General features: G+C 41.1%; 10 protein-coding genes, 1 long non-coding RNA gene and 3 pseudogenes across 23 annotated transcripts; 3 read left to right on the forward strand and 11 right to left on the reverse strand.

Annotated features, from left to right (window-relative positions):
• Window positions 1-10,504: 10,504 nt before the first annotated feature.
• On the reverse strand, window positions 10,505-12,543 carry LOC130138238 (uncharacterized). The gene is made up of 2 exons (XR_008816631.1): window positions 11,314-12,543; window positions 10,505-11,220 (listed from the first exon to the last, which is right to left on the reverse strand). It is a non-coding gene; the product is annotated as an uncharacterized LOC130138238 (long non-coding RNA).
• Window positions 12,544-12,686: 143 nt separating this feature from the next.
• LOC115663907 (uncharacterized) lies at window positions 12,687-22,869 on the reverse strand (annotated as a pseudogene).
• Window positions 22,832-31,082, reverse strand: LOC115666177 (protein FLX-like 1). 3 transcript variants are annotated; one of them, XR_008816630.1, is made up of 6 exons: window positions 29,961-31,080; window positions 29,705-29,868; window positions 26,666-26,742; window positions 26,428-26,530; window positions 23,720-23,787; window positions 22,832-23,306 (listed from the first exon to the last, which is right to left on the reverse strand). XR_008816630.1 is itself a non-coding variant. In XM_030587966.2 (4 exons), the coding sequence occupies exons 1-4, from the start codon at window positions 30,560-30,562 to the stop codon at window positions 26,447-26,449; spliced, it is 927 nt and encodes a 308-aa protein (XP_030443826.2). In that variant the 5' UTR covers window positions 30,563-31,079; the 3' UTR covers window positions 26,247-26,446. The 3 variants fall into 3 exon arrangements, 2 of the variants coding, with proteins under 2 accessions (XP_030443826.2, XP_056167657.1); XM_030587966.2 differs by lacking the exons at window positions 22,832-23,306; window positions 23,720-23,787 and having other exon boundaries at window positions 26,247-26,530; window positions 29,961-31,079; XM_056311682.1 differs by lacking the exons at window positions 22,832-23,306; window positions 23,720-23,787; window positions 26,428-26,530; window positions 26,666-26,742 and adding an exon at window positions 29,398-29,594 and having other exon boundaries at window positions 29,961-31,082.
• A 3,357-nt stretch (window positions 31,083-34,439) lies between these two features.
• Window positions 34,440-37,402, reverse strand: LOC115668769 (bidirectional sugar transporter SWEET2-like). 2 transcript variants are annotated; one of them, XM_056311975.1, is made up of 6 exons: window positions 36,920-37,402; window positions 36,803-36,838; window positions 35,330-35,546; window positions 35,051-35,209; window positions 34,835-34,954; window positions 34,440-34,740 (listed from the first exon to the last, which is right to left on the reverse strand). In XM_056311975.1, exons 1-6 carry the CDS (start codon window positions 36,976-36,978, stop codon window positions 34,618-34,620), a joined length of 714 nt encoding a protein of 237 aa, XP_056167950.1. In that variant the 5' UTR covers window positions 36,979-37,402; the 3' UTR covers window positions 34,440-34,617. The 2 variants fall into 2 exon arrangements, with proteins under 2 accessions (XP_056167950.1, XP_030446028.1); XM_030590168.2 differs by adding an exon at window positions 35,626-35,662 and having other exon boundaries at window positions 36,803-37,384.
• Window positions 37,403-46,813: 9,411 nt separating this feature from the next.
• Window positions 46,814-50,285, forward strand: LOC115668286 (trifunctional UDP-glucose 4,6-dehydratase/UDP-4-keto-6-deoxy-D-glucose 3,5-epimerase/UDP-4-keto-L-rhamnose-reductase RHM1). The gene is made up of 3 exons (XM_030589763.2): window positions 46,814-47,062; window positions 47,862-49,446; window positions 49,541-50,285. Exons 2-3 carry the CDS (start codon window positions 47,875-47,877, stop codon window positions 49,982-49,984), a joined length of 2,016 nt encoding a protein of 671 aa, XP_030445623.1. The 5' UTR covers window positions 46,814-47,062; window positions 47,862-47,874; the 3' UTR covers window positions 49,985-50,285.
• Window positions 50,286-51,507: 1,222 nt separating this feature from the next.
• LOC115668261 (alpha,alpha-trehalose-phosphate synthase [UDP-forming] 1) lies at window positions 51,508-64,573 on the reverse strand. Of its 6 annotated transcripts, XR_008816595.1 has the most exons (19): window positions 60,520-61,319; window positions 59,521-59,950; window positions 59,237-59,334; window positions 58,700-59,088; window positions 58,156-58,270; window positions 57,919-58,020; window positions 57,581-57,731; window positions 57,065-57,153; window positions 56,313-56,361; window positions 55,823-55,923; window positions 54,846-55,033; window positions 54,565-54,682; window positions 53,219-53,395; window positions 53,016-53,138; window positions 52,850-52,937; window positions 52,619-52,749; window positions 52,426-52,524; window positions 51,764-52,217; window positions 51,508-51,656 (listed from the first exon to the last, which is right to left on the reverse strand). XR_008816595.1 is itself a non-coding variant. In XM_056311494.1 (18 exons), the coding sequence occupies exons 2-18, from the start codon at window positions 59,891-59,893 to the stop codon at window positions 51,822-51,824; spliced, it is 2,787 nt and encodes a 928-aa protein (XP_056167469.1). In that variant the 5' UTR covers window positions 59,894-59,950; window positions 64,052-64,573; the 3' UTR covers window positions 51,508-51,821. The 6 variants fall into 6 exon arrangements, 4 of the variants coding, with proteins under 4 accessions (XP_056167469.1, XP_030445615.1, XP_030445610.1 ...); XM_056311494.1 differs by lacking the exon at window positions 60,520-61,319 and adding an exon at window positions 64,052-64,573 and having other exon boundaries at window positions 51,508-52,217; XM_030589755.2 differs by lacking the exon at window positions 60,520-61,319 and adding an exon at window positions 62,788-62,980 and having other exon boundaries at window positions 51,508-52,217.
• A 7,164-nt stretch (window positions 64,574-71,737) lies between these two features.
• Window positions 71,738-74,164, forward strand: LOC115668208 (NADH kinase-like). The gene is made up of 5 exons (XM_030589695.2): window positions 71,738-72,073; window positions 72,303-72,557; window positions 72,661-72,741; window positions 73,232-73,383; window positions 73,480-74,164. Exons 1-5 carry the CDS (start codon window positions 71,984-71,986, stop codon window positions 73,841-73,843), a joined length of 942 nt encoding a protein of 313 aa, XP_030445555.1. The 5' UTR covers window positions 71,738-71,983; the 3' UTR covers window positions 73,844-74,164.
• A 623-nt stretch (window positions 74,165-74,787) lies between these two features.
• Window positions 74,788-78,261, reverse strand: LOC115668218 (E3 ubiquitin-protein ligase CCNB1IP1 homolog). Of its 5 annotated transcripts, none has more exons than XM_030589731.2 (9): window positions 78,007-78,258; window positions 76,958-77,087; window positions 76,756-76,828; window positions 76,425-76,470; window positions 76,247-76,277; window positions 75,857-76,112; window positions 75,575-75,738; window positions 75,108-75,345; window positions 74,788-75,012 (listed from the first exon to the last, which is right to left on the reverse strand). In XM_030589731.2, the coding sequence occupies exons 2-9, from the start codon at window positions 77,025-77,027 to the stop codon at window positions 75,006-75,008; spliced, it is 885 nt and encodes a 294-aa protein (XP_030445591.1). In that variant the 5' UTR covers window positions 77,028-77,087; window positions 78,007-78,258; the 3' UTR covers window positions 74,788-75,005. The 5 variants fall into 5 exon arrangements, with proteins under 5 accessions (XP_030445591.1, XP_030445569.1, XP_030445573.1 ...); XM_030589709.2 differs by having other exon boundaries at window positions 75,108-75,375; window positions 78,007-78,256; XM_030589713.2 differs by lacking the exon at window positions 78,007-78,258 and adding an exon at window positions 77,726-77,744 and having other exon boundaries at window positions 75,108-75,375.
• A 754-nt stretch (window positions 78,262-79,015) lies between these two features.
• On the reverse strand, window positions 79,016-81,340 carry LOC115663344 (protein trichome birefringence-like 42; annotated as a pseudogene).
• A 1,202-nt stretch (window positions 81,341-82,542) lies between these two features.
• Window positions 82,543-85,178, reverse strand: LOC115663327 (protein trichome birefringence-like 41). Its single transcript, XM_030585340.2, has 6 exons — window positions 84,857-85,178; window positions 84,178-84,349; window positions 83,779-83,954; window positions 83,437-83,595; window positions 83,027-83,325; window positions 82,543-82,698 (listed from the first exon to the last, which is right to left on the reverse strand). Exons 1-6 carry the CDS (start codon window positions 85,132-85,134, stop codon window positions 82,571-82,573), a joined length of 1,212 nt encoding a protein of 403 aa, XP_030441200.1. The 5' UTR covers window positions 85,135-85,178; the 3' UTR covers window positions 82,543-82,570.
• A 725-nt stretch (window positions 85,179-85,903) lies between these two features.
• Window positions 85,904-90,057, reverse strand: LOC115663355 (enoyl-CoA delta isomerase 2, peroxisomal-like; annotated as a pseudogene).
• Window positions 90,058-90,205: 148 nt separating this feature from the next.
• Window positions 90,206-92,928, reverse strand: LOC115663335 (BES1/BZR1 homolog protein 4-like). The gene is made up of 3 exons (XM_030585347.2): window positions 92,098-92,928; window positions 90,590-91,332; window positions 90,206-90,511 (listed from the first exon to the last, which is right to left on the reverse strand). The coding sequence occupies exons 1-3, from the start codon at window positions 92,317-92,319 to the stop codon at window positions 90,508-90,510; spliced, it is 969 nt and encodes a 322-aa protein (XP_030441207.1). The 5' UTR covers window positions 92,320-92,928; the 3' UTR covers window positions 90,206-90,507.
• A 6,731-nt stretch (window positions 92,929-99,659) lies between these two features.
• On the reverse strand, window positions 99,660-102,453 carry LOC115663895 (uncharacterized). The gene is made up of 5 exons (XM_056311991.1): window positions 101,727-102,453; window positions 101,239-101,356; window positions 100,872-101,119; window positions 100,287-100,501; window positions 99,660-99,997 (listed from the first exon to the last, which is right to left on the reverse strand). The coding sequence occupies exons 1-3, from the start codon at window positions 102,377-102,379 to the stop codon at window positions 100,895-100,897; spliced, it is 996 nt and encodes a 331-aa protein (XP_056167966.1). The 5' UTR covers window positions 102,380-102,453; the 3' UTR covers window positions 99,660-99,997; window positions 100,287-100,501; window positions 100,872-100,894.
• A 1,839-nt stretch (window positions 102,454-104,292) lies between these two features.
• Window positions 104,293-104,879, forward strand: LOC115663894 (pathogenesis-related protein PRB1-3-like). The gene has a single exon (XM_030585870.2). It carries the CDS (start codon window positions 104,340-104,342, stop codon window positions 104,877-104,879), a length of 540 nt encoding a protein of 179 aa, XP_030441730.1. The 5' UTR covers window positions 104,293-104,339.
• The last annotated feature ends 13,246 nt before the right edge of the window (window positions 104,880-118,125 follow it).

The following is a 118,125-nucleotide window of genomic DNA, read 5'->3' on the forward strand; positions in this document are numbered from 1 at the left end:
TTCATCTGGTCAGTATAACAACTTCATTTGTTGCCTAAGAGGAAATTGTGGAAAAAACATGTACTGACATGACAAAAGATGAAAACATAAAAATGAAAGAGCTGACGCTTGATGATGAAATGGTTCTAGATTAGGGTTGTTCCAATCTTATCTTGTTAGTTTCACCGTTTAGCCGAAAGACTTGGCAAGATGTCCGATCTCTACTGACTGTACTTTTGGTTGATTAAATTTTAAGCAACTACATGTAGCAAGGAAAGACAATATATCCCTTCCGTATCTACTGCCCTAATAGTTGCCGGGATCCTTGGTGTCTTGCTAACATTATCTCTAACATTTGAAGCTAGATACCTCTTAGTTTTTATTGGTGTAAAATCTATAAGGGTCATGATTATGTTTCTTGTTGAACTTTTTTAACTATTAAAAATCTCTTAGGCTATGTTTAGTAGTCGGGATGAAATTCGGGATAGGATAGATTTTATCATATCCCCGTGTTTGATGCCTGCCCAAAATAGGATAAAGTCGGATATACAAAGGATATAGCCCGGATAAAATTATCCCATGGGGAGATGGGATAAATGTAGATAGATTTTCCAATATCCATAATATAAAAGTTATTTATCTCGAATAACAAACTTGTTAAATTAATAAAACTAAAATAATATTTGAATATAAATAATATTTAAATTTTAATATAAAAATTCAAAATAACAAAAAAAAAATAATAAATTCGATTTTATTTATTCTTATTTTTATTTATATATTCATATTTTTATCTTATGATATAAATTTCATATATATATACATTTAATATTTATATTTTATTACATATTTTAGTTATGTTTGTATAGTTTACTATTTAATAAAATTTTGTTAAAGAATGATGGAAGGGGAAAAAAGAAATAAAAATGAAAATAATTAAAACAGATAGGGAAAAAAAGAAGTCAATAAAAAAGAAGTTGGTAAGAGTGTCGTGAAAATTTTTTATCATCTTTGTTTCTGCAATTTTCAGGTTCATTTACATTGATATGACATTCATAGCAAATATCCTGCTTTATTATTGTGATTTGCCAAACAGTAGATAAGATATAGCAAATCCCTTAGATTTCATATCCTATCTTATTCAATTATATCCTTACAAAAAATTCAGACGACTAAGCGCAGCCTTAGGGCATAAAGTTCAATTAGATAATATAACATATGAAAGACATAATCCACAAGTTCCGATTTTTAGGGTTTCCTTGAAGGATTGCGATAAAATTAGACTTGTACCCTAATACCTTCTTCAGCAAATGTTCCTATGGTAGGATCTCCATCAAGATATCTCTAGTAGAGACTACTTTAGACCACTTCTTTCTCCAGGATGGTCTGTCATCTTCTTCATCATCTGAAAGAGTTATACAAAGGGAGCATTGAAAATCAAGATCCTATAACAGTGCCCTGTTCAGGATCCTTATAAAAATGAATTGGTCATCCCTCTTAATAAAAAAACTCGATCAAAGCATTTGAATCTGAATTGCCTTTTCCAACAGAAATGTCAGTATGACAAGGTTGCATCATAAAAATAGTAGGGAAAATAGAAAAAGTTTCTTTCGTTTCCTTACTAAATTTAATGACAACCATACTATCTTACTTCTTGGTAAAACTAAGATTTCATGGACTGAATAGACCTGAAATACTGATGAAACTTTTCATAGTTAGTTACCAAAGTATTAGGAAGTAACTTAACTAAGTTGATCTCGAGGAATTTGTCTGGAAACATGGACATAAGAAGGTTTGATCATCATCAACAGAGCATCCTTAGTGCGAGGGAAATTGAGATCAATAATATGATTATGGACATGATATATCATTTGATAGTGTAAAGTAGCACCTATAGAATCTAGAGTCTGAGGGCTCTGATGAGTTGTAGCTAGACTTTAAGGACAGAAAGAAGTCTCGGGTCAGTAAGGGGCAAGAAACATTGTTCCTGCATTGAGAGTTGTTTGGATAGCACCAATACAAGCATGTTGGTAATCCAAAAAACGAATATTTAGAAGGTCATTCTAGCAACAAGAGGAAATCCTTTCCTATCGTAAAAGGATAAAGCAAGACGAAAAGCACCAAAGTGGATATGTGTATATCCATGTTGTACCCATAGACGAGGAAAATCAAAAGGAATCTAGAAAGTAATCAAATGTTCTTGCTGAGTAGGAGGAATGTGATGTTGATCGAATTTGAGATGACTAGACATATTCTTTAACTTCTCTGGGTGTGTGTTTCATAAGCTGTTTGATGGACCAGAGAGAAGAGAAAGAAGACAGTTTTGTGAGGATTGATAAGTGGAAGATGAGTGTTTGAAACTTTACTATTTTCATGTAAGGTATGAAACTTAATAAAGATAGTCAATTTGAGAAATATTTGAAGTATGGAGATCTAAAGAGGCATTAACCGTAATCGGTGAACTTGAATCAGCAGAATCACTCATGATGGAAAGAAGCTACCTTTTCAACCTTGTAGGTCATCTAAAAACAAACAAGTATGCTGAGTAGGCACTGGCTCTAATACTAGAAAGAGTACTAAGATGCAAACAGGCTACATCCCAAACAGACATCGTGAAAAAAGCTCGTTATAGTTTGCATGCGCACGGAGACAAATAACAATGAAACACCAGTGGCTTAAGCCAACTAATCAATTCCCTTTCTACTATAAAAAATGCCATAACTCCTCTCTATGCCACTGGCATGAGAGATAATATTCTTAATTTAAAAAGAGAGAGTAAATGATCATGTAGCAAAGGGAAAATGAAGATAACTAGACTGAATGTCTATAATGTCACTACTATTAACCTTATAGTAGAAGGTAAATGATTAGTTGACCTAAAACATTATAACATGCAAACTATCATCGGCATTTTTCACATTGTTTGGGATTATAGCTTGGTGCTTTGTTGCTTATAGTTAGGGCTAGAAGGGGTTTTCAAGTATCGGGGTACTATAAAAATCAGAACCTGTGGAAGATATTATGCATGTTTTGACTTTCATATGTAATATTATTCAATCAACTATACACCCCGAGAGACTTTTAACAGTTAAAAAAGTTTAACAAGAGACATAATCACGACACTTCATATTTCAGACTCAAAAAGTCAAGAGGATTTCAACACCAAATGTTAGAGATAATGTTAGCAAAATGCTAAAGATCCCGGTAATTACTAGTGCAATAGATGCAGAAGGAATATATTGCATTTCATTGTTATTTGTGGTTGTTGTAAAATCTGGTCATACCTAACCTCTTGCTAAGTCTCCGATTAAATGGTGAAACTAACAAGATGAGATTGGAACTACCTCTGCTGGAACTATTTCATCATAGTGCGTCAGCTCTTTCATTTCTATGTTTTCATCTATTGCTGGCAACACATGTTTTTCAACAATTTTCACTTTGGTGACAAATGAAGTTATTATATTGACAAGAGGAAATTTAATAATGTTGAAAGCTTGATTAAATATAGGAATAGAAACTCCTATAGTTGCAAACACCATCGAATCTGCTCATCATAAAGTTATTATATATCATGGTGTCCATCCAATTATCACATCTCTTGAATTCTGGATGATAGATTACCTTCAACCATCTTTCCAATAAATCAAGTATATCGTCATCATGCGCCAACTCTTTCATTTTTATCTTCTTAGTTGAGTATTTTTTAATGCTTTCATCTTCTGTCAGGTCAACATATGATTTTCCAAGAGTTTTCTTTTCGGCAACAAATAAAACTGATCGACCCTCGCTTGGGAGATCAATTTTCAAAGCGAGAGCTTTATTGCATGCTCCATGCTGCATCCCACTGTATTCGACAGGATCCTGAGTCAAGACCTTGCATGTCACAAGTAAAGACTTTGATAAAGCAATGGAATGCCAAATGGTTGCCACATGTCAGTTAGGAAATGTTTGTAGGTACACACTGAACAGGAGTGCCTACTGCTGGAGTGCTTAAATCATATCGAACTTATTAGTTGTTTTAGAGAGACTTTTTGTGTGGTTTCTTTCAGAGAGACATTGAATCAACATTTCTTTCGCCTTTCTTTTTCATTTTTGAGAAGGTGCTTCGAATCTTGGAAGGGGACATGCACGTAGATGCGAATTACACGTCGATTGCTCGGGTCGATGTTGGAAGCCAAAGCAGAAGGATCTGTGACAAGCAGCAACACGACAGTGATTCTCTATTGGATGAAACCAGGCAAGCGTTCACTAGAAAACTCTCTGGGTTTTGTGTGTCTGAATTCATCAAGAGTCTTGTCTTGTCTTGTCTTCTTAACGCGGAACATTTGGAGAGTAGATGGTTGGTTTTCTTGATTTATTTGTTCTAGTACCTACCTTTATGTGAATGGTTTCAAAGTAACAATGAGTTTGAGGACTTAGCTCATCCTCTGATGGCTAATTCAGAGTCACAAGTTTTCAATTCACGCCTTACAATAGCTCATTATACCGGCATCTAGACTAAAAGAGATGTGATAATTGGATGAACGCTATAACGCATAAGAACTTTGTTATAGGTAGATCTACTCGAGCTCGCAATTGTAGGAGTTTCTATCACTGTATTTAATCAAGTTGTGGACATTATTACATTCGCTCTTGCCAATGTAACAGTAATATCTTAATTTAAAAAAAGAGAGTAAACAATCTTGTAGCAAAGGGAAAATGAAGATAACTAGATCGAAAGTCTATAATGTCACTGCTATTAACCTTATAGTAGAAGGTAAATGATTAGTTGACATAAAACATTATGAAATGCAAACTATCATCGGCGTTTTTCACAATGTTTGGGATTATAGCTTAGTGCTTTGTTGCTTATAGCTAGGGCTAGAAGGGGTTTCGAAGTATCGGGGTACAATAAAAATTAGAACCTGTGGAAGATATTATGCATGTTTTGACTTTCATATGTAATATTATTCAATCAAACTATACACCCCCGAGAGACTTTAACAGTTAAAAAAGTTTAATAAGAGGCATAATCATGACACTTCAGATTTTAGACTAAAAAACCCAAGAGGATTTCAACACCAAATGTTAAAGATAATGTTAGCAAAACGCTAAAGATCCCGGTAACTACTACTGCAATAGATGCAGAAAGAATATATTGCATTTCTTTGTTATTTGTAGTTGCTGTAAAATCTGGTCATGCCTAACCGCTTGCCAAGTCTCCGGTTAAATGGTGAAACTAACAAGATGAGATTGGAACTACCTCTACTGGAACTATTTCATCATAATGCGTTAGCTCTTTCATTTCTATGTTTTCGTCTTTTGCCAGGTCAACACATGTTTTTCAACAATTTCCACTTCGGTGACAAATTAAGTTATTATATTGACAAGAAGAAATGTAATAACGTTGAAAGCTTGATTAAATACAGAAATAGAAACTCCTATAGTTGCAAACACCATCGAATCTGCCCATGATAAAGTTATTATATATCATATTGTCCATTCAATTATCACGTCTCTTGAATTCTAGACGATAGATTACATTCTGCCATCTTTCCAATAAATCAAGTATATCGTCATCATGCACCAACTCTTTCATTTTTATCTTCTTAGTTGAGTATTTCTTAATGTTTTCATCTTCTGTCAAGTCAACATATGATTTTCCAAGAGTTTTCTTTTTGGCAACAAATAAAACTGATTGACCCTCGCTTGGGAGATCAATTTTCAAAGCAAGAGGTTTATTGCATGCTCCATGCTGCATCCCACTGTATTCGACGGGATCCTGAGTCAAGATTTCGCATGTCATAGGTAAAGACATTTGATCAAGCAATGGAATGCCAAATGGTTGCCACATGTCAGTTAGGAAACATTTGTAGGTACACACTGAACGGGAGTGCCTTCTGCTGGAGTCGGATGCTTGAACCATATCGAAATTGTTAGTTGTTTTGGAGAGACTTTTTGAGTGGTTTGTTTCAGAGAGACATTGAATCAACATTTCTTTCGCCTTTCTTTTTCATATTGAGAAGGTGCTTTGAATCCTGGAAGGGGATATGCACGTAGATGTGACTTACACGTCGATTGCTCGGGTCGATGTTGGAAGCCATAGCAGAAGGATCCGTGACGAGCAGCAACACGACAGTGATCCTCTATTGGATGAAACCAGGCAAGCGTTCACTAGAATAATACTCTCTGGGTTTTGTGTGTCTTCTTAACGCGGAACATTTGGAGAGTAGATGGTTGGTTTTCTTGATTTATTTGTTCTGATACCTAATTTTATGTGAATGGTTTCAAAGTAACAATGCATTTGAGGACTTAGCTCATCCTATGGTGGCGAATTCAGAGTCACAAGATTTCAATCGACGCCTTACAATGGCTCATTATATCGGCATCTGGACTAAAAGAGATGTGATAATTGGATGGATGCTACAACGTATAAGAACTTTGTTATTGGTAGGTCTACTCGAGCTCGCAGTTGTAAGAGTTTCTATCGCTGTATTTAAACAAGTGTTGGACATTATTACATTCGCTCTTGCCAATGTAACGGTAATATTCTTAATTTAAAAAAAGAGAGTAAACGATCTTGTAGCAAAGGGAAAATGAAGATAACTAGACCGAATGTCGATAATGTCACTACCATTAACCTTATAGTAGAAGGTAAATGATTAGTTGACCTAAAACATTATAACATGCAAATTATCATCGGCATTTTTCACAATGTTTGGAATTATAGCTTGGTGCTTTGTTGCTTATAGCTAGGGCTAGAAGGAGTTTCCAAGTATCGGGGTACAATAAAAATCAGAACATGTGGAAGATATTATGCATGTTTTGACTTTCATATGTAATGTTATTGAATCAAACTATACACCCCGAGAGACTTTTAATAGTTAAAAAAGTTTAACAAGAGACATAATCATGACACTTCAGATTTTAGACTCAAAAAGCCAAGAGAATTTCAACACCAAATGTTAGAGATAATGTTAGCAAAATGCAAAAGATCCCGGTAACTACTAGTGCAATAGATGTAGAAGGAATATATTGCATTTCTTTGTTATTTGTAGTTTCTGTAAAATCTGATCATACCTAACCTCTTGCCAAGTCTCCGGTTAAATGGTGAAACTAACAAGATGAGAATGGAACTACCTCTGCTGGAACTATTTCATCATACTACGTTAGCTCTTTCATTTCTATGCTTTCATCTTCTGCCGGGTCAACACATGTATTTCAACAATTTCCACTTCGGTGACAAATTAAGTTGTTATATTGACAAGAGCAAAATTTAATAATGTTGAAAGCTTGATTAAATACAGGAATAAAAACTCCAATAGTTGCAAACGCCATCGAATCTACCCATGATAAAGTTATTATATATCATAGTGTCCATCCAATTATCACGTCTCTTGAATTATAGACGATAAATTACCTTCTGCCATCTTTCCAATAAATCAAGTATATCGCCATCATGCGCCAACTTCTTCATTTTTATCTTCTTAATTGAGCATTTTTTAATGCTTTCATCTTCTGTCAGGTCAACATATGATTTTCCAAGAGTTTTCTTTTCGGCAACAAATAAAACTGATCGACCCTCGCTTGGGAGATCAATTTTCAAAGCAAGAGGTTTATTGCATGCTCCATGCTGCATCCCATTGTATTCGGCGGGATCCTGAGTCAAGACCTCGCATGTCACAGGTAAAGACTTTTGATCAAGCAATGGAATGCCAAATGGTTGCCACATGTCAGTTAGGAAACGTTTGTAGGTACACACTGAACGGGAGTGCCTTCTGCTAGAGTCAGATGCTTGAATCATATTGAAATTGTTAGTTGTTTTGGAAAGACTTTTTGAGTGGTTTGTTTCAGAGAGTCATTGAATCAACATTTCTTTCGCCTTTCTTTTTCATTTTGAGAAGGTACTTCGAATCTTGGAAGGGGATATGTACATAGATGCAAATTACACGTCGATTGCTCGGGTCGATGTTGGAAGCCATAGCAAAGGGATCCATGACGAGCAACAACACGACAGTGATCCTCTATTGGATGAAACCAGGCAAGCGTTCACTAGAAAACTCTCTGGGTTTTGCGTGTCTGAATTCATCAAGAGTCTTGTCTTGTCTTGTCTTCTTAATGCGGAACATTTGGAGAGTAGCTGGTTGGTTTTCTTGATTGATTTGTTCTGGTACCTACTTTTGTGTGAATGGTTTCAAAATAACAATGAATTTGAGGATTTAGCTCATCCTATGATGGCTAATTTAAAGTCACAAGTTTTCAATTGACGCCTTACAATGGCTGATTATACCGGCATCTAGACTTAAAGAGATTTGATAATTGGATGGATGCTATAACGTATAAGAACTTTGTTATAGGTAGGTATACTCGAGCTCGCAGTTGTAGAAGTTTCTATATTCTGCTGATCTTCTCCGTAGGCATGTCCCTTGTTGGAAGAGTATGCAATCCATGCACTGATCGACCCTTACTTGGGAGATCAATTTTCAGAGTGAGAGGTTTATTGCATTCTCCATGCTACATCCCATTGTATTCGACGGGATCCTGAGTCAAGACCTTGTATGTCACAGGTAAAGACTTTGATAAAGCAATGAAATGCCAAATGGTTGCCACTTGTCAGTTAGGAAACGTTTGTAGGTACACGCTGAACGAGAGTGCCTACTGCTGGAGTCAGATGCTTGAATCATATCGAATTGTTGGTTGTTTTGGAGAGACTTTTTGAGTGGTTTGTTTTAAAGAGACATTGAATCAACATTTCTTTCGCTTTTCTTTTTCATTTTTGAGAAGGTGCTTCAAATCCTCGAAGGGGACAGGCACGTAGATGCAAATTACACGTCGATTGTTCGGGTCAATGTTGGAAGTCATAGCAAAAGGATCCGTGACGAGCAACAACATGACAGTGATCTTCTATTGGATGAAAACAGGTAAGTGCTCACTAGAAAACTATTCGGGTTTTTTGTGTTTGAATTCATCAGGAGTCTTATCTTGTCTTCTTAATGCGGAACATTTGGAAAATAGATGGTCGTTTTCTTGATTTATTTGTTCTGGTACTTACTTTTGTGTGAATGGTTTTCAAGTAACAATGAATTTGAGGACTTAGCTCATCATATAATGGCTAATTCAGAGTCACAAGTTTTCAATTGACACCTTACAATGGCTGATTATACCGGCATCTAGACTTAAAGAGATGTGATAATTGGATGGATGTTATAACGTATAAGAACTTTGTTATAGGTAGGTCTATTCAAGCTCGCAGTTGTAGGAATTTCTATCGCTGTATTTAATCAAGTTGTGGACATTATTACATTCACTCTTGCCAGTGTAACAGTAATATTCTTAATATAAAAAAAAGAGAGTAACCGAACATGTAGCAAAGGGAAAATGAAGAGAACTAGACCGAATGTTTATAATGTCACTACTATTAACCTTATAGTAGAAGGTAAATGATTAGTTGACCTAAAACATTATAACATGCAAACTATCATCGGCGTTTTTCACAATGTTTAGAATTATGGCTTGGTGCTTTGTTGCTTATAGCTAGGGCTAGAAGGGGTTTCCAAGTATCGGGGTACAATAAAAATTGGAACCTGTGGAAGATATTATGCATGTTTTGACTTTCATATGTAATATTATTCAATCAAACTATACACCCTGAGAGACCTTTAACAGTTTAAAAAGTTTAACAAGAGACATAATCATGACACTTCAGATTTTAGACTCAAAAAGCCAAGAGGATTTCAACACCAAATGTTAGAGATGATATTAGCAAAATGCTAAAGATCTCGGTAACTACTAGCGCAATAGATGCAGAAGGAATATATTGCATTTCTTTGTTATTTGTAGTTGCTGTAAAATCTGGTCATACCTAATCTCTTGCCAAGTCTCCGGTTAAATGGTGAAACTAACAAGATGAGAATGGAACTACCTCTGCTGGAACTATTTCATCATAATGCATCGGCTCTTTCATTTCTATGTTTTCATCTTCTGCCGGGTCAACACATGTTTTTCAACAATTTCCACTTCGGTGACAAATGAAGTTATTATATTGACAAGAGGAAATATAATAATGTTGAAAGCTTGATTAAATACATGAATAGAAACTCCTATAGTTGCAAACACCATCGAATTTGCCCATGATAAAGTTATTATATATCATGGTGTCCATCCAATTATCACGTCTCTTGAATTATAGACGATAGACTACCTTTTGCCATCTTTCCAATAAATCAAGTATATCGTCATCATGCGCCAACTCTTTCATTTTTATCTTCTTAGTTAAGCATTGTTTAATGCTTTCATCTTCTATCAGGTCAACAGATGATTTTCCAAGAGTTTTCTTTTCGGCAACAAATAAAACTGTTACACTGGCAAGAGCGAATGTAATAATGTTCACAACTTGATTAAATACAGCGATAGAAACTCCTACAATTGCGAGCTCGAGTAAATCTACCTATAACAAAGTTCTTATACGTTATAGCGTCCATCCAATTATCACATCTCTTTAAGTCTAGATGTCGGTATAATCAGCCATTGTAAGGTGTCAATTGAAAACTTATGACTCTGAATTAGCCATCATAGAATGAGCTAAGTTCTCAAATTCATTGTTACTTGAAAACTATTCACACAAAAGTAAGTACCAGAACAAATAAATCAAGAAAACGACCATCTATTTTCCAAATGTTCCGCATTAAGAAGACAAGATAAGACTCCTGATGAATTCAAACACAAAAAACCCGAATAGTTTTCTAGTGAGCACTTACCTGTTTTCATCCAATAGAAGATCACTGTCATGTTGTTGCTCATCACGGATCCTTCTGTTATGGCTTCCAACATTGACCCGAACAATCGACGTGTAATTTGCATCTACGTGCATGTCCCCTTCCAGGATTCGAAGCACCTTCTCAAAAATGAAAAAGAAAAACGAAAGAAATGTTGATTCAATGTCTCTTTAAAACAAACCACTCAAAAAGTCTCTCCAAAACAACCAACAATTTCGATATGATTCAAGCATCTGACTCCAGCAGTAGGCACTCTCGTTCAGTGTGTACCTACAAACGTTTCCTAACTAACATGTGGCAACCATTTGGCATTCCATTGCTTTATCAAAGTCTTTACCTGTGACATGCGAGGTCTTGACTCAGGATCCCGTCGAATACAATGGGATGCAGCATGGAGAATGCAATAAACCTCTCACTATGAAAATTGATCTCCCAAGCAAGGGTCCATCAGTTCATGGATTGCATACTCTTCCAACAAGGGACATGCCTACGGAGAAGATTAGCAGAATATAGAAAGAGTCATGTTCCTGATAATCGAAACTCATACAAGTTGGGGATTGAAAATTCATTCACAGCATACCCACTCCGCCAGACACTGCTGGTCCTCGAGCCGATTAAGATCCTCTACTTTTCTTCCGGTCACCAGCTCCACCATTATAAGAAATACTCATTTAAAAACCAAGTTAACTCAACTGGTAAGTCAAATGATGAGAACGTAGACCTAGAATCAAATTCTAGATCATGTATATGATCATATAAAACCATGACATGCTATAGAAATCATGTGAAAAAACGTAGACTTAATCGTCATATGACAGTATGAATTAAGGAAGTGATAGGGTTAGCCGCCAAAGCCAAAAAAGCAGAAAAAGTGATCCCCGATATCTCTAAACCAAGTTCATCTACTCCGAACTCATGTCTGCAATCAATAATTGAGCATTAAAGAAGACAGATCCAACTTATCTATGTCATGACATGACTTGAACATTAAGTTTGTTTAAGTTTGACCAATTTTTCTAGAGAAATCTATGGATTCTAGACTCTAGAGAACTTGAGCAAGGAGCAACCGAAATAACTAAGTAACTTTGCTTGATCAACTACAACTGGCAAAGAGAAGTTTAAGTTGAAACGGTGCATATAAAGTCAATTAAGAAGTGAAGACAAAGTCAAAATACAACATGGAAATTGTGGACATGAGAAGCAAGTTTTGTAACATAACCGTTAACTAGTACAAAGTATTAGAAAAAATTAGTTGGTTGCCTTGTCAAAGTCTATTAACAAGTTTATATATGGCTCGGATGTACGACCTGTAATATAGTAAAATTGTGTACCACACAACTACTCAATAAAATATTTTATCCCTTGTCCTCATACTTATTGATCCTCTCTACTTATACACAATATTCAACCACACTTTCGTAAAATCCAAGAAGCGCCAATAACAAATATTACTTAAGAGCAAAATGATTGACAATAGAGCAGTGAGCTGGTTGGCGAGCCAATTTATTTTTACTTGGACTTCATTTGACTTGCGCCAAACATGTATTATATGAATAAATATCCAAGATTATTGGTACCATGAAAGATGATACCTGCCCATGCTAATTTAAATTGCGCGCTAAACATTATTCAGGATTTCATAATTCCTACTTTTTTTAATTACATTTGACTCAGTAGAGTGTTATTGAAAAATAATAGCTAGACTTATTAGTCTTAGCTGTATAAAGATACATCCAAAGTAGCCAAACCTTGCATCTCTGAAGAAAACGGAGACTAGAAGGTTGCACATGCTTCTTGATGGATGCTGATCACTTTTTTTTTTTGGTAACCGAGGTGTCCGGGCCAGCTTGCGCGCACCTCGACTATTCCTCGGGGGAGACTAGCACAGCAACCCACCGCCATGGCCCCCCACTTAAATCACAAGTGCTCAGCTGGGGAATCGAACCAATGCTGATCACTTTTCATCTGTCATTACCACAAGATCATACTGATGAGTGCCTTTAGGCATGTCCTTTGGAGTATTTAGATCAATCTCCTCAATGAAAAGCAATGTGAACATCCGAGTCCTTGGCTCTGTGCAAATTATTCACAAACCCAGACATGTCGTCATTCACTTTAAAACTAGTAGTAGAAGTACTGCAGAAGCAACTAATATTATTAGTGGAGAAGCTGCTCTCTCATTTCCCATCCATGCCGCAACCCATGGATTTGTAATGTGCTACCAGCCAGTGGGGAACTAGATACTCACTTCCTAAAAGCCCCACTTTTTTTGATAAAAAAAAAGCTCCACTTTTGCATGCTCCAAATTCAAACAGGGGAAGGTGAAAAACTCGACTCCTTCTCATGGGTCATAGCGGTTGTTAAGTATAGGGAACGGATCGAAATGTTTTGACGCACATACATTGTCCATCAAGGGAAGTGGTGGGGATGAGTCCGTGCATGTAGCTAAGATGTCATATTGTTCTTGAAAACTAGGCAAAATCCCTTCAGTTATGTCTCGTGGATGGGATATATTGTTGTCGTTTGGCCAGGATGTAGCAGAGTTCATCTTTAATCTCTTTTTTAGGGTAGAGTTCCAAAAATTCTTTATTTCGTTGTCGGTTGTTGCGGAAAGACATGCTACAGATCTGAATTTATAGTGACATGTGTAGTATGCATATATGAAATATTTAGGGGAAATAGCGTAATAGATTACAAGTTGCAGAAATTTTCTTCAACTCATATTTGAAAACAACCAACGATGGTTTAGTTAACAGCAATATAATTTGGTATTAACAGTGCTGAAACTGATCATCGAGACATTAAGTTGAAAAGCATAAGTTGGTTACCCATGATCTTATCCTAAGAATGACAAGGAATACGAGAATATTTCGGTATTAATTTGAGGTTGTGACATGAAAAATAAAGGTGACATGCAATGCAACTACATTCTTTTGGCTCAAATAATACTAATAATTTAGCAGTAAACAAAAAAATAAAAAAATCTACAACATGGACCACCATGGTAGCCTAAACCAAACTAAATTAAATATTTCCTCGAACCACCACTCTCGACCTTTGATCTTCGGAAAATTCATAACCATTTCCATCCTCGTTGGTTTCGAGCATCCATTTCAACACGCACTCAATCAAAGTGGTGAATCAACAAGTTCACCAATCAACAAACGATCAAGTAATTCAGCTTGAGAAGTTGATCCTATGCATGCTATTCGATCGACCCAGACACCCTATAATCAAACTAGAGGTTCGTTAACTATGGTTAATGATCATTAACCCCCACTTGCGCTCACAAGGCAGTAGACTAACACCATCAACCCCTAATTAAGCTCTAATTACCTTCTTACTCTACCTGCCGGAAGGCATGCCTAGAAGTCCTAACATTCATCCATGCATTCTTCACATGCAAAGCCGAGTAAAACATGCAATTAGGCACACAAGACAAACGGTAAACAAACAAGTGGGGGCACTAGTTACACTCAAAGGACAAGAAGTGACCTCTTTCGTAACCCAATATTTATTTTTTTTAATTTTCGGAATTTTTAATTTTTATTATTTATTATTTTTTATATTCTATCATTATTATTATATAAAACGGACCCGGGTCGGATCCTCAAGCCCCTGTCCGGGTAGAGACCGAACCCGGGTCTCGCTGGCCCGGGCCCTCAGTCTCAGCTCTTGAGCCCAGTGCGGCTAGCCCAACCCTCATAAAAACCTAAAGCTGCCCAGTCTTATTATCAGCCTAGCCTGCGCACCTAAAAATTAGACCCAAGACCACCTTGCCTACTCCGTCTAGCCCAATTGAAATCAAGCCCACTAAATCTTTTTGGCCGGACGCCAACAAAACTCCGGCGACGCTTGGCCCCCACGGACGGCCGACGTCACCAAACCGAAGAGATAAAAGTTGCCCCTCCGCGGCCTAAGCGCCGGTCGCCAGCCTACACGGCTTCCACCACAGAACGGCCACACAGACACGACACGCAAAAAGAAGTGACGTATCGAGAGACGAACGGCGATGAAAATCCACAAAACCATGATCTACGCGAGTTTGGTTCAGGCATTTGACCGAACACGTGGTGAGCATCAATCAAGCGGAGAACATTGACCCATTGAACAGTCGAGTTTGTCTCTAGGCTTAAAAAACAAACAACAATCATCACACAAAAGTAAATGGGGATGACCCGTTCAAAGCAAAGACACGCACGAACCGGAGGAGCCTCGGTCCGGCTTGGCGAAACAGGGCAAAACGGAGCAAAAACGGTTTCACGGGGACGAGCGTCTAACCACGGGGTTCCCTACTCCGCTCGGAGACGGTGGCCAAAGGCAGGCTCGAAGCGTATCGAGCTGTGGCCGACCGATCCGCAAGGCTTCCTGATGGATTTTCTTTGTGAAGATGGGCCGCCCATGATGGGCTAACCCAGCCCATGAAAGAAAGTAACTGCACTTGGCAGTTATTGTCTAGAAACAAAAGTGGGAACACACGTAAGAGTGTGTGGTGTGGCATTTTCATCATCAAAAAAAAAAACTCATTCTCACTAAAGGACAAAAGCAGAAGGGGCTTTGTTCAACAATTCAAGGATTGTTCTCTCTCTCAAGGCTGTGATAAGTGCATTTAATCTGTGGCAAAGAGGTATGTTCGTTTACGTGATATACTTCGAACGATCAGTGATTCAAGTATAGAATGGGCACGTTTTTCCGCAATTTTTGTATTATGTTTAAGAATCTGTTTCCTTCATTGGTATCAGAGCATGTGTTCTTGTTTCCTGATCGTTGCTAATGTGCATAACACGGAATATTGGCCGGAATTCGTGAAACGGCGCCGACGAACGCTCGGGTACGAAAACTGACACCGTCCGTACTGTTCGGAATTGTTTCTCGAAATTCCGTGAGATAAATTTCATTTTTGAAGGCATAGGGTCGTAGTGCTCATCGATACGAGCAAAATGACGGGTGGCACTCCGCCGGGGGGAGCCGCACGCGCCCACACGCCCCGCCGCAAGTGGCGGTCTCGTCGGCACGTGCGTGGCACGTGCATGGCGGTTCCTCCCCGCGCGCGTGCACCGCACGCGCCATGAGGGCGTGTGCGGCGTGGCTGACGTCACGCTGACGTCAGCCATGCGGTTGCCCAACCGAGTTTTCTCAGACCCGACCCGACCCGGATCCGACTTGACCCGATAGTCCACCCCGACCCGTAGACTTGACCCGTTGACCATTGACCGGCGTTGACCACCGTTGACCGGCGTTGACCGGCGGGAAAAAAAAAAAAAAGGACAGAAGGGGTAGAATGTGTTTCTTGAAATGTTGTACCTTGGATTATGAGTAATCCTTTCATTTTTTCTGCATTTGTTGTAGGAATAATGGTACGAAGATATCGAACCCCTATTATCCCTAGAACGGCGGCTGAAAAGAAGAAGCTTGAGAAACTAAGAATCAAGCTGGCTCTTTACCGGTGGGATGCTGATGATGACATGATGACACACATCATCAAGGTCAACCAAATGATACAAGATATCATTTGGAACGGTTTCGTAATGCTAGGGTATGTGATGGTCGGAGCCCTCAAATGCACCATTCCTGATGAGTTGGGAAGAATGATTGATAGGGTTTGGGACGCCTTAGAAGGTCCGAGCTATAAGATGATTGTGGAGCAATTCATAATAGAGTACATTCGGGTCGGGGCAAGGAGGACGTCAACCCGTACATTGAATCGGTCTCGGCGCAATACGTTGCCCGAATCTAGGGGTTTTCCGGGTGCCTCCATTTGGATGCCAAAGAAAATAAAATTTCCTGAGGTTTTTCATGAGTCATTTCCGGTTTATAGTAAGAAGATCACCACCTGATTGTGTTTATCTATTTTTCGTAAGCTCTTATGGATATGTTCACTATAAATTGGTGTTAAATATCTTGGGTGGATGGTTCTTTTTTATGTTGGTGTTTATGTTTATTTCCTATGATGGATTTGTTTCTCATGTAAATAGTTCTATAATGAATAGATGTTGACGGATATTTTCTGTTATGAATAGTTTATGGTGCTATTATATTATAATATCTGTCTTATTAATATTATCTGGTTGACTGGGAGTTCTAAAAGTTTTAGTAACTTTAAAGAACGTAATTTTACCTTAATGATTACATTAACGGTAATTTCACATTAGGTTTTTTGATGATGATTGGAAACATAATGAACTTTCGAATCTAAAGTCTATGTGAAATTATTCATTAATATAATCAGTTTGTGTAAAATTGATGCATAAATGAGTGGCATTAATAATTCGTGCATATATGTCTAAAATGTTCAGATACCATGGCTTCAGCATCAAAGAATATAGTTGCTGAACTAAACAAAGGAGAGAAGCTTAACGGTGATAATTATGAAATTTGGCATATGAAAATTCAATATGTGCTGGAAGAGCAAGAGGCTCTTGAAGCTCTTAACCTGGTTATGGTAGAGCCTGAAGACGGAAACACTGCACAACATAAGAGAGATAAGGATGCATTTGCTGTATGGAAAAGGAAGAACTCCCTTGCTCGCATCACGTTGCTGAGTAGCATGGAAAATGATGTCATGCGAGAGTTTAGGCGTTTTGAAAATGCTAAGGAGATGTAGGAAGCATTGGCAGCAAGGTTTGGTCATACATCTGTAACCAAACTTAGACAGCTCACTATAAGATTTGACTCATATAAGAAGCCACATGGTCAGTCCATGAAACAACATTTAAGGAAAATGTCAAACATGATTAATGAGCTGAAGGATGCTGGCCATGTTCTTACTGATGAGCAGCAAGTGCAAGCAGTGATTCGTTCTTTGCCTCAAAGTTGGGAGCATATGAAGTTGCACCTAACTCACAATGAGAACATCAAAACCTTTGAAGATGCCATGCGCCATCTTAGAGCTAGAGGAGGACCGCCTCCTGGCGGATAAGCCGGTAATTGACATTTACTATGCAGGTTCTAGCTCACAAGGGCCTTCGAGCTCTAAGCGCAAGCGTCCTGATTCGTTCAGAAGGTGGAGAGGTAAGAGAGCGAGTTCTTCGGGGAAGAAACCAAGAGATGAACAACACCAAAGAGGAAAGCGCCCTCATGAGAAAAAGATGTCAAGAGTGAAGTGCTACAACTGTAGCAAGAAAGGCCACTTTGCTCGCGATTGTCGTGAGCCAAAGAAGGTTAACTCATCTTGTATTATTGAGAACTTTGTTTATGTATCAAGTTCTATATTTCTAACTGAATCAAATCCTTTGTGGACTGTAGATTCGGGAGCAACAGACCATGTAGCGAAGGATAGAGAAGCCTTCGTAGAATTCCGACGAGTTCCAACGGGAACTAAATGGATTTATGTAGGGAACAACTCCAGAGCTGAGGTTAAAGAAATTGGCACCTGCCAGTTAATTATGCGTGGTGGACGCACTTTGTTCCTACATGATGTATTATATGCTCCGGAAATTCGTCGGAACTTAGTGTCTGTTTTAGTGTTGATTCGACTTGATTTTAATTTGAACTTCCATAACAATGGTGTAGACTTGTATTTAGGTACGAGTTATTATGGTTGTGGTTATTTTCTAGATGGTTTTATTGTACTGGATGTTGATTCTGTAAATGTCAATGTTTGTTATTCCCACTTCACGTCTTCTACTTCGTGTGATAATGATGTGAACGTATGGCATGCTAGGCTTGGCCATATAGGCCAACAACGAATGAATAGATTAGCCAAAGAAGGCTTAATGGGCAATATTGAAAAAGTCGACTTGCCCACTTGTGAACACTGCATAGCTGGGAAAACAACAAGGAAACCCTTTGGAAAAGGAACAAGAGCTGAATTTCCTTTGCAGTTAATCCATTCTGACATTTGTGGTCCAATGAATGTGAGGGCTAGACATGGGGCTGTTTATTTTATCACATTTATTGATGATTATACTCGATTCGGATATGTCTATTTGATTTCTCATAAATCTGAAGCTTTTAGTTGCTTCAAGATATTTATGAACTTGGTGGAAAATCAATTAGATAAGAAAATAAAAGCATTGAGATCCGATTGAGGTCGAGAATATCTATCTGATGAGTTCAGAAATTTGTGTGATGAAAAAGGGAATAGAAAGACAGTTGTCTATTCCCCATACTCCTCAACAAAATGGTGTTGCGGAAAGGAGAAACAAAACCCTACTAGAAATGGTTAGGTCCATGATGGCGCAGGCTAACTTACCAATCACCTTTTGGGGTGACGCTTTATTAACTGCTGCCTACATACTTAACCGTGTCCCTTCTAAATCAGTTATTTCCACTCCGTATGAGTTATGGACAAGTAGAAAACCCGATTTGAGTTTTCTGAAACCTTGGGGCTGTGCCGCTTATACACATGAATCTTCTCATAAGTATGGGAAATTAGGTCCTAGAGGTAAGAAGAGTATCTTCATAAGGTATTCGGAAACCTCAAAAGGATATGTATTTATAGGTGAGCAAGAAAGTGGGAGTATAACTGAATTTGAATCACGAGATGTCACATTCTTAGAGAATGAGTTTCCTAAGAAGGGCGAAATAGGTGAGAACTACTCACTATTTGAAACCTTGGATCCTGATAGTGAAATCGATAAAGTTCGTCCAAGTGGAAGCAATGTGAGAAGTGAGGAATTGAATTCGACTCAATCTCAATTGCAACCTTTTGATGAGACGATTCCGTCATTATCTAATCCAAGTGGGAGCATAATGGAGAATGATATATCACGTGTACAATCTCCCATACGGCGAACAAGTCGCAAAAGTATTCCTCAACGACGTTTTGACATTTAAGGGGAAACTTTCATGATCGCTCCACAAAATGAAGACGAGCCAAGAAATGTAAATGAGGCTCTAAATTGCCCTAACAAAGAAAAATGGATGATTGCAATGAAAGAAGAAATGGAGTCAATGAAGTCAAAGCATGTTTGGAAACTGGTTGATCTTCCAAAAGGACGCAAAGCTATTGGGAATAAATGGGTTCTCAAAATAAAACGCAAATCCGATGGCTCAATAGAAAGATATAAGGCTTGCCTAGTGGCGAAATGGTATAATCAACAGGAAGGAATTGATTATGAAGAAACTTTCTCTCCTGTAGTGAGATTTACCTCAATTCGCTTTATTCTGGCAATAGTGATAAGCATGGATCTTGAATTACATCAAATGGATGTAAAGACTGATTTTCTAAATGGAGAATTAGAAAAAGAAATTTACATGGAGCAGCCAGTAGGCTTCATTGTGAAAGGCCAAGAACAAAAAGTATGTCGACTTCTAAGATCGATATATGGCCTTAAGCAGTCTTCGAGACAATGGTATATACGTTTTCATAATGCCATAGTAGCGTTTGATTTTACAATGATTGATGAAGATCATTGCATGTATATCAAAAGATCCAAAGATCAATTTGTGATTTTATCATTATATGTTGATGATATACTGATTGCCGGAAGCAATATGGAGTTGGTTAATACTATTAAGAGTTGGTTATCGTCCAATTTTGAGATGAAAGATATGGGTGAGGCTGCATATATTCTTGGAGTTAAGATTTCAAGAGATCATTCCAAGAGATTATTGTCTCTTTCGCAACAGACTTATATAAATAAAGTTCTTGAACGATTTTGTATGCAAGACTGTAAACCCATGTATACTCCTATTGCAAAAGGTGAAGGATTGAGCCATAGGTTGTGTCCTAAGACTCCGCAAGAGAAGGAACAAATGAAACGTGTTCCTTATGCTAGTGCTATTGGAAGTTTAATGTACGCTATGATGTGTACAAGACCTGACATATGTTTTGCAGTTGGGATGGTAAGTAGGTACCAATCCAATCCAGGTCAAGCACATTGGAAAGCCGTAAAAAGAATCATGAGGTATCTAAAGGGTACTGCTAATTATTCACTGAGTTATCAAGGCAAGGATCTGCGACTTGAAGGCTACTCAGATGCTGATTGGGGAGGAGATTTAGATGAAAGGAAATCTACCTCTTGTTTTGTTTACTTACTGAATAATGGCGCCATATCTTGGAGCAGTAAGAAACAAACATGTATAGCATTGTCCACGATGGAAGCTAAGTTCGTGGCGTTGTCAGGAGCAGTACAAGAAGGTGTTTGGCTTAAGAGATTTTTGGATCATTTAGGTGTTGCTAAGAATGCTGAAAACTCATTGTTAGTCAATAGTGATAGTCAAGCAGCAATAGCATACACCAAAGATCCGAAATATCATGGCAAGACCAAACATATAGATACCAAGTATAACTTTGTCAAGGATATGGTAGCACGAAAGGATGTGAACTTGCAGTACATATCTACGCATAGAATGATAGCAGATCCTATGACGAAGTCAATTCCTAGAGATGTTTTCAATGGTCATGTAAAATCTCTAGGACTGCGTAGATGCTGATGTACTGAATATTGTAATTTCCCTGAATGTTCACATTTAAATGAAATTGTTATATCATTATTAATGCCTATGAATTTATTTAATATTTATGCATCTTAATGCTTAGTGCATTATATCGAGAAAGTATGTCTGACAGATGAGATTAGCCCACTTACACGGGTAATCGCCTCTATTTACTGTGCGATAAATAGAGATGAGACAATTTTTAGGCTTATTATCTAGGTGATAATCGAGAGCTCAAGCTTAAAATAAAAATGTTGCCTTAGCTAAGTGCCAAGATGAGGACATAACATTTACTATGTCCGAAAGTAAAATAACCCACATATTTTACTTTATCTGTCTTTGATGCCAGATGTGAGTTCTAATGGATTCTTTAGAGGAGTAGATACGTGAACTCAAGTTTAGACATTAGGTATGTCTGAACTATCATCTGTACGGTATTGAATGTAAAGACATACGCTCCACAGGAAAGGCGTTAATACCGTAATACGTATTTCATACTACGTATGCATAAGACGACCGATAAGAGTGGCAAAAGTTTTTGATCTCAACTTTATGCCGTGTGAGACTCTTGAGAATATGAGTTCCTCATTTAGTGCCCTCACGACTCTAACTTATTCTCAAAGTTTCTATTCAGTGTTCGCTATCTTAGGATGTTGCCAATGGTCATGAATGATTCGATCTAATGGGGCATTTCTAGAAAAGCGAGCTGAACTGAAATAGAGAGATTGAAGCAAAGAGGAAGATCAATTTATTATGATGTCACATTCTATGTTTGTATTCACAGGTCGACCAATTATGATTTTAAGTAAATCATATTTGTGAATACAATATACGAGATACTAAAAGAGATCAAAGGGGATATAAATGTGATGATTGATCTAGGGATCGCATATTATATCTACTCGGAAAACGTTGTACCCAATTTTGGTCATTATGTATTCCTAACGGATGCATCGCAACGAGCTCTCGAAGTATCTTTGGTCGCACGGATTATTTGCTAGTATGAATATTGCAAAGAAGAGAGAGTTAATGTTTAGCCCACCATGTGCGAGTGAGAGATGATGAATTTTCTTTGTGAAGATGGGCCGCCCATGATGGGCTAACCCAGCCCATGAAAGCCCATGATTGGCTAACCCAGCCCATGAAAGAAAGTAACTGCACTTGGCAGTTATTGTCTAGAAACAAAAGTGGGAACACACGTAAGAGTGTGTGGTGTGGCATTTTCATCATAAAAAAAAACTCATTCTCACTAAAGGACAAAAGCAGAAGGGGCTTTGTTCAACAATTCAAGGATTGTTCTCTCTCTCAAGGCTGTGATAAGTGCATTTAATCTGTGGCAAAGAGGTATGTTCGTTTACGTGATATACTTCGAACGATCAGTGATTCAAATATAGAATGGGCACGTTTTTCTGCAATTTTTGTATTATGTTTAGGAATCTGTTTCCTTCACTTCCGAACCGAGATCCTCGGGGGGCAAGAGGGGTTCGAGCGGGATTGAACGGACTCACCTTCGAAGAACGAGAACAATGGAAAGAGCTTGGGGCCGCCGGGAACCGCGAGCGAAGGGACGCCAGACGGTGATGATGGCCAATCCAGCATGGCCGAGCGAAGGGAACGAGGGCGAGAGCGATGGTTCACAAGAATGCTTCCTCCCTCTCACCGGTCTCTGGTCTTTCCCTCTTTGTCTCCGGTCAACTCCCTCTCCGCTCTTTCTGACGCTCTCTGCAGGCGGTTGGAGGGGAATTCTCGCCATTTACATTGGGACACGCGTCCTTCCCCCGCTCATCGCTCACCCTCACGACCTTGCTGCTGCTCGAGCTTGTGAGAGAGAAAGTTGGGAGGGAAGAAGGCCGGGCCGAGAGAAAGAGAGAAATGGGCGGAGGAAAAGAGCGAGGGAAGAAGTGGGCCGCCAAAGAGGCTACACGCAGTATTACTATTCACGATCCATAATTGGCAAAGTGCGAGCCACAGCGACCTTTGCCTTATCGTGCCAAAGCATTCGAAACTTGAACGAACCAAGTCGACAGAAGTCGTAGGTTTCACTGCTCAGCAAAAAATATTCCCCACAAGAATGTGGTCCCCCAGATTCCTCAACCTGTCTTTGTATCAGCTGCAAAAGGTTCGCCCAGCATGCTCTTCTGTCGGTTGTCAAGTGATGGTCCTTTCAATCACCCTTGCAGCACTCTCCCACTGCACGGCATTGACAGGTCCATCATCGTTCCATTACACAAACATATCCAACAGAAGGTAAGTAGATAGAAGAAAACGTGCCGACAACCAAATAAAGGGATCGACTGTGCATCACCCTCCGGGCCTCACATCTCTTCTCACAGTTCACACATCATAACCTGCACATGCATCGCATTGACCATTGCAACTATGTCTGTGACCTGAGAGGATCAATGCCAGTGGTATTATAGAGACTTACAGTTCACATGTTCAATTAAAAACCTTTGACAGAGATTAGCTCAACAGACGGGTAGGGAATAACGAGCACATAGAAAGAAAAAAGGATCTAGCCAGTTTATTTCCTAACATGCTATGAGCAGTATCATGAAATAAATAACTAGGGTAAAAGAGGGCTGCTAACAAAGTGAGCACACCTCATTCGATAATGACCAGTAACTGAAGCATTGCCCATATGCAGGTGCTGGAGCACAGAAGCAGTAACCTGGAATCAGAAGATTTAAACATATAATTTAGAACGGTGAAGGACAACATAAACAAACAATGCAGAACTCTAAAAAAATGGAAAAGGTGAGTATTTTACACAAGAATATATCATCCTCAACAAAATAATAACAAATAAGCTACAGCACAGGCGTTCGCAAGCCACAGGATAACAAAATCAGAAAATATGAATCACCACTTAAGCCATGAGACATGCAAAGCAAAGTATTGCTAATATATAACCAACAAAAGACAAAGGCAGCGTGCAACAATCTACTGACATTCGTCGACATTCCTTCCATTAATAGTTAGTTTCGTCTCGACAGCACCATGTCCACCTGGTTATCCAATTAAAATGTTAATGGAGTGCATTAACAGTATTTTTAGCAGCAGAATGAAAATTGAGAGCAACAGCCTCTCGGACAATGCGAATACCTGCTAAAGTTTGATAACCTCTCAAACTACTTCCAACTGTAATTTATTTCATAACTCACACCATGATGGTGAGGGAGTTTTCACCACCACTAATATGTCCTCTTCCTCAGTAAAAACATTACTGCTGTACAAAATATTCCATCAAAGTCCACACACACTTCCCCTTTTAAACTAAAATACTATAAGAATCTTCCTCAAGACACAGTCACCCCATTTTCCTCCTCGGATTGCATAAGACTTCTTGCCAAATGCGACTTGTGCTCCTGTTTATCTCTTCCCATCAAAACAACCAAAGCAATACACTTGAAGTGCCGCTGTTCGTCTCTGATCCAAACATTAAATTTTTCTTCCCAGAGATGTCATCAATCATATCAACCAGACATTTAGTCTCTCAAAAATTGCATTGCATAACATTAGCTATGTAAAAAGATCAAGAAGCAAAACAGCTTCCGATATAGTAAAAAAAAAAAAGGGAAATCCTTCGGTCCAGCATATGGGCAACTTGATGGGGCAAACAAAAGTCGGTTTGCTAGCAGCTAACCCTTTTTTCCGACTAGAACCAAGTAATCTGGGAATGAAAAATGCTACAACTTTTTACCTAAAAAAACAACAAACTCTACCAGTTATTCTTGTTTGGGTTAACATCAGATTTAGTTATATCTTCCACGTATCCATGTGTGAGAGTAACCACAACCAAGGAAAACAAATGCAGAAATAACACGGTAGTGGACAATATCTTAAACGCACAGTACTTATTTGATCATGAAATGATCCTGTCGCATCAAAGTTGAATATCATTCAGTTAGAAGGCACAAGCAATGAATACCTGGCTGCTGCTTCTCAGCAACGGAATGAGATGAATAGAGCTCTTAAATTTGAAAATTTCTTTGAAAGGAGAAATCAAGGGCACAAACTTCACCAGCTAAAACCGTTCATTCAATCTATTCAACTGCCCAAATTGATGGGGACAGTCATACTCCTAAATCGCAACAACTTCATACTAGAAGCACAAGAAACTTTTCTTATCTTTTGTGAGAGGCACAGAGAGATAGCTGCTATCTCTAGATGTTACAAGTCTGGTATCATACTAAAGGAGGTTAACATATGACCCAGAATATTTTACATAGATAAAATTTCTGCCGTAAGTCAGCCTTCAGACATACCAAGACCAACAACCCAAATTGGAGAAAGTAATCTCCCTCAGTTGAAAGCCAGAATTAGTACTGGCCAACTTCTCAAGCCTCGAAACAGATGAATATTCTACAGCCCAAACTAGGCCACAAACAAAAGCAAGCTACAGGAATCGATAAGGGAAATCAACCGAGACTCTGAGCACAAAGAAGAGTTGATTGTGATAAAAGGTCCCACAAATCATGGAAATGGGTCACAAAAAACATGGTGGCCTACATAGTGAGCTTAAACCACTTCACTCCATTTATATGTCATGGAAAAGCTGAAGATGGAATACGGAATTCAGAAACTTCTTAGGTGATATACAGACTTCACATGTCATTCTCAACCTATATTCTATCACCTGTCTTACATAGCCAAATTAGTCAAATATGAGGTTGACACCCTGTTAAAATTAGTAGAGGCTGACGACTACGATGTGGTTTTTGCAGGGTCGATGACTAAGATATGTTTTTGGCAAGGTGATGACTGAGATCACTCATCCAATCCTATTAATCTAAAGAATACCACAAACCTTGAACGTCTAATTTGCTGAGCCAAAGGCTGCACTCAAAATGATGTATCAGATCACACATAGACGGTGACATTCTCAAGGAATACTCACTTCATAGAGTCCTTATGATCTTAGAATTATTGAAGTCGGACATATCCGTGACATATACCTCTAAAAACCTACCACCAGGGTTGGGATGTACCAATCTAAGGAACTTGACCAAAAGCTAGCATGTCATATTAAATAATGGAAGGTCCAATAACACAGTTATCAGTTAAGCAATTGTTAGCGATGAACTTTACACCAAGATCGTTAAAGAATTTAAGAGAAGAGCCAGACCACCGCATCAAAAGCGACAAAATTATATAGAAGACCATCATTAAATAACAAAACGTCCAGTACAACTTCAGGCAGCATATAATGGAGGCAAACCCCCCAAGAGTACAATGACAACTGGAAAGCCAGACCTAATAATCTATCTGGTGAGTTGCAGCCTAAGGGAGCAGTTATAACTCAGCTTACATCGATATGCAAATCTAGTCTATCTGTGTCCAGGAGGAGCATATGCACCCCAAGCAGCAGGCATGTGTCCAAATTGGGTGTAGCCTTCCAGACCAGCAGGAACCTGGAATTCGAAGATAAAGCATGTTACAAGTGAAAATACTTAACCAGCATATAAACATACCTTATCAGATGCAGACATGACCAAAACAAATGTTAACAAAAAGACAATAGAAATATTTCTAACAAACACACATACAGGATTAAGGCCATAGCCAGCTGGATAAGGGTTTCCGGCATAACTAACTTCAGGATTGTTGTTAGCTGCGTTGTGGCCTGCACATACAGAGACAAAGAATTAAATGGTTGAACAACAGAGAAACAGGGACCATTTCTGGCGGAGCAATTAAATGTAAAAGACGGTAATAACTTCATTTTCACGTGTTGAAGATGCCACGTAATGACACTTGAAATTAACTCAGTAGACAATAATGTTCGTAGAACTATGTAACCTGATCATATTAGGCAATAAATATCCATAGCTTCTTCATCTACTTTACATGAGTATCAATTGAGGTGGCCAAAAGCAACCCATGTTTAAATATAGCACTAGTAATACAATAAATAGGATTTATTGTTTATATCTACCGTTAGCTGGCCAAAAGCAACTCATGTGGAGTCTCAAAGTAAAACCCCGATTAATATTACTATCAAGAAAAAGATCATGCTTGCAAATCAAAGAAACAAGACAAGGACCTTTAATAGATGGTTTGAAGAAAAAGCATTTCTTGCATTTTCTTCGCAGAAACTATTTATTAAATGGAGTGTATTCATTCCCTCTTTAACATCAAGCGCATGCATATATGGAGAAGATATCGATATGTATATAGGAAAAAAGCTTCCGTATGGCAAATGAGCATGAATAGTCATTAAAGGGGAGTCGACTTCAGGTTTGGCAAACAATTAAGAATATACACTCCACAATTTATAGATTTCTTTTCAGGGCTTCTATAGTACTTGATATGTAGGGATGGCAATGGGCAGGTAGAGTGCCTGACCCTCCCAGACCGTAATAGGGCTTAAACAAGTTGCTCTTTAGAGTTGTGGGACGAGATTGCGATAACACTTGCATAACCCTACACGGTTTGGGACAGGTTTGTGATTTGCCTTGCGGGTACTTCCCAATCCAAACCCAGGAGCCATTGTCAATTATGTTATTTTATATACCCAAAAATAGAATTAATTCATATGCATCTACATTTTTCTACAATATCCACAATTTTTCTTTTACTTTTCATAATTGTTGAAAATTTATAAAACTTCAACGGGTTGGTTGTATAATCAAGATTTCAAAATTCTGGATGTATTATTTATTAGTGTTAGATAATTTTTACCACCAAAACACGTAGAGATATCTGATTGTTACCCGATGATTGTGGGATGGGTTGGGGACTTTATTTCCAAAGTCCTATAAGGCTTGCAACGGGTTTGGAACATAAGGAGAAATTTCTTGGGACGGGTTTAGGACAAGATTAGCCGCCCCAAACCCATCCTGTTGCCATCCATTCGATATGACCCAATAAAGTCTTGATAAGCACTAATTCTTCCCTGTTTCAATAAATCTCTTTGTTGACTGAGAAATGCCTTGCATATATGCTCTTCAATCAATAACCGATATAAACCCCTTGACAAGAAGCCTTGTTGAAACATCTTTGAATGTTACCTTTTTCCTTTCTTTTTATTTAAATCCAGCTGTCAACAATGCTTCATAGGCATCACCAGAAACTGTAGATTTTGATCATTAACTAAAACCTAATTTGAAGAGTCATTGCAGCCACTTCCCATAATTCTCAGTTTCCTCCTTTGTCTAATAAATGGATTTATCTTCTTTTTCCTTTTAATTTTTAGGTTATCAGATTAAAACTTGAAGTGAAAGCGGGGTCATGTGGATTCTTCTTGACAATACCGTTCCTTTGGTTCTTCTAAGTGAAATGGAGTTCGGATATTTTTTCCCTTTTCCCTTCGTATAGATCATGTGGCACCGTTGCATTACTAAAATTTCCTTTCGTAGACTAAAAAGTTAAAGCAGGCGGGAAAATACATTTGTAAGAGGCATATCTATATCAAAGTTTTGGGGGGAACGAGGTACTCTATATGTCACCAAAGCTGCACATAATTAGGCAACATGGAGATCTCTTCCTCTAGCAGCTTTATTTACTAAGGAACTATTCAGCTACACCTCTTACAGAGTTCCTCTGCTCTTTCATGCAGTTATTGGCTGCCTGATCAGTGACATTGCTTTAAGGTTCAAAATTACCATAATTTCTAAGCAGGGCAACGTTTAGGAATTAATTCGAAACTCAAAACTGATAAAGAATTATTTATACTTAAGTAATTTGTATATAGATGGGCAAGATAGCATAACTTTATGCCAAGATTCTCCTAAAATAGAACAATTGCAACAAAATTTTCTTTCAAGTAAAGGTTGGACTTTGTCATGCGCAATGTCTATGCAAGTTGCATAAGGATTTAGCTCATGCAAATTTGACCAGTTACTTGGAGTTCCTTGATTGCAGTATACAATGTTCTTAACACATTTAATTAGCAAAGTTAATTTGCTGTTTTTGAAATTTAATTCATTCTGAGACACATGATCTACTTGGAGTTCTTGAATTTTTTTTTTTTTGGGTCTTTTTGGGGATGAGAGGGGGGAAAAGATCAGACCCAAGACCTCTTGGATCTCGGTAAAAACCAGAACGACAGATTTCAGCAAAAGTACTTATTCCTCCCTTCCAAAATTTTTCCTATACTAATAGCTGAACTTGAAACTGCGCACCTTTGAATATATATTCCCAGCAAAATTAATGGAAAACTAATCTATGCAACTTAGGGAAGCACACTAGGTTAGTTATTCAACAGGATCATCTTTGTCTTCATTATATGTCCATCACCAATTTCAGTAAAATCCAATCAGTTATTCTTCTGGGAAAGGAAAATGAATGAAAGATGCTATAAGCCCAATTACTTCTCCAGCACCCATTTTTACAAGAAATTCTCATATTCTAGGACAAAAAAAACCTCTTGTTTTACCGGTTCATCCATTCAATAGAAAATCTTGGCAATAACTTAATCAGTTGAAGACGATGAAAGCTTATTCCTTCACATCCATGATTCCAACACCGGAATGCCTACTTGAAGCCAGTCGACCAAGTTCGATTCAACATAACTTGCTAATTATTGAAATATGAAACTGCTAGAAACCAAAACAGAGTATGAAAAAAATCACAAAGAAAAGTACCTGGATTGCCAACAGCAGCAGCAGCACGAGCTCTCTTCTCTGCATTAGCAATCTCCGCTCGAAGCTTCTCCAACTCACGGGCCATGGAAATCAAATTCTGCTCCATCACCTGACCATGCTCATAATTGTCGGCACTACCTTTCTTTTCATACTCAATAGCAGCTCTGGACACCAAAAAAACATGTACAAAATCAAACTTCCACGCTGGAAAGCAGCCCTTCAAGAGGAGAATAGACGCATGACCATAAATCCATACCTAGCACGCTGTACCTCCTGCTTCATGGTCTCAATCTCTGCCCGCAATGCTGGCACCTGCTGTAGGTCGGCCGTCATCCTAGCCAAATCTTGAGTCATTGCTTGCACCTGCCCACTAAGCTCTTGTCTAACACCCGTAAGCTCCTTAATATCTGCATTGACCTGAACAAGCTCACCCCTCATAGCCTCCACAGCACGCAGATCCACTTCTAGCCTCACTGATTTATCATACAACTCCCTCATCCGAACATCCTTTTCTGCTCGTAAGGAATCCGAGATCTGCACCATCTTTTGTAACTCATACTGGGCGGCTTCCAGTTCCTGCTTAAGCGCAACATGCGTCGCGGCCAACCTCTGATTATCAACCAAAAGACCTTGAATTTCTTCATGTTGGGCAGCAAGACGCTCCTCGATAATGGCAGGGTGAGGAGGCCGCCTTCCCAGGCCTATCCCAAGTTGGGATTCGCGCAATTCCTCCAGTAAAGCTGGATGCGGCATTGCACCTAGGCCTCTACCAAATGGAGGCTCCCGGATGGAAGGGGGAAGCCCCGCACGAGGAGCACCTTTCGGTGGAAGAGGTGGACCCCGATTTCTTCCCGACATTCTCCGTCTCTCTCTCTCTCTCTCTCTGCGTTTTCTGACAGCACAACAAATGCAATATCAAGAAGAGATGAATACGGCCTTCTAACCGAATCAACGGATATTTGCCAGCAAATTCAATCGCAGGAACGGAGAAAGCGAGAGCGGATGACATCGATATCAACATCGAGCATGCAGAAACCATCCCCATCTAGTCATCCCGAACATCAGATCACGTGAATTTCGATCGATGAAGCTTTGACCGAACGACAAACAACTACTCCAGGAGCCCAAAAAAAAAGAACAAACGCGACAAAAAAGGCGGGCACGGGAAAGATTGAGCAATGACACAAAGGCCAGTTAACAAGCAGGTGCGATTCGATTGAGAACAATCGGTTGCATAATCTACTGCTGCTTTCCCCAACCTGACCGAAACGCGACCGAGGATTCGATTCGACGGAAACCGACCGCTAACGAATACAACGGCGATTGTACCTTAAAAAGACCGTAGAAATAATCATAAGCGAGGGGAGATTAAGGACCTTGCTGGAGGTGTGGCAGCGATTGGAAGAGTCAGGAGGAGGATTCCCCGTCTGCTGGAGTTGATTCTACGAGCGAGACAGAGAGGGCGACTCCAGCTTTGTTTGTAGTAATAGGAGTCTGTAAAACCCTGCAAGGTTAGGTTAGTTTTCTTACTCCACGATTGTTTCGCAAAAATACGATGTTTTTGAAAAATATTTTTTAAAATGCCACTTGTCAGAAAAATGATCATATATTTTCGATATCCGGCTAAAATCTTGAAAATCTTATTTTAATCTTTTTCTCTTTTTCCTTCTTTCTCGGCCTCGATTGTAGTGATCGGCCACGGACGAGAGGGACAAGCTCACCCTAGGCCAGCGAGATCGAGCTCACCCAACAGAAACGTTCGGACCGGATTGGTTCAGTCCGATTTCCACTTCAATAAAATTGAAACCGGTGATTTTCGATTCGATTTCCGGTTCCAGGGTAGAACCCCTCACTCGCACCGCATGAACCAGAACAATTATTATTTTTTTATTTCTGAAAAATCTTAAAAGAAACTTTAACCCTCTTTACAATCACGCTCGCGCTTTTCCTCATTCCCTCTCGCTTTCTCTTTCCTCTTGGCTCTCACGCTTCCTTCACAATCAAAACCCTAATAGCTCTTTCCCCCTCACACCTCTCTCGCTCGATTGTCACTCACGACTCTCTCAGTTACTCTCTCGCTTGACTCTCGGATGGTGCCACCTTCTTTCGATTGAGTCGCGTCCCTCTCGCTCTTGCTCGACATTTCCCTATCGCCGTCTCATCTCGAGTCTCGACTCCCGCCTTGCTTTTTGTTTTGTTTTTTGCATCTCATCAAGATAATATCCAATGGTCTGTTTTTTTCCGTACAAAATACAAATTACGGGCTAGCAGTAATGCGAGGCTGTTTCCTTCCTACTTAGTTCAATTGTGGAGTAGTTTTCGGATCTCAAATACTTGGGACCTGCTGTTTGAATGAGAATTGCTTCAAACTCTGTTGCAGTGGATGATCGCTATTTATACATGATTCGTTTTGGTCTATGATGTTGCACATTAGTTTTTGTTTAGCAGAGATGTTATCTAGCTCATTATTGATGGTGGGAATGCCTAAAAATGGGACCGGTTTCGTTGGACCACTCAAGAACCGGACCGGTCAAACAAGTCCAGTCCGATTTCAAGACAAAGTGGTCTAATTCAAAGGTGGAACCGAACCACCCAGGAACCAATCACCCCCTAGAGCTCACCCGAGGCCGGCGAGCCTCGCCGACCTAGGGTGAGCTCGCCCCTTGCCTATAGCCAATCGCCGGCTAGAAGGAAAAAGAAAAAGAAAGAAAGGAAAAAAAAGAAAAAAAATTAAAAGTTCAAATTTTTTATTGAATAATTATTTCAAGCGGTACAAACGATCATTTTTAAAAGGGTTAATACCACAAAAAATCCTAAACTGGTACAGTTGTGACAATTTTACCTCAAACTATTTTTTTTACCATAAAAAACCCCAAACTGGTATACTTGTAACAAATTTACCCCGAACTATTTTTTTGACCACCAAAAATTCCGAACTGGTATACTTGTGACAATTTTACCACAACTAATTTTTTAATATTATTTTTTATTTTTTCGAATTATTTATTTATTTTTTTATTTTTTTCTTTTCTGTTCTTTTCTTTTTTTCCTTAATCTTCTTCATCTTCAACCGGCGACCGACCAGAGGCGGAAGCCGGCGAGGTCAGCCCCGCCGGCCACTGGCGAGGGCTCAGCCCTGCCGGCCGCTAGGGAGGTCGACCTCGCTAGCGCTGGGTGAGGCGACCGGCCAAAAATTGAAGATGAAGAAGATTAAGGAAAAAAAGAAAAGAACAGAAAAGAAAAAATAAAAAAGTAATAAAAAAATTCGAAAAAATAAAAAATAATATTAAAAAATTAGTTGGGGTAAAATTGTCACAAGTATACCAATTCGGGATTTTTGGTGGTCAAAAAAATAGTTCGGGGTAAATTTGTCACAAGTGTACCAGGTTGGAGTTTTTTGTGGTCAAAAAAATAGTTTGGGGTAAAATTGTCACAACTGTACCAATTTAGGATTTTTCGTGGTATTAACCCTTTTTAAAAAGAAATTTTTTGAATCATTCATTTTCCACGAAACAGATGGAACCTAAATAAACGAATATAAAATTTATTTTTTTTAACTAGGCCTAACCTTTTGGGTCGGGCCATAGAGAATCCAACTGTCCGAGCCCCAAGGATAAGGCCATAATAATCTGAGGATGGGGCACATCGTTTGATAAGTTCTTCTTGTTTCTTCTTTCTATCAGCAACATATCGGATATAAACACATTACTGGGAAGCGATAAAGAAGAGGACGCGAAGCCAATATGGTTCATTTGCTATGGCTTCGAGGCTTTTATTGTCAGGTATCCCAGAAGTGAGTTCTTTTTTCGTTTCCACATGCTTGTTGGCGTTCCTTTTCCGAATCTGAATAAGCCAATCGTATGCCGAGTCCGTATGCAAGAGCCAACTGCAATGAAGTACACTTCAATGTCCATCCAATTCAGATAGTTTCACTTGTTTTGCTGCTGATGCCACCAGAAAGTTCAAGATTTTGCCGGAACAAATGGTGAACCACGCGGATGCAAAAGACGGGGAATCTAATTTCTGAGCCTTGTATATTACCGAAAGGGAAGCTAAATTCTTGGAAATGGCAGACTCTAATCTTAGCTTAGACATACTTACCAAAAAAAAAAATTCTTAGCTTAGACATACCTTTTGAACGTTGTCAATGAAGTATCATTGCAAACAGGTTAAAAAATATTGCTGTGAAGTGTAGCTGATCTCCAGCCAACATGCGTATTTCACTGCCGGCAAATGAAATCCATCTCCCTTTTACTTCGCATGTTTCTTGAGATTCATGGTTTCATCGAATAATAAACCACAACGACGAAGATGGCAACACTCCTTATCCCACTAAGCGTGGTCGGCTAAAATTAGATAATAGAAGTGAAGCATCACGACTAAAACAGAACTCCCAAAGAAGGGTTGTATAGATTAATCCCCTGCCCTCCAGATCAGATTAAACTTAGCAACATGCTACTGATGGTTTTCCTCATAGAGAGCTTCTGTAAGAACATATGCAGCTGATCAACCCAGACTCATTTCACCCGCGTCAGACAAGATCCAAAAGAACTATGTGGAAGATGCAACAAACGAGAATGGTTGGCACTCAGTCAGCACTTTAAAGAATTTCGAAATGACTTTCTTTCATAGAATTCCCATTTTCAACTAGAGTTCTACTGGGCTCAAGGCATCACGCCCGCTAATGCAAAAAGAGACAAGTAAAAGTGTACTTTGGGGGGATTCGGGCTCTTACAAAAAACTGCAAATGCTTTTTATTTCTTCGAACTGTTGTGATTTACAGAAGAATATGATGCACACCGTGACTGGTTACACAGTAGACAATGTTGAATCCAATCACGAAACAGTTCTTACTCATCGATATAAATGAAGTTTAGAAAGAATTCCAATTTCTTGTTCACCTTCACTTGCCACTATGTTGTCTCTGCATATGATTCTATCAATGGTTCTCTTGAGCTTTCACTACCAGCGCGTTTGTAGTAACAATACAACACCAATTGGGTGATCCCCAAAATCGTTCCAATACCATTTGGGACCTGAAATGAGGGAGAAAAAGATAAGATGCCACATGCATTAAACACGTGCAGAATAAATTGCAGTTTGGTTTCTAGAGTTCAAGAAAGAACTTACATAAATGAAGATGTCATCGTTGAAAATCCCATATAGGGAAAACGACGCGCTCATGAGGAACATGGAAAGAGAGAGATAAAACGGCATGAATTCAACACTCTTTGTCTGGATCACCAAATTCTGAATATAGAAAATTTAGATACCCGTCATCTCAACACTTCGTGCCTCAGGTACTTGATGATAAGGAAGGGTGGTGAACTTGTCACCGTTTCTTACAATTATAAGCAATGGGGAAGCAAGCATAGAAATAAGGGAGACGCCACTTATAATCCCGACAATGTCCCTCCGCAGGTCAGCGTCCAGTATATGTAAGCTCCCAATTACTACAATTGCAAAAATACCAAGAACCGACGAGAGCAATCCCAACATCATCACCTGCTTAAAAAGTATTCAAACATAACACGAGTGGCAGCTTAAATCAAAAGTTCTGACTGCTAAAATCTGCTGCCAAAGTATCTGCATCAGAAAAAGTCAGATGTGAAGGGGGCCAGCAACCTTTTTCTGGTTTTCTGCATATGTTATATAGAGAACTATGTATGCCAACTGAAAAAGTGCACCAGTGGAGTTCACTGTCATGACCATCGTGTTGTGACTCGATATGAGCGGCGTGCCATACCACGTGCAAAGCAAGCAGTTCAAGAGAGCGTATATATAAGGCAACCCAGAGAACTGCTCCGTTGACCGGTTTCTGATGATTCTTCTAAATGTCGGTCTGGTAATTTCATCAAATTCAGTAAGAAATATCGTAATACAATGTAAATTGAAATGAAGCACACGGAATTGCAACTTACATAGGTGATACAAATAGGCCAATTGCGAAGATGTTACCTGCAACAGACAATATCAGGGTCAAACATCAAAATCAAGTCTTTCATCCATGACACAGTTAATTTTCAGTGAAGAGATCCCAACGACGAAGGACAAGACCTTTGCAAATTTGCCTATACTAACAGCAATGGCACGCCTGATTCTGCACTTCCCTATATCTCACGAGGTCTGGATTGCAAATAGGCCATCAAACCGGGTTTCGGTAAATTTCCACAGAGCTACTACAATCATTCCCAAAACTCCGCTAGCGATAGCACAAAAACTTCACTAACTTATGATGAATTATGCCTCAAATTTAAGTCCTCTATATCTCTCAGTCTCAGGGAATCGCAAGGCTCACAGCACATGACATTGAAAGATATTACTGAGGCATAATCTCCCATTTCAAGTTCACGTCTGTAGTAGGAAAGCAACATCCTGTTTTGACAAATTTCTCTACAGTGAAACTAATGTTTGCTTCTGGATTGGAACGAAGCAACTTCTGGGCTCGGTTGAGATTCTCGTTCTTTCAAATTCAACTCCGAATTTTTCTTTCCTTTTCTACTTTGAAAAAGCTAAAACTCAAGCGTCTTTGGTGAATCAGCACGCATTTACTTCCAGCCCAATTCACAAAGCACTTTCTAGATTACACATACCTCAGGGGAATCCTTTCCCATTCTTTTACATGGAAAGCAATGAGTATCTTCTTCTGATTGATTGTGGAACTATTCAGCTGAATGGCATTAGATAGCTTTCAAATGAAACGAGGTCAAACTGAAAGCATAATTCCGGAGTGCTACTGTGCTAGAATTCCCAAACCCTCAGTTCAATTTCGTGCTTCATCAAAAGACCAATTTCCGAGGCCGAAAACCAGCATTGTAAGACCCCTCTTCTGATGAATTCGAAACGTTCTTTGTACGGCAAAGTTCACATACCAAGAAGATACAATCGGTTCTAAAAAATAATGGGGTGGAAAAAAACAGGACTCGTTCAATGGAAAATCTTTCAATTGACCCTGTGAGGTCATTCATTGCCCAGAATTAGAAAGCAAGGACCCAAGGCAACGAGATATTCTGGATGTGTTCTTCTAAAGCATCAAAATGATGATATGGAACAACCCAAAATGAGAGAGAGAGAGAGAGAGAGAGAGAGAGAGAGAACCTGCTGCTCCAGCTGCATCTGTGCAAATGGTGGCGACTGAAACCGAAAGAGAATACAAATCAATCATCAAGCCCTCAATTCAACTCTCACTCTCAATCACCCACCATATCAGCTCACCACTCCTTTAAAAGGCCACAATTCTCGTCTCCTTCCCTTTTCTTCCTCTGCTCACACATGCCCCTCTCTCTCTCTCTCTCTCTCTCTCTCTCTCTCTCTCTCTCTCTCTCTCTCACTGAATCCTCCTGTAGCTGTCAGGATTATTTTTCACGTTTTCAGAAAGTGAGAGAAAGCAGCACAAATGCAACAGGAAAAAGGGCTATTCATTGACCACTTGGCATTACAAAGACGTCCTCAATCCCCAGGAGATTACCCACTTTATATAATAGAGGCACATGGCTTAGCGTCAATAGAACTGTTGCACCCGGTATTCATCATCAGCAATTCAACATGCCGCAGGCACCATAAGAAGATTCGTTAACATCTCCTGCAAATGAAGGGTCGGCATCGTCTTCCGGACACAGGACACGGGTGGGTGACACGGCAAGAGGCGGCACAGATTTTTCCTTGATCTTGGCCACTCGCTCATTGACCCCTCGAGTCTTTCTTCGTTTTTCAATCTCAGCGCTTCGATTCTTTCGGTCAGACTCGGCCCTCGAATCGTGGGTTTCGGCCTCTCGGAGTCGGAGTGTATAATTAATGATTGACATGGCAGTACGCAAGGCAATTGTTGAGAATCACGAGTGCCGTCTTAATCCAGACGAGGGGGAAAGGAAAAGAAGAGCTCGTACATCTCATGTCGTGCCAGTAGAAGAAAAACAAGAACCAATGAGAGTGAGGGAATAAGCGCTTTAGGTCAACACGCATCTAATTAAGGGCGAAGATGTACTCCAGGTCGGACTCCAACTTACGCCTTATCGATAATGTTGATTCAAAGAAGCGGCACGATAGTTCAGACTATTGACATTACTGAATACGCAGATTCTTCTTTACCATTTAACAGGGACATATGTACCTTGAATCGATTAAGCGCACGACATACTTTATGTTCCTTATAATGTACGTCACCTGATTATAGCTCGCATTTTCTCTTGCATAATCGAGACGATAGCATTTGCTCAGCCTTAGTCCCAAGCAAAACTTGATCGATCGAAGTCGTAATGGAATTTCACTCGAATGTGCATCGCAATTTAACACAGCCGCGACGACTTCCTCCTATGCAAAGACTGTGGTCAAGTCTCATCTCATTCCTTTGAAAAGAGGCTAAATATGGGGTTGCTTGCTCCCGTTAATTAAGTGGATTGGTCGGCAATTCACGTTGCCATTAGAAGAAATTAAGACAGTCGAACGTTCGAAGTGTTCTAAACCAAAGAAAGTGTCATACAAAAGGCGCAACAAACCCCCGTGTATCCTTCACCAGAGCAAAATCACTTGCTGCGAGTGCACGCCACTGTGTGAGGCGAAGGGGACAAAAGCTGCGTGCAAAAGTTGATATCGTGCGGTCGCTTGCACAGTTGCACATGGTCCGCAGGGCAAACGACGCCATTTCTTTTGGTCGGAAAATGACACCTTAAGATCCGTATAAGAAAGGCTGAGGTGTAGTAGCTAAAGCGACATTACGTTTGTGTCGAATCTCCCGTGCCTCGGGCAAAATCGATGCAAATTTGCGATGCTCGAGTCCAATCGAGAATCATCCGATCAATCCCGAACTTATGGCACGGATATCAATTCATTTTAAAACTTTTTAATTTTACTAACTTGATCCTAAACATTTGCTCGAAACTGTAATGTAATCCTCTCAAACCAATTTATGCCGAAAATCGCTCACGTGACGATGTGCCACGTGAGACGGCCGGCGATGACCGGATCAATACGTCGATGATTTCCAACGATAATGGGCTGGAAGAACTATATTGGAATTTTGAGCAAAGACTGGAATAAATTGAGAAAATTTAAAGTTTATGATTGAATTAGCGTCCATACGACAAGTTCAAGACTAATCGGACAATTTTTTCCAAATTTAATGGTCCATGTTGACAAGCTTTAAATTTTGTTTTTTTTTTGTAGAAATAAAATTGTATTCATTGCTCAAAAAGATACATTAAAAGTACATAGACTTCCACAGCAAAACAAATTGAAGCAGAGCAAGGCCCAAAATACTACAAAACAAAGGCAAATCCTAAAAATAAGGAGCACCACCAGAGCTTTAGCAGGGTTAAGCACACACTCCTTCCACAAGAACGAATATGTCAAGCAAAACGGCAACCGATCACTGGATCTTGTATGATTGTCAGTAATGAGTATACGCTGGAAATTCCTTCTCCGGTCATTGCCAGTTGATGATACATGTCTAGGTTCGACTTCCTCCAACAAACACAGATTTAACATTTGAGAAAGCAAGTCTTCCAAATTTAGCGAAATGTTGGACCTCCTGATTACTATTAAAACTAGAGGCAGATGACCGGTACACGGACAGAGCATATGGATATCGAATTCCCAAAAATATTATTAAACTTGCATATCTAAATCAAGAGATAATAGGTAGATCGGGAGAGTTCAAACTCTTAGATCTAGAGTTAGATCGGGAGAAGAGAGTTTCCAGATTTAAATTGAAAGAGAAGAAAAAACAAGAAAAAGAACAAGAAAATTCAAACAAAATCAATAAGTGGGGGAGGTGAGGGATGGTGAGGCTAGCTCAATCTCTCTCTACGGAATGGCTGACAAGGCACGTCGACAACTTTCCCGTTCACAAAGTCACGGGCAAATAGAATTTGCCTAAAATTTTGGAGTTCTTTGATTTGAACGTGCGTTCGCAGTATCCCCAACAAGATTCTCTCCGCAATTCAAGTGGGATCGATTGACCACACTTTCCAATTTCTCCTTTTTTAATCTTATGCACCTATAAGTCTTCACGTGCAATGCATTATATATTTGATTTCTATTGTCGATCTTGACCCACTATATCTTCGAAACTATAAGCTTGACCCCATGAAAATATGATAAGACCAAATGACATAAAAAAAAACCAAAATCGTAAAATTTACATTCAAATTTCTTATTAAAAGAATAAAGAGAAAAAAAATATATACATTACAAGTCCCAAAATTTTATGGATGGAATGCTATCGAGTAAATTTCCCTTCCAAATTTCGACCAAAAAAAAAAATTTCCCTTCCAAATGATGCATCCAACTATTAAAATATTTCTGTAACATTGCAATCGAGCCTTTTTTTTTTTTTCATAACTTGTCCATTTTCGTGAAAAAATATAGTGAAAAAGGGGAAAAAAAAAAGCCCAGAAACTCAGAGGACAGGCTTTCTATCTTCACAATTGAAGGAGCCTAGTGGGAAGAAAGGTCGGTGGTGATGTGAGTGGCTTGGCGCTGTAGAGATTTTGAAGGGCGGTTGGTTGTTTGGTGAATGCCAATTTGAGTAGAGTGAGGAGGACGAATGCGACCTGTTTTGCTGCTTCGAGAAAGAGGCTACGCGCGTCTTAGCGAAAATTACCCAAAGAAAAAAGAAGGTCATAGACCTATTTTACTCGTGTCAATTCGAACCTAAAATCTTTTAATTTGGCCAATTTAGTCATAAACTTTTTGACGATATGCTAATGTAGTCCATCCGGCCAATTCTGGCTAGAATCGTTGACGTGAACGTCGGCCGTCCTAAATGGCACGACCAACACTGATGTGGATAATTTTTTAATTTTTTTTCCAAAATTTTCGTTATTTTTCCTTTTCTTCTATTTTTTTTTCATTATGGCCAACAATGGTCGTCGAAGCTTGCTAGCCACTACGTGAGGGTCGTGAAGCCCTCGCCCACTGGCAAGGGTCATAGCCTCGCCCAGACCATCACGGCCGTGGGCAAGGCCACCTTGCCTAGTTTTGAGCCTTGCCTTGTCAACCGCGGAGGAGGCCGCCTTCACTCTTGCCAATGACCAACAAGGGCTTTGCGGCCCTAGCCCAATGGTTGACGAGCTCCGCCGACCCTTACCGACTATGGTGAAAAAAGGAAAGAAAAGAAGGAAAAGGGAAGAAAAGAAAAAAAAATATTTTAAAAATTGTCTATGTCAATGCCGGTGGTGCCACACAAAAGAGCCGATATCCATGTCAGAGATTTATGGTCAAAATTGACCAGGTAGACTACATTATTGTCAACAGGTTTAGGATTCAATTAAAAAAGTCAAAAAATTTAGGATTGAATTAATAAAAGTTCAATAAATTTAGGACCTTTTTTTGTTATAATTATCTCTGTATTTTATTAACGAACCAACTGTCCTGACCTCTGAATAATCGTTTTATCCACATGATTCATTTGTAGACCTGCCCTCCATTACCATGATCGAATTTTGGACATCTAGAACATTATCCCTATTGATTTTACAGCCTGGGAGTTCTCCTAACTCTAGAGAAATTTGCCATTTATGAAACAAAATCACCACCTACACTGCACGCTACATAAGCCTTCTTAACTAATTTCTCTTCATCTTCGTCACTCAAAGCTCGGATCTGCGCTCGTAGTTGCCTCATCCTTCGGTCTCGACTCACCGACCGGCACAGTGAATAGGTGTGGGAGTAGACCGAGTGAGAGAGCGCGAACGACCAAGGGAGTGGAGGACGAGCAATGGCAATGTTCGTTTGCCCGAACGAGCGGCCGACTGTGGTAGCGAGGGTCATGAAGCGGTGTCTCCGTGTTGCGGTCGGCGATGCTGTCGTTGGTGGTGGCAAGAGGCGGCGAGGTCACAAGAGTGAATAGTGAAGGACAAGGGGGAAGTCGCATGTCTCTCAGATCGCATTGCAAAATGGGCATGTGTAGTCCACCGGGACAAGTACGATATGGGCGTATTGTAAGTGGGAACGATACCCCGCGCCCGAGATATTCAACAAAAGAAAGCAAATTGATAGGCAGAGTGATAACTTGTTGGTACGATGGACATCGACTTATTGGATAATAGATGTTTCTTGCTTTTTATATTTACCTTTTCCAGTATAATCTATTAATAAACATTAATTTTGGGAAATTTGAATGGTCTAAATGTGCATTTTTTCCCTTTGCTTTAAATCAATTCACGAGACTTATAGAGTATGATGAGCTTTATTAAAAATATTTTTTTTAAAATAGTTTTGGATCTTCATGCATGACCCTAAATAATTTTTTTTAAATAGATAATGATGTTTTGTACTTTGGTGTGATTATTGGTGTTGCCTATCAAAGATAGGCCCGCCGGATATTTTTTAGGTTAACGATCTTTGTGAGTGGCGTAGCGATGGAACCTCATGAGCTTTATTATTCATTTTTTTAGATAAGTATACTAAAAATCATAAAATTTATCGTGAAAATATAATCGAATCCTAAAAATTTTAAATAGCATGATCAAGTCTTAAAATTTATCAAATATACGTATCGAGTACCTTAATTAACTTCGTCCGATTTGAGTAAGGCATTAATAGAACCACTGCATCAATCATTTTAGAAAAGTTGACATTTTTTTTAATGCATTTAAAGACTGATGGCTTTTATGTGGCTCCAATTGGGAAAAAGTTTGAAAATTTTAAAAAGAGAAAAGGCCAAAAAGGAAAAGGAAAAAAGGTAATTTATTTTTTCTAAAACTGAAAAATTAAAAAGAAATTGTTCAAAGATCAAAAATAAGAAAACAAAAACTGCGAGAGAGAGAGGAGAGTCTGAGTGTTGAAAATGGCAGCGACGCCACCCTGATTTTGCTAATGAGAGCTATTGACCACCCGGAGCGTCGGCGAGGGCCAACGACCATTGTCCGGCCGCCGTGGGGGCCGTTGGCCCTCGCCGGCTCGCACGATGGCGGTGGCACCACTCGTCTACATTGCATGAGGGTTGGCTTACCTCTCAGGGCATTGCGCGGCTTCCTCGATTGAAACGATCCTGTGGATTCCGCCAAGACTGCTTGGGTTGATGGAGCTGGCAAGCGACCCAAGCTCATGAACACGCGAACTCTCTCGAGTAAAAACCTTGCTTCATGTGAGGGTTCTTGCGAATGCTTAGGGTTGGCAAAATAGGTCAATGACCCATATTTTAACTCGCATTGCACTGACTGAGCAGAAAATGGGTTGGCTGAAGCTTTAATACGTGGTTGGAATAGGTTGGTTACAATAGAGCCCGATTGAAAAATGAGCTATAAACGGGTCTCGTTATGACCCAACCCAGACCCCCTAGCATTCGGAATGCTCAACCATCTAAAAATTTCCAATCCGAATGTTCCGTTCCCTTCGCAAAACCTTGCCCTATGTGAGTGATTCCTGTGAATGCCGTAAAAAATTCGTCATTTTCCACACCACCCTCCAATGTTTCCTCGGGGATTCATCAGAAGTTGATTTGCACTCTTTCGCGGTCTCTTACCTCGTGAATTCATGTCCCTTGAATCGGCTTTATCCATCCAAATCCTGCCCCATTCGTCAATCCCAAAAAGCTGATTCACTGGATTTCGCCCGGACTCACTGGATGAGTGGATGGATGTGGAGGCAGCAAGCAACCGCGAGATTCCTTGCTTGCGTGCATCAGGGGCTCGGTCAGTAGTTCCGTTTTGAGGTAAAGACACAAATAGTTTTTAAACTTTAACTCAATGTATAATTTAATATAATCTCTAAATTTTAGCTAAATGTTCAATATAGTCCCTGAACTTTAAATTTGTTGAAGGTGATCTCTGGACTTTTTGTACATATTTAATTTAGTCCCTGAACTATATAAAAATGTTCAATATTATCCCTAGACTTGAATTAATTGAATGACTACATTGAATATTTTTATATAGTTCAGGGATTAAATTGAACATGTACCAAAAGTTCAGGGTCGACATTGAACAAATTAAAAGGTCATGGTCCATATTGAACATTACAATAAAGTTCAAAGACTACATTGAACAAATTAAAAGTTTAGGGATCAAATTGCACATTGGACCAAATTTTAGGGATTGTTTGTGTATTTTTCACTTCTGTTTTTTATTTTTGTACCGTGGGTTTGCTTCCCAAAAAAGAAATGATTTGAAAAAAGAATTCTTAAAAATGGTTACTTGTATCGCTTACAAAAATGAATTAAATATAAATTATTATTGATAATAAAAATAATTTTTATTGACTAATTATTTCAAACAATACGAGCTATGATTTTTAGGAAAATATTTTTAAAATCATTCGTTTCTCGCGAAACAAACAGAGCCCCAGTCTCTGTCGTACTCTTTAGCTTTTCTTCTTTTTGAAAAAGATTTTCAACTTTTTATTTCGGAAATGGCTATAGTGCCAATAACATCAGGGCCTCTCTCTTAATTTCACGTATGTATCTTTCTTTACTAATATTGGACGGAGTTAATGGGATATTCGATTAAACCAATTTGATAAGTTTTAGGTTTTGATTACATTGTGTGAAAATTTAAAAACTCAATTACACTTTTACAATGAGATGCAGAAGTTCTGGTATATTCATCGTTTTACTCTTTTGTTGGGAGCATGTAGCAAGGAGCTAGCGGGCAATATGCTCTTACTTTTAGCGGTCTAAAACTAAATGTTGCGCATAAAATGAATTTTCGCCATTTTAGAGAGGAAAGTTGAGATCTAATATTTTGAGAGGATACTGGGTAACTTAGGGAAGAGAATATCAACAAATTTGGAATGTTTTGCCACGATCATCTTAGAGATTTTTCCTAATTATGATCATGTATTTTCCATATAACTGAAGGGCATGACCACAATTAGAGCCGGTCATCCGAAGAGGAACTAGCACAACAACCAGCCGCCATAACCCCTCACCTACATCCTAGTTCCAAGACACAAATAAAATCCATAAACATCGGTTCTCAACTCAAAAAAGTACGAAATTGTCCTTCTTGTAAGATCAATCTCAGGATGGATAGAAATCGAGCCTAAATGTAAGATTTTTAGCTCTGCCTGGTACGGGTGAGCATGATCCGGGTTGGGCCGATCCAACACCTAACTCTGGGACCAACCCGCACAGTGTTGGTCCCCAATTTTTGGGACCGAGGACCAACCCTATTGATCTTGGGACTGAGGATTGGACCAACCCTATGAGTTCGGTCCAGTTCTAGGGTCAACCCGGGACCAATTGATTTTTTTTAGGTTTCATTTTTTTTATTCGTTGAAAGGACAAACGGTACACTTTGAAAATACATATCCGTCGACAATGCAATATTGAGTAACCAAACTATGGATCCCGGTACAAATTAAATAAAAATCTAAGATAATGCAACAACAAAAATTTCCACTTAGTAGTATACGAACACGTGAAATAAAATTAAAAAATAAAACGGTCAAAATACATAACATGAATCATGAATTATACAATTTCATATCTTGTTCATTCTCAAAAGATTGCTTCAATTTCTGAACACTTGAAAACAAAACAAACAACTTCATATCTTGTTCGTGAGACGTCGAGGAGGGCCAAGTGAGGCGACCTGCGTTCGCCGTTCATGAGACACCGAGGCGGGCCAAGAGAGGCAAGCTGGTTCATGAGGTGAGCGAGGAGAGGCAAATCTAGCGAACAGCCACAAAGAGCGAGAGAAGAAGAGAGGCGACGCTCAATAGTCAATAGGGTTTCTATTTTCAACGCCAGAAGAAAAGGAGAGAGGCCCTTAGGTTCTTTGGAAAACAAATAAATAAATAAACTCTTAGGGCCTCTGGATCCTGCACTGTGGATCAACCCTAAACTCTCACGACCGAGGATCAATCCGCACAGTACATGAACTAGAGGTCCTAGAATCAAGGATTGACTCAGTCTTCTCGAGAACCGAACTAGGACTGGTTGAATTTATTTTTTTGGTCAAATGACTGGTCGGATTGGGCCGGTCCAGGATCGGTCTTGGGTTAATCCTGAATCGTTGCTCCACCCTACTGTCTGGTATGAAATCAACCCTCTCAATAGCCCATGCTTGGGGTCGATGTTTGAGGCTAGAAAGAAAATACCAAAGATCGATGTCGTGTGATTGACGGGACACACCATCGTCCTTTCGATTTCGTGTTTATTGAATTGGAAGACAGACGATGCAATTCCGCCACCCGAGTCTCATTCATAGGTAATCGCATAAGGTAGTCACTCCATTTCAAGACGTGAACAGGTGCATGAAATCGGGCCAAGAGCTGCGTGCGATATCCACACCTACTGTAGATGGGTCATGCCAATTTTACCCTTTTCCGTCACGGTAGCTAGCTTTCAAGTCTAGTGGTGAATTTCTGGAAGGAAGGGTACACCTAACTTAAAATCATCTCTTCACCCTCCATTCCACGGATCGAAAGACGAACTCTTCTCCGATCATCAACACATCTTCGGGACCATGGAGAGCTGGAATGCAAAATAAATGCGACCGGTTCCCGTTATTCTCGACGCGTTTTCCCATTCGACGAGAGGCCCTTACGAGGCGATCGTGTCACGAATCGAGACCACGGAAACGCTAGTCCTTGAATGACATACCCAGTAAGAAAGAACAGAGGAATGTAAGAGGCATCGTGGAAAGACCCGCACCAATCTCAATTAATGCCAGAATACGATCGTGTCTATTGATTAACCCCACGATACCGAAGCATTTTAGCTCCTAATTACTCGGAACCTTGTCGCATATATCATCACACGCCTCTTTTTTTATTATTCCTTTTTAAAATTAGCAATAATTTGCCTTAGATCTTTCTTAATTAAGTCCCCAAAAAAAATTCGAAATAAAAAATTCGAGGGGGGGGAGTTTTCTCCACGTCCAATCATCTGCTCACGAGCCACGTGGCACGTTGTTATTGCACGGAATGATGACCAAAATTCTTTGACCCAAAAAAAAAAAAAAAGGAGACCAAAATTCTGATTTTCTTTTTCCCGACGATATTGAATTTTCTTCCCTCTTCTTTTAATTTTCAACCTACCCGTTTGCGCCGACACATTTTCCGTTGCCGAATATGCCCCCCCGTCAATCGGCGCCCCCAGAAAACGCGTCAACAGCAGCCAACTGGCCCCCTGTCAATCGGCACCCCGCGACTCGCTGGACGCGGAGGGCGATATCGGGATTTCGCGCGATCCAGAGGCTCCCCTTGACGATCTCGCGGAGCAGCAGCGACGGGACGGCGTCGTCCGACATTAAGTAGCGAGAGATCTCCTCGTTCTGGGCGTCGTCGTCGTCTCCGAAACTCCCTCCGTCTTCCGCTCGTTCTTGTCCGAATCCAATTCCAACCGAATTGCATTCACGAGCGTCTGGAAAACCGCGGCCGATCGGACCTCGATCTCGACCCGATCCGCGAACTGTGAGTCCATCCGTCCATCCATCCATCCATCATCATCATTATCGTCATTATCGTCATCATCATCATCGGCATTCGATGGCTTGTCGTCTCAATGCGATCTGTTTCTGGATGTGTCTTTTCCTTTTTCCTTCGTCGATGCGCTCGGAGAAGCTTGTCGTCCGATGTTAATGATGGCTGCCTTTTTTATCTTTTCTGGGTGGATCTCGTGGCGTATGAGTTCGTCTCCTTGTTTTTTCTGCTCCCGCTGCTTTCGTTTCCTCGGATGTGCTCTTCGTTTTTCCGTTGTTCTTTTTCGCTGTTTCTTGGTGTCTTTGTGATCGGAGCGTTTGAATGTTACGGTACATCTGCTCGTTGAATTCGTTGTGCGCGTTGCCCTTTTGTGAATATGGGTTTGGCTTGGTGAGGGAGTTGTACGAGAGTGGAGGTTTTGGTTTCCCGAGGTAATCTGATTCTGATTTGATCTGCTTGATTTGCCGGAGGGGTAGAAAGTGAAAACTGACGCGGCCGTGTCATTTTGCCTTGTTTTTTTATCGAGTCCAGTCAGTTGAATTACACTCGACAGAGCAGATTTTGGGAGCTTTGGTCCTATGAGATTGTGGATTTAGTCGTATCTGGTGCGACATTTTCTTGTCCTTGTTTTGATTGGGATGTGTGTAACCTTTCCTTTTGATCTCAAGTCTTTTTGATCCTTTGCTCATGGATGGAGGATGTATCGCTTGCGTCGTAGAAGTATGTGCTTGCGTTTTATTTTCAATTGACCCGAGGATCTGAATTGCCCCTTGCGATGGTTGAAATGCAGAGGTTGCTAGGAGATGGCTAATTATACCCCGAAGAATATCCTCATTACTGGGGCTGCTGGGTTCATCGCGTCCCATGTCGCTAACCGCCTCATTCGTAATTACCCTGAATACAAGATAGTCGTGCTTGACAAACTCGATTATTGTTCCAATCTGAAAAACCTGATTCCTTCGCAATCGTCCCCCAACTTCAAGTTTGTGAAGGGAGACATCGGAAGTGCTGACCTTGTGAACTACCTTCTCATCACGGAGTCTATTGACACCATAATGCATTTTGCTGCTCAGACCCACGTCGACAATTCCTTTGGCAACAGCTTTGAGTTTACCAAGAATAATATTTACGGCACTCACGTCCTCTTAGAAGCCTGTAAGGTGACAGGGCAGATCAGGAGATTCATCCACGTGAGCACTGATGAAGTTTACGGAGAAACGGATGAGGATGCTGCGGTGGGAAACCACGAGGCATCTCAACTCCTCCCTACAAATCCTTACTCAGCGACAAAGGCTGGAGCGGAGATGCTTGTCATGGCATATGGTAGGTCATACGGGTTACCTGTCATAACGACCCGTGGGAACAATGTTTATGGGCCAAATCAATTTCCTGAAAAGTTGATCCCAAAGTTTATCCTTTTGGCTATGAGAGGGAAGCCTCTCCCCATTCATGGAGATGGATCCAATGTCCGTAGTTACCTCTACTGTGAGGATGTTGCTGAGGCTTTTGAGGTAGTTCTTCACAAGGGTGAGGTTGGTCATGTCTACAACATTGGCACGAAGAAGGAAAGAAGAGTGATTGATGTGGCTAAGGACATATGCAAACTCTTCTCCATGGACTCAGAAACCAGCATTAAGTTCGTAGAGAATAGGCCATTTAATGACCAGAGGTACTTTTTAGATGATCAGAAGCTGAAGAACTTAGGCTGGTCAGAACGGACTACGTGGGAAGAGGGGCTGAAGAAGACTATGGACTGGTACATTAATAATCCTGATTGGTGGGGTGATGTTTCTGGTGCGCTTCTCCCTCATCCAAGGATGCTGATGATGCCCGGTGATATTGAAAGGCATTTTGATGACTCCGAAGGAGGCGATTCTCCATCAAACGTCCCCACGACTCCTAATCAGTCCAAGATGGTTGTTCCGCCTTCTAAAAATGCGACTTCATTTAAGAAACCATCCTTGAAGTTCCTGATATATGGTAAGACTGGTTGGATTGGAGGTCTACTGGGGAGGCTATGCGAGAATGAAGGAATCCCATTTGAGTATGGAAAAGGGCGTCTTGAGTATCGGTCACAGCTTGTGGCAGACATACAGAATGTTAAGCCCACCCATGTTTTTAATGCTGCCGGTGTAACTGGTAGGCCAAATGTTGATTGGTGCGAATCCCATAAGACCGAGACGATCCGTGCCAATGTCGCTGGAACCTTGACTCTAGCGGATGTCTGTAGGGAGCATGGGCTTTTGATGATGAATTTTGCTACCGGCTGTATATTTGAGTATGATGCTGCACACCCAGAGGGCTCAGGCATTGGCTATAAGGAGGAAGACAAGCCCAATTTTACTGGCTCCTTCTATTCCAAGACAAAGGCCATGGTAAGTTGACTTCTAATTTCTATGGTTTGCCCATGTTGCCTCCATGAATAGTTCTCTTTATAGACGCAGTGATCGTTTCTGCTTATGAAAACAGGTTGAAGAGCTTTTGAAGGAATACGACAACGTTTGCACGCTCAGAGTCCGTATGCCAATATCCTCTGACCTCAACAACCCCCGCAATTTCATTACCAAGATTTCGCGCTATAACAAGGTGGTTAACATTCCAAATAGTATGACCATTTTGGATGAGCTGCTTCCCATCTCAATTGAGATGGCAAAGCGGAACTTGAGTGGAATATGGAACTTCACGAATCCTGGAGTCGTGAGCCATAATGAGATTTTGGAGATGTACAGTAAGTATATCGATCCTCAATTCAAGTGGGCGAACTTTACATTGGAGGAGCAAGCAAAAGTGATTGTTGCCCCCAGAAGCAATAACGAGATGGATGCTACTAAGTTGAAGAAAGAGTTTCCAGATTTGCTATCAATCAAGGAGTCGCTGATCAAGTACGTGTTCGAACCGAACAGGAAGAACTAAGCAGAAGAACCGGTTTTCGGCAGTGGTCATCTCATTCAGTACGTGCCCATTGCTTGAGGTTTTGTAGCTGGATTACCAACGCCATTCGTTCCATATTCATCTGATTGTTTCTACAATTGTTCCCGAGGAACAAGGATAGTTCTACTAGTAATTCGATTTGTAATTTTTGCAAGCTGCTAGTGTGTTTTCTCCAGTCCATTCTTTTGGGCGGGCTATTTGATTCATTTAGTCCCTATGTCACCTTGTTCTTCGATGACTTCAAATTAATTTTTCATTATATGAGAACTAATAATTGTTTCGACATGTTATAATTCTTTCTTTGGCATCGCGAGCTTGGGATTTAAAATAATGGATCTGTGAGTTTATTAGACAATAGTGTTTGTCAAGTAGTGTCCTAGGCGTACTCGATAAGCAATTAATTAGGGAAATTTTACAGCTTTCAATGCACAATATCTCAAAAATTGAATCATCCGAAATAAGTATACCTAACAAGTATATCGAGAGCACTCGTTAAATTTCCTTACAGGATTTGGCATTTTTAGGCAAAGCTTCTTCCACAAGCTTTAGGGTGTGTTTAACAATTTTGTTTCTGAAAACAATTTATGTTAAAAAATTATTCTTTTTTATTTCGTGCCCAGGAACAATTTCTAAACATTTAAAGGTGTTTGGTAATCACCTAAAATTTCTATTCTTGAAATAGAAAAAGAACAAAAATGCTTTTGGTAACTGCACAAAATTTCTTTTTATTAATAATATTTTAAATTTATTTATATTTATTTACTTTTTCTTTTTCTTCCCTTTCCTTGGCCATGACTAGGTCGCCGGCATCAGCGATCGACCACAAGCCCAAGCCGACGAGGGCATTGCAGCCCTCGCAGCCGCCCTCGCTAGATCTGGCGAGGGCGGCTCGCGACTTAGTCAAGTGCTGCACTCATCGAATCTGGCTAGGGTCCAGCCCTCGCCACCGCCCTCGCCAAATCTGGCAAGGGCGACTAGCGGCCTGGGCGAGGGCCGCCCTCGGCAGTCTAGGCTAGAAAGAAGAAGAAAAAAAAGCAACTTTTTTTTGCTTCTTGCTAATGTTCTAAAATTGATTCTGAGAAAAAAATTTTGCAAATTTGTTCCCGGAAACAAAAAATTTACCAAACGAATTTCTGTTCCAAAACTGATTCTGAGAACAAAAAAATAGAAATAGTTACTGTTTGGCCGGTTGCCAAACGCACCCTTAGGAACCCCAATGTTAAAAAACTACTAGATAAATTTCTACACAGCAAAGACTATGAGTCTCATTCAATGTCCTCAAGAGCGAGGCATATGAACTCTTACATGTGCCTACCACTTGGAGTTGTCCTCAAGAGCGAGGCATATGAACTCTTACATGTGCCTACCACTTGGAGTTCAGCACCACCGTAGTTGGTAGTTGCCCAGTTGATACATATTAGGATTTAACTGAACTAAATGGTAGGTGTTAAGGAGTACCGCATACCCGGTCAATTGCCTAGACACTCGATCTTGCAGTACTAGCATTTGTTGGGAACAAAAGGCCGTCTTTATTGCCATTTTCGACAGATCGATTTTCTCAATTGCGGATCAATGAGAATTTCCGGTTCGTAACCTTGTAGATAATCTTGATCAAGAGCCGAAAACTGCCGGCTCAAACAGCAATATTGAGGATCTGGCACTAAACTAAACTTAGGTATGAGACAGCCCACGAACAAGGGGGGTACACTGAGAAATTAGTAATGTAGAGAGAGAATGATATTCATAATGGGAAGGCAGAACCTCAGCTTGCAGTGCCACCATATCCCCCTGGAAATCAACTGGTTCTGTCATCTTATTCCTATGGAGGGCCGGAAAATGATGTGGATGCCAGTTCCTTGAGAAATGAGACGACGTCGTCAGAGGATCCAACCAGGTAGCGAGCATTCGTACGGGTCCGCCCTACAGTGCATGAGAAATAGTTTTCCCCCTTGAGATCGAGCACGTTCCAAGATATTTTATCCGGAGATGACCTCCTCCCACTGCCACTGGCATGGTTGTTGGTTCTTTTCTCAGGGTTCGGTAAAGGTCGTTGCGTCTTCACTGCAGATGCTTTTGACCCGCTTTTACTAGCTTGAAGCTTCAGTGAAGATCGTTTCTCCCCTGGAGACTTCAGTCCATCAGTAGCCTTGGTTCTGGCAATCCCTAGAGCATCAGAAGGAAGCTCCGGCTCGAAAAATGTGTAGACATCTTCATCCTACAGAAGAAACTCACATTATTTAGTGTCCTAAAGTTTACTTACAACTGCACTTCATCTGCTTATAGAAATTCCTCTATAATATTTTCCTTTAGCTTTTGCTTCATGAAAAAGACATCAGTTAGACAGAGATTCACCACAGAAGAGAGGCATGTAAAATAGAAAATATACAAGATACAAATGATATCAAGACAAATATTTGCATTACCTTTCCCAGGAAATGACCTACACAGAGAACATAGTCAATGGGTGTTGTCATGGATTTACTGTGAACAATCTCCCCCAATATGCGGTCAATTGCTGCACCCTAGAAAAAGATATCGAGTTTTCATGAGGGAAGCGTTAGTCACTGCTTCATAGCAACAGGAGTTACTTGCATATAATAATGGGCGTGCACTCACTTTCGTTACACCAACTGCTCGCACCTCAACTGACCGGCTACCTTGGACAACATCGACAGATGCATTAGATATTGGACCTGTCCAAAGATGTTGCAACATATCTCTTGCTTGGAGTCTTCCAAATTCAACATCTACCACCGTAGGAAACGAATGAAGATATGTCAGATGTGGAAAAGGAGATCCGGAAAGGCAGCTTAATAGTTGTAAAGGGCTTGTAGAACATTTGACTACCTGCATATTTGTAGTTCCAAACAAGCGAGGTTTCTCGGAGTTCAAAATGTGAACGAGGAGTCCTTTCTGTGAAATACTCAAAGACATGCTGAAAGATGCCATCAGGATCTTAAATTTAGAGTCTAAAATATAGAAATGGAAAATAAAGTGGCACAAAAGTAGGCACCTTTACGCTGTCAACCCATTCCATGTTCAAATGCTCTGGCATTGTTGTCATCCAATCTCCCTTTGTAAGACGTAAAAACATCCCGTTCTCAGCTGCCAACCACATGTTATACTCTGCAAAGTTCTGTGGAAGTATTCAGCCGGTTAAAAACTGCTAAACATGTAGTCAAAATGGAGGACTGTCATGAATCTAAACTTAAGTACATCATCTAAGACACTTCTGTCACTCCCACTGAGGACAACCACCGTTGTCCTCAAGTCACTGCAAAGTGCTGTCAAGGGCTCTTTCAGTTCAGGGTGCAATTTGAGGTCCATTTCTTTAATCTGATCACCCCTTCTCCCTGGAGTGTCCACTGGTTCAGTCAATGTTGCGTTAAACCCCTAAATTTTCAACCACAGAAAAATAAACGGGAATAAGTACATCAATAGCAAGAACATAAGGTCGAAAACACTGAAGTTCATGAACAATCAATGCAACTAGAGCAAGTTCTCATCAAGAAATTCCAAATTATAAAGCTAAGCTTTCACAATCCAAGTACTAATGAGCTATGTACATATCAAACTGCATAGATGCAATTATCCCTTGGCCACAATGCTTTGCCTGTGCTATGGTATGCGAATTAGTTGTACCCAAATCATGATCCAGATCAGGGCATCACATATTCATGGAACAACTCCTTCCTTAAGAGAAGCTAAAGTTCTAAAACAAGCTGCTCATAATTATTTTGGATGAGGATATAAAGCCACGGCCTTCAAATTGCAGGGTAAAAGGTATCTGTCAAATTTGTAAGACAAGACTCACTCACAAGAGTTCCTTAACTTGCTCTCAAGTATCACTTTCTCCTGGTAATCAGCTCTCTCTGTCTCTCCCTTGAAGGGAACTAAAGGGACACTACAGAACTTAGAGTGTGTTTGTTTCGGAGATAATTTCATGATAAAGGAATGCTTTCCAGGAAATCATTTTCCAGGAAAATATAATCTCCTTTTCAGGTTAGGGAATTCATTTTCTTAATTTTAAGCAAGCATATTTTGTTTGGCCGTAAATGGTTTTCTCTTGACTGGTCATTTTCAGCAAACCAAACGCGTGAAAATCCAGAAAACTAATTCGAAAGAAATTCTTTTACTCAAACAAACACACTCTTAATGTTGAAAATTTTCATAGTGGAATAAATGCTCATTGCTAAGAAGAGGTTGCTGTATTAGTACTACCTCAGGATCACCATTCAAGTCATCTAAACAGCCTCTGCCATAATGGGGAGCATGAGCACAGTAATGCCTATATATGAAGTAGGAGGTTCTGGCAGCTAAAGTTAAGGGAAAACGGCTGAGTACCAAGAACCAGTTTGACTCGAAAGTCAATATGTAAGAAGGGAGGTGGTAATATATGTCAACCTTTAGCCAACATCAGCAGCAGATGACACTTATGCTCTTCGGAGAATGGATCAATCCAAACATGAAAGTAGAGCACCACACTGGGAGTGAAGAAAATATTTGATGACCATTGTAAAAAAATCTAGTTATAGCGTCCATCTCAAAATCCAGGAGCATACCAGAATGAGTAAGCGATTATTGGATTTCAGATATCGATCAATGGCATCTTGTACTGGAAGAAAAGGTGGTACTTGTCTTGTCCTTAGCTGGGCCTCAACAACAGTATCATTTAGTTCACTGCAGAGTATATACACACTTGCAATCTATTAAATGCAGCTATGCAAGGATGCACAATGAACATATAGACGACTTCAATTTAACGGCTCTAAATATGAAAACAATTTGCATATGAGGCCTCAAATTTATTGGTCAGTCAAACATAGAGGCAAGAGTTGCACACCTTACGAACATTTCGGCCCATTCTTGCGCCGTATGGGTTGTCACATGCTTATAATTATGTCGATGACGCTTTTCCCTCTCTTCAGCAGGCATATTTAAAGCTTGGGCTATTGAAGCAGCAACCTCTGTGATGTTCCAAGGGTTCACTAGAATTGCACCAGCACCTAGGGACTGTGCCGCACCAGCAAACTATAAAATAAAGAAAGAAATAGGTAAAGCATATTCTAAGAATCAAAGCAGACAGTGGATAGTTATTCAGGTCGTGAGATTTCCGAAACAAGACCTGGGGTACTCTATCGGAAAACTCCACAAATCAAGTGGTGAGCACTAATCTTTACAAGAGCTTTGCAAACTTGTTAGCTAATTTATTTCCATATCTGGAAGCTTGAACAAATTATTAGCTTTTTGTGGAAGTAGTAGTTCAGTTGAACAATACCTTATCGCATTGAAAGCACAAGGGTGCCCAGCAAAAGCACAAAATAGGACAAACTCAATAAACGCAAGTGGATAGTCATGATCATTGTCAATTGTCCAGTATCAACAATCAGAACAGTTCAACAGCTAGAGTATCGCTTCTCTCCATTGTTCATCCCAATAGTTCTCTTCTGTTCAAAAAGCTTCCACTTGAAGTTCATACACCGTGGCTACTCAAAATGAAGTAAATAAGACAGATTAAATTCTTCCAAGGCAAAATTATGACGTGGTTCTTGGATTAAAACCATAAGCAACCCTGTTAGAATGACTTCTTAACTATATCTTTATTATTATCTAGTCAGGTGTAAACTTATTTGGCTTAATACATAGCCATAGAAGTATAATTAATGCATAACTTCCAGAGTTTTAGGAAACAAAGATAGATTTTTTAGACAGGTGGCATCAGCATAAATTCAGTAATGCAAGGGGTCTCATTATCCATGTACCAATCTGTGCAAGAGCACATTCTCAGTACTAAGCAGTTTCAAGGAAATAGGAATTTACCTCACTAAGAATTAAAACCCCTTTCTTTGCATCTTGACATGCAACAAACTCGTAACTAACAAGATTCATGCCATCCCTCACTGAAGTGACAAGTGCAACATCTGAAAAGGCAAGATCGGTTTCAATCCAACAATCCACTAATAAAGTAATGACTTAGTTATTAAAAGATAGCTTTCAGATATCCAAGACTATTATAATTATGCAGAAACAATACTTTATTATCTCGCCATCAAAGTTTTGTTCTTCCACTGAGATCTAATCACTAATTCAAAACATCCTAGCAAACAGAATACCCATGAACCTGCTACTAAGAAGCCTTTTCACTGCATCAGCATAGCATGCCCATGCTGCTCGAAGTGGGGTGGACTACAACAGTGAACCCATGAAGGAGAGAACCATTTGGAAGATAAGGCCAGGTAGGGCAATTTATGAAGAAACGCTACATCTAGGAGTAGACGAATGAAGGGAGTTCTTAAGATGAAATTATTACCAGTAACTGCGTAAAGGGCACATAGCTTATGGAAGTCAAGAGAACGATCCTGCAACAGAAAGAAGAGATCGTTACAGGAAAGTTGCATATGCCTACATGAGCCCGAGCATTAAGCATTGTGAACATTAACGTAATGGATACTGAAAACCAAAATTAACTGGAATTTGATTCTGATCCAGTTTCTTTATTATATTAGGGTTAAAGAGTCAATACAGATGAGAAGACAATATTTTCCCGGTTGAAAAAATTACTTGAGTTGAGGTTCGGCTATTGAACTGGCAATTAATCGCTACAACTTTATTGTTGTCGTCTTTCATGAAAAGAAAAATCTCCTAATGTCAAGTGCAAACCATAAGAATCATTTGTTCTCGCATTCGGACCATACGAAGGTAATATAAAAAGAACAGGAAGATTCTTGTTAGAAACAACTAGTTTGAAAAATCAAATTCCACAGGCAGTATTATCCAAGTGTGCATATCAATCAGAAAAAACTATAAGAAATTCTATAAATGTTTTTGCCAGCAGTGTAAAGAATGACAGTCTTAACTGTCAAAAGAAAAGTACTTCCAAGTACTTTGTGCATTGAATTGATGAATAAAAACTGCTATTCATTACGAATATAATGTATATCCAGCCAACACACAATCCACCATTAGCAGCAGCCTTGCAACTAAGTCAAGTCGAAAAATAAATAGAACATCCTACAATTTAATTATCATAGAGCCATTGTCAAGCTAGAAGACAAAACAGACCAGGTGATGTATAGGGACAGCCGTCAATGTTCCAAATCTTCCATTAATGCGTCCAACAATTTCATGCACTTGGCTTGTAAGTTTTTGATCTGCCACAACATACAGCACAAAAAAGTAGTGGTCAGACTCATGAACAATGAACTGCATGGTATTCACAAATTTGCTGAAGGAATGAAACAGAAACTGTATCAAAACTCTCAGAACTCGGCCATATCCAACTTATCTATAGAATGGCATTCAGTATTGCTTCGCTTAAGTTTTACAAGTTAGCACACCTCACTTCAAGTGCATTAGCAACTTAAAGAACAGCTTTTTTAATTTCCTAGAGAAATAAATAAAAACTGCAGGGGAAAATAGTTTTTAAGCAGAGAACACTGTAACCCAAACTGAGAATTGTATGTAGGAGATCAACCTTCATATTACCAATGAAAGATTTCAAACGTCAAAGCAAGCAAGATCTATGACGGGCAACAGACCATAATGAGTTGGAACCCAAACAGACTGAAAGAAACCTACATTCAGGAACATCTGTTCTTGTTGGTACAGCAATTTGCAGCAAAACAACTTTGTCATGCCAATCTGAGTTTTCTTCAAGAAATTTCTCAAATGCCAGTATCTTTTGAGGAATCCCCTTGATCATATCCAGTCGGTCGACACCTAACATCACCTGTAAAATTAAATCGTAAAAAAATCAAGTCAGATCCAAAGATGCAATTTGACCATCTAGAAGCTTCATTATATAATTCAGAGAAAAGATGACGACAAACAATGTCTTCCAAATAGTCAAGGAATGACAAAGAGAAGAAGAGATGCATGACAAGAACATTTGCCTATTGATTATGAAAAGAATATACCTTACGACCAGCAAATCTCTCTTTTAGTTCTTTTATGTGTTCCTTAACCGGTTGGTTGTCAAGTGCTCGGATGAAACGATCAGCATCTATCCCAATAGGAAACTAAAGACATTGAGCAATTAAGAGCAAAATGTAAGTTAACATTCCATGTATTGTGGGTTAAGATTAATGATATAATTTCAAATCAAAGCAATGAAAATGAAGCAGTTGTGATCAACAGACTAAACTTATACATACCGCAGCTACCCTTGTCAGCCTCCCTTGATCTTCAACTCCTTCTGGAGTACCCTCAAGCCCAAGAATACGAGTACAAGCACTCACAAAGTGCCTTGCATAGTCATAGGTGTGGAAACTGGAATGTCATGCCAAGCTAATGTCATGGTAGTCCAACGTTACAAAAGTACAAGTACTTGAAAAACAATGACTAATAGGAATGAAAACTTAAAGGCAAAAAAGCTTCTGAGGTTCTATATGTCCAAGGTGTCGAGTTGACAGACTAAAATGAATAAATACCCCACATAAGTTTTCTAATCCAGGAGACATGTTAGAGCATGGACAAGAAAAACACATACTGTCCATACTATATTTTATTCATAAACCTCCAATTTCAATAAATGTATGAGACTAGAGACTAGAGAATACACATTTTTTCGTTTTCGCAGTTCCAAACTATCTAAAACTTAAAAGTTTATAAATGCAAGTACATGCAAGAGGATGCATCTAAGATTGCAAAGCTGGAAAGACAAACCTAACGCAACATCCAAATAAAGGTTAGTCTTACCCAACCAAATCAGCAGCAAGAACAGAACGCAGAAGCTCGGACCGCGATGGCAGAGTCCTGTGAATTTCAGAGGAAGGAAATGGCGTATGGAGGAACCACCCAACTTTCATGTTGGTGTTATATTCCTTCAGGCATTTCGGCAGAAACATAAGGTGGTAATCATGGCACCAGACTACATCACCATCTTCGTAATGCTTACTTACAACATCAGCAAACATTTGATTTGCTTTCTTGTATGCAGTAAACTGAGACTGAAAACTTCTTGTAGTTGCTAGGCGATCTTCTTGTGGAAGTCCAAGATAATGAAAAAGAGGCCATAATATATTGTTGCAATAGCCATTGTAGTATTGATGAACAATCTCCTCATCAAGGAACACAGGGATACACTTCTGCGAACAAGGAAAGGAGCATATTGTAAAGTTGACATCTATATCACAAATAGACATACTGACCAATTGATCTTGGTTAAATATATTAAAAGAGTGCAAAGCGTGATATAGCACAGAAAAAATGGGGAATCTGATGCAATAATGTTACTTTTTGAGCCAAAGCATCCGTAAGAGCCCTCTGTCCAATCTCATCAGGCACATTAACACCAGCCCATCCTATCCATCTTGCCTCGAACCCCTTCACACCTTCGACAAAGTCAAATGCATCAAGATCCACCTCCTTAAATGGGGTTATCAGAATTTTTGGGGGAGAAAAGCAGTGATAGAAATATAATAAGCTAGACACCCAGGGGAGTGAGCCCTACTAATTATCTAATGGCTGCAACAGAAAGTTGGAATTTTCAGGAAAAGGAGTGACCAGATGATACTTACCCAGAAGAGCAGTAACTAGCCCCCCACCACTCATCTCGAGAGACCATGAGTCTTCACCTCTTCTGACCGCAGAGACAGGCAGTCTGTTAGCCACCACCAAGAGTCTTTGTCTGAGAGGCCTCCCGTCTGGCCTTTCACAGCCGTCAGTAAGTGCCCTTGCAGCAACAGCCCCTTCCAAAAACTGTTCAACATAAGAAATCCCGGAGTTTTCTCCTTCTCTAAAGCGCAGTTCATGTTCTAGCTCAGCCACTCTACTGATGTCAGCTGTCTCATTCGTATGGGATGCCCTTTTTCTCAGCCAACTTTCTCTTAAGAGCCGTTCTACACGACTAGGAGCATGGCCAGGGTTACTGTTGTACTTGTTTCCAGGCATACGCTCACAATTTAATTCAATCTTCGTTAACAGCTTTGCTCAGAAAACTTGAGTATCCTACATTTTTCAAAGAAGAATCAATAAAAGCCTCGACGAATTTCAGGGAGTCGGATTATAGCCAGTAGTATGTCAAGCAGAACGTATCTACTAGTACAGTTGAAGATGATAAGCACTTCTAGAAAACAAAAGAAAATTATATATACATGTGTAAATACACGAAAAAGAAAGTGGGCAAGAAAAAAGAGATAATAGAGAGAATGGGATCCACAGAATTGCATTTGTGCATAATATGGGGTCTACCATATTCCTGTTAATTAAGCACGAAAAGTAGCATTCACGTCCAGAAGACAGAAGGAACATCAGCTGCCGGGCAAGTCCATCGTATTTCTAATGTGAGAGAGAGAGAGAGAGATGTTCAAGAAACTCTGCTCTTCCTTCTCGAAAACTAACAGGCACGTTACTGTAAAATGAAAAGACAAACACATTGCATGAACGAAGACGCCATCGGTGCGAGTTGGCCGAACCATAAGCCCGAACAATCATCAAAACTTAGCGAAAGTTCATCGATACCCAGAAACTCAGTCGGTACAATCAATCGTCAGAAAAAGATGAGCATCAAAACCCACCTGAGAAATCAGCCAATAACACCACACCTCCCGAAGAAAAAGATCCTTCTTTTATATTTTGGTCGAGCTCTATGCCATCCGATTCCTTGTGTGATGGCTTTCAACTAGAAGAAACAAAGCCACTGGGGTTGGGGAGAGGGAGAGAGAGGAAATTTCGGATGGCGAGAGGACTGTCATGATAGAGCAACAGTAGAGGAGCAATATAAATTCTCGTGTAAGCTTTTATAGGGTGCACCGAGCTTTACAGCCATGCAGGAACCACCGATAGATTATGACTTTCATGTTAAGTAAGTGGTAATTACTTTCGCCCAACCCCAAGGGAACGATAAATAATTATAAGAAAAAAAAGAAATTGATGGCAACGAAAACCTAGTTTGCAGACCAAAGCTTCTGGCCATTATATCGTCCCCGTGCTATTAGCAACTAATTTTCACATGTTGAAGTGACAAATTTTCAAGAGATTTTTTAAGCAATCAAGTACGCATGGGCCGCGGTGGAATATTATCCTGTGGGTACACCACGGGCATCATCGTGGGGTGAGCTCGCAAGTCGCAACCAACTGGCAAAACTGGGCACTCATATATCTTTCCATGAGCTTCACCTGCTGCGGCTACTCAGCAGTCAATGGAAGGTTGCATTTTCTCCCTAATTTGCTGTCGTGACAGCTGTCATCCTATTTGGCATCAGGTTAATCTCCCCTGTTACAGTGGTCAGGTTCTGGAAAGCTGGCTCAATCCAACGTTATGACCCAGAATTGGAAGCTATAAATCTATTTACCTGGCCAATCGTACAAGGTAAAGAATCTGAAAACCAATTAGGAACGCTTACAAACAGCGCAAAGCGGGCAGATCGACCTCAATTATTGCATTATGTTGTCCACAGGTATCAAATGGTAGTCCAAATGTACTAAGGTTGGATGTCTAAAGCATTCACAGTAATGATCAGACTTTTCTACATAACGGATGGAAGACCTCCAAACTTAGCAAAAAGGGTCAATTCTGGAATTTAAATGGTGTCAAGATCATAAAAAAAGGAGCAAACGAAGACACTTTTGTCGGTCAATTGTACAGTGACCTCATTTCCACGGATCTTTTTTTCGAAGTTTTGAGAATGCACCAAACCGATGAAGCCCTGTCAATCTTCAAACTTCATCTCTGTGCCTAGACACGGTCCTGGTGTCCTATTCTTAAAGACAAATATCCACGGATGCCACGCGAGGTCTTCCTATAATCCAAGATGTACTTTTCATCATGTAAGTGAACAAGGTTAAAGTAATATCAGTGGAACTTTGAATGGACCAACAGTACCGTGCAATTATTTTCTGTTAAATCAGCACTTCAACAAAATAGATAGCGATATCGAATGCTTAGATCGCTCTCCGGCACAATCTGTGAACATAATATAGATAATGACAGAAATTAAACAGGTCACTTTCTGTATCCATCTTAGTGACCAATGTGATTGCAAAGGATAAGAGCACTAAACAAAAAGTAAATGATCAATATGAAAACCGAAATTCCTCAAATTCTGTGTCCTGTCTATCTATAGTCACTCAGCAGGAATTAAGACCGATGATTACTTCCTCCAATAGACCCTCAAAAGAGAAAACATTGGTCGCAAATGAGAACAAAGAACCAGCATTTTTCTCGTATCTTAGTGGGTGAGCTAACGCACAAGTGTTCATTTCCATTCAAACACTCGAAGCTCATTTCAGGGCCCCAAAAATTCCCTATAGAGAAAACCAAGACGATTCATAACTTCCCCCTAACTTCAGGGGTTATGCTGAAGTAATTCACATGCCTTATTTTTTCTAGTGCAAAGCAGTGACAGATCTACAGATATAAATTAGACCAGATAGTTTACAAAAGCTACTAGTGTACTTTTTCTCGAGGGACGCAATTAGTATGCTAACAAAATGAATATACTCTTCAAGGTGAATAAGTGAAAACCAACCATTGTATCTATCCCTTCTACATGCTCTTGCAGTGAACTACGCCAATCCTCATGGTAAACAAAATGCTGTGCGCATCTTGCTTGTGAAATTTTTCACTGTGTCCAGCTACAAAACCCTTCTTGATAAGAATTCAGATGCCTTTGCTTTTTGCTAAGTAAACAATTTTTTCGTGCGAGCAAGTTTCACTGATATGAAGTGCTCCAGAAAGAAAAAAAGAAAACAAGACGAGGCATGAGAATGGATGCCATCATTCAATGGCTTTGGGCGCAAGAATATACAAAAACCTCATCTAAACTAAAAATTTAAGCGCAAACCTCCATTCTCTTTTTTCTGCTTCCCTTTGGGCTTAGGTCGTGTTTACTCTCTGTAAAGGAGTCTCTATTCATTCATATCATTCCCTCGCTGACCTAGGAAGGGGCCAAATTGCATTTGGGAGAGCCGCTCGAAATATCTTTAAATATCTTTTTCGAGTGAGAGAGAGAAATAGGGGCCTCTGTGGTCATGAGTAGAGAAACGAAAGGGGTAGGCTTCAAAAGAAGATCACGACGCATGTGACCAAATAAGGAAGAATAAAGCCAAAAGAGACGCAACCACACCCAGAAATCGACAGAAGGGACCGGCTTGTAGCGCCCGTGTTTTTTTTCCTCTGCCAGAACAAGTCAAGTGGAGCGAAGCATCATTGCTCCGTCCGTAGAAACGTAATTCTGAAGTTGAACTTAAGGCTCGTGGAGTCACCGAAGGCTGGCCTATGCCCAGAAAAGTCGGAGGACCGTGCCAAAACTTGATGTTGCGCACGGAAAGACATCCTGACCCCCGAACCACAAACAAAGCCAGCCACTCCGATATTAATCATCATTGACAATTTCGACATCCCCACCCCAGATATTCCCGAGGATAGCGAATGATCACCGGCCCTACCACGCCTCAGCGGGCGCAGGCTGTGAAATCTTTTAGCATCAAGAGTCCCTTGGGAACTTGCTCGATATCGGGGTGGGTCGCGGGTCGTGTCCGACACACAATCCTGCAAGAGGATTTTGCACTCACCCAACGACAGACAAAGAGTTCCTTCTCGGGGTCACGTGATCCTCTCCGTGCTTTGGGATGCAGCCATGAATGGCTTCCCGAACATCGTACGAACAAGGGAAAAAGCCCCTCGCCCGGGGATGTTGCCATCTTGAAGCCTCGATGCCCATGTGCGCAAACAGGGCACGGCATGGCCGGTCTCCCCCATTTCTCGCGCTTGATTTGAGGCGTCACGTTCGGTGGCGTGAGCGGAACATCTGCCATCTAGCACTACTTGTCGCTCACTCCATATCCTCGGCTTATGGCAAGACGCGACCTAATCTTGGTTCGATTACAATAATCCTAAAGGCCACACCGCCAGACCGCAGTACGCACCACGCGCGTACTTGCATTGAAAACTTCGCTCCATGCGAGACTAGCATATTCATCTAACTTGCTGGATTTACGAGCTAATGGAATGATCAGAGCGATGGAATCATCGAGCTCGGGAAGAGCTCCCGATCGCAACCGAAGCATGGCATCGAAGAACCGGAGAGGAAAAGAAAAGCAGCGTACCTCGAAGCTCGAGTCCAGTCGCCGGCCCGCAGATTCGGCCGTATCAAAATCTTCAGAACAGCACCGCTCGCTCGCGCTGCAGGAGGACGACGACGGAAAACGAGGCCGCGCGCGCCGGAACACGATGCAGGGAGAGCGGAGGAGCATCAGCGAACGGCTAGTGCATTACGGAATCGGAATTTCGGGAACGTCGATGGAAACTTCGCGAAGAAGCGATCGATCCGGCGCAGGCCGACGAACGGAGACGGAGGACTCACCCGCGATAGCGCCGATGGCGTTGCTCGGAGCCGGAGGGGGCTCGGTCTCGACCGATCGGCTCGTGGTCAGGCGCGGACGCCAGCCCGCATTGCCCGGGGGGGGAGAGAGGATCGCCGAGCCGCGAGGCCGCCGAACGCTGCGTTTGTCCGGCGTCGGCACGGAGCGAGAGAGTGACGGCGAAAAGCTCACGAGAGAGAGAGAGAGAGAGAGAGAGAGGAGTTGAGTGGCGGACACGGTTTTGGTCAGGCTTTTCTCGCTTTTCTGGCTTTGGCGGGGGGGAAGAGGCGAGTGGTTTCTCTGTTGCCACCTCGTGCTTCGATGGTGCCTCCCTCCCTACCCACCTTATCATCATTTGGAGGGAATTTGTTCCTCCTTCCTCCCTTTTCAAATTTTCGAATTCCCTTCCGTGTCGTGGGAGTCGCGAGCGTGAAGACCCGGCTACGCGAAATCTCGTGGAGTTTGTGTGAGTTTCGGTGACGGCCGGCTTATACGTAGTTAGTACGATTTGCGAGGGTGATGTTAAGGCTCTAGAGGGTTCAATTTCAGAATTAATGTACAGCTATAACGTGAATGTGCATATATGTGTGGCCATGTAGATGTAATTCCATGACAAGCGTGTTTTATTGACTTGTGCGTTGTACTTTCCATGTGGTGACTCGTGGCATGTGTATAACAGGGATGAATAGTGTGAAGTCATAACTCGTGTTAGGGATGACAATGGTGGATAAAAACGTTTCATTTGACGGATGTATCACGCGTTAGTGATGAACGATGTGATGTAATTGATTAATTGTAGCACTTTATGTTCTGTGACAGACTTGTGTATCTCTCTTTCAATTGGTCAATTATATATCTTGATAGTAGCACGAAATACCTTTTTCTCACATTAATGAGGGATGGGATAAGCAATTCTAGTTTCGCGACCTAAACTCCTCCTCCCATCTCTATCCCACATCTCGTGTAAGTGCGGGGAAAAGCCCTCACCGTTGCCTGTACTCCACCCGCCTAGCCTTGTAAGGAAACTAATTTCGAAAAAAATGAAAAATCATTCGACGCCGTTACAACGTTATAAGCTCTAAAAGGCATTCTATTTAAGAATACTCTCAAAGACATATATTATTCTTACACAGTATCGACAAAACAAAATATTGATTGAAGTCGAATATCACGCGAAAATATTAAAATATCAAAAAGATGCAAAAAGTACTACGAAAAGTCATAAACATATTGCATTGGTACCGATTCAATCTTAAACCTTTCGATTAGACCAATTTAGTTATAAACTTTTTCACATTAGTACAAATTTAGTCTATCTGGTCAATTTAGACTGGAAATTGCTGATGTGGACTCTAGCTAGCATTTACGTTGATAATTTTCTAAATTTTTTTATTACTTTTATTGTTTTTTCTTTTATTTTTTCTTTTCATTCCTTTCTTTGTTTCTCCCCAACTGTGGGCCGGTGAAACAGTGAGGGTTGGGGCCCTCACCCAGATTCAGGCAAGGGTGCGGAGGCCCTCCCTCATGGCGAGCAAGGTTCGTGATGCCCTCGTCTGTGGCTGACGAGGGCGTGGGGGCCTTCGCCCATACCAAGCAAGGATCACCAGCCCAAAGTGTTGAAAAAGAAGAAGAAGAAGAAGAAGAAGAAAGCAATAAAAAAATAAAAAAATTTCAAAAATAATATTAAAAAATTGTAAATTTTATCAACATCAGCATCGGTCATGCCTTTCCATGTCAACAATTTCTAGCATAAATTGGTTGGATATAATGAATTGTTACCAATGTGAAAAGGTGTATGATTTTTTTTTTATCGGTAAAATGTTTAGGATTAAATTGGGTGAATAAAAAGGTTTAAAACTGAATTGATATAAATACAATAAAATTAGATTTTTCTTTTGTACTTTTCCGCAAAAAGGTAAAAAGATATAAACCCCCTTCTCATCCTACGCCTATGGCAAGGCAAAGAAGCTCGATTCCTTATCCCCACCCCGCGCCTTACGAGGAGGAGTTACCCTGTTCGAAGGGAGGCAAGCCGGCGGGGGCAATGGGGCCACACTTTGCTTCCACATCTCTTATGGTCAAGCATCTAATGCCCGTCACTCGACATCGACGCGACAAGCTATGCAATACCCATACTTTCGACATAATTCCTCTCGCGAACGGACCCGTTATCGAATCTCGAGATCGGATCGAAGTCTTTCCATCACTCGAAGCGTAGCATCGAAGGTCTTTAAAGGGCACGATGACAGGGTCGTTTCCAAGCTAAACACAATGCCTCGTCTCTATCTGAATATCTTTACATCTTAGCAGCGAAGAAATCTTCACACGTTGTATTTTATACGTTGAAAGAGGCCCTTTTTTCTTGCGGCCTTTGTTTTGCCACCATAGCTTTCGGAATCCGACGCAGGGAAAAGCCGAACGCAAAGCGATAGAATATGGTATTTGGGAAACTAAGTGGGACGAGAATCATCATCACCCGGAAAAGTTCCCTCTGTTAGAATAGGGTCTCCCCGACCATGCAAAGTAGATCGATCTATTCGCGCGAATAATGTTGAGTGGCCTGTGTCTTTGCGTTCCGTTCCATAAAGTAAAGAGGGCTCGATTAATTAATTTGATTAAACTCCTTTATTTTTTTTTCCGCAAATGACAACGTGACTTTCTACCATTCGTGATCTCATCCATGCATGCCGGCCGCCATGGGCGGCGCACGCAGCTTGTCTTTTCAAGGCGTGGTCAGGCCCGTTTGTTTCGCGAAAAGGATTTTTGGGTGTTTGGTTCGCTTACGAAAGTGAGCCAATTATAAAATATTTTTCCAGTCAATGAAAAATTCATACTTAAATTCGAAAAAAATGATTTTTTCTTTAAAAAATTAAAAATTATTATCCAAAATACAACTAAATATCTACATTTGGCTTGAAACTCTACACTTGGGTACGAAAATCACAATGCTATTTTTAGGGTTCTAGCATCAAGGATCAAGTCTCCGGTGCCCGAATCGGATCCATCGAGGCCGGGGCCGTGACACCGGTGCCCACGCCCGGGTTCTTGATGCCCGTGCTCGGGTTCATCGAGGTCGAGCTCGAGAACCCCGGTGCTTTGCCCTGAGCCCCTAGCGGTTGGCTCGAAGCCTCGGTGCTCATACTCGATGCTCGGGCACCCTGGCTCGAGTTCACAAAGGCCGAGTGTCGGATCTCGGTACTAGAGCTCGAATACCCAACACCCAAGATTATGTCCACAAAGGTCATGCTTGAGGCCCTGAAGCTTGAGCTCTGGTCCCTAACATTCGGGCCTAGGTCCACAAAGACCGTGCAAGGGTCCTCGGTGCTTGGGCTCACGTCTCTGGTGCCCGAGCCAAGGTTTATCAAGGCTAAGGCTTGGGTCCCTGGTACCCGTGCTCGGGTCCATCGAGGCCAAGCCCGGGACCTCGATGTCCGTGCTTGGGTCCGTCGAGGCCGGGGGCCGATACCCGATGATCGCACCTCGGTCCATTAAGTTAGGGGCCAAGACCCGAGTGCTCATACCCTAATCTCGGCACCTAGCGGATGGGGTCCATCAAGGCCAGACCAGGGACTTTGGTGCCCGTACTTGATTCCCCGATTGTCCATGCGCAAGTTACTAACGCTCGAATAGTATACCGAATAATGGAAAATATTTTTAGATTTCAACCAAATATCGAAAAATATTATCATTTTCCTGAAAAATGACTTTCTGGAAAGCATTTTTAAAAAATGTCGCATTTTTCGCGAAACAAATAAAGCTTTAGATTGTTATTGATTGCCCACCCGTCATTCAAAATCCGATACATCGCTTATTAAATCAATTTTGTAAATCGACTTTAGTAAGCTTACGCAAAAAATCAATTATATGCAAACCACCGGGTTTTCGTTTAATCTAGTTTGGAGAATCTTTAGGTGTCTTATTACTTGCTTACAGGGTCTCAATGGTACCCATATTCGCGCAACCTCCTTTCATTTATAATTAAGATTCTGGTTAGATTGTTTAACACGATATCACCGTAAGGTATTGCCCAAGATATCCTTTGCATGCGAGACTTCCACGTGTCATTCATTCCGTGTGTCATTCTCAATTCGGTTTGCACTTAAAATATTAATTTAAATAATTTTTTCGGGCTTCTAAAGGAATGCGTGGATACCGACAAAAAAAGAAAAGGGAATGCGTGGAGATCGATCTATATCTATATTTTTCTTAATTCAACGGCTTTTGGCCACGAAAAAGAAGGAGGCACTTCAATCCATGTCGCTTCGGTGACCACCATTGTGACCGCTTTACCAACTTTGCAGATTCCTTTTCGTGTGAGCCAGAAGGGAAGGAAAAGATTCATAATCAATGTGGTTCGACCGTGCATTTGCCTTTAGATTTCCACCTTTTTGGTAATGGAAGCCAGTGGCCTTGCCTATACGCATCACCCAATCGTCGCCAAAGGGGGTTCTCTTAGCTTTTGCGATTGCCAATCGCTGCCGTCTGGTCGCTATCTTTGTCCCCATTCTGTGCATGCAGTGACTCCCGATGCACGATCGTACATGGTGAACTTTGTCACTTTTGAACATGATTAGTTGTCTTTCAAACAAGAAGATTCTCATTAGTTGATGATCCTCGTTAAAAAAGTGGAATACCTTATAGCTGCGTTTGGTAGTTTAGAATTCGAGTCGAAATGAGATTACGAATTATCATAACTGATAGTTTGGTGACGTTTTCCGAACCAGATAAAATGTCAGATAAGAAATCCGGTACAACGGTGGGATAAAATCGGATTGGATAAAAATATTAAGAAATAACTTAACAAATTCTCCTCTATCTTGCTTCTCTCGTTGTCGTCATATGGTGTTTTGCCTCTCAAGCCCCCTTCTTCTTCTTCCTCTTGGGAGTGCTGTGATGACACATTAATATGTGGGCTGGAGTTTCTGATACCTAGTAGCTTTCACTCCTAAGTAGTTAAGGACTATGATTACCATTCACTTGGATCTTATATAAAACTCCTACATCTAAGCCTTCAGCTTAAGTTACATTTTGTTTGACTGAAAAAATCTTCCGTGAATTTTCCCAGTTTAGTTTGCTGAAAATGATCAGTCAACGGAAATCATTCGCGGTCAAAGAAAATATGTTCGGTTAAAATTAGGAAGACGAATTCCCTAGTCCAAAAGGAGGAAAATATTTTCTTAAAAAATGATTTCCCAAAACATCTTTCTTTATGGTGAAAATTTTCAAACTCTTAGGCTCCGTTGAATGGATGGACATATCCAAAAGGAATTGAGAGAGAGAGAGAGAGAGAGAGAGAGAGAGAGGAGGGTGATGGTAAATGGTGATGAACTGATGATGATGGTGATGCTGATGGGGGGTCGAAGAGGTGGAATGGGAACCAAGGTGGCCCCCAAGAGGAGACAGTCTCGAGTGTTTTATGATTCGAACGTATCGCATTTCATGCACGAAGCGATTCCCTCGGCTTTATTTTGATTCCTTCTGTCCTACCGACGATTTTGAGTCACTCATGCACCCCCTTTGACATTTCAAGATCCTTTATCCCAGTGCTCCTCCTTCACGCCAACCCTTTTTCCCATTCTTTTTTTCCCTTTCCTTCTTCTTTTGTTGACAAAAAATCAAGTATATCTAAACTTCATGAGTATCGTGACGAGCAGCGGATGTACATGAGTGATAATTTGCATGCAGAGTCGAAACATGTCTTTTTCACATCATTACCGACTCTGTTATTAAATTGAAAAAGCAGGTTAAGCCCGTTTTTTGGGGGGAACTTTCAATGTTGTGTATGCCTTTCGAGTTTTGCATATAGCTGATTCCCTTCGATTAGGGAGTGCAAAAAAAAAAAAAAACTCAAATTTATCGAAGTGGCACCAAGTCTTTTTTACGTATCTACGATTTTTTCTCTTTTTTGACGTAGATCATGTTGGGCCGCGTAAAAATTCCCAAAATTGCCAAATCCAAAATCAATCTCTCTCTTAAAAAAAAAAAAAGAAGAATATTGGCATTAGAATCAGATTCCCCAGTGGGAGATTACTAACATAAAGCCTCTAAAATAAAAGTGGGAATGATCATGGCACTGAAAGAAAGAAAAAAGGTAAGAACCAAGTATGGCACGAAAGAATATGCCGGAGAGAGAGAGAGAGAACCTTTCTGCATCCATCCATGGGTATTTTCCTTCAAGAGAAGCGTGTTGGGTCCTGAATTCGAATGGCTTGTCACTTCACCCACCGTTCAGGACAACAACAAGACAAACTGAATATCGACGATCAAACCATATCTTGGAGGGGGGATAGTGCCATTCTGATTGTTACTCTCGTATTATCTTCACGTACAAGGAGAGGAAAAAAAATTGAAAAATTGGATGATTAAATTCGGCTAAATACCACTCTAAAGAATCTCGATCCTTGGGATCATCTTAGGCGACTCGTGATGCTCTTGACAGAGCGAGTTGAATTCATGAATTTTTTTTTTGGTTGTCTGGCGGATTTGTGTTGGGCCTTTGCTTTCTCTCATTTGTTTTTCGGCGTGGAACTCGAACGAAAACAAGAGGCAAATAGATAGGCCTGGTGATGACGAACGGACAGGTCCGACTTTTCGGCCCATTTATGGCCTTGCTTATTCTCACGAAAGTGCAAAATAGGTAGCCATCTCTCTTGAGCATAAAGCAATGAGAGTCTCAAACCAATTAATGAAATGTTCGGTTTGAATCGAGATATATACAAGGATTATTCAAACTAAACTAGTACATGGATCCCGAAAGGGGACAAAAAAGTGCTAGATAATGTAAAATACGTCGATATCGGTCCCTGCAGGAGTGTCGATGGGACATGAAAATTATTAAATATTTTCTCGAAACATCATATCACTATTTCTAATGTACTTTGAAAGTTATGAAAAAAAAAATCAATTAGATGCGAAACATTAGGGCAACGCTCGTCATCACGTGGGTATAGTGTTTTCCTAATGCATGTGAATGAGATGATTTGCGTGCATGCACGGTAACTAGTCAAGATTGAAAATTTTGAATACCCAAGATTAAAAAAAAAACATATATTTAATAAGTCTTTGTTTCTCGTTATAAATAATCAAGTTGTCCTTTGGAAGTCTACGTTGGCAAATCGTGCATTGTCCATAAGTATTCGCGATATTTATCTCGTATTAGTTGGTGGTGGTATTTGTGTATACGTCGCTCCTTACTAGAGAAATGACAAATTTAAATTCCTTAAAGCAAGTCTCGTACCGACGTAAGTGCTAACTTGCACACGTAGTTGATGATCGGTTTATACATCTATACCGATTTTTTTTAAGAAGAGGTTCCCCTTTTCGTCCTCCAATCTACATTACCTCAAAATCGAAGTCATTACCATTTCAAACGAATCCATGGGTTATTTTCGCCATTTAACTCTTCAAAAAGAGGAAAATCACCACTAACGGCCCCATTCACTAATCTCCACTATCTCAAATGTAAGCTAGGTGGTCAATTGTTTGTCAAGCGAAAAAGCATTGCAATGGCGCGCGTTGGGTCCAGCGGAATCGAACGCCAGGCCCGGTATCTGTGCCAATTTCGATGGCGGGCCGTCGTCAATCCAGCAGGTAAACGGGCTCGTGCCGATTGAATTGCGCAGGGAAGAAGCTGCAGAAGAAGGAACAGCTGCCTCGTGCTCCGAGAGCGACATAAAGATGGCAAGGAGGAAGCTTTTGTTGCTGTTGAAACCATTCGACGTTTTCCCAGTCCGTCACTCCGACGCTTCTCGGATCATCAATTCACAAGTATAACCCAAGACCCTTCTCTCGTCTCTCTCTGTCTCAATGCGTTTTCTGAGGGTGGGTGGGGTAAATGGGTTTGCTTTGATGCTTGCGCTCGCGGTGTTTGATACAATGTCGCAGTAAGTTATTTCTCTAGCGTTTCTTGGATGGCTTAGTAAGAGCATCAGCATGTGGCTGTACACTGAGTGCTGTTTCGATGGTTTCTCAACTGACATTTGTCCTTCCCACGAAGACGTCGCAAATTCTGGACTATCTGGACAACCGGCGGAGAGTGCACAAGGATGCCATAAGGTTCTGTCAGAGTATACTGCAGCGAAAGCCTATCGATTGGGAACCCGTGTTGCGAAACGATCTGTCGCAGCCGATACGGAATGTGGATATCGTTGTTACGATCGGTGGCGATGGTACTCTGTTGCAGGCCAGTCATTTTATGGATGACTCGATTCCCGTTCTCGGGGTGAATTCTGACCCCACGCAAGCCAAGGAAGTCAGTTCAGCTGTTTTGTTGATGCTTGGCAATTTGATGATTTGTCTCGGCCGAGTTTCAGGAAGCTTTGTGTTTTCAGTGGTGCATTGTGTTCACTGTGTAGGTGGAAGACCTAAATGATGCATTTGATGCCACACGAAGCACGGGCTATCTTTGTGCAGCTAATGTCAATAATTTTGAACAAGTAAGCATGCGCAATTGCTTCGTTTATGTTGGTGGAATTAGAAGCTTTTCTGGTGCATTCCGTGTTTATGATTAGTGCATGTTGTGCATAAACGTGAATACTTTCATATTGGATCTCAGTGGTCGGCATAATTGCCGTGGTGTGAGCAAAGCAACCATTAATGAAGCCAGATTTATTGATGTTGAATTGACTGATGCGGTGGTTGGCGTAGTCATGGTGATTTAACCAATGCAAGTACTCATGACATCAAATTGCTTGATACTGAATGATTTTACATGCTTCATAAGCTCTTGTAGTATTTAGCATCAGAAAGTCACTCCAAGCTTGCTTAGCTCAATGCTTTTCTTTCGTGTCACGTGGATTCCTTCTCGGTATGGCATAGTTCCGAAGTATTTGTTACTTTGCATAACGCTCTTCAGTTCTCCCTCTTTAGCATGTTGCTGAAAATTTAGGCTAGAAATAGGGTATGATTATATTAAGTTTCTTTCAGATGATTGATGACATTCTGGAGGATAGATCGGTTCCTTCAAAATTGACGAGGATAGCAATCTGTGTGAACTCACGCTTGATGCCAAAGTATGCTCTTAATGATATTTTGGTTTCGCATCCATGTCCAGCGGCAGTTTCTCGTTTCTCATTCAGGTGAGAGGTTTAGAGGTAATGCGTAAACACTAGTTTTCAGTTGCCTGTTTTCTTGGTTGTTGCTCTAAACTCCTGAATGGTTCTTTCTGTTGGCAGAATTAAGAAAGATGACCAGCCCTGCTCCCTGTTAGTAAATTGCCGATCGAGTGGCCTCCGGGTTTCGACAGCTGCTGGATCAACAGCTGCTATGCTCTCAGCAGGTGGATTCCGAATGCCCATCTTGTGTCAGGATCTCCAATACATGGTAAGAGAGCCTATATCACCTGGCGCATCCTTAAGCCTGATGAATGGGGTGGTGAAGCCTGATCAGGTTATGGATGCGGCATGGTTTTGTCAAGAGGGGGTGATATATATCGACGGTTCCCATGTGCGTTATTCTATCAAACATGGGGATAACATAATGATATCTTCCAAGGCTCCAGTTTTGAGAGTGTATCTGCCTTCTCATGTATTGTCATAGAGAAATGTCTCTGGTCTCAGGAAAATTTTTTTAGAGAGGTTGCGAGGTTGCCTGCTAGGAACTATTGCAGTTGCATCTGGTAAAGCTATGTATGAAGAGCCAGGGCAAACCAAGCTTCAGCTGGCATTTTGAAATCATCGGTGAAAGCCTTTTAAGTATAAGTGAAATCAAGAAATATTCTGATTAGCTGCTAGAATTGTGTATATGGCTATTGTATGCCATTCTATTCTAGAAGTTCGTACAGGACCATTCTTTGCGGGGTGAACTATCTATACTTTGTATTGCGTTTGTTGATACAAACTCTAGGATTTGGGGCCATTACCTATCTGGTGTTCCCATCTGGAGCGAGTTATTATTACATGTAAAAGGCAAAACATTGGGTCATATAATTGGGTATGATGTCTCCTCCAAGTCTGTCGCCGACATCTGACGTCATCTAAGAATGTTGAAAATCATGTCCAGAGAAGTAAACGCCCGACCTTTTACTGTCAAGTGTCACTCTAGATGGTAACTTGGATACAAACAACTATAAGTTGCTCAAGGGACAGCTTGGAGGGACAAATATTGGATTTCAAAGGCACTGTGTAATTGGCCACGAGACATGTTGACCCTCTAGTTTGACTACCAGAGCAGCACACAACGAATATTTAACGAAAAAGCACCATGGAACCTTACGAGACAATCAATTCGTCCTTACAATACCTATAAGTTCACCAAGTTATTCCATTTTACGTTGCTCTGGTTGAAGAAACCGACTGAACGCCATAAAACCACAGATAAACCTGAGCTTCACACGCTGCTAGGGCTAACAGAAATGGGACTAAACTTCAGATTCCACAAACAATAACGAAATCCTTTCAGCTATTCCAGCTATACACAAGCCATTGTTTCCGACACCGTTCTATCTTTAGCATTTCACCAGTCACGATTGCCAATGAGCTGTTCTATCTTTAGCATTTCACCAGTCACGATTGCCAATGAGCTCTCAAAATCCCGACCTCACAGCGCTGCCTAGCTACTCCAAAAACGCTAATAGATGAAGTGCTCTTCCCCTCTCTTTACTTGTCAATGGCTGGCACTTCAACAACAACACTCAGTAATCTCATGTGAGTTCTCATTAACCCCTTTGCAATCCGATGATTAAGGTGCTTGCTTCTATAGACTATAACCTGCGTAAATATGAAGTAAATGCATAAGGTAGATGTAGTGATTCTCTCTTTTCCTAGTTCCTACCTCTTTCCATCTTTAAGAGTTTGTGGCTTACGTAAACATTTGAGTCCGATTGCGGGAGAGCTGAGGCCTCTTTATGGGGGAGAGTATGAGGTTCCTTAATGTCATTGAGGGGTTGGCAGTACCGGCTGCAAAAACAGGGTCGCCACCGACCCTTCTGCTGTTGGCGTCAACTGGAATGGTTCGGTGTTTTGCAGGTGAGCCCCCAGAGATGTCAAAAGGACCAGAGGTCGAACTATTCGGCCTTGCTGGCCATACATCCTCTCTTTGCCCTGGAGTTGCAGGAGGAAAGGTGGACCAATCTGCAACATATAAGTCAACTGGTTTTGGAAGTATTTAAGCAGTAAAGAATGAGTTGAGCATTAAAACAGCAAATGGCCAATTCTCGAGGTCATATCAGTCTAAAGAACTATAATCCAGCATTTGATCTCACACCTTTTTCCATGTTTGTATTAAGAAGCCATGTGATGTCGTGCATCATACTAAAGTACAAGGAATTACCTTTACGCATTTTGTCAGGAGTATTAATCATGTTAGCTGGGGCTGAAAACAAGTCAGGTTCGCTTCTTGGATAAAAATTGCTTGCAGGTTGGATTGCAGATCGTTTCATTGAGTCATACTCACTCCTTAGTCGATCATACATCTCATCTAGCTTTCTCTTTTGCCTATCATAAAAAGCGAGTTGTGTTAGTATGGAAACCCTGTCACAAATTCAGCTTCCCATTTGAATAAACTAGGTCCATCAAAGATTATTGAAAAATTTGGCCCCTGGAATATCATGACCTTGATTTCTCAGAGAACTTCTCTTGAAGCTCTTGCTTATCTTTGGAGAGGCTCTCAATCTCTTGTTCCATCATCTGACACCGCTTGGCCATTTTTTGATACGCAGCATGTACTTGCTCCAGTTTCTCCGTGAATTTCTCTTGCATGACTTCACATTTCTGCCGGCACTGAGCCACTATTCTGTTCATTTTAAATTGCATCTCCAGTTCCTTTTGTCCGACAAAGAACATCACACTACGGTATGCACTCTTCATGACTAGCGATTTTTAAGGAAGTTTCATGTAGATATAAATAGATAAAGAGGTAAAATATATGGGAAAACGGTCCACTCTCTATATTTTTCTTCAATTCTGAAAAGTGCAAGAGTTGAAGAATGAAGAGAAAGGATACGTATCTGCGGAGATACTCCGGCCATAGCCATCTGCAACGGTGAGAGTTCATTATCGCACGGCACCAATCTCAAACGTTACGATCATTACAAAGTAACGTGAGAAGCAGGAAAAAATTATGTTTTGTAAATAGTTACAATATGAGATACTTTGACTAATACTTGGATGAATTTACTCACATTGATCCATTCATCATTCGGATTTATATCCACAGGTTTCATGAGACTGAAAAAAAGCAAACAGAAGAAAGCTTAATAGATTGATAGCATGAACTAAAAGCATTGATTTGTCATCCGGAGCACCCATCTACCGTCAACATACAATCCTAAAAAGACGACGACATGCACATCGTCGAGCAACATGGCATTGTAATTCCACTGAGAAAAACATAAAAGCTATGAACATGTATGATTGGGTGACTTTTTATAGCTGATATAAAAGGAGAATACAGTTTCCTTCATTTTAAAGAGCCACAAAAGGTTCAAAGGTTCCTTTCAGGAGCAAGTTTACCTCTTAGAGAGCACTTGGTCGCAAATGGGACATGCTGCATCATTGTTTAGAATCTTGGCAGCATCTTCATTGCCTTTGACAAGGTTAAGGGAACTTTATTCTGATGCGGTAATTCACAGAAAGTTATCCAACAAGAGAGCAAATTGCTATTTGCAACAAGTAGTCTCCAAACAGCAAAACAACTACTGTACAATCAGGATACACAAAAGGTGACCACAGGTGGTGGAAACAGCTCGTCCTTCCAATTCTCGCCAGCACGCGTTGCATCTCATTTCAGCGGTCAGAAGATACCTTCAGCGACATGTTTCTATCTGGACTTTGTAACCAAACATCTGAGAAAAGGATTTGTGCAAGTTAATATCCTGAATCGAGAATTCCTCTGCACAAACCTTGACATTATACCTGGTAGTGACCATGCCTGCAGTAACCATGTGTATGCATACGAAACAGGTTATTTCAGATTCAGGGTTTCAACACTGTGAGGACAACTCGCGTTGTATAAAAAGAACACACCGAGGCATGTCTATCAGTTCAGATTTTGGTTTCTTTGACTGATACTATTGAATGTGTATTGAAGTAGACGGGAACGATTAGTTAATCAGAGAAGCTAAACACAATCACGACACACTAAGTTACCCCATATTTACTACGTCAAGGTTATTCAAATTTCAGAACTTCCAAAACATGCACAATTACACATCCTCTTTCCTATGATGGCCATAGGGCATCCTCCAATGAAAGGCAAGCATAGGTAAAAAGAGTATCGGCTATCGTGAGAGGGTGAATCTGTTCCATATAGCAAATTAAATCAGTTTATCTTCGAAGTCCACGATCCGCACTCATTTTCAGACACGGATTGAGCTTCGACAACATTCTAACTCCGGAAAGCGCCAAAATCAACCGAAATCAAGAGCTGAGAACAAGTAAAAGAGCGAAAACAAAAGGGAAGACGACCGACGCCTGATTTCACCTAATCAACAACAGCAAAACAGCAGATCCAGAACAAACATCAAATCCACCTTATTTCACACTCTACGTGGAAAACTCAGGCTAAACTCTACGTTCCCTCGAGCGTCGATCTTCGCCAAATTCACTCCAGAAACTAGCGATCCACCAGAATCGAATCAAACGCAGCACAGATTCCAGAACAACGGAAGGCTCGACAGGTCGAGAGAGCGAGAGCCGCGAACGAGAACCGAAGCTCGGGAAGCTCTCCCGCGAGGCAAGCTGAAGTCGAAGAAGAAGCCGAACCTGTTGCGAACGAGCTCGCCTGGAAACGCCGCGTCGATCGAGCCGGGCTGATCAGCAGACGGCGGCGATGCGAAAGCTGAACCAGGGGGGCGGATGATTCGCGAGGGAGCAGATGCGATCGAGAGGTCGGTGAAGGAACTCGAATTCGAAGAACACTTCTTCTCCTGCTGCTCCTGCTGCTGCGTGATGCCTTCTCTGCGAATGCCGCGCCGTGCGTATCTTGCCGAAATATGGCGGCAAAAAAAAGGATTCCTGAAGAGAGAGAGAGAGAGAGAGAGAATCACATTTTGCAATTCGGCCCCTGTTTTTTACACAACTAGGAAAATTGCCCCACCGTCTTTGTAATCGCAGGAGTTCCTTTTTCGCGTAATTTGTTCGGTCAGAAAAATTGGTCGTATTTTTTTTTAATTAAATTTAAATACACAGCCTATGTATAATGAAGGTGCTCTGAATAACAAATACACAGATTATGTACCCGTACGAAGCTCCTTTTCAAGACGGATAATTTTAATCGGAACAATTTAAACAATAAAATTCGGGACATCGAATTACGCTATGATAAGGGTATGATAGATGAAGTAGTTTCGGTAAAATTGTAAGATAAATTGAGATGTTATAATGGGACGGGATAAACTCTGCGGTGGTTGCAAAAGTTGCATGCTTGGTCTGCAATTCATTATTTATGTCACTTTGAATTTGTATTTCGCAAACTAGCCAAGTGTTCAGAAGGGGACGGCATGAAATGTTGTGAAGGTGGAAAGTACGAAGAGACTGAGAAACGATTAGCTTTCCGGCCGATGGGTACCGTTTGGTAGCTCCCGACGAACTTTGATCGACGGTCACGAAGCCAAACTTGCACGTGTAAGGAAAGTAGGCAGATTAGGCGACTCCATGCATGATTAACCAAGCGAATCCAGAAGAAGTAAATCACATACACGTGACAACATTTGGTGCTTATGAAAATGAACAGAAAAAACATATGATAAATAATGCAAACTATAAAAAACTACCTCGAAAAATATTATTAGATAAGCATTATAGCAATGGGTGCAAACTTCAGAGCAACATCGCGACATTCTGAAGATGACATACGGCCATTCATTGTTAAAATTTTCTGACTCCAATTTTATGCACAAACTTTGCTGTGTCATGTTATACTCTTCTACCTCCATTGACGAGGGTGGTTTAGAGCAATTGATTCCAAGTATCAGGCACACCAGCAAGACACCAATGGCTGCAATCGTTCCCTTTATTGCCTTCGGACCCAAAGGCGGATGGGGTGTCCATCTTTCCTAAGCTGCGATAGCTTCGTTATGTCCAGAAGAGTAAGAGTCACCTCCGTTGCCATCCTCGCTCACGACCGCTGCTGCCGGTGTTGGACCCGCTAGGTACTCGGACCCCAAAATGGGCTCGATTTGCCCGTCACAGGTGGTCCCGAACTCATTTCACTCATTGCCGCTTAACTATTACCAAGAACAATTTCAGATAATTAGCAGGGGGACGATTTTGGTGGTCGATCGCTTGTGAATTATCTCATGAATAAGAGGCTAGCTGATTAAAATGACTTACTTGTAATGAGTGGGAGAGATGCCTTGGAAAATCACTGTGGTCGTGGTAGGATCGATGTTAGAATCCACCCACATGGACCATATCGTGAGTCCCTCCTTGAAAGCAACCATACGGTCCATGTCTTTCCGTACGGTCTCTCCTTGCTGAACATAGTCCCATCTGAAATAAATTTAGTACGACATTGTTTTCAAGATCTATACGTTACCCCATTACCGTATTTCTTAAGAAATAATCTGGCGGATCTATATAGTTGCCTTTATAAGTACATACGGTTGTTGTCTGCCTGTGTGCACCCACCAGTGCCAAGTGTTGAAGATGAGCATGTCGTATCCTTTCCACTCATCGCCATTGACGATTGAATCAAGCTTCAAAAACTCTCCCGATCTCCTCTTTCACTAGGTCGACCAGAAACGAATTTCGAGATAATCCCACAGAAACGCCATAGTCCTGCAAAACACTCAAAACTTAAAGAAGATGAGGACAACCGATAGATTTTCAAGTACGTTTAATCTCGACGGAACGCCGTGTACTGGCTAATCATTAGATTTCTCGGAACATGTTAACAAATACACGAACAGATTGTCCAAGCCATCGACATCTCTTCATTGGGATTAGTCCCTTCTCATTACACAGAGCATTGCATAAGATTCCATAGACATACAAAAACCTAATGAAACCATTTCCCTCCGTAACTATTGCTATGAGTTAGTATGAACATATAGGAACAAGGCCTTACATGTACGTAAAAGGTGGAAACATTTCCTGTTCGAGTGAGATTGTAGTTGGAGCCCGGAAGCGAAGCATGCAACATGCAAGTGAGGGACTGCCACTGATTGAAGCTCCAAGAGTCCCCCACGAATAGTATCTTCTTCCCTCTCATTCTTCCCACGAAATCCTCTCCACTGAATCTGCACCATCATTTCATTCAATGAACGCCAAGTATTTCACCTCCGTATGGCTAAGTGGTGCGAAAGAGAGTATTTTATGCTGAAGATTCCACTGTTTTCGTCCTCTGACTAGCCCAATCACCTGTTACCCGATTAGTATTCTAATGTCAATTGCGAAAAATTGTTTTTGGGCGACATTTGAAAACTTTTCTGACTTATCAATGCCACTGAGACACTTCACACGAAAGAGATTTTTCCTTTCTGTTAAAAGCTACCCTATGTTCCGGAGAAACTTCTCTAAGGGTAACTACGTGTATAACGACGACAAGTGAATAATGGGTTTTAACCTGTCCTTGTTTTGTCTCTTGCTTCAAATTTCTGCCGACAGTAGTCATGTGCTCTAAATAGTCACGAAAAGAAGCAAACCAAGGGTGGCTGAGATCGAAATGATGTGCAGTGTGAGAGTACGACGATTACTAGAAGAGAAGTTCTATCCATGCATGTCTATTCTACCTTGGCAATTCGCAGGCACTTGGCTTCCATTGGTATCTAAGGTAGAGATGATCTGGACGTCTGTTCTTCTGGCAGTCGAACTCCATGTCAATGAACGGACATGTCGCGGTGTCGTAAAGAGGGCGATAACTATCATTGTAAACCCAACTTCCTTGGAAGACGTCGCAACTGCTCACTTCTTGCGGTGCGACTTTGGCATCAATCGCTCTGTTAAGGCAGGAAACAAGGACGAGAGCAATAGAAAATGATGATACAATGCTAGGAGAGCCAAGCCCCATTGTCTTTTCAGAGAGAGAGACAGATGAAGTTTGATGACTGGGGGTGATTGAGATGGTTTCTAAAAAGCTATTGCTGCATGTATGTGCGTGTGTTGTGGTGCGGTTGGATTCGCTTCAAGGCAAAGGCAAGTTAAGCAGCAGACTCTGTCACCATCTCTTAGCTAGTGGTGGTGGGGTGTGTGTGTGTGTGTTAGTTTTGCATGGACCCCTTTTGTACAGTTTTGACGTAAAAGGACGGTTTGTCATCATTATCTTGGTTGCATTTAGCTCCTTATTTGTCTGGCTGAACTACATGATGCATCAAAGGAAAGCATTGCTCTTTTATACGCACTGCAATCTGTGATGAGATTGACTGAAGGTTTTTGTGAACAGTAATTTACTTGCGAATCGACAATTTCCCTAATCTAGTAGTTAATAATAATAATAATGCGGAAGACAGATTTGATGAATTTCTTATATAATTGGATGTCTATTGAAGAAGAATATATAAACATGCTTTATTATATGACTATCTAAGGTAATATATATTAATTAAGATATGTATAATTAAATGGAGATATATGCGTAATCTTGAGAGATATATAGAATCAAGAGAATTATCAAATTATTTCTAACCAAGGAAATAATCCTAGAGAAATTCCTAGTTATCTCTAACAAGAGCTACCCTCGCTCATGGCTGGCGATCGAGGCCAAGTGACCGGCAGAGGCTCGACGACGGCCGGTGGAGGGAAATAAAAAAATGAAAAGGGAAAGAAAAGAAAAGAAAATGAAAGAAAGACAAAAAGGAAAAAAATTTCCTAAAATTTGCAAAAATTGTCCGTGTTAGCGCTGGCCATGCGATGTAGGACGATTGGCGTCCATATCAATGATATCCGGTCGAAATTGATCGGAAGACTACATTGCTAAATTGTAAAAAGGTTTAGGACTAATATTGACACGATTGAAATGTTTAGGATTAAATGTGGATTGCCCTATGTGGTGATGTAATTTTCATATAGAAATTCTTAAAAGTATGTCGAAGGAAAAATGACATATCATAGATGATCTTCGCTCTCTTTGTGACTCTTTGAGATGGACTGAATTGGCAAAAAACAGGGTTTAGGACTGAATTGGCACAATTGCAATAGGTTTATAACTTTTTTGGTAATTTTCTCGTTAAAAAGTTTAGGACTGAATTGACATCTGCACAATAGACATAGGACTTTCTTGATAATTATCTCCGAGATGTACTCAATGGAATGAAATAAACTTTGTGGTCTTGCAAAAGTTGCATACTTGATGTATAATTCATTAACTATGTCATTTTAAATTTGCATTTCACAAGCTAGCGATGTACTTAGAATTGAACAAATGAAAAGTTGTGAAGGTGCCAAGTAGAAAGCAGAAAAATATTTGGCTTCTGGCTGTTGGGTACTGTCTGGAAGCTCCCGACGAACTTTGATCGACTGTCATAAAGCCAAACTTGCACGTGTAAGCAAAGTTTGAATATTAGGATACCACATGCGTGATTAACTGAGTGAACCTATAACAAGTAAATCACATATACATGACAACGTTTTGTGCTTATGAAAATGAACAGAGAAACATACGATAAATAATGCAAACTAAATGGTACTATCTTGAAAAGAATTACTAGATAAGCATTATAGCAATAAGTACAAACTTCAGAACAACGTCGTAACATCCTGAAGATGACATATAGTCATTCATTGTTAAAAGTTTCTGACACCAATTAATGCACAGACTTTGCTGTGTCATGTAATAATCTTCTACCTCCGTTAACAAGGGTAGTGTAGAGCAATTGATTCCAAGTATCAGGCACACCAGCAAGACACCAATGGCTGCAATCGTTCCCTCCACGGCCTTCGGACCCAAAGGCGGATGGGTGTCCATCTTTCCTAAGCTGCGATAGCTTCGTTATGTCCAGAAGAGTCACCTCCGTTGCCATCTTGCTGAGCACCTCGCTCACGATCGCTGCCGGTGGTGGTGGACCCGCTGGGTACTCAGACCCCGAAATGGGCTCGGTTTGCCCGTCGCAGGTGGTCGTCCCGGACTCGTTCCACTCCTTGCCACTTAATTATTTTCAAGAACAATTTCGAATAATTAGCAGGGGGACGAGTTTGGGGGTTGATCGTCTGTGAATGATCTCATGAACAAGAGGCTAGCTAATTGAAATGACTTACTTGTAATGAGTGGGAGATATGCCTTGGAAAATCACTGTGGTCGTGGTAGGATCGATGTTAGAGTCCACCCACTTGGACCATGTAGTGAGTCCCTCCTTGAAAGCAACCAAACGGTCCATGTCTTTGTGTATGGTCTCTCCTTGCTGAATATAGTCCCATCTGAAATCAAATTAACATGGCATTATCATTGTTGTGCTCCCAATCACTATACTCTACCACACATATCGTTTTCCCTCATTTTTTCAATCGTCTTGACTACTTGGAATTTTTATACAGCAAAAGAATGAAATTTATCCGGGGAACCTAATCATGGATTAGGGTCCTGTTCATATAAGTACATACGGTTGTTTTCTGCCTCTGTGCAGCCACCAGTGCCAAGTGTTGAAGATGAGCATGTCGTATCCTTTCCACGCATTGCCATTGACGATTGAATCAAGCTTCAAAACTCTCCCGATATTCTCTTTCACTACGTCGACCAGAAACGCATTTCGAGATAACACCACAGAAACGCCGTAGTCCTGCAAAACATTCAAAACTTAAAGAAGAGGAGGACGGCCGATAGATTTTCAAGAATGTTTATCTCGACTAACGCCGTATACCGACTGATAATTAGATATCTTAGAGCATGTCAACAAGTATTCAATGGATTGTCCAATCCATCAACATCTCTTCCTTGGGATTAGTCCCTTCTCATCATAGAGAACATTGCATAAGATTCCATGTATATTAACAATGCCTTACATGTATGTCGAAGGTGGAGACATCTCCTGTTCGAGTAACAGTGTAGTTGGAGCGGGTAAGTGAAGCATGCAGCATGCAAGTGAGGGATTGCCACTGATTGAGGCTTAAAGAGTCCCCCACGAACAGTATCTTCTTCCCTCTCATTCTTCGCACGAAATCTTCTCCACTGAATCTGCATCACCATTTCATTCAATGAACACCAAGTGTTTCACCTCAATATGGCTAAGTGGTGCGGAAAAAAAGTATTTTATGCCGATGATTCCACTGTTTTCTCATGTGTCTAGCCAATCACCTCTTACCTGATTAAAATTCTTATGTTACTTGCGAAAATTCCTTTTTTGGGCGATATTTGAAAATTTTTCTTGCTTAGCAATGCCCCTGAGACACTTCACACAGAAGAGACATTTTCTCTCTGTGAAAAGCTGCTTCATTTTCTGGAGGAACTGCTCTGAAGGAAGCTACATGTATAACGACAAGTGAAATAATAGGTTTTAACCTGTCCTTGTTTTGTCTTGATTCTTTCTTCATCTTGCTTCAAAATTTCTGCCGACAATAGTTTTTGTGCCCTAAAATGTTACGAAAAGGAGGAAACCGAGGGTGGCTGAGACCAAAATGATGTGCAGTGCGAGAGTACAACGATTACTAGAAGAGAAGTTCAATCCATGCATGTCTATTCTACCTCGGCAATTCGCAGGCACTTGGCTTCCATTTGTATCTAAGGTAGAGATGATCTGGACGTCCGTTCTTCTGGCAGTCGAACTCCGTCTCGATGAACGGACATGCTGCGGTGTTGTAAAGAGGGCGATAACTATCGTCGTAAACCCAACTTCCTTGGAAGAGTTCGCAACCGCCCACTTCTTGTGGTGCGACTATGGCATTAATCGCTCTATTGAGGCACGGACGAAGGACAAGAGCAAGAACAAATGATGATACAAAGCTAGGAGAGCCAAGTCCCATTGTCGAGAGAGAGAGAGAGAGAGAGAGAGAGAGAGAGAGAGAGAGAGAGAGAGAGAGAGAGAGAGAGGTGTAGTTTGATGACTTGGGGTGATTGAGAAGTTTCTATAAGGCCATTGCTGCGTGCGTGTGTTGCGTGTGGTTGGATTCGCTTCAAGACAAAGACAAGTTAAGCAACAGACTCTCCCACCGTCTCTTAGCTAGTGTGACCGTGCGTTGGTTTTGCATGGACCCCTTTGTACAGTTTGTGACGTAAAAGGATGGTTCTGTCATCATTATCTTCGTTTCATCCAGCTACTTCTTTTTTAGTTGTACTGACTGATGCTTCAAAGGAAAGCCTTGCTCTTTTATATGCGCTATTCATGATCTGCGATGAGACCGACTGAACGCTTTTGTGAACAGTAATTCTCTTACAGAAATTCTTAGAAATAGGTCGAAGATAAAATGACATATCATGGACCATCGTCTCTCTCCTTGCGACTCTCTCAGTCTCTTCATGTTCGTGATGAAATAGGAAGTGTACTCTTCCTCCAAATTTGTCTCAATTGAAAGTAGAAAAAAATTGACTGAAGAAAGTCCTTTAAAAGAAATTTAACCAACATCAAGGGAATTCATACGAAAAGGGTATATTTGGGACCGGGGACGCATTTGTGGGGCTCCCAACAAATTGAAATAATGTACTACATAGGCCAAAAATTAAGCTTTCTAAACCCATTTCTGGAATACTTATCCCCATGATTAATATCCAGACATGCTGGTTCACAAAGGGCAATAAATAAATACATTAGATATAAAATCATTACTCGATTATGATTACGAAGAGACGACAACTAGCTGATACAAAATAGATGCATGTTTTCTTTCACCCTTTCTCACAAAAAGTGACAAGAGAAGTGATTCACATTCTTGCGTATCCAATTCCTCCATTTTCAAGGTCTTGCAGAGTGGTCTTGAACATCTCCATCTGCAAGTTTGAACGCCTACTAGAAGATAATCTTCCCTAACATCTTCCCTTTCAAGCATTGGAGTGAGAAAAACTGCGCACCTTCAACGCGCGACAGATCTCTCTGTTCCATCTTCTAGCTCTGTACTCGGAGGCTATATGCATCATAGATAGCAAATGTTAATATCGAGGGATAGACCCAATCCGGAGAAAAAGTTCATGACTAATCCTACATATAAAATATGAAAAATGATACAAGAAAATCGACCTTTCTCTATCCCTTCTCGCCAAAGAGTTGTTCCTCTAGGACATGTTGCTTGAACTATACCAGCTGCTGTGGCGCCTTTCCCGTCGTAGCGTTTCCTGTGAAAAAGAATGGATTTGTAACTTTGCTGTTCGATCTGTCTTCCACAAATTGGCCTTCACGATGAGTTTTCTCAAAACAATCACACTGAAGCATAGATAAAAGTTACAGGTACCCTGTAAGAAGAACTTCCTGGAAAGTTGATATGGGCAACTTCGTGCGAAGAACGGACATAATTCCAGCTGTCAACGACATTCCTAAATTAACCTGTTTTGAAGTGTGGAATATATAAGTTGTGTGACAAAACTTTTAGTCTTGATTCGACATAATAGCCTATGCATCAGATCAAGTAGAAAGAAGTATCAAGAACGAAATTTCTGAAGATCTGCCAGTACACTTCCTTAAAGTGGGAGTTCCAAGACTCTCTTACAGGGACCAAATTTACCTCATTCATGAAGATGTAACCATGGTCAGAGCTCATAAGCCTGTAATCATGAGCCAGTGCAAAAATACAACCCGCTCCAACTGCATGATCTCTGCCATATGCAAAGCGCTATGTTAAAATCAAGAGAAAAGATAAATCTAGTTGGGCTGCTAAAATAATTACCAACCCATTTTCTGAACAAATCGATTTTGACTATTTGAGCCTTTTCAGTGTAATTTGCAAGGAACTTCACCTAATAACAGCTATAGTTGGAAGATGGAATGTCAACAACTTGCTCACCAGCTTCTGAAATGACATCAGATACTCCTGCTCAACAACAGGCTCGTGGTTTTAACTTATATGAGCAAACTAGAAAACATAACTTGTATGTTGGGCATATTAATTATTTGGAAACATACTTACAATGGCGCTTCTTCTGTCTGTGCATCTTAAGTAGCTTACATCCATCCCATCCGAGAAGAACTTACCCTTCATTCACACAAAATCAAAAGACAGCGCAAGTTACTTTTGTATTCTCTCTGATAGTTATCTTCTGACAATGAGATATGCAGCTCATGGATGAAGGTCTACTTATTCCATGAGTACACGCTAATAACCGCTACATGCACTAGAGTGTATCACCTGATTTGTTGTGATCAACACACGTGCCTTTTCATCCCTCGCGATCTGGAGTCAAACAGAAGTGACAGTTGTGAGCTGTTTGATTGGGCATATTGCACACTGATAATTATTCCATAACAGAGATTGGAGGGGGTTGGTGTTTGTCGGAGAAATTTATGGAATATCACGCGCTATGATTTTTTCTGAGATATTATGACAAGTGAGATAGTCCTAGTTCATCTCCGCAATGACTTCAAAGTGCACATGGTGTAACTACAAGGTCAGAAGTCACTTTCAGCATACTTTGGCAAAGATGTTGATAGAAAGGGAGAACAAGAAACAGATCGATATTGCATTCTCTACTTCATATTTTCTTTTGTGATGTAGTCGTACCACTTTCTTAAGTAGAAGACATACCTGGTCAAGGAGCTCATTGATCAAACATATTGCCGCCGGAGAGAACCCGTGGAAATTGGTGCTAGTTTTGAACAAATGATCATTTTGAGCAGCAAAGTATACAGGGGTGAAGAGTGAACTACACTGTACCTGTGACGGGATTCTCCAATTAAGCTCAGGATATAAACACCACCTCCGACCATGCCTAACTCACAGAACTGGTCTTCTTTGTTTATCTCTGTGGATGCCAATGGATTCCAGGCACGATCCTGTATTTCCATGGGATAATACCGAAGCTATAGGTTGGAGAGAGCAAGTCCTCAAAGAAATGTTCAGACTTCAGAATTTGTTGTGCGCCGTCCATGTGAGCAAACTCTGCACTATATATAGCTGGTTAGATTCTGTTGCCTACAGTCCTCGCGACCTGACTTCAATCAGTCAAGCAAGCTCTCTCTTGGATCTTACAACAGAAGCAGTCCCGTCAACGTTATTGAGCGTTTCAACTTAGAACAACAAAGCAAGGTGATACTTTAGTGAAACAAACAAACAAGGAGGGACAATTTTGTTGGATGTAACGACGGTGAACAAGTCTCTGTCATATCCATTGCAAAATGTTATCTGGTAAAACTAGTACTATGGCCATAATGCCTAGACCTACAGAATAAAATGACTCTTAATTTAGTATCAACTCTTAGATTCCAACGTTAGTCGCCTGCTCATGCCGCTGTCAACTTTTGAAATCTTACTCTAGTCCCTAAAATAGTGACTGAGGCTGATGAGGCAGCCGAAATACAAGACACCCAATTCATGTCATAAGATCTCATAAAGATTGCAAACTTGCAAGGTTTCTGAGAAGGATGAGAGGGAGCTATAAACATGTAGAGATTAATCTCGTCATTGCACTTCTCAAAGATCGGATAATATCATGAAATTATCCCCACTATGCCAACTCTTGCTGGACCACTTTTCAGTTCGAGAACTCTAAATCTGCCCTTAGAGGTTTAAAACAAGAATAGCAACAAACGTAGATGGCTGCCACAAAGTAACCAGGCATTAGAGAAAGAATGCTTTAAAAGATTATCCCTACTTGTTTATTACATTGGCAACATACTCTTAATGGCTTCCCTGTGTTTACGAAAGTGGAAGGCTCCAGATAATTGGTAATCCAAATGAGTTCCTACCAAATTGCATTGAAACATCAGAGGGACTGAATTTGAGATTTGACCATTAAATCTTGGCCTTTTGTCGATGGCTGGGTGTGATCTACCTCTGTATTCTGGCATCAGATGTCCTCGGTACATCCAAACAATGAGAACTAAAATTGCAGGATGAAGGGGATCACATGACGTCCATTGACCAGCCGGCGAGAAACTAAGCAATTCTCATCTAAACAAGTAGTCAGGAATCATCTGAAAGTGACTCTCATCGAGACTTCCAAAAATATGACGAGAAGCACTAGGAATGGCGAGAAACTCCCAAGTTCATGCACCTAAACAATGAAGCAATGAATGCTCGGTCTCCGCTTATCATGGTACTAGTGTACTTGGGAGTTTCTCTCCCAAAAAGAGGCACCTCTGTTTGTCTGCATTAGTTATTGTTTGGACTACGTGCCTTGGCTGATTGCCATGGAACGTCTGGTGCGAAGCCAGGACATGCCCTTTGCATGGACATAAAACAAATTGGCAGCTAAATCATACAATGACTATCTACAAAGTGGCTTCTAATTTAAGCAATGACTATCTAGATGTCGAAATTGATCCCATGGGTATGCAAAGAGGGTTGGGTACAAACATAGAAACAGGCTAGAGGGAACCGGACAACCATTACATTTACAGTGTGATCAGATTAAGCTACACTTGCAGACCACCCTTCGGACGAATTACGCATATCTTGTTACAGTCCTTAGTTTTTACAATTAGCATTTGATCAAGAACATGGAGCCAACTATCAGACACAGGCCAAATCTTAGAAAATGTTAATCTCAGGCAATCAGAGAAGTGAAACCTATTTTTTCTTTTTTTCTTTTTAGATCTGACCTACTCTAACTCTTCTCTCTCTTTCAGACTTTTACTTGATCTTTTTGCAGAGCGTGAGAGTTGAACCCAACATCTGAAACTAAACCTCCCCATTCCACCCAATTCTCTTGAGTGAACCCCGGTTAACAAGTTGATATCTTTGATGAGCGGGCATGACACAATTGGTCTGGGCAGTCACATGACTTAAATCTCCTTGAGAGATTGTTGCGTACAATTTGCAACTAAAGAAGGTAATCACTATCCATGAAAATTTTTCCCAATTCATGATGGGGAAATAGAACAAGCTTAGATCTAGACAAGAAAATATGATCTCCAAGGGATGGAAAGGAAAACTTTCGGCCCATTAGAAGTTCTTGAAAGAATCAGTGGCATACAACTGAATTCAGAAAATTCCTTCCAGTGGCGTGCCACAAAAATGAAGGCAGCCATGTGTACTTATGCAATATCATCAATCATATCTGGTAACATAAACAAGAAACGGTACAGAAGCAAAAGAACATCGAAACTAATCCTACTGCTTAAACAACATACAATGAAATATTTAGGAAAAAGGAAAAGAAAAATGCGAACAAAAAAAAAAGAAGCATAATTGATGCTTTGCTCGACCCTTTGTCATACCAGCCCAAAGAGCACCTCCGGGTCGTCCAACTTCTTACCTGCAAAGCATGAGCCTCAAATTAAAGAACATAGAAATCCAGAAGACAGACTCAACCTGCATATTAGTGTCAACGCACCTGCACTTTGAGCTACCAAGCGTGAGCTCTAAATCATCTGATCCAGGCTCATCATGAATTCTCTCTCCTTCCCACGGCTTCACAAGGCCCTTCCCATTGACTCCAAATGCAAACTCATTTGAAATCACTTCCGACATAGGGATATCTCCAGTGTGATCAGCGGCAGCAGCAATGGCAGGAGAGCATGTTCCACTTTGCCCAGGTGTCCATATATGAGATCCACCCCCAGCCAAAACCTCTTGCTTTGAGCCAAAAGGATTGGATGAGACGAGTGTAAATGTGGGAGACACTGGGCCTCCCTGGGGAATTTGGATCCTAGAAATCCATTCAGGGTCAGGAAGGATCCGATGGCCAGGGCTCGGTGGAGTGGAAGATGGCATGAAGGAGTAGCGCTCACCCCAGCCAAAGCGGGTGGATTGGTCATCCAAGACAGTCTTAACTCTGGGGCTTCTAGCAGTTGGAGAGCTCAAATGAGGTGTGACAGGAGCACTGATTGAGCTTCCGGGGAGATAGAGATGAGGGAGCTTTGAAGAGGAGGCTGATGACGAAGCAGAGGAGAAGTTCTTGAGCCATGGAATTAGGAAACTCCCATCTGAATTAGCATTGGCTGCGTAGAAGGATGAGGCAGGACTTGGAAAAGATGATGAGCCTGGGCTTGGGTTGTGGGTTGGGTAGTAAGAAGAAGATGGACTCACTGTTTCAGATCTAGCCACCATATCCACATGCTCTACAGGTTTGCAACCCTGATTTAATTGCAACAATAAAGTAGTAAAGTTTAGAGAATATAACAAAAGGCACTTTTGGATTTATGTTTGAGTGTGTTTGCACTTTTGGAGATAGCCATAAAGAGAACGGAAGTTAGCCCATATAATCAACCATGAAAGGAGTAATTAGTTAACTGAAACTGAGTCATCTACATAGTGCAACTCTTTCATCCAATCCAAGTTCCTCCCTCCAACAATTTTAATACATCAGAGCTAACTATTTGAGTGGGCAAGTCCTACCTGATAGAGCCAGTCCTCTCACCCATTTGAACACGCAAAACTCTTCACTCAAAACACTGTCATTTCTAGGTATGTACTTCTCTACCAATACTGACCATCTATCTAGCAAAACATATGAGCTATTCTATTCAACTTCTCATAATGGCAACATATACGCAGGTCCGTGCAAATGTTGGTAAGGAAAATCCACGATGAGGAGAAGTTATGGACTACAGCCAGTTGACGAGGAAAATCCACAAAACACAAACCAGGCTCTTAGTCTTGGATGTGTCGCATGTGAATCTATGTGTAGGTAACCAGCCTAGAACAGGTCATGATTTATTCACACTGCAGGAATTTGGTTCGCAGAATTGTAGTACTTGATACCAAGCAGAGTGTTACCAATTCTTCAGAATTGTAACCGTCAAACCGCAACATTCACACTTATTCTAGTGATTTATAACCTAAAAGTAGCTTCGAGGCCAAGGCAAAAATTCTTCAAGTCTAAAATTTGGAGACAATTACCTTCCGATACGTGGTGCCGTCGGCTTCCACGATCCAGCCAGCCTCGTCACAGAGAGCCTTGAGGACTTCGTTGTTGTCGCAGTGCTTCGGGAGCTTGTAGTTACCGTACATCCTAAGCCCCGTGAAAATCTTCGCGGCTATGGCTCTCCTCCGCCTCTCCCTCCTCTTGTTGTTCTCTCTCTCCCTCCATGTCGGCATCCGCGAGCCCGACGTCATGTTCATCGAACCCACAGACTCCCTCCCTCCCTCCCTCTCTCTCACTGTTTCCAAAACGATCTCGAGATCTTCCGACCTTTTCCCCACGGAATCAAATCCAGCGCATCAGAGACTCAGACCAGAACTCCACTTCGGGCGCACAAAGCCAGAGCGCATTCCAGGCCGATAATTCTCCGAAGCCAGGTTAAGCAAATCGATTATATAAGCGGAACGAGCGGACGAGAGAGGGCTTCCCGCGACCAATTCGACCACACAGCGCGAGCTCTGCGCTGATCAACGAAGCGGATTCTTCGAGGAAATCGACAGGGACGACTTCGATCGGAGGAGGAGGAAAAACCGTAGCGATTGCGAGAAGCAAGTTACCTCTCGCGACGGCGAAGGTTCGAGATTCGGCTGCAACAGCGACGGCGCTTGACTCGGTCGGAGGGCGACGAACTTTGACTTCGACGGGGGGGGGGGGGGGGTCCGATTCAAGACCAGATCTAGAACCTCAAGAAGAGACTGGAAGTGCGTGCGACTGCGCGTGGGCGTTTGCGGGCGACGCGGGATTTCGCTCGGAGCACGGGAAGAAGAGCGAGGGAGGCGCAGAGAGGGTGTGTGAAAGGGAGAATCGGCGAAACGGAAGAGCGGGTCAAAGCATTTCGACTGACTGACAGTGACAGTGACAGTGAAGCCTTGATGCTGACGCTTTGATCCCTCCACGTGGGCTCGGGCTGACGGGCGTGCCCGGATCCAGACCCGATGGAATGGGGCTGAAGCCCAACGGCGCATGGACCCGAACTAGGACCAATAGAGATTCAGTTGGTCCGCATTTGAGGTTACGAAAATTGTTTTAGTGATTTTGCATCTGATTTCCCGAATTCCTCAAATACATGCTAACCACATCGTCAAGCAAGAAATCGGTCCTACTTTCGCTATGTTTACGGGTGCGTTTGGTTCAACATTTGCAAGGGGCTTTGGGGGTCCTTGGACAAATGCAATGCAAATGGCGTTTGACGAATTTTTTGGAGAACATTGGAGAGGTACAGTTGCATTTCCAAAGACCTTTAGCTCGAGGTAGATCCAAAGTTCCTTTAGAAAGTAACATTCTTGTAATGCAGCTTGGCACTATTCACTGTACATCGATACTATTTATCTTCCCGATCGTTTGCACAGGAGGACATGGACAAAGGTTGATGACCACCACTTAAGGGTCGCGACCCTGCTGACGAGACCTGAGGTCCTGTGACCTCAGGTGTCGCCCCAGGCTGACGGTCGCTTAGGTTGCGCGTCCTCAAGCGAGGTTGTTGATAGCAAAATTTAGCCTCGCTGGAGGCTCGCTTACCTCTCGCAGACCGCTAAGTCCTTGCCGATTTTGAGTGTTTTTTTCAAAAAAAGTAAAAATGCTTTCTAAAGTGTAATTTTGCTAAACACTTAAAATTGTTTCCCAATGTACTTTAAAATTACAATTTACCAAACATTGATTGGGTTTTGGTAAACTCTTTAGCTCAAAAGTCTTTGTATGTTTCCAAAGACATTTCCCAAAACCGAACCAAACCAACATCAAACATTTTCTTTACGAAATATAACTTGCATGTCTAGCGGCGTTTGACAGCCTATCATTCCTGTTTTCTGGATAAATTTTCTGTCTCATACACTATGGGTGCATTTGTTTCACGGAAAATGTATCATTTCTAGAAAATACTTTCCAAGAAATCATTTTTCTAGAAAATAAGCTCATTTTTCGATGTTTGGCTAAAATCCAAAAAATACTTGGAAAGTATTTTAAGTTGTTTAGTAAGGAAAATCTGATGGTGTCGCGACCGAACTCCCGAGCCCTTTTTTATCGAACATGCAAAAAAGGGGGGCTCGCCTGGTACGTGCTAAGTCTAGGTTTGTGACTTAACTCGGGCTCTCCCAAGCCCATACTGTGACATCCCGAATTTCGGCCCATTTTTGGGATTTATAAAACGTGTAATTCGTCAGTGTGCTTATAGTAAAATCTCGCCCGGGAACTGATCACTCCCGGTTATTATTTTAAAATTGAGATTTCGCTAGAATCGCACTCGATCGAATTTGGCCGTTATTTAGAGCCCAAACTTTGGTGTCGAATTTCTTGGAGTTCCGGGACGAATTTAATTGGACGGTGTTGATATTATTGTGGCCAGCCTCGATATTACCCGGGATATGTGAAAAGTGAATTTTTGACCGAGTGCGAATTTGGACTAGTAGACCTCCCTCGAGGTAGTGTAATTTAATTAATTTGGCATTTGTCCCTTATTATATTTTAGGATTAATTTTGGACCGTTGGATCGTTTGTGGGTTTGAATCGTGGTTCGTTGGATCGTGATAATGGCGTTTGACTTTTGGCCCTCCTCTCTCTCTCTCTTTCTCTCTCTCTCTCTCCTCTGCGCCCGTCACCTCCCCCCTGCCCGCGCGTCCCTTCTGCCCCCCTCTCTCTCTCTCCTTCTTTCTCTTCTTCTTCCTTCTTTCTTCTTCTTCTTCCTCCTCCTTCGCCGCTCGATCGTTTCTGCTTCTGCTCGCCCCAGCCGACGCCGACCGAGCTCGCCTCCAGCCCCGTCGCCGTCGCTGCTGTCGCCCGACCGAGCTGTGCCGCCGCTCGTCGCCCGCGACCGCCGCTCGTCGGCCCTGTCCGCCTGTCGCCGGCCCTGTCTGCGTTGCACGCGAGTAGCGCCTTGCCGCTGGGCGTCCGCCGTGGTCCGGCTGCCTCACCTGCCCGTCCGCCGGCTCGCCCTCCGTCGCCCGGCCGCTCGTGACGCGCCGTGCCGCTCCGCCGCCGCGCGACTTCCTCTCCCCCGTTGCCCCCTCGGCTTCGCGGGCCGCGTGAGCCGCCGTTCCGGCCACTGCCGCTCCGCCTCCGCCACCCAGCCTCTCCTCGCCCATCTCCGCCGACCCGCCGCTTCCCTTGGGCCGCCACCACCTCCCCTTCCCCGTTTTTCATCCTCCCCGACGCCTCTCCTGCTTTGGGCCTCCCCGCCGCCGGCCGGCCCGCCGCGCGCCGCCTCTGCCGCCGCTTGCCGCCCGTCCGCCACCACCCGGCCCTCGGCGACCTTGCTCACCCACTTGCAGCACTGGCTCGCCGGACTCACCCAACCGCCGTCGTTGTCGCCGCTCGCCCGAGCGCCCCGAGCCGTGGCCGAGCTCGCCTAGCCGCTGCCCAGCCAGCCCGAGCGTGCCCAGGCCGTGGCCGGACTGCCCCGGGCCGTGGCCGAGCTCCGGCGCCACCGTTCATCCGGCCCGCATCGTTCATCCGGCTGCATCTGTTCATCCCGCCCGCATCGTTTCATCCTCCTGTTTTGAGCCCGTGTGGGTTTTTCCCGGGCCATATTGAAGTAAGTGACTTTCTAAACCCTATTTAGTACTTTGGGTATTTTATGACTTGTCTCGGGTTTAGAACGGTTAGAGCGTGATTTAATTTAATTGTATTATGATATAATTGTGCTAATTGGATTGGATAAAATAATGTGCATGATTTGGGTGATCGTACGTGGCCGACTTGAACGTCGGGTTTGTGGATTGACGTGGCGAATTGTGAATTGGATTGAGTTGTGAATATGGATGGTTTAATGCAATTGGCGTGAAATTGATTGAATTGAATGGCGTGTGCATGCCTGTCGATTATAAGCCCGGATTGATCGGAGGGCTACGGACTTGGGACGTGTTGACGGCGGTCCGTGTGAAGGCATGAATGGCCGGTGTGCCAAATGGATGCGGGCTTGAGACGTGTTGACGGTGGCCTGTTAGAGGTGTGTTGGACCGGGACGTATTTACGTCGGTCATTGGAAATTGAGCTCGGATTGATCGGAGGGCTACGGACTTGGGACGTGTTGACGGCGGTCCGTGTGAAAGCATGAATGGCCGGTGTGCCAAGTGGGCCTGAGGCGCAGTGGCGCGGGCAGTGAGAATGGACCTGAGGCGCAGTGGCGCGGGTCGTGAGAAAGATGTTCGGCCACGCATGCGATTTGAGTGTGATTGAAATGTCTGGTTGAGTGTGACTGAATTGGCTGGTTGAGTGTGATTGAATTGGCTGGTTGAGCGTGTGATTGAATTGGCTTGGTTGAATGTGTGGTCGAATTAGTAAGATGAATTGCGTGCAAGTGTGGTTGGCGTTTGAGCAATTGCGATGTGCTATTTAGTTACTATTACTGCATTACCATGTTATGACTAACGTGCAGTGTTAGCATGGGTTCGATGGTGAGGTAAGTATAAGGATGCGATTTTACATTATATATGGGGTAGATTGCATGTACGACTTGTCTGGGTACGCATTGGCCTATGTGGGGTATATGGGGTTGCTTATTGAGACTCGTTCTCACGGTTATTATATAACCATTTTCAGATCTGCGACAGTGATTGATTGGAGACGCCACTAGGGTATCTCGGGAGTGGAGGACGGGTCAGGTTGCCCTATATTTTTGTGTGCCCCTCTTTTGTATAGTGAAGTAGGATAACCAAACCACTACTCCGTTTTGATGTTGTGTATTTGGAATTATTGTTTTGTGCTATCCCTTCGTCATATTTTATTGTCCGGGTTGTTTTATTTCGCTTTCGCTTGCGTAGTTCGTTTGGGTCGGCGACGCGTCTTGAGACGTCGCGTTCAATGATCGACCATCGAGGGGTGATCGCGCGCTCGTAGGGTGCGGGGCGTGACACATACCATATCGCGACCTAGGGTTTAAGTTTCTTAACATGCAGGTGATTTATATCAAGGAGTCGCCACTAATCGATTTGGGGTGGGCCGATTAGAAACCCAAATAGGGTGATGGGAGAATCACCCTACTCCTGCAAACCAGAGATTAACTGAGTTCGGGGACTTGGTTACACTAGTTGGATAACTAATGCCCTTTCGGTACCATTTTACCTTGTTCATTTTTTAAAACATTTATCAGGCAGTTTGGATTGATTTTAGGACCTTTCTCCTAACATGTGAGGTGATCAAGCGAGTGCATAATCAGAAACGATTAGCAGTCAGGAACATAACAATTCATGCAGCCTAAGGTTCTAACCTTAACTAAGTCAGATGACATTCAAAAAATAACTCATGCGATTGTATTAAAAATATGCACAATAATATAGCGATAATAAAAATAACATGCAAAATATTACCGCGCAATCTCAGGCTTGTCTAATTTAAACAAGACAAAAATATGCATAATAATACTACAATAAATTAAACATTTAGAATATATCACACAATAATTTTTTAAAAAAAGATCTTTTCTTTTTTTATTTGAAAAAAAAAATTTAAAAATTTTTCTTTTCGAGAAAAAAATTGAAAATAATACAGAAAAAGAAGAAAAGAAAAAAAAATTTAAATTTTTTTTTGAAATTTTTTAATAATTTTTTATTTTTAAAATAAAATAATAAAAAATAATAATATAATATTAAACCGGGTCGGGTCGGATCCGACCCGGGTCAACGGATCCGACCCAAGCGTTGACCCGGGTCGGATCAGCTGAACCGGGTCGGTCAGACCGACCGAGGTCGAGTCGGCTGAACCGGGTCAGACCGAACCTGTGGGAGCAGCCGCCGGCGAAGCCGAAAATCGGCCTCTTGCCGGCGGACCCAGACCGGCGCCGCCCCCAAATCGGCCCCTGGGACTAAAACCAAACCTCTCCACCCACCGGGGTCACCGTCCGATCACCCGTTCGTCGGCCGGCGGCCAAAAACAAACCAGCCTCTTTGAGGCATTTCATCGAGCAGGTAGCGTGCGCGGCAAAAATCAAGAGATCTCGGCCTCCTCCGGCGACTCGGTCAGCTCCGACGGCCTTGGTTCACCTCCAACGGTGAGCAGGGACTGGGACCGACGTCGATATGGGCCGGGATTCGCACGAAATGGCCGGCGCGAGTCCCGGCCCAACCACGCCGGAAAACAGGGGAAAACAGAGGCGGTTCTCGGCCGGGAGAGACTCACCTGGTCGACGGCGCGTTCTGGGGGGTCTCCGGCTGCTCCGTGGGCGACGGTGACGCTGCTGGTTCTCCTTCTTGCTCTGGCGAGCTCTCTCTCTCCCTGTTTTCTCTCGGTGCTCTTTTTCTCTCTCTCGGCCTCTCGCTCTGTTTTTTTTTTTAAACCGCCGGCCGACCTCTCTCTTCTCTTTCTCTGGTCTTTTATGGTCGCGGTACGAGCACGGCGGTCGCCGGAAGAGCTCTCAGTCTCTCAGTCTCGCTCAGTCTCTCTCTTTCTCTCTGTCTTTAAAAAACGGTCGACCGGGGCCTCTCTCTCTCTTCGGCTTTTATAGGCGGCGACGACGCGTCTCACCTGCTCTCGCGTCCGCATGACGACGGCCTGCACTGGCCTACGCCACCCCACGACTTTCGTGGCCATGGCAGGCCGGTGCAGAGCAGAGCAGGGGGGCCGGTTCAAAACAAACGCAGAGAGGAAGGAGGAGAGGATAAGGGAGCCGGGGAAACGGGGAGGACGGGACTGGCAATTAATGCCAGTCCCGTCGGCGTGCTCCTTCGGCCTTCTTTTGGCCGGACAGCGACGGCGAGAAGCGACGCCGCCGTGCGTCACACTTCCGTCGCGAACAGAGGCGAACAGGGGCAGTGAGAGCGACCGTGGATGGGGGAAGAAGGAAGGAGAAGGGCTGGGCCGGGCCAAGCCCAGCTCGCGTGGGTAGAAAAAGAAAAAGAAAAGTGAGCCGAGCCCACGCCGGGGGAAAGGAAGAAAAAAGAAAAGGGCCGGGTCGGCCCAGCCCCGACCCAGCCCGATTCGATTTTTTTTATATTTATTTATTTAAGGATTAATTAAGAAAATATGCTCAAATAGGCCCTATTAATGCAAATATACCTAATGCCTATATGCAATGCATTGAAATAGAAATATTTTTTGTTTTAGGAATTAAAGAAAATTAACTCCTAAATTTTGTGTAATTAATTTTTGGGCTAATTAAAATGGGTGTCAACAGATGGTGAAAATTATCAAAATTTTTTTGTATTTTTTAAATTATTTGTTATTTTTAAATTATTTTTATTAGGAAAAAAATACATGAATGTTTTCCTTCATAGAAAGAAGAGAAAAAGAAAAAAAAAAAAGAAAGAAAGAAAAAAAGAAACAAAAAAATATTAACAAATTCAAAATGAGCAATTCCGAAAAGTGTTTTCACCTTTTTAAATAAGAGAATTCACTTTCCTAAAAGTAAATATGATATTTTTGTTGACTGGAAAGTATTTTCCGTTGACCAAATCATTTTCGGAGAACCAAACGAATGAAAGTTCGAAAAACACTTTTCGGAAAAATATTGTCACCAAAACAAACACACCCTATGATTTACATTGAAATCATGTCAGTCTATTACTTTCTTTCCCTCTTCGATATGAAGTGGACTAGCGACCAAAAAACACGATAAAATGAAGTGGACTGATGTCCTGCAGTAACCGTGCATTTCCAAAACATAACTATAGTCAAAATCAAACTGCTTATGTTTTGCCCCTCATATCCAGAACCACAAACAGTCTGCTCGTCTGTTTGGGCTTGGTTATCACATAAGGAGAGAAAACGCGAATTCTGTCCGCCAAATTAGAAGGAGTCACCACATAATGCCCGCAGAAGATCATCGCAAAGTTTATCTCCATAGGAAAAACCAAACTCTAGAAATGAATGATTGCGAGTAGCTGTAAATTTTGGTCCTTGCTAACAATTCTTGCCATGCAGAACTTGGATGCCTTGTGGGGTCTCCTAGATCTGCAAATGGAGAGGCAATTGCTTCAGCTAGGTGGGAATTTACTCGGGAAATTTGCAGCTCTGTCACTTACTTCGGTTTTCTGGTTAAAGAAATTAGCTTGATCCGAAAAAGAAGCAAACAATATAAGGTCAAAATTTCACAGATAGTCATCCTTCTCCAGCCATGTTCCCAGAATGAAGCATGACTTGCAATAAGTGGTTTTAGCTTAATGAAAATTTCATTTAACCAGTCTTTGCTTGAAAAAACAATCTGACAAATCATCAGGGGTCAAAAAAGTCAAATACTTACACTTTCAGTCTGGTGATGCACAGCAAGGCCATCTCCAATCGTGTAAAGTCATCCAGGCAAGACTACACAGCATGTTCTACTTATTCATCTCCTCATGTCATTCTAAATTCAAATCCTTCCTCAGGGAGAGAACATTGGGTCCTTGAATACCCCATATTCCAGCATGTGAAAGTTATATCAACAAGATTTACTCATGAAGATTGGCGGTTTTGCATCTGCATGTAAAAGAGCAGTTAGAAGCATGCACAATATACAGTAAATTCCATAACGAGAAAAGGTTAAACATCAGCGATCCACCCATATATCATCTTCATTGCAAATAAAAACATAAGCTGCACCTGAAAGATCCCATACTTCTCATAATGTGAAAAAACAACAGGAACCAAGTGTGGATGGCAACTATGGTGGAACTGGAGGTAGATATTAGCCACCTCAAGATTTCATCTCCTTAGCTCACACGTCTCTCGTGATGAATGAACTATATGCTAGCCAAAACTAGTGTCTGAGTTTAATGACGATGTTGCCCTGTAAACAGACCTAGAAGTAGATATGATGTAAAGAGGTGTTGTCCAAAACCAGAAGTACCTGAGAGTAGTTTAAGTCCTTCTCTAGACCTGCGAAGTGGTTTGGCTCAATTTCACAATGTCTCTCAAAACTCTACTCACAGAGTCCTTCAGCTCTTGAGTAATCTTCAACTGGGAAGGCACCAATTCCAGCGCATATAGAGTGATGACGTTCATCACAGTATCCAACCTCAAGGTATTTGTTTCGCTGTTCCATACACTCTGGTTAACAAGCTTGCACGATTCTCTCAAGACGCATTCTCTGCACACCTAAAAGACAAAATCAAAAGGAAAAATAATAAGAAATAGATCATCATTTTTTCACATTATAGGGACCCCATCAACTTCATCGATCGGAGAGGAAACATCTTGAACAACTACTGGCTCACATTGTCCTCTTGAATACTGAAGAAACTCCGCAATCTTTTAGCAGCAAAGACATTCTTTTTTGCAGTGGAAGGGCAGCCAAACAGAGCTATCTTTTTCAAGTCGCTCCCTGACAACCATCTAGACACAAAACACACAAGTTCAGCATACTATGTGGACAGAAGAAAACACAGATCAGCACAAGTAACAAACAAATATAATACAACTCAATAAAAGGATCAAGAAATACCAATTCCCCCTCAATTTACTCAAATCAAATACTGCTTCCTGGGTGTCATATGTGATATTGGCTCACTAGGCATAACCTCTAATATTCTGAAAATCTATCAATCCAAGCTCATACCCTCCTCCTCACAACAATCATGACAAGTTGTACTTCAAAAATTCCTTGGCTTCATTTATCTTAGCCGATTCAACCTCATCTCCATTGCACACAACACTTCATATCGTCGAGAATGCATAATCCAATAAACTTGGCAAACCGGCTTACTTGGCAATCTCTTGATGGTCCTTGCCGAACTTCTCGGCCGCGAATTTCACGAAATCTCTGCTGTAGCTGTCTTCGAAACGAATCGCGTCCCACTTTCCGTCCTTCTTCAAGAAATTAGCCTCTCTAAAGTAACCTTCCTTGTGCAAATGAGCCAAGAAAGCCTCCGCATCCGGAGACAGCTCCTTTATAACAGGGACACCCTCGGGAGGCCTCTTGGCCTTCTCCCGCTTTCCATCCACGTAGAGATCGTACAAGCTCGCGGGCGCCCTTCGACCCCGCCCCGGAGCGGCCGCGTCGCTCTTCGGCCCGTCGTCCCTGCTCTCCAGGATCCTCACCTCCTCCTCCAGCCGCTTCAGCCTCGCGCCCAGCTCGCTCCTCGCACCCTCGGATTCGCTTTCGCTTTCGCTGCCGCGCTCGTCGGTTCTCGGGGACAGCCCCACGGCCTCTTTGAAGTACGCATCGAGGGGCTTCTTCTTCCTCCTGTCGCCGATGTTTTCCTCGGCGTGGGATCGAGTCGAGCTTTCGGACGCCGGGGCGGCGGCGAAACCGCATCGAGGATGAGCTGAAGGGGGTTTCCGGAGGGTCGGACGGAGGTCATGGGGTTGTTTAGGGTTTGGGCGTCTGAGGAAGGACAGGGTTTTGAGAAGACGCATGATCGTCCGTCCCCTGCGCGCCGGAACTGGAAGTGCCCGATCGATCGATGGTGGCCGTCGCTCGCTGAAATTGAGATTGAGAGGGACATGGAGAAGAAGGGTCGACTTTGGGCCTGTTAGATGGGCCTGATCAGCCCAAACATTCCCATGGACCTGAAGCCCAAAAAGACTATTGGTAAGTTGAATCAGCATTGTTATGTGTACATAAAGCAACCGCTTAAAAGGTCTCGCTCGAGCCATGACTATTTGGTATCATCCATGGCCTGAAAGTCAAAGGTTTGTCGAGCCCATTATCGCGGCCTCACTATAGCCTTATTAGAGTTCGAAAACTCTTGCGCTCAAAGTTTAATACAGACACTTCTTCCGATAAGCGATTTCGACGTCGTGATTTCGCGTCTACGGAATACTATTAGCCCGGGTCATTGGATCACTAGCATGAATGACGCAATCATGGTTCTAGTTATTACTTAAGATATGTCTGTTACGATTTTATCATTCTTGACGAAAATGAAGGTTAAATACGCACAATTACCTAAGTTTTCTAGGATGTGATACTTTATTATGAAAATATCGTGCTATATTCTAGCGAGTGACCCCAATTGCTGATTCTTCAGCAATCTAAAAAGGTGATGAAACAGGAGAAGTTCTATGATGGTTGGCAAGAGCACGAGCACATGACAGGACCATTCTCTCCTTTTCAGGGTCAACAAATTCAGTCCTTTATAAAAAACAAGGAATGAAATTGGAACTCTGGATGGTGAGAACATTCCTCCATAACTTCTCACGACCTCAATATCGTAATTCCAAGGAGAGAGCCAATGATGAAGCTGAGGATAAAGGCAGATCAATCAAACACAGAAGGACTTATCAGCGAAATGATTGGCACGTTGCGGAGAGCAAGTTCGGAGGCCTTGATCCAGGGGACTGCACGTACACGACGACCGTTGCAAACGTTGCACCGCCCTTTATTCTCTCCATGAATCATGTGGGTCGTTCGATTCTGAAGACTACCGAAGGCTGCCTTATCGCAATTAGTCATGCACTTTCTCCTATGCGTTCGCATCAATCTAAGCCACGGAAGAGATTTTGTGTATTGATTTAAGACATAATTTGTTGGATATGATCAATCACTAGAAAAAAGTATATTGAAATATGTGCTTTCTAGGTTTGATCTAGTCTAATTTGCGATTGATGAGCCTGTTTATTTGCTCTTAAGCTTAATAAACAAAATTTGGTTTTTTGCTTTCCCGCAAGATTTTTAAATGTTATTGAAACTTCAAAATTATATGTGGACCTAAGTGCCAACATTTATATATTGTGAAAGTTTCAGGTGTTTCGCATCAAGAAAAGTCAAAGTGTATGCGTTGCAAAATTTAGACTTAGCAAAAAGTAAAATGTAAAAGTCAATATAGGCAAATTTCGATACGATAAAATATTACTTTGATATGTCTACTAAAACCAGCGGAACAAACATATGAATCTCGTCTCTCTAGATTTCAGCAAAGTGTACGTGCCTCTTGTATATCGGGAATGTGTCAAGTAATTACCCATATCCAGCAATAACAGGAACTCTTGATAAGCCGAACATTTGATTTAAGTTAACTAATATGAGGATGATAATAAAGGTTGTGCAAAGGCTTGGTCAGGTATGCTTTGTTTGCTATTTGCCATTTGTTGTTTGTGTACGTTCGATCAACATAAGAACATATAACCATAGAAAATGTCTACCAAACCCTAATGATTCGTCCCGTTGATTTTCATGTCATATTTAACCAATCATTTGCATAGTGTTTCTAAGATAATACAGTTATATCTAACATAATGGCGGTAGTTGTAATCATAACAGACCAACTTGCATTTCAGCTGATGCTATATAAACACCATTCAAGCATAAGCAAAGGCATCACAAACAGACCCCATCTTCATCTTCTCTTCACCATCACCATCGTCGTAGCCATCAATGGCGACCATCCCCTTCTTTTCAAGCCTCATCTTCGTCCTCACCTTCTCCTCTGTTCTAGTCCTTAGTGGAGCTGATGCGACCTTGACAACAGCCCCCAGACGCACCACGCGTGTGAGCTCAGCTCTTGCAATCACCCAATATATCAGCTCTCACAATGCAGTTAGGGCAAAGCACAACCTCCCTGCTCTCCAATGGAACACGTCCCTAGCGAACTTCGCCAAGTGGTACGCAAACCAGCGGAGAGGGGACTGCGCGCTCATTCACTCGACCAGTGATTACGGCGAGAACATATTCTGGGGACAGGGCAAGCGTTGGACGCCAAAAGACGCTGTTGCCGCGTGGGCCGCTGTAGAAGCTTACTTTAATTATAACTCCAACACATGCATGGCGGGCAAAGATTGTTCGCACTACACGCAGCTCGTGTGGAGGACGACACAGAAGGTCGGGTGCGCTCAGATCGTGTGCAATTCTGGTGACACTTTCATTACTTGCGAGTATTCGCCTCACGGCAATGTGATTGGAGAGAGGCCTTACTGAGGAAAAGGCATATATATGTCCAATTCACCTTAATTGTTGGATTAAATGGATTTCACGTGAGGTCGAAGCATCGGATGAATCGCTAATTTTCTACTAGAATTTGTATTCTATCAGCTTTTTATTGACAAGTACAGAGAGAGGGAGGGATATTGGCTAAAGTCTTGAGAAATATGAATTTGAGAAGAGTATCATCTCCGAGCTAAAGTGTCATTCTCGTGTCTGCATCTTGTTTACTAAGATTGGTTGTACAAAACCCGTCTGTTAAGACTTCTTCAAAGTACAAAAGTCCCACTAGGTGAACAATTTCTCATAGGCACTGTACACCAGCACTTGTCTTCATACACTAAGTTTTACCGCCGTACATATTGCATTTATAATTGTTGTATCCTTTAGTCATTAACCAATTAAAAGAACTCATCAAATCTAGACAATTGTCTAGAAAAGAAGCAAAATTGTCTTCTGTTTTCACGTATCTTCTTTTGGTATCAGAGTTGAGACTTAATCAAGATGTTTTAGGGCTCAACTATGAGAACACAAGCCTTGTTTTCAAGTACCGGGGAGTGGAGTGTTTTCGCAAGAAATGCAGCGACATAAGAGGCTTATCAAGCTCATCTGATCTGGCTGGGGGCTAAACAAGAACATTGATGAGTCCCCATCAGGGGTCAACCCAATTGTATCCAAATGCATATTGAGGGAAAAAATAGGGTTAAGATCCTCTCAATTAATTGACCTGATTTAGCAATTTTATAAGATCTTGACGCATTATCAGCAAAAATAGATATATTATTAACGATCTATCAACTTAACATTCCAATTAGGGATTAGGTCACAATATATATTACCGATTATCTGGATTCAACTTATGCCCACAACTAATGGAAGCCATTAAATTTTGAGCTCAATCATTGGATTTCACCAAACTTTAATTTATTGTTGTAATGATGGGAAAAATGTTAGAAAAGTTATAAACCTTTTGCATTATAGCCAATTTAGTCCTAAATCTTTTTTTTTGTGCTAATTCAGTTCTAAACCTTTTGTATTTGTGCCAATTCAGTCATTCCGGCTAATTTTGGCAGGATTTTGCTAACGTGGATACCGACCGGCCTACGTGGCACCGCCGGTGATGACGTGGATAACTTTTAATAATATTTTAATATTTTTCTAATTTTTTTTTTCTCTTTTCGTTCTTTTTTATTCCCTTTCTTCTTCCTCCAGCCGGTCGCGGGTCTGGCGATTAGCTGGAGGCCAAGACAGGCGAGGATGAGCCCCATCCAGCCTGCCACTGGTGAGGGTGGCGAGGCTCAACCCTCATCGGATGGCCACGAGGGCGGCCTTGTGCTAGGCTGGGCGAGATTTGTCCTCGCCGGATGGCTGCGAGGGTGGCCTTGTGCTGAGCTGGGCGAGGCTAGCTCTCACCGGATCTGGCGAGGGTTGAGCCTTGCCGGCCATGGGGGAGGCCGGACCTCGCTAGATCCGGCGAGGTCATGCCTTGCCTAGCCCAGCTTGAGGCGGCCCTTGCGGCCATTCGGTGAGGGCTCGAGCCTCGTGCTGGGCTGGGCGAGGCTCACCCTTGCCGGATCTGGCGAGGGTCGAGCCTCGCTGGCCATGGGGGAGGCTCAACCTCGCCTGATCCAGTGAGGTCGCGCCTCGCCAACCATGGGTGAGGCCCAACCTTGCTAGATTCGGCAAGGTCGTGCCTCACCCAGCCGCTGGCAAGGCTCGCCTTCATAGTTGTTGGCGAGGGCGAGCCTCGTCAGTGGCCGGCGGGGCTAGCCTTGTCAGCCCTGGCCTCTAGCCGGTCGCCGGTTCGGTGACTAGCTGGAGGAAGAAGAAAGTGTTGGAAGATATGCGATATCATTTGGATTGAGATTGATATGCAAAGATCAATTGGGATTGGATTTGATTTGTAAAATATTTTGTTTCCTTTATTCATTTATGCATTGTATTATAAATGTGTACATCGTGTATCAAACAATATAGAGAAAATATACATTGAATTTTCTCCCAAAGCTATCTCTCCTTGTCGGGCGTAGGATGGCCGGGCAATGACGTAGACGATTTTTACTATTTTCTAATAATTTTTCTGATTTTTTTTCTTTTTTTATTTTCTTTGTTCTTTTTTTCTTATTTCCTTCCGCTGGTGTCTTGGTCGCCGGCCAAACGCCCTCACCTAGGGTTGGCAAGAGCCGTGAAGGTTGGCCGGTGACTCTCGCCGGCAAAGTTAAAACAAAAAAAGAAAGAAAAGGAAAAAAAGGAATAAAAGGAAAAAAATCATAATAATTATTAAAAAAGTTATTCATGTCAGTACCGGCTATGCCATGTAGAACGACTAGCATACAAATCAGCGATTTCAGGCCAAAATTGGCAAATTTGGGAATAAATTGATCAAATTAAAAGGTTTAGAATTAAATTGACATTCGTATAGGATTTATGACTTTTTTGATAATTATCTTGAAATTCTATAGCCCTTCCCCAGGATATGAGTGAAGAATTTTGTGAGACCACTGTAAGATACCTGAAGAATTTTTTGATCTCCCACTTTGATATCATACATGAAGAATTTTGTGAAACAACAACTAATTGTTCTAAATATTTTGTTTTATTAGACGAGACAAATAGCCTGATATTTAGATATCTTAACGGTGAGATACTAAATTTGTCAATAAAGATCGCTCCAATTATATGCAATACCACCGGAGAAAAGAATTCTTGGACAAGCTCATTTGCAGAAAGCTTACCTCGTTGGGCTTCCCCTTGGTCTTGTCGTACTTGTAATACAAGCGCAATAGTTCGACCACGAAGCAACCGTCGAGGACCATCATCCAGACGAACTTGTCACTCGAGCTCGTTGCATCGAAGTCCACAGAATAGCATCCTCTGGTCCTCTGCTCCAACTTCTTCATGGCATCTACAAGATCCCTGAGTTGCGGAGCCTTTCTCCTCTCATGGTCACACGATGATGAAAACTGATCGTCGTCCTCGCTCCGGTCAAACTTGATTCCCAAGAGGCGCATCAAGAAACGCTCCTTGTGGTCCTCCATGAGCTCGAGCCCCTTGCGGCCGTAATGGAAGGGGCCGATGGAGATGATTTTGGGAAGGAAAGCGCTGTCTCGAACTTGACAAAGGTTACGGGGGACTCTGTGGCTGGTCCATGACCTCCCGGAATCATAAGTCGGCTTAGTTTGCTGAAGTTCTTTGTCTAGGTTGACCAACCAAGATTCTAGATTAAATCCTGACTCTCCATCTTCTATCATCAGCGGCCTTCTGCGGGTCGATCCCACAGTCCTCAGGTGGGGAGTCCTAGGGTTTGTTTCTTGATTATCCATCTCGAGAAAAAAAGAAAGAAAGAAGACCTAGCGGAGCAGAGAAAGAGAAGTAGAAGAAAAATTATTACCAAGTTATAGAGTCGGAGCATGCACTATATCGTATTATATAGGCAACGCAAGCTATCTTCGTCATCTTTTACTGAAAACTGCAGCTAGAGATTGAGTGTTCTTGATCGAAGGGTATACACTAGAGGATATCTCTAACTTCTGCAAATTTGTCTTATTTGCACGTTGACTTGACAATGCTAAAAGATGTTTTCACAACTATGTGAATATCTCAAACAGATTTGGCAACAGTTTCATGTGCTCCCGTAAAAAAATATCTCTAGACTTTGGTAACTTTTTACAGGAGCTCAATATTTTAATAATGAATTACCATAGTTAACTGGAGGTTCGGGATTTTGCTATTATGTGTTGTCCAACCGTTCAATTTAAAGTTAACATGTGCTACAGGTAAAATATTGTACATCAAATCTATGACTCCCAGTAGACAGAAATGAACAATATTAGCGGAATACCTAATATTTCAATATGATGCACAACTTGTTAAAACTTATGTATAATATATAATCATACTCACATTCTTTCATCATTTAGTTCCTCCTAGATACTTCAACATTTACCAACAATATAAAACGACGCCAACAATTCACGAATGCTTTTAATAAGACCAGACAAATCAGTATTCGTTTTTTCACTCCTCATTAACCAAAACATAATTCAATTGAATGATGGAACAAGGGAACAAAACCTTTTAATCAAATCACAAACGACAACAGGGTTTCCGCTAGTTATCAACTTATATAAAGCGCCACTTGCTCTCTCTCATTTATAACAAAATACAGCTATAAAAAATATATTTCCTCGACCTAGAATTCTTAGTCGACTGCACAAAGCTTGGCAAGAATTATGCCGCAACTAATCAAATTCTAATCCGCAAATGTCAACATAATACGATTACCAATCACTCATTTGCGTACCTAGGATGAGAAAGTTCATAATTATATAGTTGATACAAGTCTTATTTGAACTAAACAATATATACTACTAGGTTAAAAATTCCAACTTCCGGATGATTGTATAGAAGCTTAAAATAGCTAATAGGCGTTTAAAAAGCACGTGCCCATATGATTACCTAATTTTCACACCCAACTTTTGAACGAATATTTTCAATGATTTCATGTCAATCATTGCCATTAGATTGATTTTATTTATATAACCAGCTGTAGGGATGGTCATAAAGAATTGTTTGTGCAATAATTGTCTCGATAATGATGTAATGTGCATAAGTCATATATTGATCGCCGTCACCCACACCGGCTGACCCAAAACCCAGAAAATGTTCATCATGCGCTCAGATATACATCTCTGGCCAAAGCGGCAAAAGGGTCTAACTATACATCCAATTTGGTGAAGTTGGACATATTCTTATATTGGACTCGCACATTTAATATAACAAAAAAAATCTAACTACAATAGGATTGTCTTATTATAAGTCTGATTATACATGACAAGCCAGTGTTTGTAGAGGAATATACGTCTACTTAGGCATCGTGTTAGGATAAGCTGACAAAAGAACGAGCATATAGGGCCATGTAATTATTAAGTGGATGTCACCCACAGTCTATGAAATATATTAGCATCTTTAACTTATGCTGACGAATCGACGGACCAGCGTTAGTTAAAATTTAATCAATGCATGTTCATCAGCAGTATTGTCGTCCTGACGAACGGCTCAATACAGTACAACATTAAAAAAAACCCTAGTCCTTTAACAACCATTAGGACTTGTAGAACCCTCAAGAGGACAAAGAAACGCTCCTTGTTCTCCTCCATGAGCTTGATTTACCAAATCGGATGCATGGTTGGACGCTTTTGCTCCTTTGGCCAAAGATGCACAGTTAAGCGTAAGAAGAATAAATTTTTTGGATTATAGTCAGCCGTACTGGGTGACGACGGCCGAAATATTTCGGTAAGCAAGCTTACGCCATTATCGAGTTGACTATTCCACAAAACATTTGTTAATGGAACATTCCTAGAGCTGGTTAGATATGTTATATTAATGTGATCACAGTTTTCACATGGGGTAATGGGAAATTCTCGTCCACTATATAATTGTCAATTACCTAACTTTAATTATACCTTTAATCAAATTAAGTTGACATAGAGGGATTAGATTTTGTCACTAAAAAATTTCTAGGTCAAGGAAAATATTCTCACATCTGTTTTTTTTTCTTTTTCTATAAATGAAAGTGAGCAAATGGTGCTTTTTATACGTCCCTAACTAACGGAAACTTTGTTGTCTTTCGTGCGTTGATCAAAAGGTTTCGTTCCTCGTTTTCCATCATATGCTCTAATTAATTGCTGGTTGATAAAGAGCGAAAAAATTGAACTATTGAGATGATTGGGAAAATTGAAGCTGAAGGCACAACTGACAGCAAAGTTTCGTTTGTTTTGCAAAAAAAAAATGATTTTGAAAATGTTTTTCTAAAACTAATCGCTTGAAAAAATACGTGTGTGTGAATCTCTCTCTCTTTCTCACTCTTGACATGTTTAGGGTCTGTTTGGTTCAACTTTGAAAATGCTACTTGGGGGAATGCAAATACCTTTGGGTGAAAGCCCATTGGGGAAATGCAAATGGTGTTTGGTAAAAATATTTTGTAAAGCTACTTTGGCCAAAATATAGTGTTTGGTAAATTTTTTTTGCAAATGGACTTTGAGAATTATTTTATTTATTAAAAAAAAAAACAAAACCTACCATCGCCGAAGCCGGCCGCCGGCGAGATAGATCTGGCGCCGGCGGCCGTCGCCCGAGGTCAGGCGACCACCGGCGAGCCAGATCTGCCGCCGCCGGCGGTCGCCCGAGGCCAGGCGACCCTTGGCGGGGGTCGCACGACCCAGGCGACGGCCGCCTGGGTCGCGCGACCTCAGGCAGCCGTCGCCTGGGTCGCCTGGCCTCGGGCGACCGCTGGCGGCGGCAAATCTGGCTCGCTGGTGGTCGCCCGACCTCGCCGGCCCTTCTCCCTCGCCGGCCACCCTCGCCGGCCGCCCTCGCCGGCTGCCTGGTGAAGAACAGCTTCAAACCAAAAAAAAAAAAATATTGGTGAACAGTAGCATTCGTGGAATGCTAGCATTTGGCCAATGCTAGGCCAAATGCTGAACCAAACACTCCAGCATTTTGGGAAGGGGCTTTCGGGGCTCAAAGCCCTTCCCAAAGCTGAACCAAACACCCCTTTACTTTATTATTATTATTTTTTTGGTCTGGATTGACATGTTTACTTGCATGAACACTCAACTGCCATTTTTTGAAGTGGAAACTCCATTAATTAAGTCAAACACTTGCATGCGTGTCTTCATGAACCAATGTTACATCTCGACTCATACAGTAATATTCATGAACAACTGTTTTGAGGAATAAACAACTCAGATAACGACCTAACGTGCATATGTCATATTTCCCTCAAGTACGACAGGTACGTATGCTTGGAGGAAGCTTCTCAAGGCAATACTTTCCGATTATAATTGGCATTGGCATACACGGCATACTTTTCAATGTAATTATCCTTGGCATCCCCAAAACATATCATAAGGATCTGTTTATTTAACAGAAAATAATCTTCAGGAAAATTTTTCCAGATTTTTCGGCCTTTGGTTCATAGAAAATAAACTAGTCAAAGAAAATATTTTTCATCAATGGAAAAAAAAACACCTTCTTTAAGCATCGATGTATAAAACTACAATATTATGGAATTCGTACTGCTAAAAATGACCTTAGGAATCAGAAAAAGGTCTTCAAATGTAATTAACAACCCGTTTATGTATTCCAAGAGAAAAATTATGTATTCCGATGTCTGCATCTTGTTTACAATCCGTTCCACTGTGAGTTTTTCAAAGTATAACAGCCCGACTTGGTGAACGATTTCTGACACGCAGTTATGTTCATGCACTGTTTCACCGCCATACATGTTGCTGTTTCGGATTTCTAAAGTTTCTGTCCTTTAGACTTTATCTAATTGACAAAACTGATCAAATCTTATTTTGGTATCAGAGTGCAGACTTAGTCAATAAATTAGGTTCGGCTGTGAGAAATGCAAGCCTTATTTTTTCAAGTTTTTACGGGGGAGTGGAGTGTTTCCGCGAGAAATGCAAGGACAGAGGAGAATTATCAAGCTCATCTTGACATGGCTCGTGGCTAAACAAGAACATCAAGTCCCCCCCATCAGAGGTCAACCCAATGTTATCAAAATGCATTTTGAGGATAATGAAGTTAACATCCTATTAATCAATTGACCTAATTTAGCAATTATAATAAGATCTTGACGTATTATCTAAAAAGAAACAGATATATAGTTGATAATTTCAAAAAGGTAAATGGAGTCAATTTAACATTATAATTAGCGATTAGGTCATTAAATACGGTACTAATTATCTGATTTCAACCAATGCCCACAACCAAGGAAATCGTAAATGGGCCTGTAAGTTAGCATCTTATTCCTCAAGCTTATAACGTTTTAGGTGGACTAAGTCCAATTACAGAGCCCAAATAACCAATGTCCCACAACACAACAAAGTCCAAACACAAGAAAACTAGACAAACAGCTCACTACAGCATAATGTCCTTAAAACCCAGCAAGAGAACAAGAATAAAAACCAACTAAACTCACCGGACAATCTGTACTTGCACACACAAAGCTTTCTCTGCATCAGACAGAGACCTCTTTCTGTCCTGCAACATAGCTTGAACACGAACTCTCACAGCAACTATCACTATCTTAATAACTCGAACAAGCCGATGAACGATCATGTAAAACTGCGTTCCTCTCCATCCGAATATAGTCGATGGTACTATTCCAAAATGAGCTTCCATATGATTTCTGGTAATGATTTCCCTTTAGCAGCTGTAATAATCCACTCAAACTCTGCATCCCAGTCTCCACAAACTCCAAACGACCCCAGCAGAGAACTCCAGACTTCCTTTGAGAAGACGCTCAAAAGACAAATGTTTCTTGACTCGGGCAGAGGAGAGCATAAAACACACTTATCATCAATGGAGCACCACCTCTTTATCCTATCAAAGGTTTGTAACCTGTTGAAGATAGGGAGCCAAGCTATAAAGCTGAATTTAGGAACGTTTTGATTAAACCATATGACTGGATGCCAAGAGATTTTAGTCTTTTTATTCTTGACCAACTCTCAAGCATCAGCCTGAGTAAGGCATGCAGATCAATTGCCTGTAAAAATAACTCTATCCTCAAGAGCAGCGCAAGGCGAGATAGTGTCGCGTATAGCTGTTTGAATGTGCATCAGCAAATCTGATCTTGCTGGAGGCCAGACCCACTCATCTTCCCCAATGACAGCAGCAACTAAAGAATTAAGCCCCAACGCAGCACTCTCTGAGGGTAAACATCCAACACACCCCATGAGGAGGCCAACGATCATTCGATTAAAAAATATGCTGTCCATTACCAGTAATATGTCTAACATGTGGTTTAAGGACAGATCTTGCCTTGAGAACCTTCCTCCAAGCATATGAGCTTGTCCTTCTTGGGAGAAATTAGACATATGCACGTTATGTCATTATCGAGTTGAATCATATATCCTTATACAAACACGAGTATGTCATATTTGGTTTGACTTATAATAAGACGATGTATGCATAGTTAACCAAATTGTATGCATAGTTAAACCCTTTTGGCCCTTTGGCCAAAGATGTATAGTTCACATATGCACGTTATGTCATTATCGAGTTGAATGTTCCACAAAACAGCTGTTTTCGAAGAGTCTTGGAGCTGGTTATATATGTTAAGTTAATCTGATGGCAATGATTAACATGGAATCTATGACTTTATATTGTTTAGTTCAGATAAGCCTTGTATCAAACTATATAATTATGAATTTTCTAAGTTTAATTGTACGAAGGAGTGTTTGGTAATCGAAAATGTTGACATATGCATATTAGATTTGATTACTTGCGGTATAATTCTTGCCACCCTTTGTGCAGTCGACTGGAAACTTCTAGGTCAGAGAAAAATATTTTCATTAATTGTTTTCCTATCCTAGACGAAAGAGAGCAAGTGGCGCTTGTTACACGTCGATAACTAACGGAAACCTTGTTGTCGTTTGTGATTTGATTAAAAGTCCTCGTGTTACATCGTATCCTTGAATTAATTGCTGGTTTATAAAGAGTGAGAAAATTGAAACATTAAGATTGTTGCGAAAATTGAAGCTGAAGACACGATTGACAGTAAACGGTAAATGATTATTCAGGTCTTATTAGTAGCATTTGTGGAATAATGGCGACGCTTTACAGTGTTGGTAAATGTTGTAGTATCTAGGAGCAGCTAAATGATGAAAGAAAATGAGTTTTTCTTTTCGTGGGGAACATAGATTCATTTATAAAAGTTCAATTATAAGAAATTATACAAAAGCATTAACAAGTTGTGCTTCATATTATAAATATACAATAATTTGAATAAATCACTATATTATTGATATTATTCATTTCCGTCCATTGGTGGTCATGGACGCGATGTACAAATATTTTACGGGAAAATTACCAAAAAATTCCGAAACCTATTGCATTTTTAATCCTAAACCTTTCAATTGAATCAATTTAATCTTAAACATTTTGCATTTGTGTCAATTGAGTCTATCTGATCAATTTTGGCTTGAAATCGCTGACATGGATGCTAGCCGTCCTATGTGGCATGATCGGACGGGCGGCGTTGATGCGGACAATTGTTTAATCTTTATGAATTTTTTTATTACTTTTGTTTTGTTTTCTCCTTTTTCTTTTCTTTTTCTTCCTTTCTTTTTTCTTTTCTTTTCTTCACTTTTTTCTCCCAACTATAGGCCAGCGACCTTGCTGGCCATAGGGTATGGGTGATAGCGTCGCGACCCTCGTCGGCCACATGCATTAACAAATTGTGAAAATTCACAAATGTCTTTTAGCATTATTTAGTGAACGAGCAAAAGACAAATTTGCAGTAGTTGCAAGCGGCTCAATACAATGTCGCAATCTACAACACCCTACCCTTCTAATGTTAGCATTTGTGGACTCCTTAATTTTTTATTGGACATTATGTCGAGGTGACTTGTTCTTCCTTCAAAATAAATCAAATAGAAGTGAAACATGCATGGATGAATCTACGTGTAAAATAATTTTTAAAAAATAGCGTTATATTTTTAATTGACCATTAGGAATTGGCAAAGGTCTTCAAATGAAAATAACTGGAGATAAAAATATTTAGTTCTTCACTTTTCGTAATTAACCCTTCTAGCTTCCAGTTCATATGTGAGACTCAATGTTATTGATCACAGCTGCCATGGCGGAATAGAAAATGGAAGATCGCTGACACATCCCTATACCAAGTTGTTCTTCATTGAATGTTAAGAATTTTTTTCTTAAAATAAAAATAAAAAACTTCTGGGGTGGCATCCTTGAGATGGATTACGAGACTAATGCTGATCATTTGTGTGATGCGTGTGAATTAAGCAATGAATAGTTGTCTCCATCTTTAGCCCTAACTGGTCCTCTTTAACATATAACACGGTGTGCGGGGACACAATGTTGGAATAATGAGCTAGAATGAGTTGGAATTGCAGTGGTTGAATTCCCTCTGTATAACCACCCTTTCTTGCAAGAATACTCCGCCATCAGCGAAAAATTGTGGCACACGGAAATAAGACATATTTGAAATATTAGGAAAAGAGGATTCATGGTGACGATGGAATTGTATTGAACTGGTGATTATTATCTAGACTTATCTTACTAAACCAAGGTAATCGAAGGTCCAAAAAATTAGGAAAAATTCTAAATAAGGATCCGAAATGCACTCATTTCCTCAAATAAGGTCATGAAGTAGATATTGTGTTAAATAAGGACCTGAAGTGCCATCATTTTCTCAAATAAAGGCAAAAACTGAACCTTGTCTCAAATAAGGGTCTGAAGTGGCCATCTCGGTATTCAAAGAGGGTCGCTGGCCCTCGTATAGGTCTGGGAGAGGGCCTCCAGACCTGTACAAGGGCCGACGACCCTCGCCCAGATTTGGGAGAGGGTTGGGCGACCCTCTCTCGAATCTGGCGAGGGCCACCAGGCCCTCGTTGAGGCGCCGACGACCCTGCCAGCTGTCGCTGCTGCCCCACTGGCGATGGGCGGTAGCCACAGGTGGAAAGGGCTAGCAAGCAAATAGGGCTTAGCCGAGCGAGTTCGAGTGAAAAACTAAGTCTCTCTAGTTGGAGCAGTGGATTCATCAGTGTTAAGCACATATAGTTTTATTCCACATGGGTAAGCCTGTCCAGGAAAGCAAAGAAAAGGGCAAAGATCCATCTAAGGAAAGATCTTATCTTGTGATAAAGCTAGTTCTAGGTGGTCTCACTCCCTTTGAACAAGAAGATAGGGGATTCAATGGCACCAAGAGCTGATTAAATAGATCTCCATTACATTTGCAGCCAGCCTCCCCCTTGTTTTTTTCTCTTTTCTTTTTTATTTTTTTTTTAATTTTAATTTAATTTAACTAAAATTTATGTTAAAATTGTTTTTGGACAAAAATGCACTTGATCGGTCGGAAAATTGGCTGGTCGGCGAGCCGGCGAGGTGATGCCTTTATTTGAAACTATTATAACCACTTCAAGTCCTTATTTGAGAAAATTGTGTCATTTCAGGCCCTTATTTAACACAAAGTCTGCTTCATGGCCTTATTTGAGAAAATGAGATTACTTCAGGCCTTTAGGAATTTTCCTGAAAAATTACAATGAAACAAAACTGTACGCCCCTAAAGAAAATCTAAATTACAACAAATTGTAGTAAATATTCGTGTGCAATTTACCAGATGTATCCACCGGAAAAGGTGTCCGTTGGTTCTTTTTGACCAAATAAACCATACATCTGAAGTTATATGTGGACGATTCTACTCTTCTATTTAAACATTAAAAACACATTTTTTTCTGCGCTGGTAAATTGTTCAAAAAAATTAGTAACAGTCAAATAACCACTTGTAAAAGGAATTATCGGTCATATTATTTTTTGGTAATATATTGGTAACTTACCAACACTTTCATGAAATTACCAACTTTTTTGAAAGTTTATACATTATAGAAGTTTCTTATTTTTTACCAATTTTTATTTTCTTATCAACGCCTTACGTTGATTTAACAATCTCTATTTGAATAACTTATCAAACATTCTTCAAATTAAATACTTACTTGGTTATGGATTATCAACTCTTATTCAAGTTACTTACCAAAGTTTGTTTTTTTTTAATTTTTGAACTTATCAACTTTATTTGTCTTTACTACAAACGCCTTAAATTTATCAACCTTTGAATTTACCAACATTTATTTATGTGACTTATCGATTTTTTTAGTTAGTTTACCAATTGATTTTGGTTTACCTACTCTCATTTGAATTGGTTACCAATGTTTATTTATTTATTTGTATTAAAATTTTCTATCGAGTTACTAACTTTTATTTGTCTTACTTATCAACCATTGAATTTACTAATTTTTTTTAATTACCAACTATAATTATAGTTGTAGCAACTTTTCTCCAATTTTTTTTTGGTCGGAGTTCTCCAATTAAGTAGCCAACGTTTATTTCAATTTTTTTTTTAAATTTGCCAACTTTTTTTAGCATTTATGAATTTTCTTTGCCTAACTTACCTACTATTAAAATATACCAACTATTTTTAGAAATTAATAACCCTCAGCTAGAATGATTACAAACTTTTTTCCTATCAAGTTACCAATAAGTTTTGTGTTGCCAAATCTTATTTGAGGTAGCTATCAATATTTATTCTTTTAATTATCTGCTCTTCTTATTTCTGAACAAAAGCAAACTTCTCTTATCTTTTACAAACCTTTATTTGTTTTTTTAGCAACGATTTAAATTTACCACTATTATATGAAATTGACAACCTCTT

Source organism: Syzygium oleosum, unplaced genomic scaffold (genome assembly GCF_021117445.2).
Source record: "Syzygium oleosum isolate NSW1041296 unplaced genomic scaffold, Sole_v2.1 Sole_v2.05, whole genome shotgun sequence".
Classification (NCBI taxonomy): Eukaryota; Viridiplantae; Streptophyta; class Magnoliopsida; order Myrtales; family Myrtaceae; genus Syzygium; species Syzygium oleosum.

What these genes read in the sequence shown, in the direction of transcription:
- LOC115668286 (XM_030589763.2), top strand. Translation starts at nt 47,875, where the DNA reads ATGGCTAATTATACCCCGAAGAATATCCTCATTACTGGGGCTGCTGGG. An exon ending in ATTCCAAGACAAAGGCCATG is followed by an intron (nt 49,447 to 49,540) that starts GTAAGTTGACTT and finishes TTATGAAAACAG; the next exon opens with GTTGAAGAGCTTTTGAAGGA.
- LOC115663327 (XM_030585340.2), bottom strand. Translation starts at nt 85,134, where the DNA reads ATGGGACTTGGCTCTCCTAGCTTTGTATCATCATTTGTTCTTGCTCTT. An exon ending in TCTCCACCTTCGACATACAT is followed by an intron (nt 83,955 to 84,177) that starts GTAAGGCATTGT and finishes AATGTTTTGCAG; the next exon opens with GACTACGGCGTTTCTGTGGT. An exon ending in CACTACCCTTGTTAACGGAG is followed by an intron (nt 82,699 to 83,026) that starts GTAGAAGATTAT and finishes GCTTTATGACAG; the next exon opens with TCGATCAAAGTTCGTCGGGA.
- LOC115668218 (XM_030589709.2), bottom strand. Translation starts at nt 77,027, where the DNA reads ATGAGATGCAACGCGTGCTGGCGAGAATTGGAAGGACGAGCTGTTTCC. An exon ending in CACCTGTGGTCACCTTTTGT is followed by an intron (nt 76,829 to 76,957) that starts GTATCCTGATTG and finishes ACCTTGTCAAAG; the next exon opens with GCAATGAAGATGCTGCCAAG. An exon ending in AAGTTCTCTGAGAAATCAAG is followed by an intron (nt 75,739 to 75,856) that starts GTCATGATATTC and finishes TTTTTATGATAG; the next exon opens with GCAAAAGAGAAAGCTAGATG.
- LOC115663335 (XM_030585347.2), bottom strand. Translation starts at nt 92,319, where the DNA reads ATGAACATGACGTCGGGCTCGCGGATGCCGACATGGAGGGAGAGAGAG. An exon ending in ACGGCACCACGTATCGGAAG is followed by an intron (nt 91,333 to 92,097) that starts GTAATTGTCTCC and finishes CAATTAAATCAG; the next exon opens with GGTTGCAAACCTGTAGAGCA.
- LOC115668208 (XM_030589695.2), top strand. Translation starts at nt 71,984, where the DNA reads ATGGCAAGGAGGAAGCTTTTGTTGCTGTTGAAACCATTCGACGTTTTC. An exon ending in ACCCCACGCAAGCCAAGGAA is followed by an intron (nt 72,558 to 72,660) that starts GTCAGTTCAGCT and finishes TTCACTGTGTAG; the next exon opens with GTGGAAGACCTAAATGATGC. An exon ending in ATGTCAATAATTTTGAACAA is followed by an intron (nt 72,742 to 73,231) that starts GTAAGCATGCGC and finishes AGTTTCTTTCAG; the next exon opens with ATGATTGATGACATTCTGGA.
- LOC115668261 (XM_056311494.1), bottom strand. Translation starts at nt 59,893, where the DNA reads ATGCCTGGAAACAAGTACAACAGTAACCCTGGCCATGCTCCTAGTCGT. An exon ending in GCTAGTTACTGCTCTTCTGG is followed by an intron (nt 59,335 to 59,520) that starts GTAAGTATCATC and finishes ACTTTGTCGAAG; the next exon opens with GTGTGAAGGGGTTCGAGGCA. An exon ending in AATGGGTTGACAGCGTAAAG is followed by an intron (nt 52,938 to 53,015) that starts GTGCCTACTTTT and finishes GGCATCTTTCAG; the next exon opens with CATGTCTTTGAGTATTTCAC.
- LOC115663894 (XM_030585870.2), top strand. Translation starts at nt 104,340, where the DNA reads ATGGCGACCATCCCCTTCTTTTCAAGCCTCATCTTCGTCCTCACCTTC.
- LOC115666177 (XM_030587966.2), bottom strand. Translation starts at nt 30,562, where the DNA reads ATGTCGGGAAGAAATCGGGGTCCACCTCTTCCACCGAAAGGTGCTCCT. An exon ending in CAGGAGGTACAGCGTGCTAG is followed by an intron (nt 29,869 to 29,960) that starts GTATGGATTTAT and finishes TTTGGTGTCCAG; the next exon opens with AGCTGCTATTGAGTATGAAA. An exon ending in CTGGCTATGGCCTTAATCCT is followed by an intron (nt 26,531 to 26,665) that starts GTATGTGTGTTT and finishes TTCGAATTCCAG; the next exon opens with GTTCCTGCTGGTCTGGAAGG.
- LOC115668769 (XM_030590168.2), bottom strand. Translation starts at nt 36,869, where the DNA reads ATGATTGATTTGTATTCTCTTTCGGTTTCAGTCGCCACCATTTGCACA. An exon ending in AGATGCAGCTGGAGCAGCAG is followed by an intron (nt 35,663 to 36,802) that starts GTTCTCTCTCTC and finishes TGTCTGTTGCAG; the next exon opens with GTAACATCTTCGCAATTGGC. An exon ending in ACGATGACATCTTCATTTAT is followed by an intron (nt 34,741 to 34,834) that starts GTAAGTTCTTTC and finishes CCCTCATTTCAG; the next exon opens with GTCCCAAATGGTATTGGAAC.
- LOC115663895 (XM_056311991.1), bottom strand. Translation starts at nt 102,379, where the DNA reads ATGCGTCTTCTCAAAACCCTGTCCTTCCTCAGACGCCCAAACCCTAAA. An exon ending in GACCATCAAGAGATTGCCAA is followed by an intron (nt 101,357 to 101,726) that starts GTAAGCCGGTTT and finishes TTTTGTGTCTAG; the next exon opens with ATGGTTGTCAGGGAGCGACT. An exon ending in TCAGTATTCAAGAGGACAAT is followed by an intron (nt 101,120 to 101,238) that starts GTGAGCCAGTAG and finishes TTTGTCTTTTAG; the next exon opens with GTGTGCAGAGAATGCGTCTT.